The sequence below is a fragment of the Oncorhynchus mykiss genome, chromosome 23 (genome assembly GCF_013265735.2).
Source record: "Oncorhynchus mykiss isolate Arlee chromosome 23, USDA_OmykA_1.1, whole genome shotgun sequence".
NCBI classification, from domain to species: domain Eukaryota; kingdom Metazoa; phylum Chordata; class Actinopteri; order Salmoniformes; family Salmonidae; genus Oncorhynchus; species Oncorhynchus mykiss.
Window position 1 is genome coordinate 27,997,451 of NC_048587.1, and position 144,179 is coordinate 28,141,629.

General features: G+C 41.4%; 3 protein-coding genes and 1 long non-coding RNA gene across 9 annotated transcripts in view; 2 read left to right on the forward strand and 2 right to left on the reverse strand.

The window, feature by feature from the left end:
• Nucleotides 1–3,840: 3,840 nt before the first annotated feature.
• On the forward strand, nt 3,841–80,804 carry LOC110502528 (protein bicaudal C homolog 1-B). 5 transcript variants are annotated; one of them, XM_036960075.1, is made up of 22 exons: nt 3,841–3,965; nt 4,413–4,813; nt 33,864–33,910; nt 45,138–45,207; nt 56,134–56,213; nt 57,440–57,601; nt 58,651–58,704; nt 60,989–61,171; nt 62,129–62,380; nt 64,289–64,420; nt 66,726–66,909; nt 67,661–67,822; nt 68,178–68,365; nt 68,469–68,610; nt 71,221–71,392; nt 71,793–71,964; nt 72,082–72,121; nt 72,700–72,872; nt 73,140–73,302; nt 73,856–74,019; nt 75,362–75,476; nt 77,468–80,804. In XM_036960075.1, the coding sequence occupies exons 2-22, from the start codon at nt 4,621–4,623 to the stop codon at nt 77,593–77,595; spliced, it is 2,976 nt and encodes a 991-aa protein (XP_036815970.1). In that variant the 5' UTR covers nt 3,841–3,965; nt 4,413–4,620; the 3' UTR covers nt 77,596–80,804. The 5 variants fall into 5 exon arrangements, 4 of the variants coding, with proteins under 4 accessions (XP_036815970.1, XP_036815972.1, XP_036815973.1 ...); XR_002470343.2 differs by lacking the exon at nt 3,841–3,965 and having other exon boundaries at nt 3,979–4,813; nt 77,468–79,383; nt 79,444–80,804; XM_036960077.1 differs by lacking the exon at nt 3,841–3,965 and having other exon boundaries at nt 3,979–4,813; nt 72,700–72,854.
• A 20,192-nt stretch (nt 80,805–100,996) lies between these two features.
• Nucleotides 100,997–143,223, forward strand: LOC110502531 (phytanoyl-CoA hydroxylase-interacting protein-like). Of its 2 annotated transcripts, none has more exons than XM_021580608.2 (5): nt 100,997–101,268; nt 134,881–135,077; nt 136,182–136,356; nt 136,498–136,615; nt 140,306–143,223. In XM_021580608.2, the coding sequence occupies exons 1-5, from the start codon at nt 101,163–101,165 to the stop codon at nt 140,850–140,852; spliced, it is 1,143 nt and encodes a 380-aa protein (XP_021436283.1). In that variant the 5' UTR covers nt 100,997–101,162; the 3' UTR covers nt 140,853–143,223. The 2 variants fall into 2 exon arrangements, with proteins under 2 accessions (XP_021436283.1, XP_036815976.1); XM_036960081.1 differs by lacking the exon at nt 100,997–101,268 and adding an exon at nt 121,900–122,078.
• On the reverse strand, nt 118,145–118,541 carry LOC110502532. Its single transcript, XR_002470344.2, has 2 exons — nt 118,481–118,541; nt 118,145–118,404 (listed from the first exon to the last, which is right to left on the reverse strand). It is a non-coding gene; the product is annotated as an uncharacterized LOC110502532 (long non-coding RNA).
• fam13c (family with sequence similarity 13 member C) overlaps nt 141,718–144,179 on the reverse strand; it is a 9,730-nt gene continuing 7,268 nt past the window's right edge. Inside the window, exons 8-10 of the mRNA XM_021580607.2 lie at nt 143,459–143,661; nt 143,245–143,346; nt 141,718–142,654 (exon numbers count right to left, since the gene is read on the reverse strand). Of these exons, the coding sequence (XP_021436282.2) occupies nt 142,543–142,654; nt 143,245–143,346; nt 143,459–143,661 (417 nt within the window). The 3' untranslated portion in view covers nt 141,718–142,542. The remainder of the gene's footprint in view (nt 142,655–143,244; nt 143,347–143,458; nt 143,662–144,179) is intronic.

The window sequence follows — 144,179 nt, forward strand, 5'->3', positions numbered from 1 at the left end:
TTCTGCCGATCTACCTTTCTAGTGTTTAATTGCTATATTGTAATTACTTCGCCACCATGGCTTATTTATTTCCTTAACTTCCCTCATTTGCACTCACTGTATATAGACTTTTTGTTTTCTTTTGTTCTACTGTATTATTGACTGTATGTTTTGTTTATTCCATGTGTAACTCTATGTTGTTGTATGTGTCGAATTGCTACACTTTATCTTGGCCAGGTCGCAGTTGCAAATGAGAACTTGTTCTCAACTAGCCTACCTGGTTCAATAAAGGTGAAATAAAATTTAAAAAAATAAAAAGTAAGATATTTTATGAGTATGAATATTCTGTTGTGAATAAAAATACACTTGCAGATTTTGAATCTGTGCACGTTCTGAGTTCTGTGACTGTTATCACATTACCAAGAGATTTATAAGCTTGTAGAATGTTTTGTATGTTTGTAGAAAGATATTTGGAAGTGAAAATGTGATTTGCGCTCTGGGTGCAGGACCTTTTACTCCTGACAACCAGTTCCCTCTGCCAAAACTGCCTAAACATTGGCTGGATAGTTCCATCAATCAAATCTCAGGAAGTAGCTCCCCACATGAGCAAAAGAGGATGAGGGCAATTAAATGAAAACAATCTACTTGAAAGTAATAGTCTCTTTTATCTGTGTTCATCTTTTTTTTTGGTGTGTGAAAAGGCATGACAGCAGTTTGCTTATCATGTGAATATAATGGTACATTTCAGACAAACTCCAGACCAGGGGAAAACAAATATATTTTCTAGTTAGTTAACCATCTGATTGTTGAAGTAGATTATAAATGCCATTAGCTAGCTAGGTAGCTAAATTGAAACTGCTGGGGCAAATCTAGCTAGCTAGCTAACTCCCGCCATCATCACTGCAGTGTAGTTAATGTTAACTAGGTTTGTAGAGAATATATATTTGAAGCTTTATTTTAAAGACTTGTTACTGACTTTTGAACACTTGTCAAACTACTTCTTTCCACTGCTTGTTTATTGAATAATTAGTGACTAAAAAAGTTGAGAAGAAAAATGCTCCTCCGTATTTCACTTTAAATAGACTTTTAGGCTGGTTGGGTATCATTTGGCTGATGTGCATATTTACATGAGTGTTTAATTAGCCTAGTTAGGCAAGTTACTGGCTGACTAGGATTATTGTTATTTATTTGTTTTTGTTTCCATCCACAGCTTGTATGTGAGGAAAATCATACTGTATAAAAAAAATTATGACAGCTGTGATGGAAACAGGAAGTTTCAGTATAATTTTATAAATGCCGGCAGATCATTTGTTAATTTGACATGGTAGGAACTTTTTGTATCGGTAAAATTAACTATACAAGAAATGGTGGTGGAAACACTATGTGCAAATATTGATATAACAACCATCATATCAAAGTAAATTTGGAGTCATGCGATGAAATGGTGGTTTGTGGTCCCCCCCCTATGACTCGGGAAACCATACAGTTTATTAGGCTACAGATTAAATAAATGAGGATGAACTTCACAGGGTGGTGAAAGTGCACAGTGATCTTGATGCTCCTTTCAAGTAAATATCAACAGGTTTATTCTGGTGACAGGATGATCAATGCTTGACTGCTGTTTGACAAATACAAATATTCTTGCTCTTATCCATAATAATCTCATCATGTAGACTAGCCAACCCGCAAAGCCTACCCGCACTGTATCTGCAAATTGTTGGCTAGAGTGCACGTGCCAAGACCAGAGTAGGCACAGTTTGCAATTTAACACAACAGTTTTTGTGACAAATCTATTGGTATAGAGCAGACAGTCTTGCGACATGCAGGAGACCTGGTTCAAACCCAGTTAGTCACAAGAGCAAGATTAAATAGGGAGGGGAAAGGCTATCCTTAGGACGCCTATGACAGGGCTTGTCAAAAAGTATTCAACCCCTTTGTTACGACAAGCCTAAATAAGTTTGGGACTAAAAATGTGCATAACAAATCGCATAATAAGTTGCATGGACTCATTCCGTATTCAGTGATTTTTGAATGACTACCCTATCTCTGTACCCCACACATACAATTATCTGTAAGGTCCCTTAATTGAGTAGTACATTTCAAGCTTGGATTCAACCACAAAGACCAGGGAGGCTGTTCAATGGCTTGCAAAGAAGGGCACCGATAGGTAGATGTTAAAAAAATTAAAAAAGCAGACACTGAATATCCCTGAAGTTTTTAATTACACCTTGTCATTACAAAGATACAGGCGTCCTTCTAACTCAGTTGACGGAGAGGAAGGAAACTGCTCAAGGATTTTCACCATGAGGCCAGTGGTGATTTTAAAACAGTTACATGGTTTAATGGATAAGATATCAGAAAACTGAGGATGGATAAACAACTCCACAGTATTAACATGAATGACAGCAATATTAACATAAGGAGCATCAATCACTGTGCACTTTCACCACCCTGTGAAGTTCATCCTCATTTATTTAACCTGTAGCCTAATAAACTGTATGGTTTCCCGAGTCATAGGACCACAAACCACTATAGCATCGCATGAATCCAAATTTACTTTGATATGATGGTTGTTATATCAACATTTGCGCATAAAGGTGTTTCCACCACCATTTCTCGTATAGTTAATTGTACCGATACAAAAAGTTCCTACCATGTCGAATTAACAAATGATCTACCGGCATTTATAAAACTAGACTGAAACTTCCTGTTTTCATCACAGCTGTCATGATTTTTTTTATACAGTATGATTCTCCTCACATACAAGCTGTGGATGGAAACATGTTTACTGTTGAATAAAAATGAAGTAGTTTTTAAAGGTTTCCTTTACCCATTTAGGTAAATTGCTCAATAATAAATTGGCTACAGCCTGTACGCCCTTCCACCTATCTGTTTCATGTCTCAGGTTGCCTGCAAAAGCCAGCATGGATAGACATGTTTCTAGCATAAAGCATTGCGGACCAAATAAAGGGATACCTAATCAGTTGTACAACTGAATGCCTTCAACTGAAATGTGCCTTCCACATTTATCCCAACGCCTCTGAATCAGAGAAGAGCAAGGGGCTGCCTTAATTAACATCCACAGCGACTGGGGAACAGTGGGTTGTTAACTGCCTTGCTCAGGGTAGAATGACAGAGTTTTACCTAGTCAGCTCAGGGATTTAATCCAGCAACCTTTCGGTTACTGGCTCAACACTCTAACCACTAGGCTACCTGCCACCCTAAATAACTGTTATAGATCACTTTGTATATTCTGATCCGTTTTATTTTCTTCCAAATCTTAAGCTAACAAGGGATAGGCGTGTGCTTTTTGCCATTTTCTTTAATAAAAGGTAGGCCTATGACATACCCTCTCTTACCCCATCAATTTGAGTCTTGGTTTTTAACTTACAGCCCTTCACTGACACAGAGGCGGAATTGACCGACAAATCTATGGATATAGCAGCCTAATTGAATCTGTCAAACAGGCAGATTGATTGTGGCATAGCTGCTGCTGCTTCATGTTTCAGCACTAAAATGTAAGTTACTCGAATCTGGCTTATTGTGAGGTCAATAACCCTGATAAATACATAATGGGCAAGAAACCTATTGATTTTAATCAAATAAATTATAGTAGTAACAAGCTATCAATGCTGACCTTCGGTCCTCCTCATCATGTCATTTACACCATCCCAGCAGCTATAATAGAAATATAATTTTGCTCTGTGCTTTTCCCGAGCATGCATTCCGTAGCATATAGGCAATGAATCACTTGATTGAGAACACACGAAATAGCCTATAGGCGCACTTGACATTGCAGTACCAGCTGAGAATCAGAGATGAGGGGCAACATCGAGCACACATCAATTTATAGCCTAATTAGTAACTGATTCTAAAACACTGAGAATAAATTACACGACCTTCCCCTGAACTAGATTGAACAAAAATACTAAATCCTCCCCTTGATTGAAATTGAAAAAGCATGACCCGCCCCCATTTTCCACCAGGTAACCATTCTGTAAATTTCAATCAATCCCTCAACCCTTAGAATTCAATGTGGAGTGGAGCTTTACAGTTAGGGTAGGATACTTGTTGACATCATGTGACCTGCGTACCTTCAAAATTATTCGGCAATCCTAATTTATTCGAAAACACCGTTTACATCATAATTTGGCGCAATGAAAAAAATTAGACAAAAGAAGATGAACACCTCCCGAACGAATAGAAATGTTGTCGATCTATAGAACATTCCTCCTATACCTATCTTCGTTACACATTTTCAAATGTTTTTTTTTTGCGACGTTTTTGTCGGATAAACCTGGGTCAATGGAAAATAAACCTGTTGATTGGGACAAATGAGAGAAATTAATAGTACATGCCAAAGAAACTACATTTGGGAGGAGTCCCACATATTGGAGTTGTGTCTGACACCTGAAACTTTACTTGTGTTCTAGACTCAGCAAACCAAACCGCCACTCAATGGGGAAAACAGAGGGGCTCGAGGAAACGGTCGAGGAAGAAGTCAATGCGCAACAATGAGTCTGGACAAAATCTCAAAGTGATAGATAAATAAGGGAAAGTAGGTTTTACAATCCACAACGTGGTAGTTTACTTTTTTTTTTAGAAACGCAGTGGCCATTGGAAACGTTGCTGTGCAGCGCAATGGCTACCCAGTGCGACTCCCTGAGCGGATACTTGCAACAGTCGGACCAGGGCTCAAATAGCGAGCGTAGTACTGACTCCCCGGTCCCCGGGTCCGAGGATGACTTGAGCGGACCCCATGCCTTACCAGACCCGGAGTGGACGGAGGAGAGATTTCGAGTGGACCGCAAGAAACTGGAAATCATGTTATTAGGTAAAGAAAGAAATACAGATATTTTTGCCATGTTTTGCAAAAGTTTAAAACATTCCTTTGTTTTGAGAATGGGAATGATGCCAACGGTATGCTTCCAAAAACGATGTTTTACTCTTCATATGGTATTTGTAGTTTTCTCCTCCACATTCAGTTGCTTATTTTCGTGTCCAGTCATTTGTAGGCCTATGTATTACTTTGTAGCGTTAGACTGTCCAGCACATTTTTTTTGTCACCATTTGAAACATTTCTTTGTACTTTCTTTTGACCACAGAAAGCAACTAGACATTGTGGCTTCTGCTGGGATGGAATTGAGATATAATCAATGTCATATCGTATTTTTTCCCCCTAGGATGGGCATATAGTCAGATATAGAACGTTGCCTCAATCAAAACAAACTTTATAGACACGGTACAATAGTTTATGCAACACTAGTTATTTAATTTAGACTTAAGTTTAGCATTGTTACGTGTGGTCACGGTCACCTCTATAGCAGCGGGAAGTAGGGGTGCTGCAACACCCCCTGTTAAAAATGATATATATATTTATTTTTCTTCACAAAAGTAGTGCACTGGGCCTTTACTAATATTAGCAGACTGATATTAGACTCTGTAGCAGGAGCAAAAAAATAAATATTCAATAGGTGGAATTGTAAGAGTTGTTGCCCTGTCCCTTTCTCTGCGATTGTCATTCTAATGGTATTCAGACAAAATACAAATAATTCCTCAAACATTTACATCAAAAGGTGCAAAGTTATGGGAAAAGACAACATCCACATTAAATTCAAATGTTTTCTTGATCAAACAAACACTACTGCAGTATTAATTTACCATCCTTACAAACCACGTAATGCAAATGTACACTACTGTATGGTCATGTAGGTTTGTACCCTGAGACTTTCCATCACCATGAAGAATAACAATGCACAATACAATGTTTAAGGACATTGAGACATCAAGTGGTTTGTGACGATGATGTGGCTCATTTGGTAGAGCATGGCGCTTGAAATGCTATGATTGTGGGTTTGATTACCATGGGGGATCAGTACGGAAAAGTATGAAAATGTATGCACTGGATAAGAGCATCTACTAAAATGGAAAAGGAAGAGTAGACCATTTCAGTTTTCACATAGAAGTAAGTTGCATTTGCAAAGTATTTCAAGAACCTGGAAAACATCAAGTATTTGTATATTCCACAAGTACTATCAGATTAACGGTTTTGTACAGATAATTATCAGACCCAATTTACAAACGCTGGGGCCTCCCGAGTGGCGCAGTATTCTAAGGCAGTGCTAGCTGTGCCACTAGAGATTCTGGGTTCGAGTCCAGGCTCTGTCACAGCCGGCTGCGACCGGGAGACTCATTGGGCAGCGTACAATTGGCCCAGCGCCATCCGGGTTACTTGTGAGTGCATTACATTTTAGATAAATAAGCTTTTCGTGTGTATGGAACATTTCTGATAACTTTTGCTTCAGTTAATGAAACATGGGACCAACACTTTACATGGTGCATTTATATTTTTGTTCAGAATACATTTAGTTTCAATTTTTTCAAAAAAGTAGTGCACTTGGCCTTTACTAGTCCTGTATTAGCAGACCGATATAGACGTCTTCAGTAATGTTTCTACAGCTCTACCCCACCCCACCCCCTCAGCAAAACACAGCAACGCCGCACCCAAACTACTTCCCACGGCTATGGTCAGCACACATGCATCAATAATGTTTGTGCTGTGGTCAGCAGTTGAGGAGCATGCACACGACTCAACCAATGGGAGTCGCTATGAGCAAGTGTGTGTTATGGTCATGACTCAAGTTTTACCTTCCTCAATAGCTGGCAAAAACACTTCTCTCAGTAAGAACCCTTAATGAGACCAAACTATCCTACAAATATGTCCTGGTCATTGGTAGCATCACCATTGTAAAAGCCTACATTTTTTTTATGCTTATTTAACCTCATTAAAAGTGTCTATGAAGACCATTTTAGTTAATAGATCATATAGTCTATTTTCTGTACTGTACAAACCTATATCATAGATCTGGCTGAGATACAAAGCAGACCTGCATCCAATGTTATAGTTTTCCAGGTGGTGATAATTTCTTTCACTCTCCTATCTAATCATCAATCTCTGTCACTGTCATGTCAGTGAACAGTTAAATGACTGATGTCAGGTTTGTGTGTGGTCAGTCTCTAATGAGACGTCCCTAGGAGTGTGTAAAGGATGAGACCATCATCCGTTATTGCAACACACAATCTTGTAGAGGAAGATTCCAGCGTTATGTAACTGAAGAAGATTCTCTATCAATCCCACATGAAGATAGTGAGTCGCCATCGGCTGGAGAAACAGCCAAAGGAGACCATACGGGGAACATTAACAAGATATGAGATAATCATCCCAATGAAAACAACCCATGAAAGCTCAAATAATATCATACAAAACAAGGGGTTTCATATTCAGCTTGACACAAGACAACCCATGCCTTAGTCTGTCTTGACTGTTCTTTCTTATCCTGTTGGATATGAAGATGTCTAGTCAGTGGGATTCTGTTTGCTCTACTCTCCCTTGATTATTTTCTTTTTCATTACAGTACTCTTTTGATTATGATGAGTTAATATCTGTTGAATGTTTCATGCTCTAAGCCTCTCCTCAGTGTATGTGTGCCCAATATAATCCAGGTCTGTTTGGGTGGACGTTATAGTAAAAATCATTGTTTAATTGGAGCACAGTTATCAAACCTGCTCTTAAATTCTGGCGAGCCTGAGGATTTTGAGGATGCACTCTTTGTTAATTTAATTTAATGGCCTTGTTTTCTTTTTTTGGTTAAAAGAAAATATGCAGTTTGTCTTTTGTATACAGGAATTATGGCAGCTGGTTTTAAAGTAACCCCCATTTCTCTGTCTCTCTCACACACTCACACTCACTTCCAGCTCAGCTCCACCTGGTTGTGGCCCCGTTGCTGCTACGCTGCTCTGCATTCCTTAAAGCTCCATGTCATCCCTGCCTTTTCCAGGAAAACAACTTAACAAGAGGGCGTCCCTAAACCCAAGTCTGCCGGACATACTGTATGCAACGTTGTGCGTGTGTGTGCGTGCACAGAGGCAATCTCTTTAACATGTTGTTTTCTAGTGCCTTCTATGACCATGGCAGGAATTCTCCACGTTAACATTCAGCCCATGGCATGAAGTGAATATTACTCTTTGTTTCCATCTCTGGTCAGTCATTGGCCTTTTCTCAATTGGGAGAAGTCAATCCTCCTCATCCCTTCTTCTTTTCCTCCTTGACCCGAAAACCGATAAGTGGTCGCCATATGTATGAGCGTGTCAATTTGTTAATAGGTAAACAGAGGAGTTTGCTCCTCTCCTCGAGTGCCTCTGGTGGAATAATTTAGAAATCTGCCACACCCCCTTTGAAACAGCTGTTGTACTCTCAGGAGAAAAGCATGCATACATTTACATTACTACTTGTTTTATCAATAAAATGTCTAGCATAACTAGTTACATTTCTTTTTTTAACCACGTTATACATGTATTTGAGGATTTCACCTCTGTAACCATAAATGTCCCTAGTGGAAAAGGATAGTTTTAATTTTATACAAGTGTATTTGTTTCCTCCTCGATTACCTTTCACCTTTTTCAAAAAGGAGGGGAGGAAAGGATGTAAGGAATTAAGGCAATCCTATTGAGAATCTAAGTGGTTCAGGGTGAGTGGTCATACAATCTCAACCGTGAAACAGCAATAGCCTTTATCTACTACCTCTTATCTGGTGGAGTTCCAGGATGTACTCTATCCCATGGGGCTTGTAATTTTTTTTAAAGACATTCTTTCTTCAACATTAGTAAGAGTATCCTTGTGTTTTTAAAAATGTATATATGCACAATTAACCAGTGCATTAAGCAGTATTCAGACCCCGTGACTTTTTCCACGTTTTGTTATGCCTTATTCTAAAATGTATTAAATCGCCCCCCCCCCCCCCCCCCCATCAATAGACAATACCCCATAATGACAAAGCAAAAACCTTTTTTTTATCTTTATAAAAAAAACAGAAATATATTACATTTACATAAGTAATCAGACCCTTTTACTCAGTACTTTGTTGAAGCACCTTTGGCAGCGATTACAGCCTCAAATCTTCTTAGGTATGATGCTACAAGCTGTATTTGGGGAGTTTCTCCCATTCTTCTCAGAAGATTCTCTCAAGCTCTGTCAGGTTGGATGGGGAACGTTGCTGCACAGCTATTGTCAGGTCTTTCCAGAGAAGTAATATTGGGTTCAAATCCGGACTCTGGCTGGGCCACTCAAGGACATTTAGAGACTTGTCCCAAAGCCACTCCTGCGTTGTCTTGGCTGTGTGCTTAGGGTCATTGTCATGTTGGAAGTTGAACCTTCACCACGGTCTGAGGTCCTGAGCGCTCTGGAGCAGGTTTTCGTCAAGGATCTCTACGTACTTTGCTCCGTTCAGCTTTCCCTCAATCCTGACTAGTCTCCCAATCCCTGCTGCTGAAAAACATCCCCACAGCATGATGCTGTCACCCCCATGCTTCATCGTAGGGATGGTGGCAGGTTTCCTCCAGATGTGAGGCTTGGCATTCAGGCCAAAGAGTTCAATCTCAGCTTCATCAGAACAGAGAATCTGAGAGTCCTTTAGGTGCCTTTTGGCAAACTCCAAGCGGGCTGTCATGTGCCTTTTTACTGAGGAGTGGCTTCCGCTGGTCACTCTACCATAGAGGCCTGATTGATGGAGTGCTGCAGAGATGGTTGTCCTTCTGGAAGGTTCCCCCATCTCCACAGAGGAACTGGAGTTCTGTCAGAGTGACCATCGGGTTCTTGGTCACCTCCCTTTTTTAATTTGTCATTTTGCAAAGATTGTAAAAACCTGTTTTCACTTTGTTATTATGGGGTATTGTGTTTAGATTGAGGGGGGGGGGAAACAATGGAATCAATTTTAGAATAAGGCTGTAATGTAACAAAATGTGGAAAAGGGAAGGGCTCTGAATACTTTTCGAATGCACTGTATATGTACCTCCAAGCCTGTTTAGGATGCTCTGATTGGTCCTTACATGTTATCGTCAGCGTTGTAACATCTGGCTCTGTTTTCATTAGAGGAGAGGGCTTTGTTGATGTGGGACTCTGTCCTGAAGTGGACACAGCCCAGAGTTTGACCCATAATGAAATCATTGTGTGGGAACTTCCAGTATATGTTTACTCCAGGTTTTATTGTCTGTGACCGTATCTCTGGACTCCCGTTGTTTTTGAAACTTGTGTAACCTGCACTATGCAAAAGGACAAGGATCTGTATAAAGCCTTGCTAATGTTTTAAAGGTGCTTAACAACATTTCCTCCCATCTCAACCTCCAGCCTTGAGAAGTTTTGGAAGTCTTCATTTAGAGTAGTAAAAAAAAAAACTCTTAGGAATGTGTGTTTTTATTTTGTGAAGTAATAAGACATCTTATCTGAATAGCCATACATAGGTCTCTCTTGGCTTGCATTGCAGTGTGACTTCTTTCCAATCCTCCCTATAAAATCCATTAAGCCAGTATCTGTTGTTCCAGATGGTCATGAGGTGTTGAAATACATATTTTCTCCAACACGTTCACACACACGGATCTACTGTATGTCAAGACTTTTTTTTACTTTGAGAGGCATTATATCACTTCTAACTGAATTGATACGTGTATACTAAGTGGGGCTGAGGATATACACGTATTTATAGTGTCCTCTGTTTTGTCTGTTTCCCCTGCTATCTGTATCAGAGTTTTTGAGCTGAAGGGAGTGTGTAAGATTTTAAGTTGGAGGAGAGTAGGGGTTGTTGTCGGAGAGAAACAGTTATCCAGAAACATCATGATGACTACACTGTACATCACCACATTAGAAGGAAATAGGCCTAAACAGTGTTAGTGGGTATGTGGCATATTTTCCCTACCAGTTTGGATCAGATCCTTTTCCCGAAGAATTATGGGAAATAATGAGCTGAATAATAATAAAAGTCCCCTGACCATGGAGAACCTCCGTTACAGATTATTACAATTTGTTTTAGTGCCCTACTTCTAAATAAAATGACATGGTCATATTGAAATGCCTCAAATTTCCTGTCAATGCATTACCTGTTTTAAATCCATTAATGATTGTAAGGTGTCAAACTGTCTGTAGCCCTCAAGTTAGGATGACCAGACATCCTTGATTTCCGGGGTAAGTCCCCGATTTTGGTGGCCTGTCCCGAGTTCGAGCATCCCCGGAAATGTCACTGATTAGCTCTCAGAATGAAAAAAGCAACTCTGGAAGTTAAATTGAGGCTGATATTTAAATAATCAAACCCTGTGTCCAATCAAATTTGTATGTAAAACTCGTTTGTTCAGACCTTATGAGACCTTCTGAGAATGTTTGATCAGTGATGGGCTACATTTTAACCACCACATGAACAACATGCCCAGCATTGGCTACAAAACATGGGTGATTCTATAATTACTAGAAAGGATAAGATAACGAGAACTGTGGATGGGTTAGTACATATCTGTGCTATAATTAATAAAAACAAATCATTTTTTCCACTTTTTTTTTCTTGTGCATATAATTTCCAAACTCTGGTCACCTTACCTCAAGTACTTTGGTGCAGGAAGAACTTGAATGTGGTGTGGAGTTCTATAAAAATATAAAAGCTACATGTAAAGTGTTGGTCCCATGTTTCATGAGCTGAAATAAAAGATCACAGAAATGTTCCGTATGCACAAAAAGCTTCTTTCTCTCAAATGTTGTGCACAAATTTGTTTACATCCCTGTTAGTGAGCATTTTTGCCAAGATAATCCATCCACCTGACAGGTGTGGCATATCAAGAAGCTGATTAAACAGCATGGTCATTACACAGGTGCACATTGTGCTGGGGACAATAAAAGGCCACTCTAAAATGTGCAGTTTTGTTACACAACACATTGCCACAGATGTCACGAGAAAGTTTACCGGAGCTGTCGGCAGAGAATTTAATATTAATTTCTCTACCATAAGCTGTCCCTCCCAACATTGTTTTAGAGAATTTGGCAGTACTTCCAACCGGCCTCACAACCGCAGACCACATTTAAGGCATTGTGTGGGCGAACGGTTTGCTGACGTCAACCTTGTGAAAATGGTACCCCCATGCCGGTGGGGTTATGGTATGGGCAGGCATAACCTACAGACCATGAACACAACTGCATTTTATCGATGGCAATTTGAATGCACAGAGATACCGTGATGAGATCCTGAGTCCCATTGTCGTGCCATTCATCCGCCGCCATCACCTCATGTTTCAGCATGATGATGTCGCAAGGATCTGTACACAATTTCTGCAAGCTGAAAATGTCCCAGTTCTTCCATGTCCTGCAAACTCACCAGACATGTCACAGATTGAGCATGTTTGGGATGCTCTGGATCGAGTGTATGATAGCGTGTTCCATTTCCTGCCAATATCCAGCAACGTCGCACAGCCATTGAAGAGGAGTGGGACAACATTCCACAGGCCACAATCAACAGCCTGATCAACTCAATGCGAAAGGGATGTCTTGCTGCATGAGGCAAATGGTGGTCACACCAGATACTGACTGGTTTTCTGATCCACACCCCTACCTTTTTTCAAGGTATCTTTGACCAACAGATGCATATCTGTCTTCCCGGTCATGTGAAATCCCTAGATTAGGACCTAATTGACTGATTTCCTTTATATGAACTGTATCTTTTTGTTCAGTATAATAAGAGGATTTTTATTCACTCCAGTGTGGGAAAGCGTTTTCTAAAAACAAATGTGAATATGTCCATGTATGAGTAGTTTCCATAGTTACAAGCAAGGTAAACAGATGTGTATTTGGAGACCTTACATTTTATTGTTCATTTCATGCTAACCAAATGTCATTAGTGTCATGTTCCTCAGCAAGAACCAAAAATGTTGCTCAAACAGAAAGGGGAACAGAGTCACCTGACCAGAAACCAAAATGAAACAGGAGGGGTTCTGAAATACACTCTTGGGGGTGTCCACTGAGCGCCCACTAAATTTGCCCAATAAGAGGCAAACAAAAGAAAAACACTAAAGTTAAAGACAGGAAGCAAAACAAAAAAGTTGTGCAAAACGAAACCAGGGGATTTGGATAAAGGATTGTTTGTCTAGAAATCAAAATAGGGAGAGCCAAATAAAGGTGTTGACCTTCCACATCTCTCAAGACAACTGGAGCACTGGGCCAGCCACTCTTAAACAGCACCTAGGCCAGCACGGGTGAAATACCCTCCCACCAATGATGGCAACCAGCACAGGTGTAACACACACTGACCAACGAGGTGACACCAGTTGGTGCGCCCCACGGGCCAATGAGCTATACGTGCTAAAGTCCAACCACAAAACATAAATGGAAAAAACAAAGCCTGTAACAATAACTAACTGTACAGTGACACCAAGTAGTCCATGCCCTGCAACATTACCCACTCTCGCCCAATAGGAATAGAACAGAGTACGTTGATGCTGAGCTCGTATGTAAAACTGATTCTGTATGGAAAAAGGCAGACTCACAAACTGGGTCAAAATGCCAAAAAAGGGTATGTCTCCTCTCTGCTGCACATGTCCACATTCTGTCTTGAAACAGTGTGGAGTGTGCGTGTGTATACAGGCCCCCATTCTTGTCTTCCTCCTTGGTGCTGAGTAAGAGCTTTTGACAGGAAGTGAGTGTCGTGTGGGGAATGTGCTGTAGGCTCTCTCTCTACTGCAGGAGAACACAGGCCTGTTGTTTTAACCTCCAGAACCACATGCTGTCAGACATTGAAAAGGTACAAAGTCATATACTATTAAACTAATGGGCTATTTTAAGTGGTGTTTACTGTGGACGTTACTGTAATGGATCTTGAGGGAGCTCAAAGTTGTGTAAACCTAAATATACCATAGTAGAATAAAATAATTGGAGCTTTAACAGCACGCAGTGCAGTGCTTCTCAACATCGTGGGAAGCATACATTATGCCAAAACGGTATGTGATTAAAAATGATTTAATGAATTTTCTAACCATACTGTTATTTTATCTGGATCTGTGCCTTCTGTATACTGTAGTTCCCCTCTCTTCCAACCTTTTCTGGAAAAATGGTGATACAATTATGTTTAACTTTTAAGTCCTATCTCCAAAGCATAATGAAGCTTTCAAGATCCCCTAATATAATTTAGCTTGGGTCTTGTGGAAAAACCTGTTTCTTTACTCATGAAAATAAAACCTGGAATTGTATTTCAATGGTCTGATTTAACTTGAGCTCTCTGACCCATTTCTCTGCTTCTGGAACTGTAAATGAGGTGAAATGAATACCTGTTTTTTTTTTTTTTTTTTTTTTACTTCACTCAAAGCCCTTTTTCTTCTGCACCTTCAAAGTGCAGATTTACATTCTGTCTGTTTTACGGCTGCTATAAAATGCAAAACAAGAAGTTTGGGGTGAGACACACTCCTCCAGCCCCTCTGATGGAGCTAGATCTCACACTACATACCAGGTACTAGGAGAATGCTCAGGTTGTGAAATGTTTCTGGAAAGTTTGCAACAACTCACTCACAATTCACACATGGGGGTGAAATGGGAAAATACCCAGATGCCCAGGATGTGATAACGCATAATTCCTTCACCTGATTATCTTGCCTTTTACTTAGCAATTAAACCAACAGACTGACTCACTGGTTGTAGATATGTTTTATTGTTTGTCTCCTATTTTTTGTTATGGGCAATTCCATGGTAATGGATTTATGCTGAAACTCAGATTTTCGCTTTAAAATGTATACCAAACAAAAACCATTGATTTTCAAAGTTTAACAAACCATACTCCATGGACAAGGAGTACTTTCAACAATTTCCACAGAATATTTTACAAAAACACATTTACAGGAAAAACTGTGCAGATGATACAAACTTTGATAACAGAATAAAACTGAGGGAGATTTTACTGTAATTCTGTTTGAAAAATGTATCTGCAAATTTTTTCCAGTAATATTTTTTTTTACTTTGTAAATTGTTCGAAGTTGTCATTGTGCATAGAGTTTGTATATAGTTTGTTGAACTTTTTGAAATCAATGTTTTTTGTTTGTCATACCTTTTTTTTAAAGTGAAATGTCTGAGTGTCAGAGTAATTCCGTCACTGTGGAATTGCCCATTTGTCTTGTATTTATAGTTGGGAAAAGGAACAATTTCGTTAGCAGTGCGTTTTATTTTTAATTGTTTATGTCACATGTCTTAAACTGTCTAGTGTTTATGGATGTTGAGTTGTGAGTTGTGTAAGCTCTGTATCATATTTTCTCAACCTGATGACCTTGGTAACTGAGTCCAGTACTGGCACTATGTCAACTCCACTGCAACATTACACATCTGGGAGTTTGTTTATTTATGTATTTATTATTTCACAGTTGCCTGGCAACTGCACATACTTTTATTCCCTGTGAAAGGAGCCATTTGGAGATGACAGCAGTCTGCGTTCTGGACAGGAACACAATAAGGGCTTGGGTCTTCCTGGGGCATACAGTACATTCGGAAAGAATTCAGATCCCTTTACTTTTTCCAAATGTTGTTACGTTACAACCTTATTTCTAAAAATGGATTAAATAAAAAATGTTGCTCAATCTACACACAATACCCCATAATGACAAAGATAAAACAGGTTCTTAGAAATGTATGCTAATTTCTTTAAAATAAAAATCAGATACCTTATTTACATAACTATTCAGACCCTTTGATATGAGACTCAAAATTGAGCTCATCCTTGAGATGTCTCTACAACTTGATTGTAGTCCACCTGTGGTAAATTAAATTGATTTGACATGATTTAGAGAGCAAAAACCAAGCCATGAGGTCGAAGGAATTGTCCCTAGAGCTCTGAGACAGGATTGTGTCGAGGCACAGATCTGGGGAACGGTACGAAAAAAATGTCTGCAGCATCAAAGGTCCCCAAGAACACAATGGCCTCCATAATTATTAAATGGAAGGATGTCCTTGAGTGGCCCAGCCAGAGCCCGGACTTGAACCCGATGGAACATTTCTAGAAAGACCTGAAAATAGCTGTGTAGAACCTGACAGAGCTTGAGAGGATCTACAGAGAAGAATGGGAGAAACTCCCCAAATTCAGGTGTGCCCAGCTTGTAGCGTCATACCCAAGAAGACTCAAGGCTGTAATCGCTGCCAAAAGTGCTTCAACAAAGTACTGAGTAAGGGTATGAATACTTATGTACATTTGATATTTTAATTTAAAATATTTGTAATAAATTGAGAGAGAAAATCCAAAAACCTGTTTTTTCATTATGGTGTATTGTTTGTAGATTGATGAGGGGAAAAAAACTATTTAATCAATTTTAGAATAAGGCTGTAATGTAACAAAATGTGGAAAAAGTCAAGGGGTCTGAATACTTTTTTGAGTGCACTGTACATATATTTAAAGGGTTGGCTACACTTCCAGGATTACAGGAGGTTTCTCGGGCAATTCAATGTTGTAACTTGTCACTCTGATCTTAAAAGTGCATCTTTCAGCGTTGCGCCGCTGCTAAATAAATCTAGGCGAAACACTGCTACTACTTCCCTGGTTCTTCTGTGTTTACTGTCCTTACTTGTGTTCATAGTGTGGGAGTTGAGACCTACTTGGCAACTGAAGTTTAGTGAATGGATGCAAACCTGTGTGATGGTTTGTCTATGGACCACAGAAGAAGAGACTAAATAATACTCTCTGTATCTGTTTTCATTTTGATTTCCCACTCAAGTGCTGCCAGCAACCTGTCTGTTATAAGGTGATACTGTAGACTGGATGAAAATATCAGGTCTTTGATCCTGCTCATTTAGAGTAGATTTATTTGAACAGGCTTGTCAGTGACTCATCCTTCTGTTTATCGTCCTGCCTAAACATTCCAGTGGTGCTTTATTATGGGTTTACATGTAGATCCATCTTAACCCACTGTCATATCATCTCTCAGAGAGAAGGATGGGGATGGCAAGATTGAAACGGCGTAAAATTGCATGCAGCACATTAATGACTGGTGAATTATTTTTTGTCTTAAGCAATAACTAAAGTGTGTATGTGCATGTGGGGGAGTGCGCAGTTAGGCATGTATGCAGGTGTGTTTTAAAAATACTTCCCTATATGCACACTTTGTCGGGTCCATGTTGAATCAGCTGATAGGTACTGAAGTTCATATTGTTCAGCTTGAGAGCCTCTGGTTGGTGGAGAATCATGGTGAGAAAACATCCTGCTCTTTCTATATTCCACTCCATTCTATCTGTGAGTGGTAGTAGTTCGTTCAGACTTGGCCTAAGGACATACAAACCGCTCACAAGTGCACACGTGAGTTTGGACAGAAATCTGACATTTCAGAGGTTCAGAACCTAGAATTTGTTTGCTCCAGCATTTGGCAGATCCATCTCAGTCTTAATATGCTGACATTGATTTCCTTGTATCTGTGATATATTAGCTGTTGATAATTAAGCCACCATAAGTATTAATTTACCTTGTATTAATGGTCCTTCTCTTTTTAAACCGGTGATTACTGGTCATTTAGTATTTATTTTTTTACTATTTGTGTCAAAGCAAAGATAGTTTTGTGTTTCGCTTTAGTTCTAAAACATAAACACACTAAGTAGGCTACCAAAGCCTTGCTCTTCTAGTCTATACCCCAATATCATCTGTGCTTAAGTCACTCTGTTACTGCTGCCCCATCAGGATTTGTCTCACCAGGCCTAATGATTTAGAGTTTTAGCTGGTGCCTTTGGGTTTTCCTTACTTTTCATGCCCCAAAAAGCTCCAAACTTAATAATTCCACTGCTAAAGCCTTGTGAGAGTATGACACTTATTTTTCATCCCTGTCCACTTTGACATGTCAAGCCAATGCCTATTCTCACTTAGTGTTTTGTTTTATTTTCCATGTTTTTTATCCCAGAAGGTGATGCAACAATACAGCTTAACACATGCCCTCCTTGTGAACCCTCAGCAATTTTGTGCCTTTTATTTATTGATAAGATCCCAGCTCATAAACCACGTGAATGAGGAAGTTTACCGGCAGTCCCAACGGAAAATTGTGACAGGAGATAAAGATCCTGTTCTTCATTTCACCTAACGTATTGCACAAGTTGACAGCAGATATTTACTTAAAAAGTAGGTACACATATTGAAATGTACAGTTTAAGTCGGAAGTTTACATACACCTTAGCCAAATACATTTAAACTCAGTTTGTCACAATTCCTGAAATTTAATCCTAGTAAAAATTCCCTGTTTCAGGTCAGTTAGGATCACCACTTTATTTTAAGAATGTGAAATGTCAGCATAATAGTAGAGAGAATGATTTACTTCAGCTTTCATTTCTTTCATCACATTCCCAGTGGGTCAGAAGTTTACATGCTACCAAATACTAATTGAGTATATTGCCTTTAAATTGGTTAACTTGGATCAAACGTTTCGGGTAGCCTTCCACAAGCTTCCCACAATAAGTTGGATGAATTTTGACCCATTCCTCCTGACAGAGCTGGTGTAACTGAGTCAGGTTGTAGGCCTCCTTACTTGCACATGCTTTTTCAGTTCTGCACAACATTTCTCTAGGATTGAGGTGAGGGGTTTGTGATGGCCACTCCAATACCTTGACTTTGTTTTCCTTCAGCCATTTTGCTACAACTTTGGAAGTATGTTTGGGGTCATTGTCTATTTGGAAGTCCCATTTGCGACCAAGCTTTAACTTCCTGACTGATGTCTTGATGTTGCTTCAATATATCCACATAATTTTCCTCTGTCATGATGCCATCTATTTTGTGAAGTGCACCAGTCCCTCCTGCAGCAAAGCACCCCCACAACATGATGCTGCCACCTCACAACATGATGCTGCCACCTCCGTGCTTCATGGTTTGGGATGGTGTTCTTCGGCTTGCAATCCTCCCCCTTTTTCCTCCAAACATATCAATGGTCATTATGGCCAAACAGTTCACCATAGCCACTGTGCCCAAGAACACGAAGGCAACCTGCTTAAATGACTACAGACCCGTAGCACTCACGTCCGTAGCCATGAAGTGCTTTAAAAGGTTGGTAATGGCTCACATCAACACCATTATCCCAGAAACCTTAGACACACTCCAATTTGCATACCGCCCAAACAGATCCACAGATGATGCAATCTCTATTGCACTCCACACTGCCATTTCCCACCTGGATAAAATGAACAGTTATGTGAGAATGCTATTCATTGACTACAACTCAACGTTCAACACCATAGTACCCTCAAAGCTAATCACTAAGCTATGGATCCTGGGACTAAACACCTCCCTCTGCAACTGGATCCTGGACTTCCTGACGGGTCTCGCCCAGGTGGTGAGGGTAGGTAGCAACACATCTGCCGCGCTGATCCTCAACACTGGAGCTCCACAGGGGTGCGTGCTCAGTCCCCTCCTGTACTCCCTGTTCACCCATGACTGCATGGCCAGACACGACTCCAACTCCATCAAGTATGCAGACGACACAACAGTGGTAGGCCTGATCAACGACAAGACAGCCTATAGGGAGGAGGTCAGAGACTTGGCCGTGTGATGCCAGAATAACAACCTATCCCTCAACGTAACCAAGACTAAGGAGATGATTGTGGACAACAGGAAAAGGAGGACCGAGCACACCCCCATTCTCATCGACGGAGCTGTAGCTGGAGCAGGTTGAGCAGGTTGAGAGCTTCAAGTTCATTGGTGTCTACATCAACAACAAACTAGAATGGTCCAAACACACCAAGACAGTCGTGAAGAGGGCACGACAAAGCCTATTTCCCCCCCAGGAAACTAAAATGATTTGGCATGGTTTCTGAGATCCTCGAAAGGTTCTACAGTTGCAATATCGAGATCATTCTGACTGGTTGCAAGGCACTACAGAGGGTAATGCGTAAGGCCCAGTACATCACTGGGGCTAAGCTGCCTGCCATCCAGGACCTCTACACCAGGCAGTGTCAGAGGAAGGCTCTAAAAATTGTCAAAGACCCCAGCCACTGTTCTCTTTTACCGCATGGCAAGCGGTACTGGAGTGCCAAGTCTCGGACAAAAAATATTCTCAACAGTTTTTACCCCCAAGCCATAAGACTTCTGAACAGCTAATCAAATGGCTACTCTGACTATTTGCATTGTGTGCCTCCCCCCAACCCCTGTTTTTACGCTGCTGCTACTCTCTGTCTATCATATGTGCATAGTCACTTTAACTATAAATTCACGTACATACTACTTCAATTGTGCCGACCAACCAGTGCTCCCGCACATTGGCTAACCGGGCTATCTGCATTGTGTCCCGCCACCCACCACTCGCCAACCCCTCTTTTACGCTACTGCTACTCTCTGTTCATCATATATGCATAATCACTTTAACCATATCTACATTGCCTTGCGAAAGTATTCGGCCCCCTTGAACTTTGCGACCTTTTGCCACATTTCAGGCTTCAAACATAAAGATATAAAACTGTATTTTTTTGTGAAGAATCAACAACAAGTGGGACACAATCATGAAGTGGAACGACATTTATTGGATATTTCAAACTTTTTTAACAAATCAAAAACTGAAATATCGGGCGTGCAAAATTATTCAGCCCCCTTAAGTTAATACTTTGTAGCGCCACCTTTTGCTGCGATTACAGCTGTAAGTCGCTTGGGGTATGTCTCTATCAGTTTTGCACATCGAGAGACTGACATTTTTTCCCATTCCTCCTTGCAAAACAGCTCGAGCTCAGTGAGGTTGGATGGAGAGCATTTGTGAACAGCAGTTTTCAGTTCTTTCCACAGATTCTCGATTGGATTCAGGTCTGGATTTTTGAACCATTCCATTGTAGATTTTGCTTTATGTTTTGGATCATTGTCTTGTTGGAAGACATCTCCGTCTCAGGTCTTTTGCAGACTCCATCAGGTTTTCTTCCAGAATGGTCCTGTATTTGGCTCCATCCATCTTCCCATCAATTTTAACCATCTTCCCTGTCCCTGCTGAAGAAAAAAGCAGGCCCAAACCATGATGCTGCCACCACCATGTTTGACAGTGGGGATGGTGTGTTCAGGGTGATGAGCTGTGTTGCTTTTACACCAAACATAACGTTTTGCATTGTTGCCAAAAAGTTCAATTTTGGTTTCATCTGACCAGAGCACCTTCTTCCACATGTTTGGTGTGTCTCCCAGGTGGCTTGTGGCAAACTTTAAACAACACTTTTTATGGATATCTTTAAGAAATGGCTTTCTTCTTGCCACTCTTCCATAAAGGCCAGATTTGTGCAATATACGACTGATTGTTGTCCTATGGACAGAGTCTCCCACCTCAGCTGTAGATCTCTGCAGTTCATCCAGAGTGATCATGGGCCTCTTGGCTGCATCTCTGATCAGTCTTCTCCTTGTATGAGCTGAACGTTTAGAGGGACGGCCTGGTCTTGGTAGATTTGCAGTGGTCTGATACTCCTTCCATTTCAATATTATCACTTGCACAGTGCTCCTTGGGATGTTTAAAGCTTGGGAAATCTTTTTGTATCCAAATCCGGCTTTAAACTTCTTCACAACAGTATCTCGGACCTGCCTGGTGTGTTCCTTGTTCTTCATGATGCTCTCTGCGCTTTTAACGGACCTCTGAGACTATCACAGTGCAGGTGCATTTATACGGAGACTTGATTACACACAGGTGGATTGTATTTATCATCATTAGTAATTTAGGTCAACATTGGATCATTCAGAGATCCTCACTGAACTTCTGGAGAGAGTTTGCTGCACTGAAAGTAAAGGAGCTGAATAATTTTGCATGCCCGATTTTTCAGTTTTTGATTTGTTAAAAAAGTTTGAAATATCCAATAAATGTCGTTCCACTTCATGATTGTGTCCCACTTGTTGTTGATTCTTCACAAAAAAATACAGTTTTATATCTTTGTTTGAAGCCTGAAATGTGGCAAAAGGTCGCAAAGTTCAAGGGGGCCGAATACTTTCGCAAGGCACTGAACATGTACATACTACCTCAATCAGCCTGACTAACCGGTGTCTGTATGTAGCCTCGCTACTGTATATAGCCTGTCTTTTTACTGTTGTTTTATGTCTTGACTTACCTAACACCTTTTTTGCACTATTGGTTAGAGCCTGTACGTAAGCATTTCACTGTAAGGTCTACACCAGTTGTATTCGGCACATGTGACAAATAGATTTTGATTTGTTTTAATGTTTCATCAGACCAAATGACATTTCTACAAAAGGTATGATCTTTGTCCCCATGTACAGTTGCAAACCGTAGTCTGGCTTTTTTATGGTGGTTTGGAGCAGTGGCTTCTTCCTTGCTGAGCGGCCTTTCAGGTTACGTCAATATAGGACTCTGTTTTACTGTGGATATAGATCGTTTTGTACCCATTTCCTCCAGCATCTTCACAAGGTTCTTTGCTTTTGTTCTGGGATTGATTTGCACTTCTCGCACCAAAGTATGTTCATCTCTAGGAGACAGAACTCGTCTCCTTCCTGAGCTGTATCGCGGCTGCATGGTCCCATGGTGTTTATACTTGCGTACTATTGTTTGTACAGATGAATGTTGTACCTTCAGGCATTTGGAAATGGTTCCCAAGGATGAGCCAGACTTGTGGAGGTCTACAATATTTTATCTGAGGTCTTTTGCTTTTCCCATGATGTCAAGCAAAGAGGCACTAAGTTTGAAGGTAGGCCTTGAAATACATCCACAGGTACACCTCCAATTGACTCAAATGATGTCAATTAGCCTATCAGAAGCTTCTAAAGCCATGACATAATTTTCTGGAATTTTCCAAGCTGTTTTAAAGGGGCAGTCAACTTAGTGTGTGTAAACTTCTGACCCACTGGAATTGTGATACAGTGAATTATAAGTGAAATAGTCTGTCTGTAATCAATTGTTGGAAAAATTACTTGTGTCATACACACAGTAGATGTCCTAACCAACTTGCCAAAACTATAGTTTGTTAACAATACATTTGTGGAGTGTTTGAAAACGACTTAATGACTCCAATCTAAGTGTATGTAAACGTCCAACTTCAACTGTATTAAAGAAAATAGTTTCAACGGTGTTGACGGTATTGAAAAACCATCCCGTGGCTATTTCCAAATACCCCGCTATACGGTATACCACCCAAGCCTAGTTTGTATGTGGAATGATGCCATAATTCTACAGCTCAAACACTGTTACATTCCTCTTACCCCTCAACCCTACTAAACAAGGGAGAATATCACTTTCTGTACTCATAATGGATACCAGACTTAATTAATCTGCCCAGGCTCGTGGTGCATCCTCCATACTGCTCCCTGGAGCTATTTTATAGTGACAGAAATTATGCTTTGGTTTTGCTGGAATGTTTTGCTGGAATATTCACATGTTAAACTAACGGCTGTGTGGGTATGATTCATTTTGATGGTGTTTTTTTAAATGGTGACATAGGCAATTACTAATCATACATTTACTTCATATTTCACATACACCCCTGACATTACAATGTTGAATGGTGAAACCCATAGATTCCTCTAAGAAGCTGGAAGCATGAGTCCATGGCTTGTCCTCGTTTAACCTAATCTTCATTTAACCCAGTCACGCATTTTTTGTTTTTTATAGAGAAGGCACTCTGATACACATGCCTGCTTGCTGCAGTTGCACGCCATGCATCTGCTGTCAGGATGTTTTTCACTCCTCGCATAGCCTTATGTCCTGTACTACACTACTGTCTCCAGTCATACCACCAGCTCCTCTGGCTGGAAATGCTGTGTTGCGTTCCCTATAGAGTACATGTGTTATCCTTTACACTCGTGGGAATTTGCCTATACGGATAGGGCTACATTGAAATGTTTCTTACGGAAGAAATATGGAATGCATATGCATAGTAGCAAGCAAAAGGGAACAGTTTGGAGATTATGGTCAAATGATTAGACCAAAGTTGAGTACACAACAATTCACCTGACACGACTGAATCCAAACTGTTGATTTTATGTGCATTTGACATTTACTGTACTTTTCACCGCATTTGCTGATAACGAAATCAGAAGAAACTCTGGAGACATTCAGTAACATGAGAATATTCCTGAAGAATGTGGGGTAGGGGCAACATAACAACACAAAAAATGGCAAGGTGTTTGAGTGCGATGACTAACTGGTGTCTTCAAGTGGCCAAACACCCCTCCAAAGTGTGCCCGTTCCTAATTAATTTCAATGCACTTTTATGACTCGGAAGAGACTTCAACTTCAACTAGGTGCTTTTTTTTAGCTCTCCTAGCTGTGTCGTTGAGGAACTAAGCAAGCACACTTAGTTTTGTTTGGAACTCAACCCTACATCCCCGCCATCACACAATTACTGTTGTTTACGCAATCCAAAAACGAAAGCTTGTCCTATTGCCATGTCAAGCTAAGTTATAAAATATGATCTTAGAGTTTTTGGATTTCACAGGGAAATTCAGAGAGAACCAATCATAATTGCAGCAAATTTTCTTCACAATAGACAAAACAATCTCATTCTGTTCGGAACAACCCCAGGGTATGATGCCATGTCATCTTGTAATTGTAGATCAAACATAGTGATCATAAATGTTGACACTATATGACATGAGTTTTATGATAAGGACATGTGAAGCACACATTTGGACTTGTTTGGCTTGCTTGTATGACAAAGTGATATTCATTATAGTCCTCAACATCTACAGTTGAAGTCGGAAGTTTACATACACTTAGGTTTGAGTCATTAAAACTCGTTTTTCAAACACTCCTTAAATTTCTTGTTAACAGACTACAGTTTTGGCAAGTCGGTTAGGACATCTACTTTGTGCATGACAAAGGTAATTTTTCCAACAATTGTTCACTTATTATTCACTGTATCACAATTCCAGTGGGTCAGAAGTTTACATACACTAACTTGACTGCCTTTTAAACAGCTTGGGAAAATAATGGAGATTTCATGGATTTAGCAGCTTCTGATAGGCTAATTGACATCATTTGAGTCAATTGGAGGTGTACCTGTGGATGTATTTCCACACCTACCTTCAAATTCAGTGCCTCTTTGCTTGACATCATGGGAAAATCAAAAGAAATCAGCCAAGACCTCAGAAAAAAATTGTCGACCTCCACAAGTCTGGATCATCCTTTTGGAGCAATTTCCAAATGCCTGAAGGTACCATGTTCATCTGTACAAACAATCGTACGCAAGTGTAAACACCATGGGACCACACAGCCGTCATACCGCTCAGGAAGGAGACGCGTTCTGTCTCCTAGAGATTAACATACTTTGGTGCGAGAAGTGCAAATCAATCCTAGAACAACAGCAAAGGACCTTGTGAAGATTCTGGAGGAAACTGGTACAAAAGTATCTATATTCAAAACGAGTCCTATATCGACATAACCTGAAAGGCTGCTCAGCAAGGAAGAAGCCACTGCTCCATACCGCCATAAAAAAAAGCCAGACTACGGTTTGCAACTGCACATGGGGACAAAGATCGTACTTTTTGGAGAAATGTCTTCTGGTATGATGAAGAAAAAAATATATAACTGTTTTGCCATAATGACCATTGTTATCTTTGGAGGAAAAAGGTGGAAGCTTGCAAGCCGAAGAACACCATCCCAACTGCGAAGCACGGGGGGCAGCATCAAGTTGTGGGGGTGCTTTGCTGTAGGAGGGACTGGTGCACTTCACAAAATAGATGGCATCATGACGGAGGAACATTATGTGGATATATTGAAGCAACATCACAAGACATCAGTCAGGAAGGTAAAGCTTGGTCGCAAATGGGTCTTCCAAATGGACAATGACCCCACACATACTTCCAAAGTTGTGGCAAAATGGCTTAAGGAAAACAAAGTCAAGGTATTGGAGTGGCCACCACAAAGCCCTCACCTCAATCCCATAGAACATTTGTGGGCAGAATTGAAAAAGCATGTGCGAGCAAGGAGGCCTACAAACCTGACTCAGTTACACCAGCTCTGTCGGGAGGAATGGGCCAAAATTCACTTTTGCTTGTGGAAGGCTACTTGGAAAAGTTTGACCTAAGTCAAACAATTTAAAGGCAATGCTACCAAATACTTATTGAGTGCATGTAAACTTTTGTCCCACTGTGAATGTGATGAAAGAAATAAAAGCTGAAATAAATCATTCTCTGTTATTCTGACATTTCACATTCTTAAAATAAAGTGGTGATCCTAACTGACATAAGATGGAATTTCTACTAGGATTACATGTCAGGAATTGTGAAAAACTGAGTTAAAATGTATTTGGCTAAGGTGTGTGTAAACTTTCGACTTCAACTGTATTTTTTGAACATACATTGAGTCCTCTTAATTTACAGCAGTTCCTCACTCAGACAACAAAAAAATTGCAAAAGTTGCCCAATTTTGCAGGTGGGAGGTGTGCAGCTTCTTGTTGAGTGCGGTGCTCAAGTTCAGCACAGCTGTCAGTCAAGACCCATACAGCACTGTGAAATTCAGAGCCTGCACTGACATCATTTGTAGCATGTTGCAGTAGCCAGTACATTCCAAATTAGGCACTTATTAGTAGGGTTGGGCGGTATCCAGATTTTCATATTGTCATACTTGATCTCACACCGGGATTCACATTATTACCGGCTTTGTACACAAGGTGGCGCAAAACAAACCGCCCCAAAAAAATCTATTTGGGCGTCTAATGCTAATGCTAACAAAATTAGCACATGTGAAATATGCCAACCAGCAGAAATGAAAATAAACTAATTGCAAAGACAGGCAATCCAGCTCATCAAGTTATACATACAGTGTATGTAGGTAGGAGCAACCGAATGTCATTTTTGGTGAGTTTGGACATTTACAAGTGAATGTGAACAAGAAACAATATGATAGGCCTAAACGTTAGAAATATGATGACCATGCATCGTTTTTGCAAAAAACACCTTGCTTTTTCATTGTAAGCTCATATACTTGTGTATGTTGTCGTCTGATGAAAATTAAGCTATTTTCTGCCGAATGTCTTGCACTAATGTATTTTCTGTGAATGAAAACTATAGTTGCTTGTCCCTGATCACTCTATTGAAGTGTAACAATACTGACTTTCAATATAAAACGCAACCCCTGTCAATACACAGCTGGACTCACCTGCTCCCGTTGTCTCCCGTTGTGCTATTTACAAACAGATACATGACTGGCTCAACTGTTCTGGAGAACTATGTGAGCTTCATAATGTAAAGTAATGTGACAGCTGACATAAAGAACGTGATCTGCTTTATCTCCTAATGTTTTGAAAATGTTGACGGCAGGTATTTACTTTTTTTTGAAATTGCTACAAATATGAAAATCTATTGAAAAACTTCAAATGAATAGTTTAAATGATATTGATGGTATTGAAAAACCATCCTGTGGCTATTTCTAAATACCCCGGTCGGTGGTATATATTGTACACTGCCCAAGCCTACCCAAATCTGCCATTTTCAACCCGTGTACGGGTATGAGTGTAAAAGTCTACGGAATAAGGAATTTTAGAAAACACATTATTTGTATTCCTCCACTGAGGCTGAGTTGATGAAGTGCAACACATACCCACTTGTGTGATTATTAAGCCTTTTCTCTCAAATCATCATAATCTGTTTATATTTGCCTGCCAGCATCTTTAGAAAACACTGTTGTTGCACACTGTTTTACGACAGTCTTGCATCATATGCCAGATAATGAATTTTTCTTTTTCCCCCCCCACTTTTTCATAATAGAAGGATGGAGTACATTTGAATGGCCAATAACTTCAAACATGGTGACAGGCCTGTTGATCTAGAAGATTTACGGTGTAGGGGATTCAAAGGCATTTATAGTTGGACTTGGAGTATTTTCGTCTGATGGTCCTTCTTGTGTATTACGGATGTTTGTCATTAGTACTTTAATCATTCGATCTAATTCACGTTTTATTTCAGACTGTTTTTAATTGGGACCCACCGGAGGATGAACATTCTTAGATGAATGTGCTTTTGTTTAAGGGCAATTCCACGGTAACAGAATTGCGCTGAGACTCAGATTTTTCAGAAACGGAAACCATTTATTTAAAAGTTTAACATACCTAACAACTATGCACAAGGACTAACTATTTACACTGGACATTTTACAAAGATGTTTTTACTGGAAGAACTGTTCAGATGCAAAGTTTGGTAACAGAATTTTGGCAATATCTGCCTCAGTTTTTTTTTATGTGACCATGTTTTCCCAAAAAAATATCTTAAATATCTGCTTCGAGTTAACATTAAAATATATCACTGCATCGCTAGAGGCGTTTCTGAGGTCCTGGGTTCGATCCCGGGCTGTATCATAACCGGCCGTGATCGGGAGTCCCATAGGGCGGTGCACAATTGGCCCAGCGTCCTCTGTGTTCGGGGTTGGTTTGGCCAAAAAGTCGCTAGTCGCTCTAGCGACTTTTTGTGGCGGGCCGGGCGCCTGCAGGCTGACCGTGAACAGTGTTTCCTCCGACACAGGTGCTACTGGCTTCCAGGTTAAGCGGACCAGTGTTGAAGCGTGGTTTGGTGGGTCATGTTTCGACGGAATCATGACCCGACCATTGCCTCCCCAGCCCGTTGAGGAGTTGCAGCGATGAGACGATTGAAAGTGGGGAGAAAAAAAGAGCGTAAAATACAAAAGAATGGGGTGTCAGCTATGAATGAACTTTTGGTTATTGAACTACAGTAAGTGAAGTGGATTTACATCTGGTAATGGGATTTGATCATGGGTCCCTGATCTGTACTGTACAGATGCATAATTATGGATAAGAATGCCATTCTCTTCATGGTGACATATCTTAAGTAGGTACACAAAGCTAAAAGTATGCAATATCCTCGTTTGCATTTGGGGGTATTATTGTACATAATGGCTATTATGGTTGGTGTGGACCGGACAAAATCAAAAACCAGTCGTAGACTTCTATGTTTTACAAGTATGGACATCAAAGTAGGACACAGTAAGTAGAGTTCAGTACAGTAAATGTACACTACTGGTCAAAACCCTTCATTTAAAGGGGTTTTCTTTATTTTTACTATTTTTATAGAATAATAGTGAAGACATCAAAACTATGAAATAACACATATGGAATCATGTAGTAACCAAAAAAAAGTGTTAAACAAATCAAAGATTTTTGAGATTCTTCAAATAGCCACCCTTTGCCTTGATGACAGCTTTGCACACTCTTCGGTAAGAGGTTTTTCAACTGTATGGGCACATTAAGTGTTTTCTTGAGGCAAGCTAAAGTTTCGGAGCTGTAGTCTACACCCCTTCATCTGTGATTGGTCAACAGTAGGAATTCTTCAAAGTCTTTGTCATTCAAGGAGAGATTACTTGTTGTCATGCACATTTTCTCTTTGAGAAATACTGCACCAAACATCTTAGTTTGATTGTAAAATTGCGCGACTAAGGTCTCCACCGCAAAAACTCAAGAAATCTGTCTAATTTTGACATTATCTTAGATTCATTCTATTTTGAGGAATAGTATACTGGTTATGGCATCTCATAATGGACAAACAGTACTATTGCCTATTTTATTCTAGTTTTTCAACCAAATGTCTTTTGAGAGAGTTTGTGAGCACACTTGTTCGGCTAGCCGAGGTTGGTTTGTGACTACTATGAATTCCCTTTGTATCCAATTTGATTGCAGAAATTGCATTACCAATTTGTCTGAAAGTTTGTTAGCGATTTGGTAACATAATTGAGTTTTAATCACTTACTAATTCATAAACAAAATGTATCTGTAAAAAAATACTATACCTAATTGATAGGTCTACCTTGTTACTTCTGTGCACTTTCATTACTCTCCTCATGAGGTACATAGCTTTAAAATATTTTCAAATGTATGTGTGTTTTTGGTAATGGAATTTCAAGGCACAAGGCAATGTTTCTTAAACGTACAGAAAGCAGAACAAATTTCACTAAACTAAATATAAGTATATTAGATATTAGTTGGCAGGGTTCTTCAACATTATTGTTTTTCTGGTAGATGTTTTCTAAGACCCTTTTTCCATCTGTATGACAAGTAATCAAAGCCTTTGCTTATTCCACATTTTTAGGATGGAAATTGGTTGAATTGATCGAAAATAGTGCTGAGCGATTACTGCTTTTTGAGGATGTTTCGGTTCGATTATGTAAAAAAAATAATGTTTTTTTTGTTTCAATTTTTTTTTTACACATTAAATGTACTATGAGTTATGTGGGTTGAACACTGTAACACAGACTAAAACAATTATATTGTTCCTTGATGGTAGTGTCTGCCCATTACTGCTTACAGGTAACTATAATTTATTCACATTACTTAACTCTTAGAAAATATTTTAGTTGTGTACATTTGTTTTATTTTTCTGACTTTATTTAATTTCAAGTCATCTATCTATAGAGCTGCTGCCTATGCTGTCTGACAATCACTTTTGTAGTTCTTCAACGTAAATAAGGCAAACTTTTATGACTGCTGAATACCAACTATCAATCACTTAGGTCATGTATTTTCAGGTAGAGATACTTCCCGAAGCAACAGCTGCTCTCTATATCACCTAATTATTGGGTATTCTTCTGTCTTTTCTGTAGCAGGCTTAAAAGAAACACAGACCGGACAAGTAGATACGCAATGGATTATTAGTTAATTACCACGTTTTATGTGCTAAACTATGTAGAATTGGCCTGTTAGAAACTCCCTACTACATTGCACAGTTCAGGCTGGATCTGATTTATTTCTAGAGAAACTGTGCACTGTGCGCATTGAGCTCTCAGAAAAAGAAAAAAAATATATAAAAATTGTACCGACTTAGTTGTTTAAAAAACGAAACATAACAGGATTCTCAGTTAATCGCTCAGCACTACAAAAAAAAGGCTTTCATTTGACACCCAATCTGTTATGAACTTCATGTTGGTGCTCATGGGTCCTTTTATATGGAAATTACCTTAAATAATTTACAGTCACAGATTTAGTGGCTTTCCTTCCAGGTCTTGGTTTTTGACCCCTGTTTAAATTCTCATTCTACCACTTGAATAATAATGTTATGTTGTGGACATTGAGATTTGATCAACACATTTTCTGCTTGAGAGCCTTACAGAGCGGAGTTTTGTGTGGTTTATTTCTGTCTAGTTTTCTGTGTGTCTTTTAAGAACTGTTGGCTAAACCTGAAAATGCTAAGCTACAGTACACCAGCTGCTATGTCTCCACTGTCTCATAACCTACAGAACTAAGACAATGTTAGTATTTTGATGAATCAGAGTGTGTATTGTTTTTACTGAACAGTATTCCTTTCTGTTGGTGCAATTCTGTAATTTGATACTGTATGTTTCCAATAATGCCGGCCCACCCCTTACCAGAGTCTTAATCTTTCCCAAAGTCAGACATGCTAGGCCAGTATCATCCCTTCTCCTAGTGTGGCCCTAATAGGCTGTACCATCTACCTCATCCATTTGACCTCCAATTCTAATACTCCCACCTCCTCTCAACTGTGTGATTCACCACACTCCTCATCTACAATGACCAACAACTCCCACAGGGCATGCTGACCCCAACCTGCGCTTCTTTTTTCAATTCCAATTTGAGGATTTTAGCCTATTATTCAAACACAGCATACTGGCAGCGCCGACATGTCTTACAGGTAGCCAGGCTCCCTGCAGTTAGACACTTTTTTTTAAAAACACAGTATTTCCTTAAAGCCATTGAACATACCGATTTGGCATGTGTTTGTCTGTTGGACATTAGGAAAACGAGATTCCAGTCTTGGAGGTGTGTTTCTGACCGATTTCGCGTTTTTGTTTAATGATGAGACACTAGACGCGGAAGCCTGTTTCACTTCCTCAAAATCCCCAGAATGAATCTAATAGGACTCAAGAAATCTGTATTTCATTTTGACGTTTTTTGCCGAGGATGTTTCAGTTGCGCAATTTTACATCTGTGATTGGCGCAGTATTTGTCAAGTAAAAGAAAATGTGACATGTCTTGTGTAAACAAAGTTGGAGCTGCTGGGCAGGTCTGTCTCAGTGTATATACTATTGGATAGAGTGCAATCACCGCAGCTGTTCACCCATGTTAGTGGGCAAATGGACATCGTCAAATCAAAACCCAACCTTCCTTTACCCTTGAGACGCACGGATGTTTCAAACTCCGTTTTAGACGAGACTGACTTTATGACCAAAATTATCCAATTTACACTTTGTAGTCATTTTTGACACTAGAATAACTGTTTCTGACTGGAATCGATGCCACATAGGCCGTTTTGTTGCTTCTGTTATAATATCAAACTCTTATAACTATTGGTAATTTTTGAAATAATATTCCCTGTAAGAAAGGTGCCGCTTTCAGACTAATCGGGGACTGTGAATAGTATTTCATGTGAAATGTATGGGCTACATTGTTCTGAATGAAGCAGGCCCTCGTGTGAAATAGCTGCAGAGGTGTTTTTGCGGGGGAGTAAGTACAAGCATGTGTGCAATGTACTTTATGAAGTTATTACTCCATGACCAAGGGCCAGTTTGTGAGGACACAAAATAAAACACCTGTTGGGGTCATTTATCTTATTCCTACATTTTTTCTTACCGAAGAAATGTTATATTGAGAATGAACAGTGAAATATTTGTTTTCTTTCAAATGTCAAGCCACTAGTATTGCATTTCACCACTCCTTATGGATCACATGGGGACGGATAATTAAGAAGGTACCTTTTTAAATCTAATGAAACTGGACAGGTTTCAGAGTGGGGAAGCAACTTGGATAAATCTCAGGACCAGATATAATGATACTCAAGTTGTCAAACCCTCCACAACATTATTTACATGTTGATATCAAGAAAGCAAAAGTGCTGTATTTCAATAGGAAATTATGGTGACGTATGACTAGGGTTGCACAATTCTGGAAACTTTCAGAAAAATCCAGTTTTTAAAGAAATCCTGGTTGGAGTATTCTGGTTATTTTGCTTATTGTGTGAATCTTCCAACTGGGTTTTTTGTAAACCCTGTACATTTTGGGAAAGTGGATGGATTTTTTTGATATATACCTGTATATTTTTTGCAACCCTACATATGACATTGTCCTACAGTATTTTGCCAAGGTACATACTGTGTGTTTCCATGGACCAATTATAGCCAGTTAATAATTTTGAATGTTGACATTGTCGTTGTATCTGTCGAACTGCTTTGCTTTATCTTGGCCAGGTCGCAATTGTAAATGAGAACTTGTTCTCAACTTGCCTACCTGGTTAAATAAAGGTAAATAAAATAAATTTTCTGTAATTTTTCTGAAGAAAATGCATTGCTATCCAGAGGTGATACTAATCAGAACATTGGGTTAAGTTGATCATAACATTAATTATTGTCATTACATCAAGGCCATTATTTATCACTGTACACCAGTTCTGTGGTGACCCTGACCCAGTTCCGCTGAAAATGTGGTAAATCCATCAAGTGAATACAGAAACCACCTCAGATGACGGATAAATGCTCTGCAGAGAACAGCGATGTATTTTACATCAACAGAAAAGCCACAGGCCAGACAAAAGGACTTGCAGAATGATCTGTATCAGAAACAAATGATTGTATATTCACTGTGGTTGGGAGACTGTTCCTTGCCCATATTATATAGTACCAGAAGCCGAGGTCTTTAGTATATTTTCATGGCAAGTCTTTCAAATAATATTTCTTATACTCATGGATATCTTTACATAATTGTGTGCTCTGCCAGGTATCTGTCAGTCAGTTCTCTGGTAAGCTAACATTCCTCATGCCAGCCGTACGGCACCATGCTAATACAGGAGGAGACATTGTCTGTCCAAAAGTGTGAATATCCAAAAAAGATGGATCACCCATAATGGTAGTATAGCACTGAGACCTTTTATACAAAGTTCAGCAATTTGTTAAAAGGAAGCTGTATCTAATTATAAGGATTATCAAGAATGAGTTTGACGTCTATCTAAATCCCAAAATTGTATATACTGATATGCCAATACCCAAGGAATGGAGATCCACTGAAAAGTAGATTTTTTTGGGGGGGGATTTAGTCATGGTATCCTCACATTTCCAGGACATTGGATAACCGAAGCGTGATTTGGCTCTGTGAATGTTATATAGTATTGTATATTTAACAGTTAATGGTTTCATGAATTGTTTCTTTTTCCTCTCCTCTACAGCGGCCGCTGGGGGACGAGTCAATGGTGGCGAGGATTTCTTTCAGAAGGTAAATCTCTAATCTGTATTATTGGATCATGTTTGGATTGTGTTCAAGTCCAGAGAAGAGCACTTTCCTTCAGGTGATGAAAGTGTCCGGTGTTCGTTTAATAGGGTCCTGATTGTAGATACGTTAGTATAATTTTGACTTGAAACAAATGCACCTGAAACTATTGTAGGCCTTGCACAAGTCAGGCGTGTGCTTGACAGGTTGAGGCTGCACATTTGATAGGCCAATGTTGGACTACTCTCCACCCACAGAGCATGTACAGACAGAGATGGATACAACGCATTCATACACATATGCATCCGCTTTGTTGTCATATTTTGTTACCATCAAATATTTTCATTTTTTTTTTCTAAGACTCAGTTGAGTTTGTACTAGTCTGCTCTACGTTATTGCATAGGCATCCAAGTAATTACCTGAAAGAAAATGGAAAAGTGTTTGAAGACACTGCTCCTGTTTTAAAGTGCTGTTTCCTGAAGTGTTTGAACTCCCTCCATAGCATGTTAATATACTTTTTAATTAAATAAGTGATGGACATTGGTTTATTTTAGCATTCTTATTTGTTTATTTTCCATCTCTGGTTTTGAGGGAAGTTAAATTGCCTACTGCTATGTCATTTATTTTAACTGTCCCTACAGCCATTTCATGTCCAAGAAATGCAAACCGGGCGCCGTCCCATAATTTTTTTTACCATATATTCTAGACATGTGTTTTGTCTCTAAAAACAGTGCCTTCTGAAAGTGTTCAGCCCCCTTGACCTTTTCCACATTTTGTTATGTTACAGCCTTATTCTAAAATGGATTAAATAAGTACAAATCCTCAGCAATATAAACACAATAACCCATAATGACAAAGCAAAAAAAAACAGTTTTTTTAAAAATGTTAGCAAGTGTATTACAAATATTCAGACGCTTTGCTATGAAACTATAAATTGAGCTCAGGTGCATCCTGTTTCCATTGATCATCCTTGATGTTTCTACAACTTGATTGGAGTCTACCAGTGATAAATTCAATTGATTGGACATGATTTGGAAAGGCACACACCGGTCCCACAGTTGACAGTGCATGTCAGAGCAAAAACCAAGCCATGAGGTTGGAGGATTTGTGCGTAGAGCTCCGAGACTGGATTTTGTCAAGGCACAGATCTGGAGAAGGGTACCAAAACATTTCTGTAGTATTGAACGTCCCAAAGAACACAGTGGCCTCCATCATTCTTAAATGGAAGACATTTGGAACCATCAGTACTCTGCTCAGTTTGGCCAGCAATAGGAAATCAGGGGAGGAGGGCCTTGGTCAGTAAGGTGACCAAGAAGTTGGTCACTCTGACAGAGCCCCAGAGTGCCTCTGTGGAGATGGGAGAAGGACAACCATCTCTGCAGCACTCCACCAATCAGGCCTTTATGGTAGAGTGGCCAGACGGAAGCCACTCTTCAGTAAAAGGCACATGACAGCCCGCTTGGAGTTTGCCAGAAGGCACCTAAATGACTCTGACCATGAGAAACAAGATACTCTGGTCTGATGAAACCAAGATTGAACTCTTTGGCCTGAATGCCAAGCGTCACATCTGAAGGAAACATGGCACCATCCCTACGGTGATGCATGGGGTTGGCAGAATCTGGCTGTGGGATGTTTTTCAGAGCCATGGACTGGGAGACTAGTCAGGATCGAGGCAAAGATGAGCGGAGCAAAGTACAGAGGGATCCTTGATGAAAACCTGCTCCAGAGTTCTCAGGACCTCAGACTGGGGGCGAAGGTTCACCTTCCAGCAGGACAACGACCCTAAGCACACAGCCAAGACAATGCAGGAGTGGCTTCGTGACAAGTCTCTGAATGTCCTTGAGTGGCCCAGCCAGAGCCCTGACTTGAACTCTATCAAGCATCGCTGGAGAGACCTGAAAATAGCTGTGCAGCAAAGCTTCCCGTCCAAAGTGGGTCTGAATACTTATGTATATGTGATATTTAAGTTGGGGTGTTTCATTATACATTTGCAAACATTTCTACAAACCTGTTTTTCATTATGGGGTATTGTGCGTAGATTGAGGAGAGAAATTATTTAATCAATTTTAGATCAAGGCTGTAAGGTAACAAAATGTGGGAAAAGTCAAGGGGTCTGAATACTTTCCGAATGCACTGTATGTAGCTTATTCAATTAAACTTATCTGACATAATTGTAGGTGGTGCCTTTGCTTGCCAATTATGCTTTTCCAAAGCCACTGCCCTGTCTTCACATGCAATCATTACTATGCCAATGTTCCATTCCAAACTATGCTGGTCAGAAGTTTAAAAGGTCAATAATTGTACATTAACCGTAGTTATGTTTGGCGATCGGAAAAGGACAATAACAGACTGTGAAGTTTTTATTGAAGAATTTCCGTTCAAATGGGTCTGGAATTTCCCTGCGATAGCATGACCAGCACACAGACCCAATTAATGTCAGAAAAATAAACATTGTAGACATCTGGAACGGTTTATTCTAAATAAAATGTATGGGGTGTTTGGACTATGTTGAAGTCGATGAAAATGGGAAGTCTTACTTACACCATTTCCTTCCCTCAAACACACCCATGTACCACACACACGTATGCAGTCCCTCATATATCACACAAAATACACACAATGATTCCCCCTCCACACACACACACCTGCACATACAGTTTTATAGTGAGGGTTGGCGTCCCAGCAATTCCTTGGAAATAAACTGCAAGTTTTTGTGAGGTCAGTAAGAGAAAAACAAAACACTCTTGCAGGCATTTCCCTGTGGTAGATCACTCTCTTACTCATTGTCTGCTTGTCTTCCGTTCAGGCCAGCTCTCAGACCCAACCACATCCATCCCCATTTTCTCTCTCCCTCTAATGCTGGGTCCAAGCATTGTTTCCCACTCAGATCAGTGTATTAAACCATTTGTAATGTATTGTGACATGGACCTTTTGGTGTATTTGACTGTTGGACAACATACTTTGTGTAGGCTATTATGTATTGTGAAAACTACTTGACAATTTAACTCAAAGACCATGGACCATTGAACAGTTCGACAGGCTGTTGGACCATACGATGTTTGGACGGTGAATAGTTTGACTGGTAGATCGTGGATCATTAAACCTTTTGGCGTGTTGGATTGGTGGGCTATTAGACTGTGAAGAGTTGGACTGGTAGACTATGGACCACAGAGCTTTAGTGGAGGCTTCAGGCAAATTTATTTGAGTGCTGAGCCAGTCCCTCCCTCCCTCCCTCATCCCTCGGCTGTGGTTCTGTAAACAACGCCAGCTTGATATATGAGCACTGATGCACTCTGATCGGAGGCCAGAAGGATTCTACTTCATTATTTTAGAAGTACAACACCGTCCTGTAGTTTTATGCTGTCTAGTGGGTGAGAAAGGAAAGTCTTTTGATTATTTTGGTAGAGAATAGAGGGATAGCAAGGTAGAGGAAGTAAGTGAAAGGGTGAAAATGAGTCATCACATCACAATGAAGGAATTAATTGTATGATTATTTAAGTGAAGTTGCTGACTTTGCGAGGTGTCCATTACAACAAACCAATAGCCCTCTAAATTGGTTGGTTCCTCTAAGTACTTGAAAGCTTTTTATGTTTTAAAAAGTAGCAGATATTGTGCAGTTGCTCCTAATTTGGGATAATCTTTTTTGAACTATGCACATATTAGTTGAACACCTTAAGGTTAAGGTCTTCTCCCCAAACATAATGGAGCTCGTGAGAGTTAGCGCATGGATTGTTGGCACATGTTAAATTCATGCGATCAGTCTCATGGGAAGAAAACAGTGGATGGATCACTAACTAAGACTCTCAACTGAAACAAGAGAACACCCACCCCATCCCTTTAACTCCTAAACCCTCTGTCTATCTCACACAAACACACACACACACACACACACACACAGCTGAATCAACAGTGATACAGGAAGACAGTCCACTCCATCCATGTTGATTGCCACCGTGCCTCACACACACATAGAAAACTCTAAGTCTACACCCCCTTGAACCTTTTCGTTGCATTACGAAGTGGGATTGAAATAGATTTCATTGTCATTTTTTTCTCTCATTGATCTACACAAAATTCTCCATGATGTCAAAGTGAGAAGAAAATTCTACAAACTTTTTCAAATGAATAACAAATTAAATAACTAAAATATAGTCGTTTTAGGCAAGCCTAAATTAGTTCAGAAGTAACATTTTGCTTAATAAATCCCAAAGGAAGGAAGAGTAGCTGCAGTAGCTAATGGGGATCCACAATAAATACAAATAAGTTATATGGACTCACTGTGTGAAATAATAGTGTTTGACATGATTTTGAATGACTACCCCTTCCTCTGTGACCCATACAACATCTGTTAGGTCCCTCAGTCAAGTATTGAATTTCAAGCACAGATTCAACTACAAAGACCAGGGAGATTTTTAAAAGCCTCATAAAGAAGGGCAGTGATGGGTAACAATAACAAATCAGACATTTAAATATCTCTTCAAGCATGGTCAAATTAATAATTATGCTGTGGATGACGTATTAAACCACCCAGGGACATCAAAGATGCAGTTGTCCTTCTGAATTGAGTTGCAGGACAGGAACAAAACTGCTTCGGGATGTCACCCGAGGCAATTTTTTTAAACAGCTATGGCAGAGTTCAATGGCTGTGATGGGAGTAAACTGAGGATGGATCAACAACATTGTAGTGACTTTACCTTAATGACCTACATGACAGAGTGAAAAGAAGAATACAAATATTCCAAAACATGCATATGTATGCAACAAGGGCACTAAAATAAAACTACAAAAAAACACAACTTGTTGGCTTAAATGCAAAGTCTTATGTTTGAGTCAAACTCAACACATCACAGAGTAACTGCCTCCTTATTTTCAAGCATGGTGGTGGCTGCGTCATGGTATGAGTAGGGCTGTGGCAGTCATGAAATTTCATCAGTCGGTGATTGTCAAGCAAATAGCTGTCGATCTCACGGGAATTGACCGTTAATTAACATAAACACATTTAGCATCTTCTGGCTTCCACACACAGCCTACAAGCCACTGATGCAGATGTACATTTTTAAAAGTCTAATAAATCCATGTAATATACCCCACACCTTCACAATAAATCCATTATTTATTTTCGACAGGTCTAAAGAAGCATGATATGAAGAAAATGTAGTCTATTTCAGAAGAACAGAATAGCATACTCTGAATTGTCCTTACGTTTGGTCCTGATCTGGCTATGCCAAATGGCTGTGGGCTGCACTAGTTCATTTAGAGGGATGATAGAGTGCTGAGTACCGGTGAGTTATCAAGTTTGGCAGACTACTAATGACCATCAGCAGCATCACAGCTTGGAGAAGCCTAATTACCGTGACTAAACGGTCACATGGAATTTTACTGCCTTCATGACTCGTGACCGCCGGTGTGGCGGTAATACGGTCACCACAACAGCCCTAGGTATGAGTATTCTTGACATCTGCGAAGACTGGAGTTTAAGATGAAAGAAACAGGATGGTTTAGCACTGACAAAATCCTAGGGGAGAACCTGTTTCAGTCTGCTTTTCACCAGACACTGGGAGGGGAATTCACCATCAGCAGGACAATAACCTACAACACAAAGTCAAATCTATACTGGAGTTGCTTACCAAGAAGACAGTGAATGTTCCTGAGTGGCCAAGCTACAGTTTTGACTTAAATCTGCTTGAAAATCTATGGCAAGACTTGAAAATGTCTATCTAGCCATGATCCCCAATATCTTCACAGACATTTAAGATAAAAAAATAAAAAATAATGAAATAAAAAGTAAATATTGCACAATGCAGGTGTGTAAAGCTCTTGTGAGAAGAATCACAGCTGCATTTGCTGCCAACGGTGATTCTAACATGTATTGACTCAGGGGTGGTGAAGACTTACCTAATCAAAGTGTATTAGGGTTTTATTTTTCTTTAATCTTTTAAAAATGTGAGAATGTTTCTTCCACTTTGAAATTCAAGTATTTTGTGTAGATGGTTGACAAAAAATGACTAAATCAATTTGAATCCCGCTTTGTAACACAATAAAATGTGAAGAAATCCAAGGGGAGTGTAGACTTTCTATAGGCATTGTATACTCGCAGTACATAAATCTGGGCTCAATAACTAGGATTCAGCCACAATTTTTTTCTTGAGCGGTTGATCAGGGGGCCGGAACATAATTACGAATCATTTGTAGACTGCAAAAAGCCCAAACTGATATAATATTTGACAAAAACAATAATGGCACAAGTGACTGTTTTTGATGACATTCCCAAAATGACATCCTGTTCGATTTGGGTTATAGCACTACGTATGTATCTGACCTTCCTGCTAGATCCAATCAGTGTAATATGTAATGAAACTGATCACAATGCTAAATGTATGCATTACTTGAAAAGGGCACAGTAGCAGAAAGACTGAAGAGTGGAACGTTAAATGTATAGTTAACCTAATTTGTGCAAATAGCTGACCCATTTGAGAGGTATTTGCTGGGCCCTTCATAAAAATAAACGCTATCCACCCTTAAAATGGTGTGTGGTCTGTCAGAAATCACTCCCATCTGTATGGCCTTGCCAAGAACCGCAACTATGGAGAGGAAGCAAGTTCCTGAACAAGACCCTATAGAGAAGAAATGGAGGGCGGCAAAAAATGTAATTGGCTGTAAAGTTTTGACTTAGGGAATCTATATAATTGCATATATCTCTATAAACATTTGGTTGTCGGTTTCATCACAATTATTTGACATCCCTTTAATAGGGTTTTGATCTGATTTGTATTAACTGGCTTTCCAAACATGCCTGGCCTTTACTGAGGCATACATTTCCTGATTGGATGCAACAAAGGGCAGTGATCATCTCATAACTGTTGTTGCATTGCATGTTGCTATGCTACAGTATACAATCCCTGTATCCATTGTATCATGTGATATCATATCTGATCATAGTCCATTCCCTGGCCTTTCCTGGAATGTGTCTAGTTTTGGAAATGTCTATATTTTGAAAGAAATCTGCATACTGTAGTTGCTCTGGTGTACCTGAAGAATTTCAAAGCACCATAGAGAATAAAAAGGCAGTTGTGTTTCTTCACCGGGACAAAATCATTTTGTGGAATTAAGCAGAAACCCCATTATTGGCCCATGAGACTGATACAATTGGGGAGGGGAAGAGCCAAAGGGGGGAGGGGTGCAGAGCGAAATTCCTGATGGATATGGTGAACAAAATGTTCCAGAGATGTGTTTGTCATACTGTTGAGTGGGAGCACATAGTTTTGTTTATAGAGTGAAAGTTTACGGGGGTGGTTCGTATAAAATGTATGATAATATGCTCACGTGTATCATGATTGAGAGAATGTGCTAAAGACTATCTCTCTGATTCAGTGCTGGTGTGGAATGTTGGTAAAGATGGGACTTATCATATATGTTGAATTTGGAAATCCTCGGGGCTAGATTTCCCAGTGTAAAATGTTATTTACAGAGTCCTAGATTATTGGAGGTCAACTGTATACCATGTTGTCCTCATAGTTGGAAGCAAAACTGTTTCCACATTTGATTTTTTTAAGGTAAAGACAAATTCTTATTTTCAATGACAGCCTAGGAACAGTGGGTTAACTGCCTTGTTCAGGGGCAGAACAACTGATGTTTACCTTATCAGCTCTGGGATTCGATCTTGCAACCTTTCACTTACAAGTCCAATGCTCCAACCACTAGGCTACCTGCCGCCCCCCACATGAAGTCCTTGCAGTTTAGAATCCTATACATCAGTAAACTGCTCTATTCTGTTCGTTAGATAGGAAGTCCATCCAAAAATATGTTGATTTTTTTTTTTCCTTCACCCAAAAGACGACCTTCTTGGTTCTCTATTTTATTTGTATTATCTTGTGAAATGGTTAGAAATGCCACAGCCAAGGGCTTTCATGAGAACTCCAGCTTGGCAGGGCTTTTCTTGCCATTAGACAAAGATAATACCCAAGACCAGTAACATGAGCCAAGGTCTTTAGTGAGAGAATGAAAAATGCAACTCAACAAGACACATTTGTTATACTGTAGGAATGGGTTTTATATCGTGGAAGCATTTTTTAGCTGCCAATACTGTAGTGGATTTGTTTTATTGGTTTCAATGAAGAATGCAGAGACATAGCAACTGGATTAAATTTGAGACTTTTTTTATAAAAAAAATAGTAAGTCTCTTTTTTTCCAAAACCTGTGTTTGTGGATAGGCCCCACAATCAGTAATGCTACATAGCATAATTATGTTCTTGCATGGCAGTTCATCAGCCCATCTGTGGTGTGTAAACAACAGTGATGAATAATCTAGCCTAACTCTGACCAGATATTTGAGGTATGTTGTATAGGCTACATTTTCAAAGGTTCAATAAATCTTATCTTTGCAATTTGAATTGACCAGAGCAGTCAAATGTGATTATAAATAGATATAATCATTATTCATGTTTACATGGGGCCCTCTAATAACTGTATCCTGTATCCTAATCTTCATATTGTTGGCCCAAAGTAAGACTGAAGTATTCTTTTTATGCTCCACTTCACTTTCCATATTTGTGTTTTGATTATAGTATGTTTGAGAAACTCAGTGATGCTTGAAGGGCCATCCACTCAACCATCAGTGGTCTTTAAGAGTGTGTCATACTGGAGTGAAAATGCACACGTTCAACTAGCACTGCCCAACAGGTGTTTCAGACTGGCTCTGGAAAGTCTGTCAGTCAGTTTGGAGGATGCCAAGCAGGCCTATACTTCCCAAACATATGGAAGAATTTTGACATTTCCTCTATGAATAATGTACTGGATTAAGATAGAAAATCGCAGAATGAAGGCTGTGTTCTTTATTGAAAGAGTTGCTTTTCTTTTGTATTTCTCATAGAAATGCATCGCAATACATAAATCTGGGCTCATTAACTAGGATTCAGCCACAATCTTTTTCTTGAGCGGTTGATCAGGGGGCCGGAACATAATTACGAATCATTTGTAGACTGCAAAAAGCCCAAACTGATATAATATTTGACTAAAACAATCATTTCAAACCTTGCTTACATTTGTGTACGATCACATACAGTCACGTGAAAAAGCATTTGTCCCTTTTTCCCCACTTATATTTTTGATACTGAATGTTATCAGATCTTCAATTTATTTCATAAACAAAGTTATGCCACACCCAATGTCCCTGTGTGAAAAGGTAATTGTCCCCTTACACTCAATAACTGATTGTGCCACCTTCTAGCTGCAATGACTCAAACCAAATGCTTCCTGTCGTTGTTGATCAATCTCACACGTCGCTGTGGGGGATTTTTGTCCCACTCTTCCATGCAGAACTGCTGTAATTCAGCGACATTTGTGGGGTTTTAAGTATGAACTTCTCGTTTCAAGTCCTGCCACAACGTCTCAATTGGGATTATGTCTGGACTTTGACTAGGCCATTCCAGAACTTCAAATGTGTTCATTTTAGCCATTTTAATGTAGACTTGATTGTGTGTTTTGGATCATTGTCTTGCTGCGTGACCCAGCTGCGCTTCAGCTCACAGACAGATGACCTGACATTCTCCTGTAGAATTCTCTGATACGTTGGAGAATTCATGGTTCCTTCTATTAAGGCAAGTCATCCAGATTCTGAAGCAGCAAAGCATCCCCAAACCATCACACTACAACCACCATGCTTGACTGTTGGTATGAGGTTCTTACAGTGGAATGCAGTTTGGTTTTCGCGCCAGGCGTGGGACCCACGTCATCCAAAAAGTTATACTTTTGAATCATCTGTCCATAGAATATTCTTCCAAAAGTCTTGATGATCCTCCAGGTGCTTTTTGGAAATCTTTGGACGACATGGGCTCCATTATGCCAAAAACCAAACCATACTTTTACCACCATGTGAAGTTCATCGTAACTTATTTCATCTTGAGCCTAATAAACTGCATGCTTTCCTGAGTCGTAGTGAGAGGACCACACAACATGTCGTGAATCTAAGTTTCCATCAGGTCTGTCATGACATTTTTTATTCGACTTTATTCACATAACCAGGTTTCCATCCAAACTTTTTATGGACATCTGCTCTAAGCATATTGTCTCTCTCTGCGTGGGTTCCCATGTGAGGTGTGGAGGTCCTTGCACAACCACTGGAGTCCATGAAGAACATGGAGCAGCTTCATACTGTATGAGGGAACATTCATAGGGTGCTCACGTGTCCAAGCCAGTCTGAGTTCATTCCTTTTCCACCCAAAAACACGAGCCCCTGGTACGCGTTAAAACAAATAATCACGACAGGACCTTTGTGAAAACAAGGAAATTGAAGGACAAGGACAGATCTCTGTGTTTTGGAGATGGATGGTTTTCTGAGATTTTAGTTTCTAATGTAAACCACCAGTCAGCAGGTCTCCATTAGGCGATGCAGATGGTTCATGTTTCTCATGGCTGAACTGTTTGATCCCCAGTCTATGTTCAGGAAGTTATGTGACGGTGAGCGGCCTCATGAGCGTGTGGACGATGCCTGTAGTACCTCAGAATAACACACTCTTTCCTCTCGGACTTGTACTTTTGCTCTTTCTTTTTTTGTTTCACATTCATGCATATGCTCCTGGTTACGATGGGTAGCTTTGTGAAAGGGCTCTCACATAGATTGCAGCTGACACTTTTCACGTGTTCCTAAGCCAACAACACCCAGTCCACTTTCACAAAATATGGAGATGTTGGCTTTTTTTTGGTCACAGAGTACATTTGTTTCAGTAAGCTTATATCAAAAGCCATGTTTTCGCTGGATCATACCATTTCTGGTTGATTTCTCCCCAAAATTTGTAGATCGTAGACCTCTCTTCATAGGTGCTCTCCAAAGTCAGCATGGCAAGAGGTTGGAGGAGGTGTAGGGCAGTAGAGGCAATGAGGCATTGTCCAAAGTTTAGACAAGCCTCGAGCCACATTCAATCAGCCATAAACACAGCAGACGTGTGAATTTTTCTGGCTAGTGGTTACTAGAACGTGGTCCTCATTTATACTGTTTATTTGAATTGAGGCTGGATTTCTGTTATGTTTAAAATGACACGTGTTAAGATTTGTATATATCAATGTGTACCATGCAGTTATCTGTCATGTAAAATTGGACATTTAAACGGACTACAGTATAGGCAGTCTCAAAAAGAAGCATTATGGTGTTCTCCATTTTTGTTCAGTATATTGAACATAGATATGTAATGACGCTTTTTTTTTCCTTTTTATTGATTATGACCAATATCTGTTTCAGGTCATGGATGAAACCAAAACACAGATAGCGTGGCCTTCCAAATTGAAGATCGGAGCCAAGTCCAAAAAAGGTGAATGTTGTATGTTTTGATTCTACAATAACAGCTCAGTTGTGGTTATATCAAAAGTAACAGAACATCCTTCTTGTTAACTGCTCTACATTTGACTCCAATGTTGCCTTTTCAGTACCGGATGTAAGTCTTAAGTTTTGTTTTTGGAAGGTATTTGCTGATGTCTGTACATGAAGACTATATAAATCAGTGAATTTGCAATGACAACAGGTTTGTTAGTTTTAGCCCTGAATGACCACTCCTAAGTCATTTTTATAATCGAGAAGAATCAGTGTTTTTAACTGAAAGAATGTGCTTAGTGAAGTAATCAGTGGTGGAAAAAGTACTCCTTTGTCATACCTGAGTAAAGGTAAAGATGCCTTAATAGAAAATGACTCAAGTAAAAGTGAAAGTCACCCAGTAAAATACTACTTGAGTAAAAGTATTTAGTTTTAAATGTGCTTAAGTACAGTGGTAGGAAAAGTACTTAATTGTCATACTTGAGTAAAAGTTATACACCAAATGTCTTGTTTATGGACAGATGGGCACACTCCAACACTTGGACATCATTTACAAATGCAGTATTTGTGTTTAGGGAGTCTGCCAGACAGAGGAAGTAGGGATGACAAAGTTATAGGTGCATGAATTGTACCATATTGCTGCCCTGTCTCAGCATTTGAAATGTACTTTTGGGTGTCAGGCATAATGTACTGTATTTGGAGTAAAAAGTACATATTTTCTTTAGGAATGTGGTGGAGAAAAAGTTCGAAAATATCAAAAGTAAAGTACAGATAGTATTTAAGTTAAAATACTTAAGTACTTAAAGTACTACTTTTAAGTACTTTACACCACTGGAAGTAATTATAGAGGGGACATGTATATCAAGGTCGCAGCAGCATTCATTGTTTCACCACTTACTTTAAAAACACTTATGTTTAAAGATGAAACCTACTTTTCTCTCTGGTCAGAATTTGCACGAGGGATGTTGAGTTAGGAGTTATCTGCATGTAATGTCTGAAATTCCAGTGCACTGCCAATAAAATACTACTGCTATTTAAAGCTTGTTTTGGGGGGGGGGGGCGGTTTCGACATGCCCCCTTTGTTGACCCCAATGGAATGCTAGTGTGCATCTTCATGCCAGATGTGAAATCCCAAAACAACTTCCTGAACTTGACCCAGAAGTTGATGAGTTTACACAATTATTTTTTGATATATGTATGTATGTATGTATGTATGTACAGTGCCTTGCGAAAGTATTCGGCCCCCTTGAACTTTGCGACCTTTTGCCACAGTTCAGGCTTCAAACATAAAGATATAAAACTGTATTTTTTTGTGAAGAATCAACAACAAGTGGGACACAATCATGAAGTGGAACGATATTTATTGGATATTTCAAACTTTTTTAACAAATCAAAAACTGAAAAATTGGGCGTGCAAAATTATTCAGCCCCCTTAAGTTAATACTTTGTAGCGCCACCTTTTGCTGCGATTACAGCTGTAAGTCGCTTGGGGTATGTCTCTATCAGTTTTGCACATCGAGAGACTGAAATGTTTTCCCATTCCTCCTTGCAAAACAGCTCGAGCTCAGTGAGGTTGGATGGAGAGCATTTGTAAACAGCAGTTTTCAGTTCTTTCCACAGATTCTCGATTGGATTCAGGTCTGGACTTTGACTTGGCCATTCTAACACCTGGATATGTTTATTTTTGAACCATTCCATTGTAGATTTTGCTTTATGTTTTGGATCATTGTCTTGTTGGAAGACAAATCTCCGTCCCAGTCTCAGGTCTATTGCAGACTCCAACAGGTTTTCTTCCAGAATGGTCCTGTATTTGGCTCCATCCATCTTCCCATCAATTTTAACCATCTTCCCTGTCCCTGCTGAAGACAAGCAGGCCCAAACCATGATACTGCCACCACCATGTTTGACAGTGGGGATGGTGTGTTCAGCTGTGTTGCTTTTACGCCAAACATAACGTTTTGCATTGTTGCCAAAAAGTTCAATTTTGGTTTCATCTGACCAGAGCACCTTCTTCCACATGTTTGGTGTGTCTCCCAGGTGGCTTGTGGCAAACTTTAAACTACACTTTTTATGGATATCTTTAAGAAATGGCTTTCTTCTTGCCACTCTTCCATAAAGGCCAGATTTGTGCAATATACGACTGATTGTTGTCCTATGGACAGAGTCTCCCACCTCAGCTGTAGATCTCTGCAGTTCATCCAGAGTGATCATAAATGTCGTTCCACTTCATGATTGTGTCCCACTTGTTGTTGATTCTTCACAAAAAAATACAATTTTATATCTTTCTGTTTGAAGCCTGAAATGTGGCAAAAGGTCGCAAAATTCAAGGGGGCCGAATACTTTCGCAGGGCAGTGTGTGTGTGTGTGTGTGTGTGTGTGTGTGTGTGTGTGTGTGTGTGTGTGTGTGTGTTTTTAAATGATGGCACATGAGACACCTGTTTAATTCACGCCTGTCTGGGTGAACTAATCCATTGTGAAGGCCGCAGGGATGGCACACCAGTATCACCAGTAGTACATTTCTAATCTACAATGTTTGTTTGGTTAATGTCGTTTCTGTTAAAGCATTCAATTTATTATTACCGTCTTACCATTGTCATTGTACTGTAGGAGTGGACACGTTGTTTGCAGAGCACACAACCTAGGCTACAAATTTTGGTTTATTTCATTCCATTTACAAGTTGTCAATGTGTTCATTGTCTTTTTGTTTGTAGCGCTCCTGTCCATCTGGAGTAAGGACACGCACCTGATTACACATATAACTAGGCCTAGGCTACCTGGCCTGCTCACAAATGTAGGCCTATAAATGTGCCCATTTGGGGATCTGATACTATTTCTGATTGTCTTAACTCACCATCACTGTGGAGCTTTTCAAAGTATTTTTTCTTTGCCTCAAACAGCAAGTCAACAAAGTATGTTTTTATATCCATTGAGAATGACAATAGTTCCACAATGTAGCCTATTTGAAAAGTCTTCATGCTCTGATCTGGTGGAAAGATCATAAAATCGTCCTACCTGATTACTTCTTATCCCTTGCGCAAATAGCCTACAGCTGTGTCTGTCCGAGCTCACTGGCAGGGAAACTCTAAGGGCCCAGCATATTTTATACAATGTTACAAGTTTGCTAGCATGAGCTTTGGGCTGCACCAATTAATACAATAGTTGATACAATGTTTAAAGTTCCTTGCAGACAGGCCATGCTTAGCCAATGTGATTGAATGGGTATTTATTTTTATCAGGATATTTTCAACCTGCTGGCTGCAATGTTCTTATTTGTTGGCTTTATGTAGGCTATTTTTACATGTTGGCAATGGCAATAGAAGTTTATTTTAGATTTGTATCGTTTTCATTTAGATATAATTTATATTAACCACATGACATGTCATTGATTTTGAGATATGAAGACTATTAAATTAAATGTAACTGTTCCACGAAAATCATAACTGGCATGTAGAAATGGTACGATAACTTGGCACTCCAAATGGAAAAGATTGTAGAACGAGGAGGGTCGGGAACAGGTTTTTGTTCTTCTGGTTAGGCTATATTGATCTCGGCTCCCTCCCTCTTTAGTAATTTGTGTCTTCATTTTTAATCGCAGTGCTTAAAGCATTAGACAACCTCAGTAGCCTACAAGTAGTTGATTTTATTGAAACACGGGTTGTGTCTATGAAACCAGTGTGAAATGGCTAGCAAGTTAGCGGGGTGCGCACTAATAGCGTTTTCAATCGGTGAAGTCACTCGCTCTTGAGACCTTGAAGTAGTTGTTTCCCTTGCTCTGCAAGGGCCGCGGCTTTTGTGGAGCGATAGGTAACGATGCTTCGTGGGAGACAGTTGTTTGTGTGCCGAGGGTCCCTGGTTCGAGCCCAGGTAGGGGCGGAAGCAAAACTGTTACATCTATATATTGAAAAAAAATACACGTTTTTAAAATGTTGACCAATCGATTGGTCGAAAGAACAGACCACTCTCGCTCTACTAAGATTTGTTTTGAGTCGGACAGCCTTAAATCTTTTTAACAGCTCTTCTACTCCTAGTCAACCTCTTGAGCTCATTCACAAAACTAACTTACATCGGAAGAACAGTTTGTCCATTTATATTCAGCCCTATGATTTGTTGGCTATCAGCCTTTTAGTATTATATATTCCAAACGGAGCGGTATGAACAATGTCCGCTGATCTCTTCCAGTTATCTCATGGGTGCATGCACTGCATTTTTGTGCATTTGGAGGAAAAAATACATGTATTTGTGACCCTTTCTGCTTAACAGCTGGAGGGGAGAGAGTACTCTATCGTCTAGGTACTGTAATCAACCCTGACATCTACCCACAATGACTGGATGTCGTACACCTGTGAGTTTGAGCTGAGGTTAGCCATCAACACATCTACAGGAGACAAATGATGGATACCCATGCCATTTTGCTTCTCCATTATGTTTACATTTGAATCACCAGCTATCTGAAAGTCAATCATTTTTAAATTGGGAGTTGTCAAAACAAACTATTTGTACCACTTTCTGGAATCATAAATATTCTGTCAGTGATTCATAGGAGAAACAGTATCTTAGGCTAATATTACACTTTACCAGAACATTTCACCATGAGAATAAATGGTCACTGTCCTTACACATTTAGTGTGGGAAATGCTCTTACTATCCATCTTGAATTGACAGCATTGGATTGTATTTAACTCTTCTTTCCTACATTGTTTTATACTTGGTGTTACCCAAATGAACGATCTACTTCCTTCTGTAGAGAATATACGGTATAGTGCGCTTATCTGTGGTATTACAACAGTAGCCTATCAATTGGTCATTAATGACATCCAGGCATGAAAATGGAAGACTTCATTCATGGGTAGCTTTTTAAACACCTTTTTGCCCTTTATCACTACACTCCACACATGGCCACAGAGTGGTGACTTGTCATGCAGCACCTTCAGAAAGTATTCATACCCCTTGATTTATTCCACATTTTGTTGTTACAGCCTGAATTCAGTAGTGATTAAATCGTTTTTTTCTCACCCATCTACACACAATATTTGACTTGGTGGGAGATTTTTCGACGTGGCCTTGGGCAGGGTGCTTGACCCTGGTTGTTTTAATATTCAATCAACATTTTAAAAAGGTAAAGGGGGTTTGAATACTTTATGAAGGCACTGTAAACACCTGTAAAAAGTTGCAAATATAAAAAACGATAGAGCATATCCGCAGCGCCTAGGTCAGACCAAGCCTTGTGACAAGGCAAAAAAAAGTATTTGGCCTACTCATTATGAAGTTGCGCAGCGAAATGTCACGCGACATATATCAGAACAACATTTGAAATGGTTACATACAGATTAGTCAACCTCCACACACTTAGGAAGGGGGAGTGTGGGGTTTGCTCAGGCAAACTAAGTTTATTGACAAACGAATACTATCAATCTCTCTATTCGCAATGATATGACAAATTAATCGTTTCCAAGTTCGCGAAGCAGTGTTTACAATGTCTATGCACGTGTATAAGGCTTGGAGCCATTCCTCTCCTGCTGAAGTGGACTATGGCCATGCTCGCACTTAAAGTTTAGGAAAAGATATGTCCTGCCAGAGTGCTCAAAGGCAACACGTAGCCCAATCAAAGGTAAAAGTGTAAATATGGCTTTATTCTCTACTTATCAACACTACTCGAGGGAGTAGTCTAGATTCATGGCATTCGGTCAAGGTGCACGCTCTTTACACGCGGGAATCATTTTGAAAATGTTTCGCTTTTCGGGACAGCAGCACAGCGATTAAACCGGTATCAACTTCCAACGTTTTACGTTGGTTCAGCCCCCATTCTTTCCCCAATATTTCTTTGTCATTTTGCGGATGTAAAAAAAGGGTACCTTGAGCCAAATTGACTTAATTCCGAGCTTTTGAATGGTACTTTAGGCAAATGGGAGGCGAAAGAAACGCCCACCTGTTTAGGCGAGGTGCTGGCTAGCTGAGTAGAAAAGAAAAAAAGCTGCATACTCTAGCAGCTCAGATGCAATAATTGAATAACCTAATATCCAACGTTTCGACAGGCAAGCTGTCTTCTTCAGGGTATGATGACATACACTGCTGGTCACTAGTTTTATATAGTGTCAAAGGACACACACAGGTGTATGTAATCATAGCCGGGTGTGGCCTGATATCATTGGTTAATTATTAGATATAAAACTAACATACAAAAAGCGTGAATGATCGCATATGATCATCGATACAATTTGGCTACAGAGGCCTAGAGACATTTTCAATGAATAGCAGAATCACAAGAATGGTTTCAGGTCAAAGTCTATGTTGAGACCGAAGGTAGCAAGGGTTTTTAAATTAAAGATCCAGGCAGCCTCTCGTTTTAACAATAAATTGTCAAGGTCACCGCCTCTCCTAGGGAGGGTGACATGTTCAGTCCTCCCCCTACACAGAGGAGATCCTTCTGAATCACAGGCCAACTCTCAGCTAATAACTTTTGAAACTTCCTATTCTGTTTTTAAATGTGTACCAGTCAGGTTTTATTTGTTCAAAAGTTTGCTATGTGTTCTAAGAAATGTAAATTAACACATCATCTAGATCATAAAAAAATGTTGTGCTGCCTTATTTATAGACCTTTCCAAGGCTTATGACACTGTTGACCATTATGTTCTAATTCAAAGGCTGGCTCAAATAGGCCTGGATCAGGCTTCTTGCAAGTGGTTTGAGAATGATCTGTCAGATAGGACACAATGCGTGATTACTGATGGTGCCAAGTCTGGTTTCCTGTATATTGCTAAAGGTGTACTGCAGGGATTGGTATTGGGACCTGTTCGCTTTACTATTTACATAAATATTATTGGTCTATCTATTCATTCTGTATGCAGACTACACTGTTATGTATGCCATTGCCCCAACTATTGACCATGCTATGTTAGAGCTGCAATCTGACTTTGTTGTTGTTGCCTCATAGAAAGCCCTGGTTGGTTTAAAATGTGTACTTAATGCGGGCAAGACTAAATATATGTATTCTAATTCTCGCAAAAAAAAATATGCTAGTCTACATATTTATTCATTGCATTGTTCTCCCAACGATCGGATTCCCACCTATAAATATCTGGGCAGTTGGATTGAAAAATACTTTGTTTTAAAAGGCGTATGAATGAACTAGTTAAAAAGCTATGATTTTAAAGTGGGCTTATTTTTTGGAAATAGATCTAGCCTCTCCCTAAATAGCAGGAAGCAGATTGTACAGTCAACTTTCCTGCCAGGTCTTGACTATGGTGACACCATTTACCAGATTGCAGCAGCCACTACTCTTAAACCTTTGGATACTGTCTACCATAGTGCCCTTTGATTTATCACAGGTGACAGTTTTAATGATCACCACTATGTCTTGTATCAAAAGGTTGGCTGCTCCTCATTAGTCCTGTAGATCACTTAATTTTTTGTTTACAAAGCTCCACTGCACAAGCTTCCGACTTCCCTAATGTTGCTGTTAAAATATTAAAATATGAGATAACCAACCTTGTGAATGGTTTTGGTTCTCTTGAGGTTCCTTGGGTCTTCACCGAACTAGGGAAATCCACTTTTAATTTTAAAGGCGCTCATTGCAGGGAACCAACTACAAAATGCAATACAATTGGATGTTCTGGTGCCGCTCAGGCAATTGAAAATATTGATTGGGGACCTTGTTATTAAAGAATTTAGTTGTTTTTCTTGAATATTTGTCTTGTGCTGTATTGTGACACAACCCGGGATTGAATCCAGGTCTGTAGTGACACCTCAAGCACTGTGATGCAGTGCCTTAGACCACTGCACCACTCGGGAGGCCCTGGTCACTCCCTTTTTAAGGCCAGGCACCACACCCTAATCAGATCATTTTCACAGTCAACTTTTACCAGTTGAATGTAGACACAAATAAAATGTTTTTTTGATTATCTTTTTTTTCTGAAATAGTATACTAATACAGTGGCTTGCGAAAGTATTCAGCCCCCACCCCCACTTGGCATTTTTCTCATTTTGTTGCCGTACAACTTGGAATTAAAATGGATTTTGGGGGGGGTTGTGTCATTTGATTTACACAACATGCCTACCACTTTGAAGATGCAAAATATTTTTTATTGTAAAACAAACAAGACATAAAATGTATTTGCATATCATGCAAATACATTTTTCTGGACACCAGATGAATTCAGCCGAAATATTTAGCTTTTATTATGTTAAGACACTCCAGGACTGGATTTATACATAGCAGATTGTGGATGAATTATTTTTTCTTTTTTCTATCTGTAAAATAATAAAGGTACGCTTTTAAAAAGAAAATGTAATCGATAAAAGTGTTTTGACAGCATATCAACAATTCCCTTTGTTCAAGTCTGGAGAATATGTTTAAGAATAGCCACGTAGAATTTGGTGAATGCAGATGCTTCTGAGACTGAGAAATGTTTTGACGTGTGGGAAGAGTCTGACTTTTGGGAAATGGCAGTTAAAGGGGCAATCTGCAGTTGATACATCCATTTTTGGGCATATAAATGAATGATATGTACCCATTGATTCTTGAAGAATATAACTTATAAATGGCTAATGAACTTAGTTCAACTGTCGTACCCCATAACAGCCGAATGTATACGCTTGTTTTACTTCAATGTTTGTAAACAAAGTAAATGTAAACAAACACTATATAGACCTAAAACATAGTAAAAACTATAATTTTGATATTTTATATATCCAGTCCTTGTATCCATAGTGATGTCTACAGATGTAGGATCTTAATTTGAGCCAGTTTGCTACAGCAGGTAAATAATCCTGCAGTGTAAAGAAATATGGATTATTTTGTGGATTATAATTAATGGGCATTTTTTGTAGGGGTTGAGACATTTTTCGTCAGGGCAAATCAAGCAAGTCTGACATTTTTAAGTGGAAATTACAAACTGTAGAAGCCTTATTAAACCTCTAATACACTACAAGTTTGCATTACCTGCAGTGCAGGAAAATGATCAGCAACAAAAGAGAGATCAAGCTTTTTACCGAATCAAGGTGAGGGAAAATACTTTCTTGTTTCAGCTGCGGTGATTCCTGCTTTAAAGACCAAGTACAATGGATTTACACTGCCAAACGCCTATTAGACTCAATCAGTCACCGTCTCTTCAAAGTAAGTTACTAATGTATGTAGTCCAGTTTGTTACATTCTATGAAATTATGGATCCATGTCCATTTGAAAGTGGTTACAATTCCTGAAAGTTTGACGGTAGTATAAACAAATGAAAATATAAATTTATATTGAACTTTTTGACACTTATTTTTTCTTCTTGAAAATAAGAAGAATGGACCTAAATACCCCCCCCAAAAAAAATCTAAATGGATAAGTAGATGCAAAAATTATATTTTAGCCTGTGGTGCCTGGCTTTAAATAATGTAAACCCATTCTGGAAAAAGTCATTATCGTTGACGGTAAGCAGAGAGGGGTCAAATGGTTTCTTTTGTGTCAAGTGTCAACTTCCAAGACCTTTTTTCTCAGCTGTCATATTGTATGTATTTCTGAATGTTTGGTGTGCCAAATTAAGACTTAGGGTGTTCATTTTCTATTCCACAATCAATCATAAGAGTACACGCGTCACACTTAAAAAATGTGGGGGTGTTTAACATCACACATAGCAACACTAATTTAGCCCCCTAATGTAATGAGTGCCAGATGGGTAGGGGAGCGGAAGGCCAACACCCTCTGCTGGTCTCTAGTCACAGCTGTGTGTTTGGAACGTTTCCTGAAACCAAAGCTGTGAGGGTCTCTTCTAATACTGCTGTGATTTTACTTTGTTTTTCTGTCCATGACGGCACCCACTCCTATCGTGATGTAACCCATTGTGGACTTGAGAGGCTTTTGGGTTGTTTTTGTGGGGAACAAAATATCGTCTCACAGCTGTTTTTTCACCCTTCTGTGATCTCACCTCAGCGTTGAGGCCACGAGAGTCCCATGTCACACTGACGAGATCCACACAGCCTTCCACTGCTCCCACAATCCCCCCATAGGCCCGTAAAACGTAGAGCACAGAGGCTCCTAAACGCTTCCCTGCAGCAGCATTCCAGAGCCAAGCCAACCCAGATCTCTCCTCAGTGGGGATCAGGGCCAGTTCATGTGCTTTCCCCTCACTTTTTGTTTTGTGACTCTTTTTAAAAAAAAAATCCAACGCTCTAACCACTAGGCTACCTGCCGCCCCAAACTCTATGGAGAGTTTCTGTTTGGTTTGTGTAATTGGAGTTTGTTGTGGTGTTAGGTCTATACAGCGCAGTATAACACACTGTTTCTTTCAGTCATTACCTACATTTCCATGTACTATTCTGTTTAACAGTATAGGCTTTTATCTGCATTTTCCTGCTCAACAGCTCTAAAATCTCTAAACCCAACAAATGTCAATAGGTTAAAAAGTGTCTAAGTGAACTCTAAATATAAATATTTTCTTCTGTAGGAGTACAGTAAATCTGAGCTATTTGTGGTGTGTGGGGGGAGGGAGATTCCTGGAAGGAGCTTAACTGACTTCCTGCCCCTCCATACAGTCAACACAGGGGGCTCCTAGGACCTGGCTTGCCGCACGGCCAAATGGACTCTACAGTCGTGAGCATTGAGCATACGTCCAGCTGTTTTTATCGACACAAGATAGTTAAACGGAAACGCACCCTAGCAGGCAATTGTTGTCTATTTTCCATGCAAACTTTCTAAATGTTCGGGGGGGATCACACAATTGATCCAACATTTCTGTGTAACAGCCCATAATGAGAGTTGGCACATCTGAAATTAGCATTTACCTCAAGTGTTTTGTCTGATGTCATAATCATGAATGCCATCAATGCATTCACCTGGTGTACAGTCTTGGGAAAAGGTGATGATATAATCTCTTCATAACCTCTTTCTGTCTCCTTTTGTTCTCTCCGTACCTCAATCTCAACCTCTCCATCACGTCTCTCCCTTCAGATCCACACATTAAGGTTTGTGGAAAGAGAGACAATGTGAGGGAAGCCAAAGACCGAATCATGTCAGTCCTCGACACAAAGGTGCGTATGAATGATGGAAAGGTGTTTGTTTTGTTCTCATGGCAACACCAATACTGACATTGGTAATTTATCAACTAGGGGATGGTAGTCACAGATGTATCCAGTGAGTGTCTCTGGCTGTCATTTCATGCCCTAAGAAACCTTGGTTTACTTCCTAATTGGTTCTGTTTCTATTTGAGTGGCTTGGTAACACACTGAGAAATGGATTGATGGAGGCAAAGTGAGATGAATGGAGAGTAAGGGGCCCTGTGGATCTCACCGAGGTGGCATGGGTCCACCATTTTAGAAAATAACTCCCTTCCACATCTTTCCCAGTCCATTTTCCCTCTCTCTCACACCTTATTTGGCTCACTCACTCCATCTCCAACAGAGTTCAAATGACAGGCGGCTTTCTCAGACGTGTGATATGAATTGCCACCAAGATGGCCAGTACTTAATTTCCTGAGTGTGTATTGGCTCGGCATGGTGCATGTCCTGTCTCTATGGCAACAAAAATCCACATCCCAAAATGGGCACACCATAGCACCCCCTGTGGGCAGGTTTTATCCTAACACTCTAAACAAGTATTTTCTCTGCACACAGTCAACACATGATTGCCTCCATAAAGGGGATACCTGGTCAGTTGTCCAACTGAATGTATTCACATATTTCACCCCAATGAGTTCAACATGAAACAACCATGATTAGGCAGTTAACCCACTGTTCCTAGGCCGTCATTGAAAATAAGAATTGGTTCTTAACTGACTTGCCTAGTTAAATAAAGGTAAAATGAAAAATACAAATAAAAAAAGTCGCCATTTTATAGCAATGGATTTGTCGAATGAAACTTTTTTGAAATATTTAACATACTTTTAGGCTCATCTGCTTTAGCTCTCTGTGTAATTAGCCATCTGAAAGGGTTTATGTTTGATATGATTGGTTATAGTCCTCATGCCTCTCTAAGTGGAGCTTCTCATGGTGGACCCATCTGCCTGGCAGTGGTGTCGGACCAGAGCAAGGGTCTTGGTGTTAGAGATGCATCCTATTTGTCTTCGGCTTACTAGCCGAGGGTTATTCAAGCTGTGTCAATATTCACAATATTGCCATGATTTACAGTTATATGTGGTATAGAATTGAATATTTATGCATGTAAGATTTCTATCATATCATTCACTAAGTATTATTAAGTACATTGTATGGCAGGCCATGCTTAAGAAGAGTGTCTCCCCCTCCTTCCTCTCCTCCAGCAGACTAACAGGGTAACCCTTAAGATGGACGTGTCCCACACAGAGCACTCCCACGTCATCGGCAAGGGAGGCAACAACATCAAGAAGGTGATGGAGGACACGGGTTGCCACATCCACTTCCCCGACTCCAACCGCAACAATCAGGCGGAGAAGAGCAACCAGGTACGGAGAGAGACACCACTGTATATGTACAATTAGCAATGTACACAGGTTCTGATAGACTGAATACGAATGAATGTGCTGTGCCATCATTAACCACATTTGTGTGGGTCTGTCAAAGGTTCTCTGTTTGCACAGGCTTTATTCACCTGTATTTACTATTTTAACCACATATTAAACTGGTTTGTTCTCATTTGAGTATGTCCCATTTGTTAGTTGCTAGAGTGGCTTTAAATGACCATGTTGCGGAGAGCTGCTGTAATTGGCTGTTTTGATTGGCTGTGCCATAGGAAGCCAGTGTGTTTGGGCTGGATTGGATAGACAAGCAGTTGGAAGCGGCTGTAATTTCCATTTACATACACCTCTGGAGGAGGCAAGCTGGCAAACTCTTCGCATGTGTCATGCAATCACACACCAAACTTTGCAAGCTATCCCTTACCTTGAACACCTTGTACCTCAAACCCAGTGTGTGTGCATGCATTTGTGTGAGGAGGCAGTGCTGACCCAAACTAGATGGTACTGGCTGGTCTCAAATACTGAGGCTTAATTTGTTCAGAAGTGCTGATTAAAGTTGGCAGAAGTTATGGTTCTTTGGGTCAGCGCATGCCTTACTCCATTATGGTGAGTTACCGATGAAAGGCTTGAAAAGGAAGAGAGGAGGAGAGAGATTACTGCTCTGCTGGCAGGATATCTAATGAAGGCATTTATCTCCTTTTTAGATTTCTGTCGCAATTATTTTAATTGCAGGCACGCATTCAGGATGTGAAGTGTTGAAAGGCAATTTTTGAAATTACGGGTTGGGGTTTTTAAATATGGTAAAAGCCTACAAAACAATTTTTCTCTTTATGATGTTATTCTGATTGGGTTTTGATAAAAACATAACATAAGCTATGGAAATTAGAATGACTGGACCAAATGGAAATAAGAGAGAAGAGCTTTGGCTCTAAGCTTTTTCCTTTTTTTCCAGTTTTGATTCCAGTTTTAGATTCTAGTTTTGATGTAACCGTAATATCTAAACTATAACAATGACTTCTGTCGCTCCATCTGAACAGGTGTCCATTGCAGGTCAGCCAGGAGGGGTAGAGGCAGCTCGAGCCAAAATTAGGGTAAGTTGGATGTCATTTCTATGGAGGTCTATGAGGTCTGAACTCGGAACAGGCTGTTATATTGTAAGCCTGTGTCACTACAGTCATCCTTTAGTTGTCGTATAACTGCATGTGATAGCTGTGGAGCCTGTGAACTCCAAGGTAATGCTCTGGCCAAAGCCCATGTGGCACAGGGCACATAGGAAACAGTTCAAACCCAGCACACAGTGCGTCTGGCCTTGTAGAGGGTGCTCGGCTCGCCTCAGATTCAGCTCCAGCTCAGAGGGCGGTGGGCCATTCTGCTCGTGTGAGCCTCTGCCGTCCAGACCTTCCCGCCATCACAATTCTTCACACGCATGTGCTTTCTTTCCAAGTGGACCAAGACAAATAAGCTCAATGAGAAAGGAAAGAAAGAGGGAGAAGAAAGTAGAGCGCAAGAGTGCGAGCACACGTGATTGGGTTTTCACAGGCAACAGGGAGCAACCGAGTTCATGCACTTCCTTGATTAAAAAAGTTAACCAATTGAATTTAGTAATGTTTGAGCGTACCATTGTTGTAGGAAGGGGTTTAGAAAATAAGCTGTAATAGCGACATGAATCCTCTCCTCCCAAAGACAAACACTAGCAGCCATACTCCACCAGTCCACCCAATCACTCAGCACCCCTCTTTTCAAACAGCAGCCCAGCTACTGCCCACTACCCAAACCTGTACACTGTTCTTACTCATACCACTTAGTACAACTACTCACCAACCATATGACATCTGTACAGCCACCCCACATACAGTATTAACACCTGCCCAGCGACCCTCATCCCAAACGTCTAGCAACCCTCCATCCCTTCACCCAAATACAAGCCCTACTTTGCTTCGCACTGATATCTATGTTGGCTGCCATAAGAAATGAATGAAAAGGAACAAATCACTGTCAGTTGCCACTTCGATATAAACCTTTCATAGTTTGTTTGCTCCGGATCTGACTCTGTACTGTTTGGGTTAAAAGTAAATGGTCCTGGGTGGCCTCATCCCTCTCTGCATGTGACCAAAACAGTGATTAGATGGGTTTTTACCTTCGCTATAGTTTGTTTGTGCCAGGTCTTTGTTAGAGGTGTTTTGAAGGGAAGGGTAAAGTTGAGTTGTACTGCAGCCCTTGAAGACGTGATGGTGTATGATGAAAGTTTTAGTCTGTAGCTTTGTCCGTGATTTATGTAGTTGTTATACAGTCTTTATACAATATTTGCCTTTCTGCAATATTTGCCTTTCTGCCCTTGTCTGCAGAACTCACGCACACCTTCAGATTGAATAAATATGAAGCTTAAAGTTGCCAGGAAGACCTGTTTTAAAAAGCTTATGTCAGCTCTGTCTGAGCCATTCTTCATTCATAGCCTGGTTGGGGCCGTACTGTTTGTCCTCTCTGTGTTTCCCTTCTCACTGACCTAAATATCTCTGCCTTAACAGTGGAACCCCTGAAATGTGATATAAAAGTAGGCCCAGAAACATATGGGATTAATCATGGGCTCATTTCTTTGGTCAGTGTAATTCATGCTGTATGCCCTTCTCTGGCAGCCTAAGCTATGGCGCACTGCCCAAGACGGAGTGTTTGGATAAGTGTGTGCGTGCGCGTACACGAGTAGACTTAAGTGTATGTATGAACTTTACAGCAAAATCTGGCGCCTCCAGGCTGTTTGAATGACTGCTGTGATTTGAGTGATGGGGTCCACTTTTAGTCTGGTCTCTTCTCTTTGATGGCGTGACTTGATGTATGATTTAGTGACTTGACCTTAACATTTACAGTCTGAATATCAACAGACCGTCTAGGAGCAGACATGATCTGCTACTACAGCGTTGTACTGTATGTTTAATCGGCTCCTAATGGAAGTGTGCTGTAGCATGTGCCTGATGAAGGGCGTAACGCGTTAGGTCCCTACTGAGTATTGGCACAGTTCAACGCGTTGTGATAGACACCAAGGGTTTTTATTAACATTTCTATGCCGTGTTTGGCCACAACCCAGCTGAAGTGGGACATGTTATGTCTATGTAGATGTGCACATGCCTCTACCCTATGTTAAGAGATCTCTCTCAAAATGTGTTTTTACTCTTATGTCTTCACTATTCAAATGGACTCTGTTACTTACTACAGGGCATTTGTGTAAAGTTCGCAAAATAATAGTATGATGATGGTAATAGCAAGATGGCAATAACTGTATGCATCTCTCTCTCTCACTCACTCACTCACTCACTCACTCACTCACTCACTCACTCTCTCACACACACACACAATCTTTGTCTATTCGTCGATCTCTCTCAGGAGCTGCTCCCTCTAGTTTTGTCGTTTGAGTTGCCGGCCATCGTGCAGCCTGACCCAGGCTCCCCCACAGTGCAGCACATCTCCCAGACCTACAACCTCACCGTATCCTTCAAGCCCCCCACACGTCTCTACGGGACCACCGGAGTGGTCCGCGGCTCCCAGAACAACTCTAGTGCCGTCAAGGTGAGGCCTGGCCACACCCCACACATCTACCCACCAACACACCACACTACTTACAGAATAGCAGGGGTTGGGGCTTTGTGGTTAGAGAAGTGGACTGCTGTGACCAGAGGGTTGCTTGGTCAGCTCCCTAGTGGGAATTACAGTACTGTTGCTTTTAAAGCCAAGCACTGTCTAACCCATGAGCAAGTAAATCTCCCTCCTGAGTAAATGTCTAATATAAGTTGTCTGGAGCGCCCTCCTCCTCTCCCCTTCCCACACACTCCACCCTGGGCCTTAGAGCTATGGCTGGTGCCTAGAGCCTTTCAATCCAACATCCCTGGACCCCTCCACCCACCTACCGCTGACCCACCCTCACTATGGCCTTCAGTACAACCCAGCCTAGGGGGAGTTGAGTTAGTGGATGGGTAGAGGGTTCATTTTGTCTTGGGATGCTGGCCAGATCGGGGCTGGGGTTTTGGGGGAGTATGTATGCTAAGTGGTTGGAGATCTTGCTCTGTAAAAGAGGTCTGCCAAAACCACTGTGGATTGCTGTGCTGGCCTCAGTGGCTGAAGGCTGGAGTTCCATTGGAAGTCCTTCCAATTCCTCCAGTGATTGTTTGCAGAGGAGGCAGGGAATCCGACAATTCTGTCGGCTGCCTGGTGAAATGGAAAAACAGTGGTTTACTTTGGTGTAAACTATGGTTGAAATGTTGTTTCACTTGCTCTTGGGAGAAGCAAATCCTGCTCTTCTGCCACATTTGGATGTGCAAATTAATCTAATTTTAGCTGTGTTTTTCCTTGCCCCAGACTTGCCCCAGGTAACTTTAGTAGAAAGTTCTATCCACACAGTCACTCACTCAACTTTGAGCATTTGTCCACACACTAAGATATTTTTTTTTTTATCCTAGTCAAAATATTACTAGATGCTGCAGATTTACTGATTGAATTGATAGATTTGTGATTTTCTTCTCATCCCAGAGGGGCACTGCCATGCTGCTGGAGCACTTGGCGGGAAGCCTTGCCAGTGCCATCTCAGTCAGTACCCACCTGGACATCGCCCCTCAGCACCACCTCTTCATGATGGGCCGTAACGGCAGCAACATCAAACACATCACCCAGAGAACAGGAGCCCAGATCCACTTCCCCGACCCTAACAGCCCCCAGAAGAAATCTACGGTCTACATCCAGGGCACCATCGAGTCTGTCTGCCTGGCGCGCCAGTACCTCATGGTATGTGTCCATGCATGGTTTGTATAGATTAGAATAATTGCCTTGTTTATGTTGGAAAATTACCCTGCATATGGATTTTTGTTGATTTAAACCACAGTTTTATTTTGTTTTGTCTCTGACCAAGGCACTTTATCAGCTATGTGGGTTGAAAATGTGTAATATGTTGGTCATTTAATTGTCTTTTGGGTAAAAAAAACTTATTGGCATCCTGCTTAAACGTTAACCATAATATAGAGCAGCTATGCTAGCCAGTGTAGCCGTTCTTTGTCTGTGGCGTCAGTCTTAACCAAAGTAGAAAAATGTAGAAATTGTTTTGTAAACTTAACTTTTCTCTGTCGGGAAGTGGGACACACAAGAAGACGCCCCTTTGGGCATTTGACAAGGAGATGAGCCTCCCCCACAGAGAGCCATCTTTAGACCATCTCTCAGACTGTAAATTACAGCTCCGGACCCTGCCTGTCAACACCAGCTTGGCCCAAACTGATTTAATTACACACAATGGGAAGTCCTCTATCGCTCAGCTGTATATAAAGTAGGAAGGAGTTCGTGGTGGGATCATGAAAAACAGGCTGTTTTGGTCAATTGTTTTGGAATTTCCCAAGTAGGGTTGTTTTTCTACTGAGGCTTCTCTCAACCCTTTACACTTGTGACAATTGTCCTATATGGATGGATAGGGCCACATTAAAATGTTTCAAACAGAGTAAATATGAGAAGTATATGCATAACCATGGTAGCAATTGAAAGGAGAACACTGGAGGTTATGGGGAAATGATAGACCAAATGTGAGGATACAACAGTTCACCTGACACAAGACTGATTCCAAACATTACACTGGATTTTTTATTGTGCATTTTACATTTACTGTGCTTTTCTTGGGCATTTCTCGATAACAAAATCAGAAACTACTCTGGATACATTTAGTAACAAAATAAAAAATATTAGTGGAAATTATGTGGTAGGTGCAACATAAGACAAACAAATGTCAAGGGTTTGAGTGAGAGGTCTAACTGGTATCTCCAAGAGGACGCAAACCTCTCCAAAGTGTGCACAATTTGTTTGCAGCACAATTTGTTTGCAGCACAGCCCTGTATCCCCACCATCACACAATTACTGTTGTTGGTTATGCAATCCAAAAACATTCCATTATAAATCGCTGTCGGGGTCAGGTGGGCATCATTTGAAAGCTTATTCTATTGCCAACATGACGAGCTAAGTTATACAATACAATCTTAGTGTTAGGCTTTCAGAAGCACTTTAGGGAAACGGTTGGTAATTGTGATGCGCATATTATGGATTGCATTCAGGTGCAGGTTCCGCAGCTAACTTTCACAATACAACAAACATAAGCTCATTCTGTTCAGAACAACCCAGGGTATGATTCCATGTCATCCTTGCAGCTGTACATCGAACATAGCGATCACAAATGATGATACTGTAAATGACTTGAGCTTAATCATTTGGTAATATGAAGCGCTGATTTGGACTCAAGGGTGTGTGGTTTGCTTGTATAACATCAAAGCGGTATTTATTATAATCTTACATTTCTTATCTTTCAGAAAATATAGAGTCCTCCTTCTCAGACAACAAAAATGTTTTGCTATGGGGGCATCGTCTTGTTGTGCTTGGTGCTCACGCTTAGAGCGTCAGTCAGTTGAATCCCATACAGCGCTGTAAAGTGGAGACCCTGAGCTCTGACAACATATATAGCATGTTAATAACTGTACAGCCACTGCGTTCCAGTTTAGGTGCTTATCAGTGACCAAATCTGCAATTTTCAACTTTTCGGGTTGTGGGGATACTTTTAAATGTCATGTAATTTAAATGTCTGGTCAGGAGAAACTCTGCCCCATGGTGATTGTTCTTTAACAAGGGTCTGTTTCATAGGATGTGATGATGTGTGTTCCACAGGGCTGCCTGCCCCTGGTGCTGATGTTTGACATAAAAGAGGACATCGAGGTGGAGCCCCAGTGTATCACAGCTCTGATGGAGCAGCTGGATGTCTTCATCAGCATCAAGCCCAAACCAAAGCAGCCAAGCAAGGTACCACACTAAACATGAACATCAAGTTAGGGCTGACCCCAATTAGGTTTTTCTTAATTTATTTTACTATTTTCTACATTGTTGAATAATCAGAACTATGAAATAACACATATGGAATCATGTAGTAACCAAAAAGGTATTTAACAAATCTAAATATATTTGAGATTGTTCAAAGTAGCCACCCTTTGCCTTGAGGACAGCTTTGCACACTCTTGGCATTCTCTCAACCAGCTTCATGTGGTAGTCACCTGAAATGCATTTCGGCTTCTCCTGGAAGGCTTTTCCAACAGTCTTGAAGGAGTTCCCACATATGCTGAGCACTTGTTGGCTGCTTTTCCTTCACTCTCCGGTCCAACTCATCCCAAACCATCTCAATTGGGTTGAGGTTGGGTGAATGTGGAGGCCAGGTCATCTGATGCAGCACTCCATCACTCTCCTTCTTGGTCAAATAGCCCTTACACAGCTTGGAGGTGTGTTGTGTCTTTGTCATGTTGAAAAACAAATGATAGTCCCACTAAGCGCAAACAAGATGGGATGGCGTATCTGCATAATGCTGTGGTTTGATTTGATTTTGTGGTATCCGTACTGGTTAAGTGTGCCTTCAATTCTAAATAAATCACAGACAGTGTCACCAGCAAAGCACCTCCACACCATAACACGTCCTCCATGCTTCACGGTGGGAAATACACATGCAGAGTAGGTGAATGGATGATCTCAACATCTCACAAAGACATGGCGGTTAGAACCAAAAATCAAAAATTTGGACTCATAAGACCAAAGGACAGATTTCCACCAATTTCCACTGCAATTTCTAAGGCTGGTAACTCCTTTGCAGCAGAGGAACTCTGGGTCTTCCTTTCCTGTGGCAGTCAGTTTCATCATAGCGCTTGATTGTTTTTGCGACTGCACTTGAAGAATCTTTTAAAGTTCTTGACCTTTTCCAGATTGACTGACCTTCATGTCTTAAAGTAATGATGGACTGGCATTTCTCTTTGCTTCTTTGAGCTGTTCTTGCCATAAAATGGACTTGGTCTTTTACCAAATAGGGCTTCTGTATACCCCCCACCCCCCAATAGTGGAGAGGCGACTCCAGGATGCTGGCCTTCTAGGCAGAGTTGCAAAGAAAAAGCCATATCTCAGATTGGCCAATAAAAAGAAAAGATTAAGATGTGCAAAAGAACACATACATTGGACAGAGGAACTCTGTCTAGAAGGCCAGCATTCCGGATTCGCCTCTTCACTCTTGACATTGCGACTGGTGTTTTGTGGGTACTATTTAATGAAGCTGCCAGTTGATGACTAGTGAGGCATCTGTTTCTCAAACCAGACACTCTAATGTACTTGTCCCCTTGCTCAGTTGTGCACCGGGGCCTCCCACTCCTCTTTCTATTCTGGTTAGGGCCAGTTTGCTCTGTTCTGTGAAGGGAGTACTACACAGCATTGTACGAGATGGCAATAAAAGTTACTTTTTAGGTTTGTATCATTTTCATTTAGATTTAAATATAATTTTGATTAAGCACATAACAATGAATTTGAGAAATCGAAGACGTTATTATAAATTTAAATGAAACCGTTACACAAAAATGTGGATATTTCAACCATAACTGGCACGCAGATCGGTAGAAAATGTAAGATATATTGGCATATACTGAACAAAAATATAAATGCAACATGCGGCAATTTCAACGATTTTACAGGTTACAGTTCACATTTACATTTCATATAAGGAAATCAGTCAATTGAAATTAATGAATTAGGCCCTAATCTATGGATTTCACATGACTGGGCTGGGGCGCAGCCATGGGTGGGCCTGGGAGGGTGTAGGCCCACCCACTGTGGGGAGCCAGTTCCAGCCAATCAGAATTAGTTTTTCCCCACAACAGGGCTTTAAAACAGAGAAATACTCCTCAGTTTCATCGGCTGTCCTAGTGGCTGGTCCCAGGTGATCCCTCAGGTTAAGAAAGCTGTATGTGGAGGTCCTGGGCTGGCGTGGTTGCACATGGTCTGCCGTTGTGAGGCCAGTTGGACGTACTGTCAAATCGAAAATGACTTTGGAGGTGGCTTATGGTAGACAGTGGTCAAATCCAGAGCTACTTTACTAGAGTAATGGTACAGCTAGGGCCCAAGATGTTTTCTGGTCAGATCAAACGGTCAGGAAAATCTCTGTAAATAACTGTAAAGCACTGCACATCATAATCCAAATCCAAACAATATATTAGGCACATCAACCTGCCATGTTGTTGTTTTCTCTGTTCCGCTTGTCTGTCTCCCCACCCCCCACTTTCTCCCACTCTCCCTTCCTCAGTCTGTGATAGTAAAGAGTGTGGAGCGGAATGCAGTGAACATGTACGAGGCCCGGAAGTTTCTGTTGGGTCTGGAGAGCAACGGGGTGTCATCAGCCATGTCCCCCTCCACCAACGGCCCCACCCTCATCTGTCCTGTCGGCCTGGACATCTTGGCCTCTGCTGGCCTGGGGCTGAGCAGCCTGGGTAATGGAGTTCTCTTTGCATCCACCTCTTACACCATTATGAGAATGCTCAAAGGAAATCTATTGTGTCTTTATACAAATGTCATCCCTAGGCCCTTTCCCACACGTTTATAGACCAGTGATTGGAGAATGAGGCTTGTGTCATACTGTATGTAATCCAACTGTATTGTTATGGTATTATCTTGCGAAACTAAATAATAAGAAATACAATTTAAAATAACATGAGACAAACTCCTTTACAACGGAATAAATCATGAGTTATGTATCATGGAATAAACTGTTAGGAGGTTTATGTCTGGAAAGTGACCACATTGACAGTCCCTTCCTGGTGTGTACAGTATGAACCCAAAAGCCCATGGGTAAGATATGGGCCTCCACATCTCAGCCTATAGTTAATTACTACATCCCTCTCCATCAGATTACAGCTCAGCCTGCCAAGGAAATCCGAGCCTTATTTCTGGAGTTAAATTATCTGTTTGTAAAACCCACAAACCTGTTTCAGTCTTCTTTGAAACATTTAGTTGAAACATAGAGTAGCGGTTTAACATGGAGTTATTGACTGTTGAGTTATATTTGTCAAAGACCCAGTTCTCTCAAATGTCTCTCTCTTTATTTTCTGACCACTGATATGAAATGACTTGATGAGTGATGTGGTAGTGTGCAATAATATCTATCACTGGTGTGGGAAGAAAATATTTTTAGAGTGATACTGTATTGAGATACAGCCTTATCTGTGTTTTTCTCTCCTCCAGGCTTCCTAGGTGCATCAGTGCCCCATTCTCTCAGTAGCTCCCCGGCTCCAAACTCTGTTCTCAACAGTCTGAACTCTTCCATGAGCCCTATGCAGAACCCCAGCCCCAGCACCCCATCTCCCTCCTCCTCACTGTGGCCCAGCTCTCTCACCAGCACCCAAGGTGAGTACTGACGGCTAGTGCACAAACTCTCTCTGTCTCACACCTTCAGGTTTCGTACCTTGTTCACAAATAGCTATAAGGGATTGATACCCAGCCTCTGGATTTCCCTCCCGGACTACCTGAAGGCACCACAGACTCTGGCCCTAAATACCTTTGTCTTTAGGAAGGCTTTCTGTTAATAGCTGTGTCCTTTGTAGTATCAGCAGTGCTTTCTTTTTGTCTGTTGCCCTGTCTAGTTGTGTCCATTTAAAAAAAATTGTTATGCACTTTGAGATTGTTCTGTATAATGTAATAAATTATTATATGATGAAAATGTTATGATACAGGTGTAGTATTTTCTCCCTCGTGTATCCAGGCTTCTCGTCTCAGTTGATGATGCACCCTGTAGCCCAGGCCACTCTGAGCAGTATCCTGCTCTCTGGGGTCCAGGGGTACACCCAGAACACCCCCTCCCCTCCCCCCGGGCTTTCCCCAATCGACAAGCAGACCAACGGGGTCCCTGACTGCTCCAAAGGCCCCTGTACCATCAATGGACATGTCAAGGTGAATGACTTTCATAGACATATACTCACTAGCTGTTACATTGAATATATACCTTGCCTATAGTGAGTATAATATATAAAGCTACATTTGTGTTTGTATGCAGCATCCTGGCTCAGTCTATGGCAGGATGTCCAGTGTGTCACTGGCAGACACGGTTCTGAACCCCAACCAGTGTGACTCGGTCCAGGAGGCCAGCGGACACAACCCGTCAGAACCCCGCTCCAGCAAGTCCAACCAAGACCAAGGTACCACACACACACACCGCACCTACAGACAACATAGACATGTACAGTGCCTTGCGAAAGTATTCGGCCCCCTTGAACTTTGCGACCGTTTGCCACATTTCAGGCTTCAATCATAAACATATAAAACTGTATTTTTTTGTGAAGAATCAACAACAAGTGGGACACAATCATGAAGTGGAACGACATTTATTGGATATTTCAAACTTTTTTAACAAATCAAAAACTGAAAAATTGGGCGTGCAAAATTATTCAGCCCCTTTACTTTCAGTGCAGCAAACTCTCTCCAGAAGTTCAGTGAGGATATCTGAATGATCCAATGTTGACCTAAATGACTAATGATGATAAATACAATCCACCTGTGTGTAATCAAGTCTCCGTATAAATGCACCTGCACTGTGATAGTCTCAGAGGTCCGTTAAAAGCGCAGAGAGCATCATGAAGAACAAGGAACACGCCAGGCAGGTCCGAGATACTGTTGTGAAGAAGTTTAAAGCCGGATTTGGATACAAAAAGATTTCCCAAGCTTTAAACATCCCAAGGAGCACTGTGCAAGCAATAATATTGAAATGGAAGGAGTATCAGACCACTGCAAATCTACCAAGACATGCCATCCCTCTAAACTTTCAGCTCATACAAGGAGAAGACTGATCAGAGATGCAGCCAAGAGGCCCATGATCACTCTGGATGAACTGCAGAGATCTACAGCTGAGGTGGGAGACTCTGTCCATAGGACAACAATCAGTCGTATATTGCACAAATCTGGCCTTTATGGAAGAGTGGCAAGAAGAAAGCCATTTCTTAAAGATATCCATAAAAAGTGTCGTTTAAAGTTTGCCACAAGCCACCTGGGAGACACACCAAACATGTGGAAGAAGGTGCTCTGGTCAGATGAAACCAAAATGTAACTTTTTGGCAACAATGCAAAACGTTATGTTTGGAGTAAAAGCAACACAGCTGAACACACCATCCCCACTGTCAAACATGGTGTTGGCAGCATCATGGTTTGGGCCTGCTTTTCTTCAGCAGGGACAGGGAAGATGGTTAAAATTGATGGGAAGATGGATGGAGCCAAATACAGGACCATTCTGGAAGAAAACCTGATGGAGTCTGCAAAAGACCTGAGACTGGGACGGAGATTTGTCTTCCAACAAGACAATGATCCAAAACATAAAGCAAAATCTACAATGGAATGGTTCAAAAATAAACATATCCAGGTGTTAGAATGGCCAAGTCAAAGTCCAGACCTGAATCCAATCGAGAATCTGTGGAAAGAACTGAAAACTGCTGTTCACAAATGCTCTCCATCCAACCTCACTGAGCTCGAGCTGTTTTGCAAGGAGGAATGGGAAAAAATTTCAGTCTCTCGATGTGCAAAACTGATAGAGACATACCTCAAGCGACTTACAGCTGTAATCGCAGCAAAAGGTGGCGCTACAAAGTATTAACTTAAGGGGGCTGAATATTTTTGCACGCCCAATTTTTCAGTTTTTGATTTGTTAAAAAAGTTTGAAATATCCAATAAATGTCGTTCCACTTCATGATTGTGTCCCACTTGTTGTTGATTCTTCACAAAAAAATACAGTTTTATATCTTTATGTTTGAAGCCTGAAATGTGGCAAAAGGTCGTAAAGTTCAAGGGGGCCGAATACTTTCGCAAGGCACTGTATAGCTCTTGTAGATTTACTATAAAGAGGTTTATAGAACCCACAAGGAAACCTAGGTATTTGGCCTTGTAAACTGCTAAATTAATTTATACCACAATATATTTGTTTTATGCGGTCTAGTCCCCATTCTTAAACCACTTTTATTAGGTTGCAACAGGGTGACATTTAATTGCTGGTATTCCAGTGGTTGAGGTCCCGAGATTCCTGCATCTCTAACATGTGTGGTTTTAGTGTAGCCTTACTCTCACACTCCTCACGTTCCCATGTTGTTGGAGCTGGAGATCCGTGGACTCCTCAGCCTCAGCCCCAGCTTGGCTGGTGACAGTAGTAACTGTTTCCTCTCCCTGACCACCTCCTGTGTTCTCCAACCTGTCCCAACTGGCTCTGCTCCCCGTTACCATCGAGCCCAGGGTGATTCAACTAAACATAATAGCTTGGAGATGTTAATTAAGGTGACTGACATCTTATTATTTTACGCTGTCAAGGCCTAGATACATACACACACACACACACACACACAGATCATGTTATGCAGGCTGGGTTACTGCCTGGAAGAAAAAAGCTCCTTCATTATTGACCGCTTCTGTTTTTTAATAACACAGGTGCCAACTGTGAGGTTTAGCAGCTACATTTAGTCATGCTCATGCCATCATGCAGAGTGATTTACAGGTGCAAAGAATGTACTGTAATATATGCATGACAGGCAATGGAAAGCTAAGCAATAATGCACTCTAAAGAAGAGGTTGCATTGGAAGTACAAAAACTTGGTTGTCAAACACAGGGATTCTATAAGAATCTAGCAATTCTTTGTATCTTATTTGTCACATGTAAAGGATATAATAGTATATTTAGCCTACTGATCGACATTATTAAATCATGAAGGAAGAAATATAATATCCCACGTTACCTTTTCTTCACAAATGCTTTTTTACATTCTCTCCACCAGGCTCTGACACCTTTGTGGAAGTGGGCATGCCCAGAAGCCCATCTCACTCAGCAAATGGAAACGAGCTGAAACAGATGCTGGCTTCCTGTAAGACGTCAGGGAAACGGCAGGCGGTGGAGCTCCTCCAGGGGACCAAGAACTCCCATCTCCAGTATGTCTGTCCAGAGCTACAGTAAGACACTACCTACATCTCAGAGATGTCCTCACTCTTCCATTCCCATGCCTAAAGGATATGAACATAGGACTAGAACTCATTCTAGTTCCGTTGGTATGACTCCCATGCATTCATAGAATAGAAAATAATAGCACTTTGTGACAACCGCTGATGTATAAGGACTTAAGTTTTCCAGGAGGAATGTCAGTGGGGAAAAGAGCTTGAGGTGGGTGCTATTTGGAGACAAAGCAGGGGACTGCACTGTTGTACTGCATTCTGTCATGCTTTATCTTAATATACCATACCCTGTTGAGCTGTGCTGTATATCTTTTCTGTGCTATAGGCTACTCTATTGTGATGGGGTTTGTAACTTGTCCTTTTAATATAGTTGTTCCTCTCTTTTGTGCCCCTCCCACAGCTCAGACTGCTTACTGTCAGACCCAGAGTCGAGTGCTTCAGACAGCCCAGTAACAGATAAGAGGGCACCGGGCAGTGAGCGGGCAGCAGAGAGGGCAGCACAGCAGAACGAGAGGGACAGGATCCGCTTGGCTCCACATTCTTCCTTTGCCAATATGCAGGGCCAACTAGAGGTATTCCAACTCCACTTCTCTCTCTCACATACTCGCACTCACGTATCAATAAATAACTAATGGGAATTTGATAAGTATTAAAACTGACATTGACCTTCCTCTCCATTCCTATTTCAGGCGCTTGAATATGAACAGAAAAAGCTGTTAGCAACCAAGGGTAAGTGTCAATCTTTCAGGCGATTCCTGTCTAGTCTCAAGGGATTCTGTGTTCCTCCCGAGTGGCGCAGCGGTCTAAGGCACTGCATCACTAGAGGCGTCACTACAGATCCGGGTTCGATCGCAGGCTGCGCCATGACCGGGAGACCCATAAGGGAGCACACAAATGGCCCAGTGTCGTCCATGTTAGGGGAGGGTTGGGCCGGCCGGGATGTCCTTGTCCCATCGCGCTCTAGCGACTCCTGTGGCGGGCCGGGCACAGTGCATGCTGACACAGTCGCCAGGTGCACGGCGTTTCCTTCGACACATTGGTGTGGCTGGCTTCCGGGCTAAGCAAGCATTGTGTCAAGAAGCAGTGCGGCTTGGCAGGGTTGTGTTTCAGAGGACGCACATCTCTCGACCTTCGCCTCTCCCGAGTCCGTACGGGAGTTGCAGCGATGGGACAAGACTGTAACTACCAATTTGGAAATCAAGAAATTGGGGAGGAAAAGGGCTAAATAAATAAAGGGATACTGTGTCCGTTTTTCTGACCTTTCGCACTAATTGGTAACAGAGGTGTTTATCTGTGTCTGTGTCCAGCAATGTTGAAGAAGCCTGTTGTGACTGAGGTGCGGACCCCCACTAACACGTGGAGTGGCCTGGGTTTCTCCAAGTCTATGCCAGCAGAGACCATCAAGGAGCTGCGCAGGGCCAACCACGTGCCCTACAAACCCACCATGAGTACCACCTACGAGGTAAACTCCGACTATGAGGTAAACACCAATGGACCAGGTTTTTTCTGTTGGAAGAGAACGTGTTCATAGTAACATTCCTGATATGAAGCTTATGCAGAGACTGTAATATGAAGCATCATCATGGATTGCATAAAAAATGAAAGCCAACATGTAAATATGTAAAGCAAAAAGTAAATTATTGAAAACTAAACTAAATTGATACTCTGATTCACAGAACTAAACCAAATAATGAGAAGTTAAAACTACAGCCCAGTATGATCTGATGTCCGCTTTCTGTGCCCCCAGGGCTCCCCCCTGTCTCTTTCCCGCTCCGGCAGCAGAGAGGGGGTGGGCAACGGCAGTGACTCTGATAACTGGAGAGACAGGAATGGGGGTGGGAACGGTCTTCCCAGCCACGCCGAATTCCCAGTGTCTGTTTGCAGTCCTAAGAGGAAGCAGAACAAATCGGGTGAGCTACTCGGCAGATACCCATCTGAACTTTGAATGAAAGGCAAGAAGGCTAGATCATCACACTCCCATGTAATTAAAGTAAACTCTCTTAAAAGTTTTGATGATACATAATTCAAAACATCTAACCTTGAACAGCAGATGCTGTGTAAAGATTGACTCATTAATTAAAACGTTAGGGTGTGTGGGAGTAGATGTGTTCATTCCTCCAACACACCTGCACTAGAGACCAGATACTTCCGTTCATATCCGACTCCTGTTTTTGCCCTTGTCTCCAATTATTTATCAAAGTCTATCACTACCGGTAATGCTGTGGAGAAGCACATTTCATCCACAGTATGTTGGCTTACATTGCCCACATTAAAAACAATCAAAAAGCATTCTCTTGCTCTAATTGGATACAAATATTTAGTCACAATGTTTTGGCAGCGAGATATGTCAGGGTTTATTTTACGTTGCGTACATTCTTTTTTACAATGATAACTTTCTATGAAAGTCTTTAATGATGACTGTCTGACTTGTCTTGTCTTCCCGTGACACATTGTGATTGACAGCTGCAGAGCACTATCTGAGCAGCAGTAACTACATGGACTGTATCTCCTCGATCACCGGGAGCAACGGGTGCAGTCTCCAGTCCTCTCTGAAAGGGTCGGACCTCCCGGAGCTGTTCAGCAAGCTGGGCCTGGGGAAATACACAGACGTGTTCCAACAGCAGGAGGTACCGGTCTATAGCTGCCGTAGCATGGGATAGCCACATTTACGTGGGAGCAGACACCTCCATCCATCCCTGCTTGGCTGACTATATCAGAGAGGCTAGAATTTACGGATGGATAGATCAGTGCTTAGGCTAAGATTTTCACGCTGATATTAAACTTTTCCGGTAGAAATTGTCAATAAATAAATGGATTTAAACATTTTGCTGGGAGCTTTGAGTTCCATTTTAGCTGCCCATCGCTTGACCTAGACTAAGCTTTTTTTGCAACATATTTTGGAGTGGTCCTCATGGTCCAGTGACTAGACTATTTATATCCAACTACTTGTATTGAAATCAGAGCACACATATTGCAAATACTTGATAATGGATAGGCTTCAGGCCTCATTTATAACCATTGTAAATTTCATACCTACAAAAATATTGAAATATATAAACTTGGTGCACGCCATTCATATGCATGTTTCCCGTTATAAATCAGACCTGCCGTAAAACTGTGTGATTGTGAACGAGCATTAAAACTCTTCCTGGAAAATGCTCGCCATTCACCTTTTAAGGTGACAATAACCACGTTTACATCCAACCACTTCATGCAGATGAATTAACTGACGCATGAAAAACGTTGCGACCGAGCTGATGGAAACATAAAATGCTGGTATAATTTTATAAATGCCGACAGACAATTTGTTCGTTAGACATGGTGGGATTTTTTTGTATCTGTAAAATGTAATTATGCGAGAAATGGCAGAGGAAACTCCTTTATGCGCAAATATTAATAGAATAACCAATGTAAACTTGGAGTCACGTGATATGTTGTGTGGTCCTCCCACTACAACTCGGGAAAGCAGGTCGTTTATTAGGCCACCGATGAAATAAATGATGATGAACTTCACATGGTGGTGAAAGTGCAAGGTGATGAGCTTGATGCTCCTTTCCAATAAATAACGAGGGTCTTATTCTGGTGACATGATGATCGATGCTTGGCTGCTGTTTGACAAATACAAATGATATTGTTTTTATCCATAATAATCTCAAAATGTAGGTTATCAGTAATTTATGTTGTATCTGGTAAAGGACTTGGTCAGTTTCTGAAAGAAAGAGAAAGAGAAAACAATGGCAAATTGTTGTGGACCTGAATATTTGAAATCAACAATGTGTTGTTTTTTTTTACCCCTTTTTCTCCCCAATTTCATGGTATCCAATTGTTGTAGTAGCTACTATCTTGTCTCATCGCTACAACCCAGGTATTTTATGTTGCAAAGGGGGATTTTATTTTGTAATCCCAAAAATGGTATTGTGTGCAGTGACATAATAAACATATTGACTGTACACATGCACTCTTTTTCAGATCGATCTCCAGACCTTCCTCACTCTTACAGACCAGGACTTGAAAGAGCTGGGCATCACCACATTTGGAGCACGCAGGAAAATGCTGCTTGCCATCTCTGGTGTGAATGACTACGGTAATGTCCAAACATTGTGTGTTTGTGTGAACCCAGTTCCAAAGACATGTGGGAGATCAGGCTGATCCTGCTGGGCTGTATGTGCTGATAATAGCTCCTGTCAGAAGTCTGTCAGAAGTGTTGAGGGGTGTGTTGGGCGTGCCAGAACCTCTCCTGATGGAGACGGTGTGAAATGGACTTCAATGCTTTTCATTAAATCTCTCATTTCTGGCCCTGCCATATGCCTGAGTATAGCCACGTACTTCCACTGACCCATAGCTGAACATTGTAATTAATCTTCACTGCCATCCATTGGTTTCAGTAGGCCGTGGTGCAAGTCATGTCCCTCTTTTTGACTGACAGAGAGGAGCTCGGATCCTCATACGGTTGCAAGGCAATGAATGCCCGACATGTTTGTTGTTCCATGAACAAATCCTTGTTTATAAATGCATGACTACAGTAGTAATACCTTTTGTCTGCCAGGAGTGAACAGGATTCAGAAGGGTGGCATTTTGATTGAATATATACTGAGTGTACTAAACATTAGGATCACTTGCTCTTTCCATGACATACAGTGGCTTGCGAAAGTATTCACCCCCTTGAAATTTGTCCTATTTTGTTGCCTTACAACCTGGAATTAAATTAGTTTTTTTTTTTTTTTGGGGGGGGGGGGGTTGTATCATTTGATTTACACAACATTCCTACCACTTTGAAGATGCAAAATATTTTGTATTGTGAAACGAACAAGAAATAAGACAAAAAAACAAAACTTGAGCGTGCATAACTATTCACACCCCAAAGTCAGTACTTTGTAGAGCCACCTTTTGTTGCAATTACAGTATGTGTGACATTGAGGGTGAATGGGCAAAAAAAATATTTAAGTACCTTTGAACAGGGAATGGTAGTAGGAGCCAGGTGCACCGGTTTGTGTCATGAACTGCAACGCTGTATGGGTTTTTCACGCTCAACAGTTTCCTGTGTGTATCAAGAATGGTCCACCACCCAAAGGACATCCAGCCAACTTGACATAACTGTGGGAAGCATTGGAGTCAACAAGGACCCGCATCCCGGTGGAACACTTTCGACACCTTGTAGAGTCCATGCCCTGACGAATTGAGACTGTTCCGAGAGCAAAAGGGTCAGCAACTCAATATTAGGAAGTGTTCTTAATGTTTTGTACACTGTGTATATGTATTCCTTTAGTTTCTGGGATGTTACATTTATAACATGTTTTGTCCTTCATCTCATGTATTATGATTTCATGCGTTTGTAGTATTGTTAGAGTAAAGGGATTATATCTAGAAGGGATCATATCTAAGTCAGTTTGCTGTTATTGGTGCAGTAGGGGGTCACATTGAGGTTGGGAGAGGGAGGTATTCGTGTTCTGTTGTGAGGAGAAGGGCTCTAGGCGTGAGTTAGTTCCACTGATGCGCTCTGTTGCAAAGCTCAGATCAGCTCTAATCTCTGTTGAAGGACTCTAAGGGCTCCAAAACAGGAATACACTCCCTTTCCCCCTTATTTCTTTCCTAAAGGCAACCCCAACTCATTAAGGTCCACTTCCTGTATTTCTGCCAGTAAAAAGAGCAATTTTGAAGCTACCAGTCTCAATTATCATATGTCAGGTTTTTGCTGACAGAGGGTGATGATTCAGCCATAAAATTAATCATTCAAAGGATGCTGAACTGTTTTATTGACGCATTTTGAAAGAATTGTGTCCAATTAGTTTGGTGATCTGCCCGGCAAACTCATGGGCCACAAAGAGGGGTCTTGTTGATGTGAGCTTTTCTCATTTTTCATTGGCTATTTGAAGCACATTTTCCTGTCACTGTTGATTTTAACTCTTGACTGCATCGGAAGACCAATAAAATTGAATTTCCCTTCATATGGATTACAGTTTGAATTGACTTGTCGGACTTGTATTTCTTAATGGAAAAACATATAAATGTTAAATAACATACTATCTGTAAGAATTGCAATTGATATGCAATATTGTGTACTTTTGTCTTTTCCAGAACTGAACAAGAACCGAAGGAAGCTGTTTGAGGCTCCTATCAGATCCTCCTTCCTGGAAGGGGGAGCCAGCGGTCGTCTGTCTCGTCAGTTCCACGCTGACATGGCTAGTGTCAGTGGTCGGTGGTAGAGCTCCACTCCGCCAGGACTTAACACGACAGAGAACCAGCCTTCAGTGCCTCTCTTTGGGCTTCTGTAGGCCAGTCTCCAGCCTAGCTGGTTCTCAGTTGTCCACCCTCCAGCAGAACAATAACTATTCAACTCTTTTTTTTCTTTTTTCTTTTTTAAGGCCATAACAAGAAGCCATAGTTTAACCAGAAGTGCCAAAAAAAGAGAAGAGCCATCTGTGGTATAGAAAGTCCAGTGTTCACTCCACATAGTGGTTAGATGTTTCTGTGGAGTATCTATGCATGAAGGGTATTTGACTAGTTATGAAGGACAGGTACTGCCCAGTAGTTGTCCATTTTTGTTAAAGGGAACAGGCCAAATGATTAGTACAAAATAATTACATTGATACTGCATTCGTAGTATGCTGTTTTATCAATGACATGCACTTTAACAATTTTGCCTGTGAAAGCCTGATTCCTCATATTGGAATACCTATGCATTTTGTATTAACTCAAAGCACAGATGTATTTGTACCAAGCCAAATGTAAGCACTTAGTGAGATGGGGAAATGAAGTCAATAAAGTGACATCAACAACTAAACGCAGAACCTAGTGGATTGACCTTGGACCCCTCAGTGTTTTGATTGATTGACATTCCACGAAGGTCAGTGTTGTATCCACCAGCAGCTGCTGTAGTTGGGCTGCAGTCTGTATGTCATATGTATTTAGAAAAGTATTATTTTGTATTCACATTATTATTTTTTATCTTTCTGAGGTAATAATCAGTTTCATGTATTTTTTTATGTTTTCATTACTTTATACATTCACAAATGAGTTCCTGTGGTTTCTAATTAGTTCATTATTAGTCTCTTTGATAATTACCTTTACCCCATAATCTTTGGTGCCGTCAGGCTGTGTCATGAGACTGCAGCAGAGAAAGAGAGCAGTCTGTCAAAACAGCAGGCCCCTCTCTCTGATTCTGTTTGTTGGCCTCCTGTGGTTTTCTTAGTCATTGTCATTATGTCTCCTGTAGTCATGTCAATGGTCTTTGTCAGTTAGTCTTTCTGTGGTCTATATTCTGTGTTGAATCCTACTATGTGTTCCTCTATCTATTCAGGAGACATGTCATTATTCACAGACTGTGTGCTTTTATCTTTCCTTACACTTTATACGCTTTTAGAGCTGCGGACAGAGAAGCAACCTACTACAGTGTCGAATGCCTCCACACTACTACAGTGTCGAATGCCTCCACACTACTACAGTGTCGAATGCCTCCACACTACTACAGTGTCGAATGCCTCCACACTACTACAGTGTCGAATGCCTCCACACTACTACAGTGTCGAATGCCTCCACACTACTACAGTGTCGAATGCCTCCACACTACTACAGTGTCGAATGCCTCCACACTACTACAGTGTCGAATGCCTCCACACTACTACAGTGTCGAATGCCTCCTTTACTTCTCTCTCTAAGCTGCTCAGCAGGGAATTGTTTCTATTAGAATATAGCTATTTGGACTGCCACTACCTCTCACCCAGGAGGGAACTCACACCAAAGGTGTAAACTCAACTCTATTTCATATGACAGCCCCTAGCCTAGACACATTTCTACATTTACCAAGATTGTGTCCTCAACATGTGTTCTAGCTTAAATTAAGAATAGTGGAAATATACAATTTTCAGGATCAGTTGTGCAATCAGATATCTGGGATTCTTGTAAAGCTATATTTGATGAAGTAACAGGATTAGGTGTGCAGTCAGATATCTGGGATTCTTGTAAAGCTATATTTGATGAAGTAACAGGATTAGGTGTGCAGTCAGATATCTGGGATTCTTGTAAAGCTATATTTGATGAAGTAACAGGATTAGGTGTGCAGTGGTGCTGCTTATCATCAAAGGACGAAGTCACTCTGATCTCTGTATTATGTTCATGTAAAACAGTATTCTCATACCCTTTTGTTAACGCTGTCTGACTCTGGAAGGTTTTTGCTGTAACTGTTTTAGATTGAACCCCCATATTAAGCCTGGAAGTTAATAGTCTTTGTGCATTCTATCATATAAGACTGTTTGTTTAAAGTACTCTTTATTTGCAGAATGTTTGTTGGTAGATGGTACGGTATTTGACGGACAATGCAGTGAACTCTATGTAGAGCCCAAAGTGAAAAACTAAATCTTGAAGCTAAATGACAGTAGGTACAGAATGCTGAAGCAGATGTAGAGAGAACATTTCAAAGCAACTTACATGCCAAAGCTTTGTTTCCACACAACAGCAACATCACTGACAGCAGACGTCTTAGCATCAACCATTCTGTAATCACGCACAGAGAGAAGTCACTTGTTTCTCATGTTGCATGCTTTTTCTCATGAAGATCTGTTGTATCCTGTGTTTACGCCATACCACTTCTTCTAACTGATTTGTGCCCATGTCACTATCGTATCAATAAGATATCCTGACTTGGTTGTCATTTCTGACCAGTAGTGTGTCATTTTCTTTGAAATCTTGAAAAGACAGGATATTAAAAGGGATTTGTTCCACCAAAAATATGGGTTGTGTTCAACCCTTTATCATGGTACTATATTGAAGCTGTTCAGCATTGATTATTACAGTGCAGTTATGTTGAGCCATGGTAGCTACCCTGCAAACCAGACAATGTTTTTTTTATTTTGCTTCTGTAAAGTTATGCCTGCGGTCATTTGTGTGCTTGGAGGGTAATAGGGTCTGTCAAGTGAATGTTAGTGAGAATTATTGCTTTTTTATCTGGTTTAATGAGTCATTTGCAATCAAAGTTTACCACCAGCCTCCTGTCCCTACACTTATTATGTCTTAAATGTTTGTGTTTAGTTCCTGTTATTCCCAAAGGGATACATTTGAAGGGTCTACTTTATACTGAGTTGGATGAAATGGTACAACATTTATAATGAATGTAAACCACTAAGGAATTTATGTATGTTTTGCATCTCTTTTGTATCCTGTGCAGCCATGCTTGTTAGCAATTTATCTCCAGTTTTGTGTGAGAGAAAGGTACTGTTCCAAAAAAGGTTCTACAGAAGAATTTAGGAACTTTGCCTAAAGCTCTTGTTGATACGATTGTTGAGAAGGACATTGTTTTAGCTATGTTGTTATATCTGTAAATATAGTACAGATGTGTTTTGGAGGAGTTATCAAATAAGCCAAAAAGTTTGTTCAAACATTGAAGTGTTATTACAAAGGTAATAAATGTATGCAGTAAGATGTTTCCTTTAGTTTTTGTTCATAGCACATACATTTGACTATTACAGTGAGGAAGAATATTCAGTGCAAAAGTGTGAAGCATGAAATTGATAGAACACTCTGGTAAGCATAGCTGAGGTAAGCCTGTGTGTGAGACCCACACGCTCCGATAATCAGTTCTTGATGTCCGATTGGTGTCAGAGCGTTCCACTAATCCCCAGAGGCAGGATCTACTTGATCTAATCACAGAGAATTGATCCACTCCATAGAGGAACCACACTAACCCATACCATCCACTCCATAGAGGAACCACACTAACCCATACCATCCACTCCTAAGAGGAACCACACTAACCCACACCATCCACTCCATAGAGGAACCACACTAAGCCATACCATCCACTCCATAGAGGAACCACACTAAGCCATACCATCCACTCCATAGAGGAACCATACTAACCCACACCATCCACTCCATAGAGGAACCACACTAACCCATACCATGCACTCCATAGAGGAACCACACTAACCCATACCATCCACTCCATAGAGGAACCACACTAACCCATACCATCCACTCCATAGAGGAACCACACTAACCCATACCATCCACTCCATAGAGAAACCACACTAACCCATACCATCCACTCCATAGAGGAACCACACTAACCCATACCATCCACTCCATAGAGGAACCACACTAACCCATACCATGCACTCCATAGAGGAACCACACTAACCCATACCATCCACTCCATAGAGGAACCACACTAACCCATACCATCCACTCCATAGAGGAACCACACTAACCCACACCATCCACTCCATAGAGGAACCACACTAACCCATACCATGCACTCCATAGAGGAACCACACTAACCCATACCATCCACTCCATAGAGGAACCACACTAACCCATACCATCCACTCCATAGAGGAACCACACTAACCCATACCATCCACTCCATAGAGGAACCACACTAACCCATACCATCCACTCCATAGAGGAACCACACTAACCCATACCATCCACTCCATAGAGGAACCACACTAACCCATACCATCCACTCCATAGAGGAACCACACTAACCCATACCATCCACTCCTAAGAGGAACCACACTAACCCATAACATCCACTCCATAGAGGAACCACACTAACCCATACCATCCACCCCATAGAGGAACCACACTAACACTAACCCATACCAACCATCCTGCTTGCATTGACACCGTACTGAACAAGGATGCTGTACTGTTATCTTTCCACTGTATCTGCCCCTCTCTTTCATCAGATGCCCTGTAGAGAGGAGGGAGTGAGAGAGGCACCAGCTGGCAGATGGAATCCAGTCCTGTGTAATATTGACACATGGGTCAGCGGTGCACTGAGGGTAGCGACGTGTTCTGCTGAATGCATCATCCTTCCACTCAGGTCACAGCTATACCTTTCCCTTTTTCACTTTGACAATCTTTTGTATTTCTCTCTCTGGCGTAAAATGGCATCCATGGCATTACCCAGGTGGGTGCTACACATTGGTGGTGGACGTGGGGAGTTTCTGCTGCATGCGATGTAAAGCCCTATCAGCACCTGGTGGAAAAAAACACTATGTAAATCCAATCCATGACTGACTGAATGGTTGTGTTTATCTCCTCCAGGGGGTACTACAGTAACAAAAACACTCCACTTGGCCTACCAGTATATTGAGCTAAATTACAAAAAGCATTTATGTAATAAATAGCCTTAATGGTTAATATCAGAACATGCTCTTTAAATCAAAATCAAATTTATTTATATAGCCCTTCGTACATCAGCTGATATCTCAAAGTGCTGTACAGAAACCCAGCCTAAAACCCCAAACAGCAAGCAATGCAGGTGTAGAAGCACGGTGGCTAGGAAAAACTCCCTAGAAAGGCCAAAACCTAGGAAGAAACCAGGCTATGTGGGGTGGCCAGTCCTCTTCTGACTGTGCCGGATGGAGATTATAACAGAACATGGCCAAGATGTTCAAATGTTCATAAATGACCAGCATAAATGTCATTTTAATCCATAGAGACGTGAAGAAGAAGTTCGTCGGATGTTGATCTCTCCTCTTTAAATTATTTATTAGGCTTTTACAGAAATTAAGAGGAAATAATTGTTAATCCTTTTACTGGTGTTAACATTTCAAATGATTGTATGTAGGACTATGTTTCATGTATTTATGGTATGTCTTATTTACCTTACAGAATGATTTAATTATGCTCATTTTATACGAGGTTGTAAAATTTGAGGCCCATTGCCGCCCTCTTTCCCACAGCAGATTCATGGTCTCTGATGTAGAAATCTTTCATCCATTGCAAATGGATCTTCTCCTTTCACCCTAGAAACAGGTGACTTCATTTAACTGTTTTCTAAAGCATAGTGTGTAGACTATAATTCCCCTCATTATCTCACAGAGCATCGTTATCTGAATAGGAGCCATGCTGGGGAGAGAAAGCTGAATGTGTTTATGTTACACAACATAACACTGCATTTATGTGAATCTATAGTTAATGTCCAATGGACGTGGTGGGAAGAAGAAATACCTATTGGAATTGTTACTCTATTTGAAATAAGTTACTTCAATAACAACAGAGAAATATTTCATCTGTCCTGTAAACAGTGCTGCCCTTTTGACATCAACGAAGACGGTGTGATATCTAAAAATAAGAGTTAAAAATATGGCATTCAAAAATATTTTCTCCTCCCCTGCAAATGTCACTGAGGATAGTTCCAGACAGGGAAGGCTTTCCAGACAGTGTCATCACCTAACCTCTTGTCACCTTAGTAGCTTCGCTGTTTTAATGTATGACTTTTGTAGAAATACTCTGTACTTTCTATTCAACTTCTTTGACTTGCCTAGTTACCTAAAGGTTAAATAAAATAACAAATAAAAACATTTCAATGCTTTGATTGAAATTCAAATGGATTTGACTCCGACCCTGGTCTCCACAGTATATTGCTTTTGAGAGGTTTCATTTTTAGAACACTTATGCCTGTTCTTTTGGGCAGCTGCCACATGAATGAAATGTACAGTTGAAGTCGGAAGTTTACATACACCTTAGCCTAGTACATTTAAACTCAGTTTTTCACAATTCCTGACATTTAATCCTAGTAAACATTCCCTGTCTTGGGTCAGTTGGGATCGCCACTTTATTTTAAGAATGTGAAATGTAATAATAATAATAGTAGAGAGTGATTTATTTCAGCTTTTATTTCTTTCATCACATTCCCAGTGGGACAAAAGTTTACATACACTCAATTAGTATTTGGTAGCATTGCCTTTAAATTGTTTAACTTGATATGATATTTGTCCACATGTGCAGTTGCAAACAGTAGTCTGGTTTTTTTTATGGTGGTTTTAGAGCAGTGGCTTCTTCCTTGCTGAGCGACCTTTCAGGTTATGTCGATATAGGACTTGTTTTACTGTGGATATAGATACGTTTGTACCTGTTTCCTCCAGCATCTTCACATGGTCCTTTGCTGTTGTTCTGGGATTGATTTGCACTTTTCGCACCAAAGTACATTAATCTCTAGGAGACAGAACGCGTCTCCTTCCTGAGCGGTATGAGGGCTGCGTGGTCCCTAGGTGTTTATACTTGCGTACTATTGTTTGTACAGATGAACGTGGTACCTTCAGGCGTTTGGAAATTGCGCCCAAGGATGATGCAGACTTGTGCAGGTCTACAATATTTTTTCTTGGCTTGGTCTTGGCTGATTTTAAAAAATGTTCCCATGATGTCAAGCAAAGAGGCACTGAGTTTGAATGTAGGCCTTGAAATACATCCACAGGTACACCTCCAATTGACTCAAATTATGTCAATTAGCCTATCAAAAGATTTTAAAGCCATGACATCATTTTCTGGGATTTTCCAATCTGTTTAAAGGAACAGTCAACTCAGTGTATGTACACTTCTGACCCACTGGAATTGTGATTAAGTGAAATAATCTGTCTGTAATCAATTGTTGGAAAAATTACTTGTGTCATGCACAAAGTAGATGTCCTAACCGACTTGCCAAAACTATAGTTTGTTAACAAGAAATGTGTTGAGTGGTTGAAAAACGAGTTTTAATGACTCCAACCTAAGTGTATGTAAACTTCCGACTTCAACTGTATATCTAAAATTAAATCATAGAATATAATGTAATGAATGGACCAGCAGAAGTTATTTATTTGTGTGAAAATGTATACAGTGGATTTTAATGTTACATACTTTTTTTTTTTTTTTTTTTTACATAATTCCCAAAATTCTTAGAGCGGATAATCAGATTTGGCCATGATAATGTTTAGTCAGAACATTACAAACACACTTGGCTTCACAGAGGTCTGAACACTGTGAAATCACGGTATGTTACGCAACTGTGCTTTCTTTGTTTCTATCCTCATCAGCTCTGGCTCACAAAGTCAAACTGTCAGTGTCTAAGGTCACAGTTATTTAGTCTACATTTAGTTTAGTTTAATCAAGACCGTCCTTGTGATTCAGAATCATGTTTGGGCCTAAGTGAATCGGAAATACTTTCATTTCAGTTTACTCCCACATGACATCCTGCAAGTAAGTATTTCATTGCGCTGTGTACCCCATGTACAGGTAACTGCAAAAGTGTCTTAATAGGGTGTTAGGCCACCAGGAACTGCCAGAACAGATTCAAAGTGTCTGGAAGTCTATTCAAATCAAACCAAGCTTTATTTATACAGCATATTTCAGACATGCAATGTGATGTGCTTCACATGAAAAATCTAATAAATAACAAATAAAACTTGAAATATTTACTACACAACAAACGTAAAACAAAATAACAAAAACTGAACAACTAAAAAACACCCTAAGGAAAAGCAAAGCTAAAAAAAAGTGTGTTTTAAGATCTCTTTTAAATCTGTCCACAGTTTCTGGTCTTGGTCAATGGCTTTCTTGGGTAGTTCAGACAGGAGAGCATTACAGTAGTCAACCCTGCTTGTAATAAAAGCATGGATGAGTCTCTCTGTATCAGCCTGAGAGAGAAAAGTGGTAAAAAGCTATTTTGGTCACATTCCTAATGTTTGATTTGAAATTGAGTTCAGAATATAAAATAACAACCAGGTTGTTTAGATGGTGTTTTATCTTTATTGCCCGTGAATTAAAATGTGTGGCTGGATTCTCTCTCAGTGCTTTGGCTCCAATAATAAGTGCCACAGTCTTGTCTTGATTTAGCTGGAGGAAGTTGTGAGCCATCCAAGTTTTTAAATCACTAATACAGTCTAATAATTTATCTGTGGAGCTAAAATCCTCTGACACATTTGCGCTCTTATCCATAGCAATTAGGGTTAAGTTCCTTGCTTAAGAGCACATCGGCAGATTTTCACCTAGTTGGCTCTGGGATTTGAACCAGCTACCTTCTGGTATCTTTACTTTTACTCACTGTACAGTACAAAACTGATTGTCATAGCTAGCCATCATGCATGACATGCTGTAGTATGAATCTGCATTTAGCCAAAGCTAACCTACTAGCTTCAATGTTAGCTGGGTTGAGGTCTGGTGAATGAGACACACAGTGTACACACACACACACCCTTTAAACACCCTACACTCCTTTGAGACCCCTCTTTCAAAGTCACAAAGATCTCTTCTAGCCATGGTAGCAAAAATAATGGTCAACTGGGTATTTTTGTACATGACCCTAAGCATGCACTGTAAAAAAATATATATAATAATGAGTTGATTCAACTAAATTCCCAATCTGACCCTCAAACCATCACGGTCACCTAATAATCCCCAGTTTACAATTGGCTCATTCATCCCCCTCCTCTCCCCTGTAACTATTCCCCAGGTCGTTGCTGCAAATGAGAACGTGTTCTCAGTCAACTTACCTGGTAAAATAACGGATAAATAAAATTTAAAAAATAAATAAATAAAAATATAGTAACTGGATCCATAGCCTTTGTTTTACTAAACGTTTCGATCAAAGTGTTAACTGAATTTAACATTTTTAGTTGGCCCACATTTAGCAAAAACATTAGGGACACCAACACACGTTCAAAAGTGCTTTTAACAGACAATGTTTTCAACTTACATAAACTGAGCAAAGAAAGAAACGTCCCATCACTGTCAACTGCGTTTATTGTCAGCAAACTTAACATACTTTTAATACTGGTTGGTCGGCCCAATTGAGGTAGTATGTACATGAATGTATAGTTAAAGTGACTATGCATATATGATAAACAGAGAGTAGCAGCAGCGTAAAAGATGAGCAGTGAGATGATCTGTGTTGGTAAACTGTAATGGTAATTTCAAAACAACTGAGATCTCTGAAAAAAACAGGGTCAAATCATGACGTCTGTGATATTAAGGTCGGAGCTCTAGAAAGAGGCTTGAGTTCGCGGCTTGAAATCCCTAGTTGGATAACCGTTTTTTTTTTAAAATCCCAGTCGGAGCTAGTTTTTTTTCCAAAGTTCCTAGTTGTCTTGAACGCGCTGAAGTCGGGAGTCAGAGATTTCAGCGGCCCATGATGACTGTGACACCATTGCATGTCCACTGTTCACCCCAGGGGGGCAGTCATCAGTAAGATAAGTGTTAAGCCCTATAAGAGGACTGCTACTGGGTTTCTGCCAGTCTCCACAATGGCTGTGAAAAGGCTAAATTAGCTCTCTGGTCCAGATGAGACCAAGATGAGAGTTGTAAATTAGATGGCCACTAAAGGAGTCCATAGACACATACATGTTTAGATACACATTGAATACACATACGAACACTAGTCTATAAAGGTCACACTCCCCCATTAAACTACCCATGTCAGGCTGCCTAAAGCCAATACACACACATACACCCTTTAATCTGTAGCAAATGTATATTTTATTTTGACTTGTCAAGTCACTCCCTTTTCCCCCTGTGTGTTTTTCTCCTCTCTCTCCTTCAATCTGTCACATTGGTCTCACGTGGGCTCTGTGATCTAAGTGCAACAGAGTGAGCAATATGATGAAACTGCCAATACAGTATGAAGACATGACACACACACACACACACACACACAAATGGGCCACATGTGTGCATTTAGTAAGAGCCTTTGCAATGAGAAGCGAGGGGGAGTCAAGAAATGGACTGGTATGGCCACAGATCAGTGTGGAAGGCGCAGCGACATCCCCTCCCACGGCTCTGATGCTAATGCAGGGTGACTCCCCCTAGGGCTGAGTATGGGAGGGGGAGAAGGGATACAGAATCTGTCATCCTTATCTTCCTCCTCCCTAGAACCAGATAAGCACAGAGATAATGCTCAAATTGTAAGTAAGGAAAATTATAGAGATAATACTGATGTTTTACATGATATAATTTATATTCCTGTTAGTTGGCTAGTGGAGGTTATAGAGGTTATACTGGCTGTGTGACGACGGTATATGGATTACCTTTCAGGTTAATTACATTAAATTGTACTGTAAACAGACCATCCAAAACAGATGCTGTCTTAATCTGTTTTCTCTGTTAATCAAAGCACTGCAATAACACAACAGGGGGTCATTACCAAGTATGTCTCTCCAACACTGACCTGATATAACACTGTGTGCAAACATACACAGAAACGACTCATGTTGTCTACAATCCAGAGGCTATTATAGTAGGTCTACATTACGCTGTAACAGTTTCCAGACTTTATAAAGCATACTGTGTGTATTTGGTTATATTTGGTTATATTTGATTTAAAAGTTTGGTTTTCGAGTATTATTGCTCTGGCATCTTTTGTCATACAAATAGCTTTAGAGAAAGCAATAAACATGTTGACCTTCATTTCTAGTGAGATATATTTTTGGCCAGGAAATCTCATTACTGAAAGTGAGCACTGGCCTTGGTATGGCAACTGCCTTCGACCCCAAAGCGCTACAGAGGGTGGTCCGGACGGCCCAGTACATCACTGAGGCGGAGCTCCCTGCCATCCAGGACTTCTACATCAGGCGGTGTAAGAGGAGGGCCCGAAAAATTGCCAAAGACTTCAGTCATAGACTGTTCTCCCTGCTAGTGTCCGGCAAGCGTTACCGGGGCATCGGGTCTTCGGACCAACAGGCTCCAAGACAGCTTCTATCCCCAAGCCAGAAGACTGCGGAATTGGTTATCGAATGGTTACACAGACTATCTGCATTGACCCTATTTTGCACTGACCCTATGCATACTCACACGACTCTATCCACACACTCACTACACTGACACTCACACTCACACAAACCCACACAAACAAACAAACATACACTACATACTGTACGTACACACACATACACACACACTCATCATATACGTTGCTGCTATAAGACCTTAATCACTATGGCATTCCAAATGCAGCACACTGATCAGATTCTAACTCTAAATCAAATGAGATGTTATTTGTCACATGCGGCTGAATACAATGTTGTATTTGTATTTATTATGGATCCCCATTCGCTGCTGTCAAGGCAGCTACACCATTTTCAAAACATTACATTCATTACAGACACACTGAGTGTGTGCTTTCAGGCCCATACTCCACTACCACATACGGTATGTACAACACAAAATCCATGTGTATGTGTGCCTATGTTATCATGTGTGTATGCATGTGTCTGTGCCTACGTTTGTGTTGCTTCACAGTCCCCGCTGTTCCATAAGGTGTATTTTATCTGTTTTTTTTCTCAATCTGATTCTACTGCTTGCATCAGTTACCTGATGTGGAATAGAGTTCCATGTAGTCATGGCTCTATGTACTATTGTGTGCCTCCCATAGTCTGTCCTGGACTTGGGGACTATGAAGAGACCTCTTGTGGCATGGCTTGCGGGGTATGCATGGGTGTCTGAGCTGTGTACTAGTCGTTTAAACAGACAGCTCGGTGCATTCAACATGTTAATATCTCTCACAAATACAAAATAGTGATTAAGTCAATCTCTCCTCTACTTTGAGCAAGGAGAGATTAACATGTAATGTTTGCTCCCTGTGTACATTCAAGGTGTGCTGCCCTGTCCTAAGTTCCTCTTTGTGGCACCTGACCACACGACTGAACAGTCCAGGTGCGACAAAACTAGAGCCTGTAGGACCTGCCTTGTTGATAGTGCTGTTAAGATGGTAGAGCAGCACTTTATTATGGACACACTTCTCCCCATCTGAGCTACTGTTGTACCAATACATTTTTACCATGACAGTTTACAAGCCAGGGTTCTCTAAGCAGTTTAGTCACCACAACTTGCTCAATTTCCACATTATTTATCACAAGATTTAGTTGAAGTTTAGGGTTTTGCTTTTTGAAATATTTAACTTCTTCCTTGCCACCCATTCTGAAACTATCTGCAGCTCTTTGTTAAGTGTTGCAGTCATTTCAGTTGCTGTAGTAGCTGAAGTGTATAGTGGTGATTCATTGGCATACATACTGGCTTTACCCAAAGCCTGTGGCATGTCGTTAATAAAGATAGAAAAAAGTAAGACAGCTGCATTAGGGAATTCCTGATTCTACCTGGATTAAAGAACACCATATGTGTTCTGTTAGGCAGGTAACTCTTTATCCACAATATAGCAGGGGGTTTAAAGCCATAACAGATACATTTTTCCAGCAGCAGACTATTATCGATAATGTCAAAAGCTGCACTTAAGTCTATCAAAACAGCCCCCACAATCTTTTTATCATCAATTTCTCTCAGCCAATCATCAGTCATTTGTGTATGTGCTGTGCTTGTTGAATGTCCTTCCCTATAAGTGTGCTGAAAGTCTGTCATCAATTTGTTTACTGTAAGATAGCATTGTATCTGGTCAAACACAATTTTTTCAACTAAGGGTTGATAACAGGATGATTGGTCAGCTATTTTAGCCACTGAAGGGGGCTTTACTATTCTTAGGTAGCGGAATTACTTTTTCTTCCAGGCCAGAGGGCACACACTTTCTAGTAGGCTTAAATTGAAGATATGGCAAATAGGAGTGGCAATATCATCCGCTATTATCCTCAGTAATTTTCCATCCAAGTTGTCAGACCCTGGTGGCTTGTCATTGTTGATACACAACAATAATTTTTTCACCTCTTCCACACTCACTTTACGGAATTCAAAATTACAATTCTTGTCTTTCATAATTTGGTCAGATATACTTGGATGTGTAGTGTCAGCATTTGTTGCTGGCATGTCATGCCTAAGTTTGCTAATCTTGCCAATTAAAAACGTATTTAAATAGTTGGCAATATCAGTCAGTTTTGTAATGAATGAGCCATCTGATTCATTGAATGATGGAGCTGAGTTTGCCTTTTTTACCTACATTTCATTGAAGGTGCTCCAAAGCTTTATTTTATCATTCTTTATGTAAATTATCCTTGTTTCATAGTGTAGTTTCTTCTTCTTTGTATTCAGTTTATTCACATAACTTCTCAATTTGCAGTATGTTTGCCAATCGGTTGTCCAGCCAGACGTATTTGCCATTCCTTTTGCCTCATCCCTCTCAACCATACAATTTGTCAATTCCTCATCAATCCACATGGGTGCATGCTTATTAGTAACTGGGATAAGCAATTTCATAAATGTGTCAAGTACATTGTCTGTTTGCTCCTCATTACACACCACAGACCAACAAATATTATTTACTTCAACAACATAGTAATCACTACAAAACTTACTGTATGACCTCTTATAAACTATATTAGGCACAGCCTTTGGAACTTTGGTTTTCCTAGATATGGCTACTGTATTGTGATCACTACATCTGATGGGTCAGGATACTGCTTTCAAGCACATTTCTGCAGTATTAGTAAAGATGTGATCAATACATGTTGATGATTTCATTCCTGTGCTGTTTGTAACTACCCTGGTAGGTTGACAGATAACCTGAACCAGGTTGCAGGCACTGGTTACAGTGTGAAGCTTTTTCTTGGGTGGGCAGCTTGATAAAAGCCAGTCAATATTTAAATCACCCAGAAAATATACCTCTGTGTTGAATATCACATATATTATCAAGCATTTCACACATGTTATCCAGATACTGACGGGTAGCGCTTTGTGGTCTGTAGCAGCTTCCCACAAGAATGGGCGTTAGGTGGGGCAGATGAACATGTAGCCATAGTACTTCAACAGTATTTAACATGATATCCTCTCTAATCTGTACAGGAATGTGGTTCTGAATATAAACAGCACACCTCCACCACTGGCATTTCTGTATGTTCTGTAAATGTTATAACCTTGTATTGCCACCACTGTATAATCAAATGTATTGTCTAAGGGAATTTCAGAGATAGTCAGAATATGAATGTCATCTGTTACTAGCAAGTTATTCATTTCATGAACCTTGTTTCTTAAGCTACATACAGTGGGGCAAAAAAGTATTTAGTCAGCCACCAATTGTGCAAGTTCTCCCACTTAAAAAGATGAGAGAGGCCTGTAATTGTCATCATAGGTACACTTCAACTATGACAGACAAAATGAGAAAAAAAATCCAGAAAATCACATTGTAGGATTTTTTATGAATTTATTTGCAAATTATGGTGGAAAATAAGTATTTGGTCACCTACAAACAAGCAGGATTTCTGGCTCTCACAGACCGGTAACTTCTTCTTTAAGAGGCTCCTCTGTCCTCCACTCGTTACCTGTATTAATGGCACCTGTTTGAACTTGTTATCAGTATAAAAGACACCTGTCCACAACCTCAAACAGTCACACTCCAAACTCCACTATGGCCATGACCAAAGAGCTGTCAAAGGACACCAGAAACAAAATTGTAGACCTGCACCAGGCTGGGAAGACTGAATCTGCAATAGGTAAGCAGCTTGGTTTGAAGAAATCAACTGTGGGAGCAATTATTAGGAAATGGAAGACATACAAGACCACTGATAATCTCCCTCGATCTGGGGCTCCATGCAAGATCTCACCCAGTGGGGTCAAAATGATCACAAGAACGGTGAGCAAAAATCCCAGAACCACACGGGGGGACCTAGTGAATGACCTGCAGAGAGCTGGGACCAAAGTAACAAAGCCTACCATCAGCAAGGGCATTGAAGATGAAACGTGGCTGGGTCTGTCAGTATGACAATGATCCCAAACACACCGCCCGGGCAACGAAGGAGTGGCTTCGTAAGAAGCATTTCAAGGTCCTGGAGTGGCCTAGCCAGTCTCCAGATCTCAACCCCATAGAAAATCTTTGGAGGGAGTTGAAAGTCCGTGTTGCCCAGCAACAGCCCCAAAACATCACTGCTCTAGAGGAGATCTGCATGGAGGAATGGGCCAGAATACCAGCAACAGTGTGTGAAAACCTTGTGAAGACTTGCACAAAATGTTTGACCTCTGTCATTGCCAACAAAGAGTATATAATAAAGTATTGATATAAACTTTTGTTATTGACCAAATACTTATTTTCCACCATAATTTGCAAATAAATTCATTAAAAATCCTACAATGTGATTTTCTGGATTTTTTTTCTAATTTTGTCTGTCATAGTTGAAGTGTACCTCTCTCATCTTTTTAAGTGGGAGAACTTGCACAATTGGTGGCTGACTAAATACTTTTTTGCCCCACTGTATGTACACATGGGCTATTTTGAGCACGTTTCAGGGATGCTTGCTTGTTTTCATTGCTTTACTGGGAAGCTTAGCAGAAGTAGATATTCTCATGTTATTTATGTCAGGGCAGGGTGAGCTGCACACAGTGGACTTTCTACTAGGGCACACTGCCTCAGTGTTAATAGCATAAATCTGGTTCATAGATACATGATTGCTGCATACAATAGGCAGCATTGTCAGGGCAGTTAGAGGGACATACATTAGGTTACTTACATTGTGTCTAGCAATACCCCTGGTATAATGTACATTTGCTAAAGCATTATGATGACTCAGCGACACAATGTTAGGGATTAACTGAGCTGGGCTTGGGTAATTGATAACTCATCGTCTCAACGCAGCCTTATAATGCCTTGAAAGGGTCCAGGCACCCAAATGTCTTGGGTGGCTCCCATACTCCAAAAGGTATTGAAATGGTCAACTAAAGTTACACCCATTGAGCTGCAATGATCCCATTGCCAGTTGTGAAGAGAAAGAATACTGCTAAAGTGTTCAATGTCACGATTCAGAGAGGGCGCAGGGCCAGATATAAAGGGTATTTTATTAGTGTCTCGCAGAGAGTCAATCATCTTTTAAATCCAGTTTCAACTGTTCAGAGCTGCCTTTCATGATAGAATCGATGTCCATGTCCTGGTGTAGTATACATTTGGGAGCAGCTTAGTGATGTAATTTACTCAATCTCCGGGATAAGACATTGTTTTTGCACCAGGAACAGTCACATTTCTTACCATGGAGCTGCCCAAAATCACGGCTGGAGAGAAGGATGATGGAATCCGCCCACTTCCACAGGATGGTGCAGGCCTCCGATAGATGGAGAAGCCCCGCTCAATCCAGAGCAGGGACGGAAGGTTCCTTCGAAATCGTAGGGGAAGGAGTAGGAGTAGCCACAGTAACGAAGGTGCAGGAAGATCAGGATCCAGGGCAGCAAAACTATTTGTTGTTTGTATCCACTCCGGGCCTCTCGTTGGGAGTGTAGGCTGCTTTGCGGCAGGCTGCTGTCTTTAGCTTCCATGCAGGGGCAGAGCCAGAGGGGTGTTTGGGGTGGCACTGGACACCCCTGACATCTGATTTGCCACCCCAAAATGTTATTCGCTACTGGCAGTTTGATGCTGTTTGACATCTCATTTCACCTCTTGTTGAAATAATAATTTATTTTGATGTTTTCAAATCGAGGATGAGGAAGAGAGAATGTTAACGTTGGTTGCTAGATACAGAAGAAGAAGAACATACAGAAGAAGAAGAGAGTGTTTCCACAGCTCCACAAACTCTTTTCATGATCGGCGAAGCATCATATTTGAAGTACTTTTTAAGGCTTAGCATCGGGTTTAGGTTTCCTGAACAACTTTTACAACAGTAGAGTCGCTGTGTAAGTTAATGTTAGACCTTTGGCTCCATTAACAGACAGTTACTCAGATAAGAGAGATTGGTTCCCAATTTAACCTAACATTATGTTTACATATGTGCTAGTAATACACGCATATACAGTGCAGTGTCGTAAGTTACAGTATATGACTGTTTAGCTAATGTGGGGTAACTAGTAGGCTACAGCTGTCAGTGTTCAGCAAGTTAACATTCAGTAACTTGAAATCCATTAAGTAATTTAGATTTTCGTACTTGAACTCAAAACGAACCATTGTTATTATAAATCTGTTAACGTTACTCAAAAGATTACCACAATTTTTAGATAGCCTGTTTGCTATCATAAAGGTGTAAGAAATTGTAGCTAGCTAAGTTACTTACTGTCATGACTTCCGCCGAAGTTGGTCCCTCTCCTTGTTCGGGCGGTGTTCAGCAGTCGGAGTCACCAACTTTCTAGCCATCGCTGATCCTCTTTTAATTTTCCTTTGGTTTTGTCTTGTCTTGTATAACACCTGGTTCCAATACCATCAATTACATGTTGAGTATTTAACCCTCTGTTCCCACTCATGTCCTTGTCAGTGATTGTTTGTTTGTAAGCTATGTGCAAGTTATGTTCTGGTGTGCGACGGGATTTGTACCCACGTGTATTATTTTGTATATTTTGGCTTTCAGAGTTTTTAGCACTTATTAAACTGCTCCGTTTATACCAAGTTCGATCTCCTGCGCCTGACTTCCCTGCCACCAGCACGCACCCCCTTACAGAATCCCCGACCCAACTATGGAGTCAGCAGGAGCAGGTACCCCGGTTATAGGGGTGGAGGAGCGCGTCCGGGAGCACGCAGCAATGCTTCACCATCTTGGCACCGCCATGGACCGCATTGTCCGGACTATGGACCGCTGGAAGAGACAGGGAGTTCTTCCAGCGCCTCCACCAGCACAACCGGGGCCTTATCTGAGCCTCCCTTTTCCACCTGGTTCCAGTGGAAAAGGAACCAGGTGGTTCTCTCCCTGTCCCAGGAGTACGACGAAGAGGCTGCGAACTGCCAGGGGTTCCTGCTTCAACTGGAGCTATACCTGACCACCGTCCACCCGGCTCCATCGGGCAGAGAGAGGGTGTCCGCCCTCGTCTCGTGCCTCACCGGGAAAGCCCTGGAGTGGGCCAACGCTGTGTGGAGAGAGGGAGATGCGGCTTTGGACCAATTTGCGGAGTTCACCCGCCGTTTCCAGGCAGTCTTCGACCACCCGCCCATCTGAGGCAGGAGACGAGGAGCGACCAGGAGTTCACCTTGGAGTTTAGGACCCTGGCTGCCAGCGTGGGATGGAGCGACAGGTCCCTGATTGACCGCTGCAGTTTGCGCGAGGACGTCCGTCAGGAGTTGGCCTGCACAGACACCACCCTTACGTTTGACCAGCTGGTGGACTTGTCCTTCCGGCTGGACAACCTGCTGGCTACCCGCAGACGTTCTGATCGGGATCCGGTGGTCCATCCTCCCGCACCCCCTCTCCGATACCCATGGAGCTGGGAGGGGCGGTGCGCAGGGAGACCGGAGGGGGTTCCCGCTCGTGCACCATCTGTGGCCGCAGAGGTCACACTGCAGGTCGGTGTCGGGTTGGTTCCTCTGGGGATCGAGGCAGCAGTCAGGGTGCTCTGGCGTCACCCCAGGTGAGCCGGCACCATTCTCACCCAGAGCCCTCTGTTGCACAGATGTTTGTGTCTGTCACTTTCCATGAGTTTTCCCCGCATTCCCAGCATAAGGAGCTCGTCGATTCAGGCACGGCTGGGAATTTTATTGATAAAGCTTTAGCCCATAGTTTAGGGATCCCCATAGTTCCTGTGGATGTGCTTTCCCCGTTCACGCCTTAGATAGTCAACCATTAGGGTCAGTGTTGATTAGGGAGGTCACCGCTCTTTTGGGCATGGTGACACAGGGGGTCATATGGAGAGAATTAGTCTCTTCCTTATTGACTCTCCTGCGTTTCCCATGGTGCTGGGCCTACCCTGGTTAGCTTGTCATAACCCCACTGTTTCTTGGCCACAGAGGGCTCTCACAGGGTGGTCGCAAGAGTGCTCAGGTAGGTGTTTAGGGGTTTCCGTTGGTGCTACTATGGTGGAGAGTCCAGACCAGGTTTCCAAATATGTCGATTTGGCTCTCGCCTTCTCCAAAAAGAATGCGACTCAATTACCACCTCATCAACGGGGCGATTGTGCGATAGATCTCCTGGTAGACGCTGCACTTCCCAGGAGTCACGTGTATCCCCTCTCACAGGCGGAGATGGTGACTATGGAAACACATGTCTCCGAATCCCTGCGTCAGCCACAGCGATAGAGTCAATGCATGCGGGGCGCTTCTTCACCAAACTAGGTCTCAGGAGAGCTTACAACCTGGTGCGTATCCGAGAGAGAGACGAGTGGAAGACGGCTTTCAGTACCACCTCTGGGCACTATGAGAACCTCGTCATGCCATACGGGTTGATGAATGCGCCATCTGTCTTCCAAGCCTTTGTAGACAAGATTTTCAGGGACCTGCACGGGCAGGGTGTAGTGGTGTATATTGATGACATTTTGATATACTCCGCTACACGCACTGAGCATGTGTCTCTGGTGCGCAGAGTGCTTGGTCGGCTGTTGGAGCATGACCTGTACGTCAAGGCTGAGAAATGCCTGTTCTTCGAACACTGTCTTTTTCCTAGGGTATCGCATTTCCACCTCAGGGGTGGAGATGAAGAGTGACCGCATTGCAGCCGTGCGCAATTGGCCGACTCCCACCACGGTACTGTCACGACTTTCTAGCCATCGCTGATCCTCTTTTAATTTTCCTTTGGTTTTGTCTTGTCTTGTATCACACCTGGTTCCAATCCCATCAATTACATGTTGTGTATTTAACCCTCTGTTCCCCCTCATGTCCTTGTTGGTGAATAGTTGTTTGTAAGCTATGTGCAAGTTATGTTCTGGTGTGCCACGGGATTTGTATCCACATGTATTATTTTGTATATTTTGGTTTTCTGAGTTTTTAGCACTTTTTAGCACTCCGTTTATACCAAGTTCGATCTCCTGCGCCTGACTTCCCTGCCACCGGCACGCACCCCCTTACACATACTGCAGAGTAGGGCTAGCCATGATCTAACTATTAACTTAGGCTGGTTTGATTTTAAGGTACAGTTATGTTAATGGGGATTTGTAATTAAGATTGAGATTGGACTAAAATGTGGGTAATTGGATGCTTAGATGTAACCATAGACTGTCTTATTTTTTGCATAGGGTCAATTATATACAGTATGAAAAGAAATGGAAAGATATCAGACTTATATTCCAAGAAGCACTAACAGGCAGATCAGGTGCAAATAGACCCCATCCCTTGCATCGCCACCGGACCCCAGTGCATCTCCCTACCTGAGGCTAGTCAGAGTCAGGAGCATCAGCATCCGGAGTTTCAGAAGAAGGTTATTTGTTTCTAGCCATTTTGAGCCTGTAATCGAACCCACAAATACTGATGCTCTAGATACTCAACTAGTCTAAACGACAATTTTATTGCTTCTTTAATAAGACAACAGTTTTCTGCTGTGCTAACATAATTGCAAAGGGGTTTTCTAATGATCAATTAGCATTTTAAAATGATCAACTTAGATTAGCTAACACAGCTTGTCATTGGAACACGGGAATGATGGTTGCTGATAATGGGCCTCTGTACGCCTATGTAGATATTCCATAAAAAATCAGCCGTTTCCAGCTACAATAGTCATTTACAACATTAACAATCTCTACACTGTATTTCTAATCAATTCGATGATATTTTAAATGGACAAAAAATTGGCTTTTCTTTCAAAAACAAGGACATTTCTAAGTGACCCCAAACTTTTGAACGGTAGTGTATATATGAGCATAAATACGATACTGTACGTTTGTAATATTGATGGGCACCAAAAAAAAAAAAAAAATTCCCAAGTCCATTTCCGCTTGATACCTGGTATGACAAATTGCAGTTAATTTTTTTGTAAATTAAATTATTTGTAAATAAACTATGTCATTTATGTAACACACAAATGCTATCTTATCTTCTTGGTGCTTGAGCTTTATTTTCTGAAAATATGTAGGATGTTCACCCAGATTATATATTCATGAAAACAGAGTGACCTCCAGTATACCTCTAATCAGCAATCATACTATTCATTCATGCTCCTTAGATGCCAGGTTAGGGTTACACACTAATTTTCTGTCATAGTCTAAGGACCCCCTGAAGTAGCCTTGGCCACCCCATGTATAAAACTCTAGTTCCGCCACTGCTTCCACGGCTCGTGACATGCGACCATCATTGATTGCCATGCTCCTCTTGCTGTGCTCATTTGACTCTGCTACCAGATGGGGGACGAGAGGCAGGAGATGGCTCCCAGGCGAATGAACTCCGGGCAACACCGGTCAGTCGAATAACGACAAACGACAAGACAGAGATGTATTCAGCGCCATTGACAAATGCAATTTTAGAGTTAGAATCTCATTAGTGTGCTACATTTGAAATGCCAAGGTGATTAATGTTGTATGGATGTTCAATTCACCCTTTCCCAACTATGCAGGTTTTTTTTAAAGACAACAGAATAATAACACAAGAGGAATGAAAATACACAAAAATGAGGCTATATATAGAAGGAGCACCAGTACCATATCAGCGGCGTCTTCATATTTGCCCTGTATTGGACCAAAATTAAGTAGCACACTAATAAAGACACGGTAGCCTATTATGAGCAGCAACACATTCTTAGTTGACATTGAATATGCTGCAGGAATTGGCATTTGTCATGTTTTGTGTTTCCAGTGTGTGTGTGTGCGTCTGCGTGCGTGCGTGTTTACAAGCACGTGAGCGTCCTTTTGTTCGTGTCTACGTGTATCTATATAGGCGGGCTTAGGGTTTCCCTATTTCCAAGTGTATTAAATCACATATACGCAGCAGTTAGTTACTGCCTCTGCCTTCTCAGCATGATGACTCAGTAGACATTTTGGTGCAGTCGCAGACAGTGTGGGTCTGCTGAAAAGATAACACACATATTTGTCCAAATACCCTGAGACGCTCAAAACAATGGTGAAATGTAAAGTAACACCTCGTCACTCCAATGTTGCGCTAATGTCGATTGAAGCTGGTTGAATCATCGTGGTTTCGTTGAATCAATGTGGGGAAATGATTAGATATGCAAAAAGTAATCAACATAAAGGCATTTCCACTTTTATTTAATTAACTTTTAACCTAAATCCAATGACATGATGACATTTGATGATTTCAAGTTGAGTTCAAGGTTAGTTGACAACCAAATGCAAATCAAAATTAGACTATGAACTGAAGTCTGTGCCCAGTGGGAGGGCATCCCGTTTTCTATTGGAATTAAATATTATAATATTGTTACATTTTAATCGTATTGCCAATAGCATATTTAGTTTAGCTTCAGCACTGAATAAATATTTGATATAAAAGGAATGGTCATTCATTGTTTTGTCTGTGAGTTTGGTTTGACCCTCATGTTTGGACGACCCTGTCATTGTGGCGGGGTGACAGACCTGGTGTGGGGAGAGATAACTTCGACAGACAGACAGACAGACAGAGAGAGAGAGAGAGAGGGAGAGAGAGAGAGAGAGATAGAGAGAGAGAGAGAGAGAGAGAGAGCTAACTGTGAGGTCAGTATTAATCATCTCAAGGCAATTTCATGGATAAATACATTTATAGTTTGTAGTCTTTCATACATTTAGAATGAAGCCATCTGTGAAATCTCGCATGTGATTAGACGTTATGTGTCACGTTAGACTCAAGAAAAGGCCCATGGCGAAATTATTCTGGCAGAGATAGGCCACAGCTGTTTAAAATGCATTATTCTTCTTGTTATGAAAGGTGAGATGGGTCGTTCCCGCTTCATTAATGCGTGGGCCACTTGCACCTGCGCTCCTGTGGAGAGAGCGCGAGACGCGCAGAGCTCTCCAAATAAGGCTATATGCCTATGGACCATCTTGTTTGGATGACTTTAACAGAAACGAAACGCAAAACAAACCATGTGTATTTAGGTTACAATTTAGTTAAATTGGTGGGGTTGGAAGTGGTACTGTAGTTAGGCTACATAAATTGTTGCTCAATCTCCGGTATTCATGTCCCACTGTCCTGCGGCAGAATAGGGGAAACACTTGTGGCGTACATGGACAATAGCGCGCGCCTGGGACCTATTAAGTAGAAAAGTGTAATATAGACAATACATTATAAGGACTGGCATATCTTCGCAGTGTGTATGCCTCTCACGTTGCAGCGTCAAATCGGCAGTGTGCTATGCGCTCGTGACGATTTGCTGACGCGCCTTCAGCCCCACCACCCTGGAGAGAGATGCTGCGAGGGAGCGAAGGGGCTGGGAACCGGTCACTCTATCTCTCTCTTTCTTGATCGAATGTGAAGGAAGCAAGTCCTGCGGCAAAACGAGCGAAATTCCACCGATACCAGGAGAGGCATCCCGGCTCTGTTGTAGAAATGGAGATTCCAAGATTGGGACACAACTTAACCAGCCCGATGAGTCCGTGTGAGGGTATGATAAAGAACCTCAGCTTGGACGGTATACAATTATGCGAGCGAGAGGGTAAGCGCACAAAAAAACTGCATTTTGGATTGTCATGTAGCCTAGGTGTTGAAATTTCATGGATTACCCCCATCCACTCCACCAATTTCATTTTGTGTGCATTAGAATATTCCCTTCCATCAGTTAATGAAAGATTACAGCCACGCTAGTGGGCTCTACTAGCCATCTATAGTGGTGCCATAATGACTGAATAAGGGTCCAAATAGTGGCTAGGGTTTCTGTTTGTCCCTTATTTTATGATGAAAATGTAATAATACGGCAGGTTTACAGTTAATCCGATTTGGACGGTGACTGGTGCGCTGCTGCGTGCGCGGAATAGCTGAGGGCATCAGTGCATTTTCCTCACATAACCTATCTTATGTATGCATCATATGCATTTAGGGTTTTCACTATGAAACGGGCATACATTCCACATGATGGCATTTCAGGAAAATGGGGTTTCACCATTTCAGAACCATGGACGTGGACAGCAGCCGGTGGATCGCTTTTGCAAAGGTTTCAATGAATAGGGAACACTAACGTTATTCATGCCTGGTGCATCTCTGAACAAAGCTTGACATTACAAATATATAGTATATATTGAAGTAGCCTACAGTTAGAGCTGTTTTAAATCAGGAACCACATCCACAAGCCGATACAAAGATAGATTTGAACTGCATTATTTAACATGCTCTGACTAAGAAAAGCTACTATCTTTGAGGATTCAGCTGCATTTTGAAAATACAACTATTTTGGTATGCAACAGAGGAATCACTGTACAATGGTTAAAACGTTATGGTCTGATCATTAAAAGGTTTTGTTGAAGTTTACATTTCGATATCAGGCCTATTAAAACATTTGCAACATTAAGATAGTTTTGAGAAATACATGCAAATGGAGACCAGCTGTTGCTAGGCCCAGCCTAGGCTACTCTTTCGATGTATAGCCTATGTTAGCTGATCTGAATGAAAAAATAGCAAGTCATCATCACTGGGGGACTGGGCTCAAAGATGGCTGCACCCATCTGCAGACAGAAGCCCCGTTTATACCTGGTGTTAACATGTGTCCTTTGTCCTAATTGTGCCCGCATTTGTAGACAAGTATGTATGTTCAAAAGACACATTGTGATCAGATCTTCTTGCCCCCTCTGGAGGTAGTCAGGCAAACATTGTGTCTGGTTATCTCACAATTGTAGATGGCTCTGGACAGTGAAACTATTTAAATCATCATTATCCATCTTCTAAAATCATTGACAGGTGGTACCATTGACTTATGACATCAATGTGTGTCTTAAAATAAATAAATGAATATTATTTTGAAAGAATATCCATGAAATAATTTGCATACAGGGAGGGACCAGGAAATCTGGTCACATTGTGGAAACAGTCGATGGATAAGAGACACATTTTAATACAAGGTGTAGAAGCATATCTGAAAATGTGGGCATAATCAGAATGTGGACAAAATCAGGACCAAAGATGTGCCAGGTATAAACAAAGCTAAAGATGGAGCATCCACACCCTTCACTCTAATTACTCAGATAATTTTACAATAGAGTGAGAGAACATGGACAAATTAATTTGTTACATAATACGCTGGATGACACATACTCAGTGCTTTATTGCATTACAGTGCCTTTGGAAAGTTCAGACCCCTTGACTTTTTTAAACATTTTGTTGCGTTACAGCCTTATTCTAAAATTGATTAAATAAAAAATCCTCCTCAGAAATCAACACAAAATACCCGATAATGACAAAGTGAAAACAGGGTTTTAGACATTTTTGCAAATTTATAAAAAATAATAAACAGAAATACCTTATTTACACAGGTATTCAGACCCTTTGCTATTAGAGTTGAAATTGAGCTCAGGTGCATCCTGTTTCCATTGATCATCCTTGAGATGTTTCTACAACTTGATTTGAGTCCACCTGTGGTAAATTCAATTGCTTGGACATGATATGGAAAGGCACACACGTGTCTATATAAGGTCCTACAGTTGACAGTGCACGTCAGAGCAAAAACCAAGCCATGAGGTCGAAGGAATTGTCCATAGAGCTCAGAGACAGGATTGTGTGAAGGCACAGATCTGGGGAAGGGTACCAAAAATGTCTGCAGCGTTGAAGGTCCCCAAGAACACAGTGGCCTCCATCATTCCTAAATAGAAGATGTTTGGAACCACCAAAACTCTTCCTAGAGCTGGCCACCCGGCCAAACTGAGCAATCGGGGGAGAAGAGCCTTGGTCAGGGAGGTGACCAAGAACCCGATGGTCACTCTGAAGAACTCCAACAATCAGGCCTTTATTGTAGAGTGCCCAGACTGAAGCCACTCCTCAGTAAAAGGCGCATGACAGCCTGCTTGGAGTTTGTCAAAAGGCACCTAAAGACTCTCAGACAACGTGAAACAAGATTCTCTGGTCTGTTGAAAAAAAGATTGAACTCTTTGGCCTGAATGTCAAGCATCACATCTGGAGGAAACCTTGCACCATCCCTACGGTGGTGGCAGCATCATGTTGTGGGGATGTTTTTCAGTGGCAGGGACTGGGAGACTAGTCAGGATTGAGGCAAAGATGAATGGAGCAAAGTACAGGGAGATCCTTGATGGAAACCTGCTCCAGAGTGCTCAGGACCTCAGACTTGGGCGAAGGTTCCCCTTCCAACAGGACAACGACCCTAAACACACAGCCAAGACAGCACAGCAGTAGCTTCGGGGCAAGTCTCTGAATGTCCTTGAGGGGCCCAGCCAGAGCCTGGACTTGAACCTAATCAAGCATCTCTGGAGAGACCTGAAAATAGCTGTGCAGCAACGCTCCCCATCCAACAGAGCTTGAGAGGATCTGCAGAGAAGAATGGGAAAAACTCCCCAAATACAGGTGTGCCAAGCTTGTAGAGTCATACCTAGGAAGACTAGATGCTGTAATCGCTGAAATATCACATGCACATAATGACAAGAACACACAATGCTGTAATTGTCATTATGAAGCGATTACAGCATTGAGTCTTCTTGGGTATGATGCTGCAGATCCTCTCAAGCTCTGTCGGGTTGGATGGGGAGTGTCTCTGCACAGCAATTTTCAGGTCTCTCCTGAGAGTATTTAATTCCACCTGTGGTAAAGGTGCTTCATCAAATGACTGAGTAAAGGATCTGAATACTTATGTAAATGTGATATTCCAGTTTTTTATTTGTAATAAATTAGAAAACAATTCTAAAATCTGTTTTTGCTTTGTCATTATGGGGTATTGTCTGTAAATTGATGAAGAAGAAAAAATATTTAATCAATTTTAGAATAAGGCTGTAGCGTAGCAAAATGTGGAAAAAGTCAAGGGGTCTGAATACTTTCCAAAGGCACTGTGCATTTTATTGCAAGACAATAATCAACCATCTATAATCTATGGCCTAGTCACAGAAATATTACAGATGTGCATTTAGAAAGATGTTGAAAGTGACCGCTTAAACTGAGCTTGATAATGTGTCTTTTGATTTGTACATAGGGGCTGTTGTCTAGGCCCTATCTAGTCAATGGTGGTCTTCATTAGGCCACACAGCAGGGCAGTTAGACCCTGCCAACACAGTGCACCAATTGTACCTCTGGTTCTATTTCTCATTTCCTGGGGCGGCTGCCAATCCTATAATGTAGTGGGATGCTCTTTATATCCCCTTACGACTCTGGCCTGATTTTAAAACTCTAATTTTAGTAATGGTATAGGCTGAACTTTCTTATGGATGTTGCTGTTGGTGCCAGCTCTGTGCTTTGTGCTGTGGGTTTACTGGGCTTGTATTGGCCCCTTTGCAGCAAACAAGCACTCTCCAATTTGTCAGTCAATACTGGGTAAATAAGGGATAAGTGTGCTTGAGCTGCCCACTGTTTGTAGTACAACAGCACAACAATCTCTGTCATTACTTTACAGATCCTGAGGGGAAATGAAATGACAGGGTTATAAAAAGCGCCTGCATTCTTTACCAAACATTATAATTGTATGTTGAGTATGAAGCTCCTTTCCCAAGACAGGCTGATTTGTTCACTAGCTTTGATGATGCTTGATGTAGCCTATGACCATCTGTATGTGTTTTGGGGTTGAGCACTCCTATTCGCATGTAGATTACAATATATCTGATCCAATGTCATTGATGATAGGTCCAACATCATGATAATAACAATAAAACCATGCCTACTTGACAGCCCATCTAAACACGAAATCAGTTTAAACCGTGTTTTTAGAATAAATCAAGTGTAGGACAGGATCATCTCCTGAAAATGTATTCTCACTAACACCACCGACAGTTTACCTCAACTTCACATGCAGGTGTCAGAGGAAGGCCCTAAAAGTTGTCAAAGACTCCAGCCACCCTAGTCAGACCGTTCACTCTGCTATCGCATGGCAAGCGGTACCGGAGTGCCAAGTCTAGGTCCAAGAGGCTTCTAAACAAGCCATAAGACTCCTGAACAGCTAATCAAATGGCTACCCAGACTATTTGCACCCCCCCCATTTCACTGTAAGGTCTACTACACCTGTTATATTTGGCGCATACAATTTGATTTGATAGTTTATCCTGCTTTGACAGACTAAAGCTGGCAACAAGTTGTTTTGATGGGTTGGTGTCACTTTAATTAATGTTCTCTGTGTTTAACTTTTTATGCTGCTAAGCTTGTCGAAATGTAGGGACTGTGCCCTTTAACAAATTGTTTGCTGTCTAGGAATACAATACATTTAGTTCTCTTGGAAATGTATTGGATTTTCTCCAATGTATTTATACAATTGCTAATTTAATGTTAATTTCAGTGTCACAACCCTGTCTAAAAATATCTAGCAAACATCAATATTTAATCGTCAACACAAACGTGAGAATTCCCAAGCCAACCCAGACTAGAAAATGGCTTTGTCAGAGGCCCATCAATATTTTAGCATTGTGATGTGTATAAAGTGGTTTTCATCATTGAGAAGGCATATGTGGCTGAGCCTTTCCCCTCTGTCTCAAGAATAGCTCTGGGAACTGCATAGAGAAATAACAGAACGGGAACTGACATCAACATTTGAAGGACCCATTACAATTTTAGTGTTTAAGACAAGACATCCTATTTAAAAACTGTATAAGAAATTCAGCCACACTTCAAATGTGTGCCAACCAGGACCTATCAATATATATATATATATATGTATCACGTCTATGTCCAGTGGTTACCAGTTCAGTTTAGTTACCACATTGGCAAGATGGTGCAGACAGACATGACAGCTCTGCTTCTAGCTACTAAGCAACTTCATTGCAGTATTTCATTTTTTGTGTGTGTTATTTCTGCTTTACTCATCTCATATGTATATACTGTATTCTATTCTACTGTATTTTAATCAATGCCACTCTGACATTGCTCATTGCCTAATATGTATATATTCCTTTATTCCATTCTTTTACTTTTAGATTTGTGTATTGTTGTGAATTGTTAGATTCTACTGCACTGTTGGAGATAAGAACTCAAACATTGCGCTACACCCACATTAACATCTGCTAAATATGTATATGTGACCAATAACATTTGATTTGATCTGATTGAATAAAATCAAAGTTTATTGCTCGCTTACACAGTTTTGCAGATGTTATAGTGGATGCAGCAAAATGTTTATGTTACTAGCTCCTAAAAATGCAGTAAAATGTCAAACAAGTACACAAATAATCCAATAAAGCAATAATACAAGAAATCAAGAAATATCAGAACGACTCCAATTAACAACCCAAATAGCACTACAACAGTAGCTAGGTTTCTATCCAGATTGTCATGTGAATATTCTAAAATCTGCACTAAACAATATGCACATTTTACCACCAGAGATGTGTTTCCAGCAAACTAATATATTGTGGATAAAAGTCTGTGCGTGATGACATAGTACACAGAAAAAATGACTTTTGTGGTTACATTTATCTGTACCAAATGAAAAATGCTAGTTAAAATGGTTTCCATCATATTTTCAACGCTATGATGGTTTTGTCACAAACGTGCCCACTCTGGTCTTGGCACGTGCGCTCTTGCCAACAGCTCGCAGATACAGTGCGGGTATGCTACCTACATTATGAGATTATTATGGATAAGAGCGAGATAATTTATATTTTTCAAATGGCAGCCAAACATCGATCACCAGAATAAGACACTCGATATTTATTGGATCAAGCCTATGAAGTGCACGTTCACCACCCTGTGAAGTTCATGAGGACTTATTGAATCTGTTGCCTAATAAACTGCATGGTTTTCCGAGTCGAAGTGGGAGGACAAACCACACTACATGAACTCAGCAAAAAAAGAATTGTCCTCTCAATGTCAACTGCGTTTATCTTCAGCAAACTTAACATATGTAAATATTTGTATGAACATAACAATATTCAACAACTGAGACATAAACTGAACAAGTTCCACAGACATGTGACTAACAGACATTTAATAATGTGTAACGGGTGTCGTCGTCGGATGAGGAGGAATCGGAGTGGCATCTCCTCCACGTGGACTGCACCAGATTTGCCCGTTCTTGCTGTGAGATGTTACCCCACTGTTCTACCAAGGCACCTGCAAATTCCCAGACATTTCTGGGGGGAATGGCCCTAGCCCTCACCCTCCGATCCAACAGGTCCCAGACGTGCTCAATGGGATTGAGATCCGGGCTCTTCGCTGGCCATGGCAGAACACTGACATTCATATCTTGCAGGAAATCACGCACAGAATGAGCAGTATGGCTGGTGGGATTGTCATGCTGGAGGGTCATGTCAAGATGAGCCTGCAGGAAGGGTACCACATGAGGGAGGAGGATGCTGTGAGACACCGCCTCATACCATGACGGACCCTCCACCTCCAAAGCGATCCCACTCCAGAGTACAGGCCTTGGTGCACCGCTCATTCCTTCAATGATAAACGCGAATCTGACAATCACTCCTGGTGAGACAAAACCGTGACTCGTCAGTGAAGAGCACTGTTTGCCAGTCCTGTCTGGTCCAGCGAAGGTGGGTTTGTGCCCATAGGTAACGTTGTTGCCGGTGATGTAAGGCAGGTCCTCACCAGACAACAGGCCTACAAGCCCTCAGTCTAGCCTCTCTCAGCCTACACGTGGTCTGCCACTGCGAGGATGATCAGCTGTCTGTCCTGTCTCCTTGTAGCACTGTCTTAGGCGTCTCACAATACGGACATTGCAATTTATTGCCCTGGCCACATCTGCAGTCCTCATGCCTCCTTGCAGCATGCTTACGGCACGTTCACGCAGATGAGCAGGGACCCTGGGCATCTTTCATTTGGTGTTTTTCAGAGTCAGTAGAAAGGCCTATTTAGTGTCCAAAGTTTTCATAACTGTGACCTTAATTGCCTACTGTCTGTAAGCTGTTAGTGTCTTAACGACCGTTCCACAGGTGCATGTTCATTAATTGTTTACAGTTCATTGAACAAGCATGGGAAACAGTGTTTAAACCTTTTACAATGAAGATCTGTGAAGTTATTTGGATTTTCACGAATGATCTTTGAAAGACAGGGTCCTGAAGAAGGGACGTTTCTTTTTTTGCTGAGTTTATATTCAGGTGACTCCCAAGTTAACTTTGATATGATGGTAATTATATCCAAATACAGTGCCCTGCGAAAGTATTCGGCCCCCTTGAACTTTGCGACCTTTTGCCACATTTCAGGCTTCAAACATAAAGATATAAAACTGTATTTTTTTGTGAAGAATCAACAACAAGTGGGACACAATCATGAAGTGGAACGACATTTATTGGATATTTCAAACTTTTTTAACAAATCAAAAACTGAAAAATTGGGCGTGCAAAATTATTCAGCCCCCTTAAGTTAATACTTTGTAGCGCCACCTTTTGCTGCGATTACAGCTGTAAGTCGCTTGGGGTATGTCTCTATCAGTTTTGCACATCGAGAGACTGAAATTTTTTCCCATTCCTCCTTGCAAAACAGCTCGAGCTCAGTGAGGTTGGATGGAGAGCATGTGTGAACAGCAGTTTTCAGTTCTTTCCACAGATTCTTGATTAGATTCAGGTCTGGACTTTGACTTGGCCATTCTAACACCTGGATATGTTTATTTTTGAACCATTCCATTGTAGATTTTGCTTTTTTTTTTGGATCATTGTCTTGTTGGAAGACAAATCTCCGTCCCAGTCTCAGGTCTTTTGCAGACTCCATCAGGTTTTCTTCCAGAATGGTCCTGTATTTGGCTCCATCCATCTTCCCATCAATTTTAACCATCTTCCCTGTCCCTGCTGAAGAAAAGCAGGCCCAAACCATGATGCTGCCACCACCATGTTTGACAGTGGGGATGGTGTGTTCAGCTGTGTTGCTTTTACGCCAAACATAACGTTTTGCATTGTTGCCAAAAAGTTCAATTTTGGTTTCATCTGACCAGAGCACCTTCTTCCACATGTTTGGTGTGTCTCCCAGATGGCTTGTGGCAAACTTTAAACAACACTTTTTATGGATATCTTTAAGAAATGGCTTTCTTCCTGCCACTCTTCCATAATGGCCAGATTTGTGCAATATACGACTGATTGTTGTCCTATGGACAGAGTCTCCCACCTCAGCTGTAGATCTCTGCAGTTCATCCAGAGTGATCATGGGCCTCTTGGCTGCATCTCTGATCAGTCTTCTCCTTGTATGAGCTGAAAGTTTAGAGGGACGGCCAGGTCTTGGTAGATTTGCAGTGGTCTGATACTCCTTCCATTTCAATATTATCGCTTGCACAGTGCTCCTTGGGATGTTTAAAGCTTGGGAAATCTTTTTGTATCCAAATCCGGCTTTAAACTTCTTCACAACAGTATCTCGGACCTGCCTGGTGTGTTCCTTGTTCTTCATGATGCTCTCTGCGCTTTTAACGGACCTCTGAGACTATCACAGTGCAGGTGCATTTATACGGAGACTTGATTACACACAGGTGGATTGTATTTATCATCATTAGTCATTTAGGTCAACATTGGATCATTCAGAGATCCTCACTGAACTTCTGGAGAGAGTTTGCTGTACTGAAAGTAAAGGGGCTGAATAATTTTGCACGCCCAATTTTTCAGTTTTTGATTTGTTAAAAAAGTTTGAAATATCGAATAAATGTCGTTCCACTTCATGATTGTGTCCCACTTGTTGTTGATTCTTCACAAAAAAATACAGTTTTATATCTTTATGTTTGAAGCCTGAAATGTGGCAAAAGGTCGCAAAGTTCAAGGGGGCCGAATACTTTCGCAAGGTATGTGTAAAAAGGCGTTTCCACTGCCATTTCTCACATAATACACTTTACCGACACAAAAATATCCCATCATGTCGAACTAACAAATTGTTTGTCGGACCCCCCATTTTGCCCTCAGAACAGCCTCAATCCGTCAGGGCATGGACTGTACAAGGTGTCGAAAGCATTCCACATATCCTACCAACAGGACATTAAATATTGTAATATATATATTTCACTGAGTCGTGGCTGAACGATGACATTAATAACATACAGCTGATGGGTTTTTACACTATCGGCAGGATAGAACAGCTGCCTCTGGTAAGACACGGGGCGGGGGCCTATGCACATTTGTAAACAACAGCTGGTGCACAATATTTAAGGAAGTCTTGAGGTTTTGTTTGCCTGAGGTAGAATATCTCATGATAAGCTGTAGACCACACTATCTACCTAGAGAGTTTTCATCTGATGTTGGCACTAAAACCGCACTCAATGAGCTGTATTTTGCCATAAGCAAACAAGAAAACGCTCATCCAGAGGCGACACTCCTAGTGGCCGGGGACTTTAATGCAGGGAAACTTAAATCAGTTTAACCTAATTTCTATCAGCATGTTAAATGTGCAACCAGAGGGAAAAAAATATAGACCACCTTTACTCCAAACAGAGAGACACATACAAAGCTCTCCCTCGCCCTCCATTGGGCAAATCTGACCATAATTCTATTCTCCTGATTCCTGCTGACAAACAAAAATTAAAGCAGGAAGCACCAGTGACTCAGTCTATAAAAAAGTAGTCAGATGAAACTACAGGGCTGTTTTGCTAGCAGAGACTGGAATATGTTCCGGGATTCTTGCGATGGCATTGAGGAGTACACCACCATCAGTCACTGGCTTCATCAATAAGTGCATCGATGACGTTGTTCCCACAGTGACTGTATGTACATACCCCAACCAGAAGCCATGGATTACAGGTGACATTCGCACTGAGCTAAAGGGTAGAGCTGCCGCTTTCAAGGTACAGGACTCTAACCTGGAAGCTTATAAGAAATCCTGCTCTGCCCTCCGACAAACCATTAAGATCGAATCGTACTATACTAACTTCGACGCTCGTTGGATATGGCAGGGCTTGCAAACTATTATAGACTACAAAGGGAAGCACAGCCGAGAGCTACCCAGTGACACGAGCCTACCAGACGAGCTAAATAACTTCTATGCTCGTTTCGAGACAAGTAACACTGAAACATGCTTGAGAGCATCAGCTTTTCCTGACAACTGTGTGATCACGCTCTCCACAGCCGATGTGAGTAAAATCTTTAAACAGGTCAACATTCACAAGGCTGTAGGGCCAGACGAATTACCAGAACGTGTACTCCGAGCATGTGCTGACCAACTGGCAAGTGTCTTCACTGACATTTTCAACCTTTCCCTATCTGAGTCTCTAATACCAACATGTTTCAAGCAGACCAGCATAGTCCCTGTGCCCAAGAACACTAATCTCTATTTGACTCCACACTGCCCTTTCACACCTGGACAAAAAGGAACACCTATGTAAGAATGCTATTCATTGGCTACAGCTCACTGTTCAACATCATAGTCCCTTCAAAGCTCATCATGAAGCTAAGGACCCTGGGACTAAACACCTCCCTCTGCAACTGCATCCTGGACTTCCTAACGGATGGTAAGTGTAGGTAACAACACATCCGCCACGCTGATCCTCAACACGGCCTATAGGGAGGACAGAGACCTGACCGTGTGGTGCAAGGACAAAAACCTCTTCCTCAACGCGATCAAGAAAAGGAGAGGATTGTGGACTACAGGAAAATGAGGATCGTGCACATCCCCATTCTCATCAACGGGGCTGTAGTGGAGCAGGTTGAGAGCTTCAAGTTCCTTGGCGTCCACATCACCAACAAACTAGCATGGTCCAAGCACAACAAGACAGTTTTGAAGAGGGCATGACAAAACATATTCCCCCTCAGGAGACTGAAAAGATTTGGCATGGGTCCTCAGATCTTCAAAAGGTTTTACAGCTGCACCATCGAGAGCATCCTGACTGCATCATCACTGCCTGGTATGGCAACTGCTCGACCTCCAACCGCAAGGCACTGCAGAAGGTAGTGCGTACGGCCCAGTACATCACAGGGGCCAAGTTTCCCGCCATCCAGGACCTCTATACCAGGTGCTGTCATAGGAGGGCCCAAAAAATCATCAAAGACTCCAGCCACCCTTGTCATAGACTGTTCTCTCTGCTATAGCACGGAAAGTGGTACCGGAGCGCCAAGTCTAGGTCCAAGAGGCTTCTAAACAGCTTCTACTGTCACATTGGTATAAATGTACAGATGCAGGAATGCGTAATAAGGGTTTTTATTGTACCCAATTTACGGCGTGCCTTGTAAAGGCACGGGGACGAAGACCAAACAAAAACACAGGGTTGAAACCCAAACAAAAGAGCGAGGAGTACCTCGAAAAAATGACACATGCGCACAATGATTAATACATGAGACGAGACCCATAATTATCTGCACAATCCACAAGGTCACAAAAGCCCAAAACACACAGCACAGGTACTCACACGCATCATCGGACACTGTAACAACAATCGAAAGCCCAATGGAAACAAAAGGGCACACTTATACAAGTACTAATCAGTGGGAATAGGGGACAGGTGTGCGTAATGAAAGATCCGAAGGGATCCGTGACAGTACCCCCTTGATGCAATAGCAGCGCAACGACACCGGCCTCAAGGGCGATCACAGTAACACAGTGCAGGTCATCAGGACCCGATGCAGCTGCCGAAGTTGCGTAGTCGTCGAACGGGCCAGTTGCCGCTGCCAAAGTTGCGGCTGCGTCGAATGGACCAGTTGCAGTGGCGTCAGATGGACCGGTTGTGGTTGCGTCGGACAGGCCAGTTGCAGCTGCAGAAGCTGCGTCATTGGACGGACCTGTTGTAGCGACCTCTGACGGGCCATTCCCGCTGTCTCCCAAAAGGGTTGATTATTCTGTCACGTTGGTATGAAGGGGTCGGGAGACAGGCGAAGGAATGCGTAATAGGGGTTTTTATTTCCCAATTTACAGCATGCCGTGTAAAGGCACGGGGACGAAGACCAAACAAACACGAATACAAAACACAGGGGATAAACCCAAACAAAAGAGCAAGGAGCACCTCGAATAAATTCACAATTGCACAATGATTATCACACGGGTTGAGACCCGTAATCATCTGCACAATATACGTGGTACGAAAGCCAAAACAACATAGCACAGGTACTCACACGACCAACGGACATTGTAACAATAATCGACAGCCCTATGGAAACCAAAGGGCACACTTATACAAGTACTAATCAGTGCGAATAGGGGACAGGTGTGCGTAATGAAAGTTCCGGAGGGATCCGTAACATCTACCCACAAGCCATAAGACTCCTAAACATCTAATCAAATTCATATACATACAATTTGCATTGCCACCTTCCACCCCCATTCTACGTTGCTGCTACTCTCTGTTATTATCTATGCATAGTCACATTAATAGCTCTACCTCATGTACATATTAGCTAAATTCCCTCGACACAGGGTGCCCCCGCACATTGACTCTGTACCGGTACCCCCTGTATATAGCCCCTCTATTGTTATTTACGGCTGCTCTTTAATTATTTATTATTCTTATCTCTTACTTTTTATGTATTTTCTTAAAACTGCATTGCTGGTTAAGGGCTTGTAAGTAAGCGTTTCACTGTAAGGACTATATATATACCTGTTGTATTCGGCGCATGTGACAAATATCATTTGATTTCATTTGATTGGCAAACAAACACAATCCATGTCTCAATTGTCTCACGGTTTAGAAATCCTTCTTTAACCTGTCTCCTCCCCTTCATCTACACTGATTGAAGTGGATTTAACACGTGACATCAATAAGGGATCATAGCTTTTACCTGGATCCACCTGGTCAGCCTGTCATTAAATGAGCAGATGTTCTTAATGTTTTGTACACTCAGTGTATATTAGAGTGAGCTATGTCAAGAATCCAGTATATAAATAAATATGCAGTGTGTGTAAACAGTGTAACTAAAATACAATGTACAGTAATAGAAATATTAGAATGAACTTTGTTGTGAAAACAGTATTTAAATAGACAGTACAAAAGGAAAAATGTATAGAATTGCAGAAAATTAGTCCGGAATATAAATATACAGTATATTGTACATATGTGAATGGTGTGTATAGACAGAATGGGCAGTATGTGAATAGAAAAGGTCTGTACAGCAGTAGTTATATAGGATAAGCCATGTCTATAATACAGTATATGCAAATAAAGTGGGTAAAACAGTATGTAAACATTATTATAGTGGCTAGTGTTCAATGACTCTATGTACAAATGGCAGCAGTCTCTAAGGTGCAGGGTAGAGTGCCGAGTATTAGCCAGCTAGTGACAGCGCGTCTAAGGTTCAGGGAAGGTTACTGGGTGGTCCGTGATGGATGGGTGACATTCATTTAACCAAGTACTGAGAGACCTCCCAACTGCCATCCCCCCATTCCAGCTGGGACACCATCAGAGCCAGCCTCACTGTCGGATACAGGCCGAGTGTGTGAGTTGAGCCTACCATCTGTCTTGCAGTATCAACAACTAAATGAACAGTAACAGTAAAGCCCCTCCGCAAGAGCACAATTTTACCCAACTTTAGCTCAGGCCTGTTGCTATTTGTTTTTCTACAATGTACTAACAAGAGAGGCTTAGACTCAAATCCCCTAAAAGCCAGTGGAAATAATAGAGAAACCTTTTAAGCGATAACTCCAGGAACGTTATGGGGAAATGGAGAGATCACTAGAGATCAGTCATACTCTCGATACCATACCAGTGGTGTAAGCAAATCATATCAAAGATGTGATTTGATTCATTTTCCTGGCTCTCTGACAACTCAGAGACCATATTTTGTGTGGGCAGTTGACCCATGAGTGTGTCTGGCAGGAAGAGTAATCCATGTCAGTTACACTGCTGCTGTCCACCTCATCCAGACCAGACACTGCTCTTAGAGCTCTCTGTGGATTTAACCCTTTCTTGTGAACAGAATGTGTAACCTAGTTGGAGGACAAAATGATGTTGAAATCGAAATGGTTATTTAGGTAAAAGGGTATTCTTGATCAAAATGATAAATTATGTATATCAACAATGCTATGTATAAAGTTCCATAATGGATTGATTTTTAAGCCAAAGTATTCTGTTGAGGGATTTAACATAGGCCTCATTTCATTTCACTCTGGTGTCATTAACAAATTCTATGCGAATGAAAAACAGTGACTCATCTATTTTTGACAAGTTAAGAATGAACGCGCTTATCGTCCTTCCCCAAGAGGCATTTTGGATTGAATTAATTTGCTAGAACAGCTGGTTATATTTACAGCCGACTTCTTTTGTGATAGACATGGTTTTATTTAGTCCATCACTCAGAATTCTCAGACATTGTTTTTCTCCTTGTTTCTATGTTGTTTTCTTTGTTGATCAATTACCCTGTGATTGGAGTAATACGTAACACACAGTAACTGTATGGAGCCGTATGAACAGAGCTTTGTGTTTCGCTACTAGTAGGATGTTATTTCTCTGGCAACGACTTTCACTCTCAGCTTGTCAGTGTATAAGGACAAAACAGTGATTTTCAATGGCCTGCCCTGAATCCCACTTGGTGTTTGTAGTGTTGTGTTGGAGTCTTTGAGTAAGAATGGACCAAAAACAAATGGTCCTAGGCAGCACCTACGGATTTCCAATAGCATTCAGATTACCAAATGGTCCTAAGCAGCACCTATGGATTTCCAATAGCATTCAAATTACCAAATGGTCCTAGGCAGCACCTACGGATTTCCAATAGCATTCAGATTACCAAATGGTCCTAGGCAGCACCTACGGATTTCCAATAGCATTCAGATTACCAAATGGTCCTAGGCAGCACCTACGGATTTCCAATAGCATTCAGATTACCAAATGGTCCTAGGCAGCACCTACGGATTTCCAATAGCATTCAGATTACCAAATGGTCCTAGGCAGCACCTACGGATTTCCAATAGCATTCAGATTACCAAATGGTCCTAGGCAGCACCTACGGATTTCCAATAGCATTCAGATTACCAAATGGTCCTAGGCAGCACCTACGGATTTCCAATAGCATTCAGATTACCAAATGGTCCTAGGCAGCATCTACGGATTTCCAATAGCATTCAGATTACCAAATGGTCCTAGGCAGCACCTACGGATTTCCAATAGCATTCAGATTACCAAATGGTCCTAGGCAGCACCTACGGATTTCCAATAGCATTCAGATTACCAAATGGTCCTAGGCAGCACCTACGGATTTCCAATAGCATTCAGATTACCAAATGGTCCTAGGCAGCACCTACGGATTTCCAATAGCATTCAGATTACCAAATGGTCCTAGGCAGCACCTACGGATTTCCAATAGCATTCAGATTACCAAATGGTCCTAGGCAGCACCTACGGATTTCCAATAGCATTCAGATTACCAAATGGTCCTAGGCAGCACCTACGGATTTCCAATAGCATTCAGATTACCAAATGGTCCTAAGCAGCACCTACGGATTTCCAATAGCATTCAGATTACCAAATGCTTCGACTTTGTATTTATAGCCAATGGGTCATGTCGACACTCAGGAAAACTCCATCACTCAAGTCACAAGACATGAGGTTGATATTGATTTTGTTTAAATTCACCCTAGTGCTGAAATTAAATTAAACTTGATTAGTTTCATTTGACAAGGTTAAGGTAAAAGGACACAGTTGCAGCAAACTGCTATTCTTGGCCTTGCTTCCTGGCCTTCCCTGTACCTACTGTAGCTCGTAAATGAGATTGTAAGCCATGAAGTCAATCATTGAATGAAACCTGCTAAGCCAATGTTTAGGTTAAATTTTTTACAAAATATGTTATTTACAGAGCACACATTTCATTGGGAAAGCAACTGCATAAAAACAGCAATGCAGATTTAAGTCAAACCTGTATCATGCCAATGTTTCTATTTCAAAATGTGACAAAAGGATAAACACGCCACTGCACCCGTGGGATTGTGTGAATAAGCTAGTTACATAACTGTGAGCTCAGTGTCTTTACACACCAGACAGCTGGCTTAGAGCCTGCAGTATGACAAGGCTCATTTCTAATCCTCTGAAATTAAGTTGGAATATATTGCATGCCAGTTCAGAAATGCAAATAATGTATACAGTATGTATTTCCATGGGCTCCCTGTCTCCCACCCAGGCAAAATTCTGTTTTCCACTGCTTCGTTTAGGGTTTGATGAGCTATGTTGCATTGGTAAATGTATTTTTAATGACCTAATGTTTACCCTCATTATACGCACTAGGTTAGCTTACCATAAGTCTGTCAGGGCTGGACCTCACGGCTTCCATTACCTAACGAGCATATTGACAACAATGACCTCGAAGCCTATCTAATGGAACAGGCCTTGAACTTGAATTGTCTGTGACCATTGCTTGGTGCTAGTTATGTGAGCCAACACATTCTAGGCCTCAGGCAAGGATCGTAGGTTAGCTTGGGAGAAGACCTACAATACCCTGAAAAGCAGTCCTGTCTGACTCATACACATCTACAGTATCACAAGGCCTGGGCCAAACAGGCCAACAGCTCCATTAATGCAAGTCAAACTTTCTATGACTCATACAGTATAGTAAAAGGATCACAACAAAACAATGAATGTTCAATGCTCGACTATGTTTTATTAGGTGTGCCATTAAAATATTAAATTGAGAAAACTTTTCTTATTAAGTGAACACTGAACAAACAGACAATAGAAAAGTTTTTAAAAAACAATCGCAACCATAGAATGAAGGTGGAGCATCGGCGGTGAGTAGTGGTCTTCTTCCGATAGCAAAAAAAGAGAGAACAGGCAGGTGTACCCATCCCTTGGTTCTGCTTACCCCATCATGCCTTTATTACTATCCATGAAGAACACCTGAAACAAAAAGTCAGATGCTAAGCAACAGGTCAAGACAGGAAATTAACTACCCTTTTGACAGATGTGCTCTCACCATGTGATCTCTCACACTCCCTTCATGAGCCTGATGACCCACAGCAGGAGGCATCCTGCCCCTGATAAGACAGACACAGGGAAGATAGAAATTAGATGAGTGATGCCTCTTCCTTATGTATAGACTGATAGACAGAGCATGCTGCTGATCACAAACTTACACAAAACATATGTTATAGGCCCATTTTAAGTGAGAAGTAGCCATTGGTCTGAATCTTTTGGCTAAATAAATTCACATGAGCGCCGCAATGTGTACTTCACCCACGCTCTACCAAGGTTTTCCAGCTCACAGCTTTGACCGATTACAGTAGTTACAGTATTTTGGTCTATTGTAAATCAAACAATGTGTAGGCAGCTTGCTTAGGATTCAAACCTTCTCAAACAGCCTAATACTTTTAGAGGTGCTCCCACAATAATGTGATTTGTACCACATACAAGGTAATGTATTGCATTCTCCCCACGCCACACAAAGGCATTACCGAATTTTAGTCAGCAGATACCCAACATAACAGGTGGTGTGTTCGACAGCCACTCATATAGATAGGTCAATGGAGCCTGTCTGCATTCTTGATGTCTGTAACCGTTAGCTTACCTATGTAATATTGACATAAGCTCAGAAACAGTTTTTGAAAACATGGTCCTGTTTTTTATCATGTTTTATCAATGTACATTCATCAGTAAACTTTGTACATACAATTCAGGGATGGCCATTATATCTCGATGGGCTACAGGGTTATGCAGGCTCCTGTTCAAGCCCAGGTCTACCACACCTTCTACTATATAAGGTCTTGATGAACAGCTGAGGTATTGATGAATAGCTGAGCAGTAAAATCAGGTGTGGTAGCACTGGGCTTGAACAAAAGCCTGCATAACCCTTCACCTCACCAATAGCAATTTTGGTAAGGGCTGATACAAACACTGTTACAAGTGACAAAATGCTGAGAAACACCTGTAAAATACAAAGAAATTCAACAAGTACAGAACACTTTTAAGAATACATTCTTATAAATCTGACATTGGATAGGTGCTATAAATCCTTTAGGTTCCAATGTTCTTAATAAAGCTGTACATAGCTGTCCAACTCCAGAAAAAAAAAAGAAAAAAAAGCACACATTCCCAAATGTACACTGCTCAAAAAAATAAAGGGAACACTTAAACACAATGTAACTCCAAGTCAATCACACTTCTGTGAAATCAAACTGTCCACTTAGGAAGCAACACTGAATGACAATAAATTGCACATGCTGTTGTGCAAATGGAATAGACAACAGGTGGAAATTATAGGCAATTAGCAAGACACCCCCAATAAAGGAGTGGTTCTGCAGGTGGTGACCACAGACCACTTCTCAGTTCCTATGCTTCCTGGCTGATGTTTTGGTCACTTTTGAATGCTGGCGGTGCTTTCACTCTAGTGGTAGCATGAGACGGAGTCTACAACCCACACAAGTGGCTCAGGTAGTGCAGCTCATCCAGGATGGCACATCAATGCGAGCTGTGGCAAGAAGGTTTGCTGTGTCTGTCAGCGTAGTGTCCAGAGCTTGGAGGTGCTACCAGGAGACAGGCCAGTACATCAGGAGACGTGGAGGAGGCCGTAGGAGGGCAACAACCCAGCAGCAGGACCGCTACCTCCGCCTTTGTGCAAGGAGGAGCAGGAGGAGCACTGCCAGAGCCCTGCAAAATGACCTCCAGCAGGTCACAAATGTGCATGGGTCTGCTCAAACGGTCAGAAACAGACTCCATGAGGGTGGTATGAGGGCCTGACGTCCACAGGTGGGGGTTGTGCTTACAGCCCAACACCGTGCAGGACGTTTGGCATTTGCCAGAGACCACCAAGATTGGCAAATTCGCCACTGGCGCCCTGTGCTCTTCACAGATGAAAGCAGGTTCACACTGAGCACATGTGACAGACGTGAAAGAGCCTGGAGACGCCGTGGAGAACGTTCTGCTGCCTGCAACATCCTCCAGCATGACCGCTTTGGCGGTGGGTCAGTCATGGTGTGGGGTGGCATTTCTTTGGGGGGCCTCCATGTGCTCGCCAGAGGTATCCTGACTGCCATTAGGTACCGAGATGAGATCCTCAGACCCCTTGTGAGACCATATGCTGGTGCGGTTTGCCCTGGGTTCCTCCTAATGCAAGACAATGCTAGACCTCATGTGGCTGGAGTGTGTCAGCAGTTCCTGCAAGAGGAAGGCATTGATGCTATGGACTGGCCCGCCTGTTCCCCAGACCTGAAGCCAATTGAGCACATCTGGGACATCATGTCTCGCTCCATCCACCAACGCCACTGCACCACAGACTGTCCAGGAGTTGGCAGATGCTTTAGTCCAGGTCTGGGAGGAGATCCCTCAGGAGACCATCCGCCACCTCATCAGGAGCATGCCCAGGCGTGGTAGAGAGGTCATACAGGCACGGAGGCCACTCACACTACTGAGCCTCATTTTGACTTGTTTTAAGGACATTACATCAAAGTTGGATCAGCCTGTAGTGTAGTTTTCCACTTTAATTTTGAGTGTGACTCCAAATCCAGACCTCCATGGGTTGATAAATTTGATTTCCATTGATAAATGTGTGTGATTTTGTTGTCAGCACATTCAACTATGTAAAGAAAAAAGTACTTAATAAGAATATTTCATTCATTCAGTGTTATTTTAGTGTTCCCTTTATTTTTGAGCAGTGTATAAATATGAAAACAGATGGGAGTACTCACAGATTTGGAACAGAACATACATAAGTGCTACTGATAGTGTACGATGTACTGTGTGCATATGAATACTCGTAAATCATAGCTTCTCAAATGACAGAAAGTTGCGCCTGAAAAGGAGAAACGTTTACAACCTGTGCAATTTATCGCATGCATTTGTACGGTAGGGATGGCGTGCATCTGATGAATGAGGACAACGTCGTCTTAAGAGTTTGAGAGCTGGTCTCGCCACGGTTCTCTGCTCCGTAGTAGCAAGACACGCGCACAACTACTAGTACACGTCACGCTCCCTGTTCCTTGCCACTCAACGATGCCTTATGAACCCAAAGGCTATTTTACATACATCGGACACACGTGCGTGCATTCGCCGGTGTCCGGAATGGGAGCAGGTGTCAAGAACTATACACGAAAGAGAATGGTCAAAATATCTTTCAAATCCAAGTGACGCTAACCGTTATGCTACGAACCCTGTTACTTCAATTTGACACAATTTAAGTGGACAGCTTGGTGGCCTACCAAGCTGTCCATTCCAAAATATGTTTGTTCATTCACTAAGTACTGATTGAACGTTTATTTATCTTGTTTGGTTAAACATGTTTTTTTTTATGAAACAGTTTCATTTTATCACATAGGCAACCAAGTTAGCAAGCAAGCCACTTTATTTTGACTTGCGCACAGGTCGCGCAAGCAATGATCATTATGATGGCGTCGTTTTAACGTTAACTGGATGCTTCTTGGCAACCCTGCTGATTTTTACTTGTGGATGGCGACTTCAGCTTTTCGGAAAAAGATTGAAAAGTATCTTGACACTGTGTTGATCAGAGTCAGCGCAAATTTGGATTATAATGACAAGAAAATGTAATTGACAGAATGGAGTGTACTGAATTAATGCATAAGGTAAGGTCTAGAATTTTCTCTGGATCTTCTAACAGCGACACGTCTGTTCTGGTGTTTGTATGTATTATACATTAGCAGCGTGGCAGTGTCCCCAAATTTCGGTGAATCTAACGGGCCCGTAATAGCAGCCAAGGACCTTAGCTAATGTATTAGCTTGTGCTAAGATTACACGCAAGTGTACAGGTCAGCAGTTTACGCTGATGACTTCAGCCATATTGAAAACCTTCCATAGCTAAATATACCTAGCTACCTGTTATTCGGTACATCATTGGTTTTTACTAGGCAAAAATGTGCATGTGAGCGGTAAGTTGTGAATTTAATACAAACTGTTGCACCTACAAACCTATTCAGTCCAAATGGTCACCTAATGGACGCAGTAGCCTGGTTTTAATCCAATGTCTAGAATATGAGCTAGGTTTGGGCAAAACATTTAACAACCCTAATGCTAACGACCCTGCCAAAATCCGGTACAGTGGTTCTCGGTAATGAGAGGCGGGTAGTGTGTTGTGTACCTCAATTGATTTGCAAATGTTTATCAACATTGGCGTCATATTGGCTTAAACATGATAGGGAGTTTTGAATTTAAAAATGGAGCTTCAACAAATGCATACTATGCGATATAATCAAATCGTATGATTCACATGCGCCGAATACGTACAGTACATTTGTAGTTAAAAAAAAAAAAAGTTTAAACAGAGCAGCAGTAAAATAACAGCGAGGTTATATACAGTTATCAGACAAGACAGGCAGATCTATTATTTGGGGTTCTGAAGAAATCCTAGACAGTGTAGCCTATCTTGTTGCACGTATGGGTCTCCTTACCTGGGCAGGGCCACCTCACGTGGGCAGTTACCCCAGTTGGATAGACATCCCCAATGGTGGAAGACTTCACACCCCTCTGGTTTTAAATCAGATTAATGGCTCCTCTTGCCGGATGGAGGTAGACAGGCAGCCTGGTCCATCTCTCTGCAGAGCCACTCACACCCCAACTGAGATCTTAAATTTCTTGTTTATTTCTTGTTTCTTTTTTGTAGTCGAACCCACAAATCCTGACTCTCCAGATACTCAACGAGTCTAAAGAAGGACAGTTTTATTGCTTCTTTAATCAGAACAGTTTTCAGCTGTGCTAACATAATTGCAAAAGGGTTTTCTAATGATCAATTAGCCTTTTAAAATGATCCATTTGGATTAGCTAACACAACCTGCCATTGGAACAAAGGAGTGATGGTTTCTGATAATGGGCCTCTGTACGCCTATATAGATATTCCATAAAAAATCTGCCGTTTCCAGCTACAATAGTAATTTACAACATTAACAATGTGTACACTGTATTTCTGATCAATTTGATGTTATTTTAATGGACAAAAAAATAGATTTTCTTTCAAAAACAAGGACATTTCTAAGTGACCCCAAACTTTTGAATGTTAGTGTATATATAAAAAAAAAACAGATCCGATTTATATGAAGTGATCTATAACAGCGCATTGGTCCGCGGTGCTTTATGCTAGAAACAAGCTGTAAAATGCCCGGGAAAGACGAGAATATCATTGTTACGTTTCTTTGACATCGAGGCTGAGCCAAAACCTTCTATAGCCAAGGAGACAAACAATATTGACTTGCTTGGGAAGTAATCTAATACTGTCACTATTAATTGATTGAGGTATTCACTTTCTATACAATCGAAGATGTTTAAACCCAGACAGCGTTTAGGGACAGGCCATACAAATTCTGAGTTGATGCCTAAACTCATGTTCATGTTTCAGCATGATAATGCACTGCCCCATGTCTTAAAGATCTGCACACAATTCCTGGAAGCTAAAAATTCTTCCATGGCCTGCTTACTCACCAGACATGTCACCCATTGATCTTGTTTGGGATGCTCTTGATCGACGTGTGTGACAGAGTGTTCCAGTTGCCATTGAAGAAGAGTGGACACCATTCCACTTGAGTTGATCAGGCCACAATCAACAGCCTGATCAACTCTATGCGAAGGTGATGTGTCATGCTGCATGAGGCACATAGTGGTCACACCAGGTACTGACTGGGCTTCTGATCCACCTCTACTTTTTTTTAAGGTATCTGTGAACAACAGATGTGTATCTGTATTCCCGGTCATGTGAAATCCATAAATTAGGGCTTGGAAAGGTGGGCTGGCCTCTCCGTCCAGTTCTAAATTGGCTTAGGACCTATTTAACCGGTCAATCGTTTTTTTTTTGTCACACTTGGTGGATATAACTCAGAGAAAATAGATATCACATATTAGACGTTCCACAAGATTAGACTTTGAATCCGGTACTGTTCAGTTTATATATGTTACCCCTTGGGAGCGTTATCAGAAAGCACGCCATTGATTTTCACTGCAACACAGATGATACACAACTTTGCTCTTCTGTGTCATCAGAGGATTTTAGCTCCATATATAAATTATACTGTATTAGTGAGTTAAATACTTGGATGGCTCACAACTTCCTCCAGCTAAATCAAGACGAGACCGAGGTATTTATTATTGGAGCCAATGCACAGAGAACATCTGGCCGCACATTTTAATTCACGGGCAATAAAGATAAAACACCAGGTAAAAAACCTAGGTGTCATTTTAGATTCTGAACTCAATTTTGAATCACACATTAGGAATGTGAACAAAATATATTTATATCTCAGGCTGATACAGAGAGACTCATCCATGCTTTTATTACTACTATAATGCTTTCGTGTCTGGTCTACCCAAGACGGCCATTGGTCAACTGCAAAACACACAGAATGCTGCAGCACGCGTGCTGACCAAGACCAAACGGAGAGCACACATTACACCGGTTTTAAAGTCTCTGCACTAGCTGCCTGTGAGTTTTAGAATTACTTTTAAGATCCTCCTATTGGTTTTTAAATAAATCCACGAAAGTTATGTACCCAGTAGGTCCCTCAGGTCCTCTGGCACTGGCCTTTTAATTACCCCAAAGCCTAGGACCAGGAGGCACGGAGGCAGCCTTTTGTTATTATGCCCTCAGCCTCTGGAATAGCGTTAGCCTGTCAGAGAACCTGCGGGGTTAAAACACACCTCTTTAGCTTTGCTTTTCCTTAGTGATTTTTAGTCTTTCCGTTTTTATTGTTATTCTTTTTGTTTTTTATCCTCTCTTGTTTTTTGTGAAGTAAATATTTATGTATGTATTTTCGTAGTTTTTGTTTTTTCCTGTGAAGCGCATTGCATTCATGTTTGAAATGTGCTATATAAATAAAGCTGATTTGATTTGATTATAATAAACAACGTGCACTCCCTTAGCTCTCTAGATCAATGTTATTGAATGCCAAAGTTTTTTGCTCTGAAAATGATTGTGCCACAAGCTTGCTAGCTGCGGGGTAAATTATTGCACTTCTCATTAACGGCCTAGCTAATTCAAGTAGCTATGCAGATGTGTACCTGTGCAAGTGCTTCGATAGCGCATGACTAGCTAGCTAACAGGCCCGAGCTTTAAAGTTAAGATTAAAGTTTATAGTTAGTGAGACATTGCCCACTAGATAGATTCATGTAAATGCTGCTGGGAATCTTTTTTTTTGTCTTTGTTACCTGTTTCCTTATATGTCCGGACAAGCAGCAGATACTGTAGCAAGCAAAAGTCCTCGCATGTGCATGAAGAAAGATGTCAGCGACAGGCAGGGATGAGATCACAAAATGAGATTACTTTTTGCGCTAATGTTAACTGTCATAGCATGGAGGACATTTTTTTTTGTAGCAGGTTAAGAGAAGTTACCAGCAGGTTAAAATATGTAACATAGCAGGTTAGGGGACTTAGGTTAAGAAAATGTTAGGGTTTGGGCCGCCTGTAGCTAGCTCTACATTTTCATTGGTCTCACCTTGACCGGGATTAGGATCTTCTAGGCCCGGTTTGGCTGTACCCTGGTCCTCAATTGTAGTGAGAATTCTGTGTAGGCTGCCTAATCCATAGGATCAGCTGTGTTTCTAGACGCTGTTATAATGAGTGATGTTCTGGTGTACTGCACAGTGTACCGCAGGTGTTTTTTTGTGTGGAATTGTTATTGTTGGACATACGACTGTAAAAAAACACCAGGAAATCAGCTCCAAGTGATTTTAATTTAAGAAACCTGTTCCCAAGTATTCCCAGGCATAATAGAGACATGACGTGATCATATACAAATGTAAGCAAGGTTTGAAATTATTGTTTTAGTCAAACATATCTGTTTGGGCTTCTTGCGGTCAATTTCTTTTTAATTATGTTCCGGACCCCTCCGCTCAAGAAAAAATTGGCCCGTGGCTGAATATAGTTGATGATCCCTGGTGTAGTGAGTCCGGGCTGAGCAGACTGTAGCTCTACAGGAGGGGCCTTGGGGAGAAGGTAAAAGGAGCCAGTGCTGCTGCTGATTTCAAACCAATTCAAACACTGTCTGCCTGTCTGTCTGAACTCAGAACATCATCACCGGACCATCTTTCTTCCAGCTCCAATTTCTCTCTATTTCTCAAGGGAGAGAGCCAGAGAAAGTAAAGAAGCTCCACAGACTGTGAAAATCACATGAAAAGGATCATGCATTTAGGCCTATTATTTGTCAGAAGGAAATACCCTATGTAATTTCATTGTTGACTACACAGTTGGTATCCCATTTAGTCTAGCAGGTGTAAAATAATCTAATGGCTAAGCAAGCACCAATAGTATCAGCCTCTTTGGAAACAAAGATATGATATTTTAACAAGCTGTGTGTGTCACTTAGACATAGTTGACAATTTAGCACAGCTACAGTATTACGGTTCATTCTAGACCTAGGCCTAATAAATCAAATCAAATCAAATACAACAGGTGAAGACCATATAGTGAAATGCCTACTTACAAACCCTTAACCAACAAACCAGTTTTAAGAAAATACCCAACAAAAAGTAAGAGATAAGAATAACACATAATTAAAGCGCAGCAGTAAATAACAATAGCGGGGCTATATACAGGGGGTACCGGTAAAGAGTCAATGTGCGAGGGAACCGGTGTTGAGGTAATTGAGGTAATATGTACATGTAGGGAGAGTTATTAAAGTGGCTATGCATAGATAATAACAGAGTAGCAGCGGCATATGGAGGGGTGGGGGGGCAATGCAAATAGTCTGTGTAGCCATTTGATTTGCTGTTCAGGAGTCCTATGGATTTTTAGAAGCCTCTTGGACCTAGACTTGGCGCTCCGGTACTAGGGTGGCAGGAGTCTTTGACAATTTTTAGGGCCTTCCTCTGACACCGCCTGTTATAGAGGTCCTGGATGGCAGGAACTTGACCCTGGTGATGTACTTGGCTCTACGATCTACACTCTGTAGTGCCTTGCGGTCGTAGGCCGAGCAGTTGCCATACCAGGCAGTGATGCAACCCGTCAGGATGCTCTCGATGGTGCAGCTGTAAAACCTTTTGAGGATCTGAGGACCCATGCCAAATCTTTTCAGCCTCCCGAGGGGGAATAGGTTTTGTTGTGCCCTCTTCACGACTGTCTTGGTGTGCTTGGACCATGTTAGTTTGTTGGTGATGTGGACGCCAAGGAACTTGAAGCTCTCAGCTTGCTCCACTAAGTGCTCGGTCCTCCGTTTCCTGTAGTCCACAATCATCTCCTTTGTCTTGATCACTTTGAGGGAGAGGTTGTTGTTCTTGCACCACACTGTCAGGTCTCTGACCTCCGTCTATAGGGAGGTCTCATCGTTTTCAGTGATCAGGCATACCACTGTTGTGTCATCAGCAAACTTAATGATGGTGTTGGAGTCGTGCCTGGCCGAGCAGTCATGAGTGAACAAGGAGTACAGGAAGTGACTGACCCCTGAGGGGCCCCTGTGTTGTTGCCTACTCTTACCACCTGTGGGCGGCCTGTCAGGAAGTCCAGGATCCTGTTGCAGAGGGAGGTGTTTAGTCCCAGGGTCCTTAGCTTATTGATGAGCTTTGAGGGCACTATGGTGTTGAACGCTGAGCTGTAGTCAATGAATAGCATTCTCACATAGGTGTTCCTTTTGTCCAAGTGGGAAAGGGCAGCGTGGAGTGCAATACAGATTGCATCATCTGTGGACCTGTTGGTGCGATATGCAAATTGGGGTGGGTCTAGGTTTTCTGGGATAATGGTGTTGATGTGAGCCATGACCAGCCTCAAAGCATTTCATGGCTACAGACATGAGTGCTACGGGTCGGTAGTCATCTAGGCAGGTTACCTTAGTGTTCTTGGGCACAGGGACTATGGTGGTCTGCTTGAAACATGTTGGTATTACAGACTCAGACGGGAGAGGTTGAAAATGTCAGTGAAGGCACTTGCCAGTTGGTCAGCACATGCTCGCAGTACACATCCTGGTACTCCGTCTGGCCCTGCGGTCTGTTTAAAGGTCTTACTCCCATCGGCTGCAGAGAGTGTGATCACACAGTTGTCTGGAACAGCTGATCCTCTCATGCATGTTTCAGTGTTACTTGCCTCGAAGCGAGCATAGAAGTTATTTAGCTCATCTGGTAGGCTCGTGTCACTGGGCAGCTCGCAGCTGTGCTTCCCTTTGTAGTCTGTAATAGTTTGCAAGCCCTGTCACATCCGACGAGCGTCGGAGCCGGTGTAGTATGATTCGATCTTAGTCCTGTATTGACGCTTTGCCTACTTGATAGTTCGTCGGAGGGCATAGCGGAATTTCTTATAAGCTTCCGGGCTAGAGTCCCGCTCCTTGAAAATGACAGCTCTACCCTTCTGGTTGGGGTATGTACGTACGTACGTATGGTCACTGTGGGGACGACGTCCTCGATGCACTTATTGATAAGTGCATCGAGGACTTATCAATACGTTTTTCCAATGCCATCGGAAGAATCCCGGAACATATTCCAGTAGTGATGTACAGATATGACATTTTTATCCCATAGGACGGCACACAATTGGCACAGCATCGTCCGGGTTTGGCCGGGGTAGGCCAACATTGTAAATAAGAATTTGTTCTTAACTGACTTGCCTAGTTAAATAAAGGTTACACACACACACACCAAAATAAGGATTAGCAACAATAGTGGACTTTGTGGTTAGCCTTTAAAATTCTACTATTTGTATTTATTTGCATCACTGTCAATGTCATACTTTTATTTTGAACGCAAACCGCAAATTCCGCTATTGTGCCTAATCCTTATTGTGGCTAGCTTCACAACACATAACCCGGTCCGGTCGAGCCTCACTAGCCAGATGAAGCTAGCTGGCTGCTTATAATGTTAGCTTTGGGCAACAGGGTTAGGTAGCTGGCTAGCTATTTATTTTCATGAACTGAAGTTACATTTCAATAGGCTAACAACAAGTGGCTAACCTAGCTAATACTTACTCACAAGGATTCCAAAATCATTGCTAAGAATAATGAAAATGACTGCAGTTTCTACTGGTCATTGTTTTCAGGCTGGTTGTATTGGTTCCAGCTAGGTACCTAGCTAAAGCTAGCTACCCCAGAAGTTGCGGTCAAAAAAATTATGCTAATTACCAATGCAGTATTGTAAACACGTCGTTCGTGGCTGATGTTTGCTTGTTTGCAGACTTTTTTGTACAGCTTTGACAGTGCTACTGTATCTTTATTGACACGCAAAGACCCAAGCGGCATTCCGTAGTATGTATGTCGTGAAGCTAATAGCAGTGACGCTATTACTGTGTAACTCCGGTAGAGCAACATCTGAAAAATAATGCACTTGGGTGTGTTAACCTGTGCTTGACCAGTTGGCGAAAGCCAACATCTCCCACAACAGAGAACGGTTGATTGTCAAGGGCAATGAAAGCCATTATCTTGGCTTTAATCGATTTCGCCTTGGCATTGTCTCGTTGAAATTTTGTTACTCTTTCAAATGACTGCTCGACTTGTTGACTGCTCGATCCACACAGCAGACATTGTGGGCTAGTTTATGAATGCTGTGTTGCACGTATAGCGCAACATTTTACATTATACTCTGTAGGTATGCACATCAGCTTTGACATTGGTTTTGCACATTGTTATTAAACTAGGCATCGGCCGATACCGATGTTGGCATTTTTAGCTAATATCGTCCGATTCTGATATGTTCACTGATATATCATGCATCCCTATATTCCAGTCTGTGCTAGCAAAACAGTTCTGTAGTTTAACATCTGCTTCATCTGACCACTTTTTTTATAGACCGAGTCACTGGTGCCTCCTGCTTTAATTTTTGCCTGTAAGTAGGATTCAGGAGGATAGAGTTATGGTCAGATTTGCCAAATGGAGGGCGAGAGAGAGCTTTGTTCGCGTCTCTGTGTGGAGTAAAGGTGGTCTAGAATTTTTTTCCCTCTGGTTGAACAATTAACATGCCGATAGAAACTAGGTAAAACTGATTTAAGTTTCCCTGCATTAAAGTCCCCGGCCACTAGGAGCGTCGCCTCTGGATGAGTGTTTTCCTGTTTGCTTATGGCAAAATACAGCTCATTGAGTGCGGTTTTAGTGCCAGCCTCAGTATGTGGTGGTATGTAAACAGCTACGAAAAATACAGATGAAAACTCTCTAGTTAGATAGTGGGGTCTACAGGTTATCATGATATACTCTACCTCAGGTGAGCAAAACCTTGAGACTTCCTTAGATATCGTGCACCAGATATTGTTTACAAATATGCATAGGCCCCCGCCCCGTGTCTTACCAGAGGCTGCTGTTCTGTCTTACCGATAGAGTGTATAAGCATATAAGTATGTTCTTAATGTCGTCGTTCAGCCACAACTCGGTGAAACAGTTTTAACCTCTAGCGACGAGCAATCCCGTATCCGGGATCTTAAGTATAGCCTCAAGCTCATTAGCATAACGCAACGTTAACTATTCATGAAAATCGCAAATGAAATGAAATAAATATATTGGCTCTCAAGCTTAGCCTTTTGTTAACAACACTGTCATCTCAGATTTTCAAAATATGCTTTTCAACCATAGCTAAACAAGCATTTGTGTAAGAGTATTGATGGCTAGCATAGCATTAAACCTAGCATTCAGCAGGCAACATTTTCACAAAAACAAGAAAAGCATTCAAATAAAATGATTTACCTTTGAAGAACTTCAGATGTTTTCAATGAGGAGACTCTCAGTTGGATAGCAAATGTTCAGTTTTTCCAAAAAGATTATTTGTGTAGGAGAAACCGCTCCGTTTTGTTCATCACGTTTGGCTAAGAAAAAAACCAGAAAATTCAGTCATTATAACGTCAAACTTTTTTCCAAATTAACTCCATAATATCGACAGAAACATGGCAAACGTTGTTTAGAATCAATCCTCAAGGTGTTTTTCACATATCTATTCGATGATATATCATTCGTGGAAGTTTGGTTTCTCCTCTAAACCACATGGGAAAATGCATGCAGCTGGAGATTACGCAATAATTTCGTCGGGGGACACCAAGCGGACACCTGGTAAATGTAGTCTCTTATGGTCAATCTTCCAATGATATGCCTACAAATACGTCACAATGCTGCAGACACCTTGGGGAAACGACAGAAAGTGTAGGCCCATTCCTTGCGCATTCATAAGGAGACATTGGAACAAAGCGCATTCAAAATCTGGGGCATTTCCTGTTTGAAATTTCATCTTGGTTTCGCCTGTAGCATCAGTTCTGTGGCACTCACAGATAATATCTTTGCAGCTTTGGAAATGTCAGAGTGTTTTCTTTCCAAAGCTGTCAATTATATGCATAGTCAAGTATCATTTCGTGACAAAATATCTTGTTTAAAACGAGAACGTTTTTCATCCAAAAAATTTAATAGCGCCCCCTAATGCATAACTGGTTAAATGTCCTGTTGGTAGGATATACGTGCTTTCAGTTCGTCCCATTTATTTTCCAGCGATTGAACGTTAGCTAGCAGGATGGAAGGCAAGGGCAGATTAGCCACTCGTCGCCTGATCCTCACAAAGCACCCTGATCTCCTTCCGCGAAACCTCTGTTTCCTTTTCCAGCAAATCACAGGGATCTGGGCCTAGTCGGGTGTCTATAGTAGTATATCCTTCCGCCCCAAATCATTGAAGAAGAACTCTTCTTAAAAACAAACAAATTAGCATGGCAGCCCTCCCCTCCGGCTCCATTTTCACAGTATGTGTGATTAGATTATTGTAACTAAAGCAGTGTGTAAAGCTGTTATGTGGGCAAACATTGGCTGCATTAGTCAGGCATACCATGTCTGTGTCAGTGTAATGCGTCTATTTGCAGGTTAATGAGGTGGCATTAGTGTAAACAGCTGACGAGCTAAGTCTGTAATACCAACATTGTCCATTATACCAAGAACACTAAAGAAACCTGCATAAATGACTACTGACACATAGCACTCACGTCTGTAGCCATGAAATGCTTTGAAAGGCTAGTCATGGCTCACATCAACACCATTATCTCAGAAGCCCTAGACCCACCCAAATTTGCATACTGCACCAACAGCTCCACAGATGATGCAATCTCTATGGCACTCCACACTGCCCTTTCACACCTGGCCAAAAGGAACACCTATGTGAGAATGCTAGTCATTGACTACAGCTCAGCGTTCTACTTATCTATGCTTTAAGGAATGCGTTTGCATATGACCATTCATTGGGTATCCCTCAACAAGTGTAGGTGAGCAGCCTATGGATAGGCTACAGTACATTTTCTGAAAGCACTCATGATCTTAGTCAATAGATGGATCAGGCATCTGTAACACAGCTGATGAGCCAGGCCAATGCAGAGCAGTTAGTCAGGCAGGCTGCAGTGACAGAGAAGAGTGAAGAATCAGTAGCAGCAAGGCTGATGTCAGCAGCCTCTCCCAAGAGGCAATAGAAAAGATAGGTTTAGAATCCTCGGATGACACAGAAATGTAAAGTTAATCAATGCTGTGCTTTCTGATAACGCTGCCAAGGGGTAACATATATAAAACTGAACAGCACCGGGCCCAAAATCTAACCTTGTGGAACGCCACGTGATATCTATTTTCTCACCAAGGGTGACAAAACTCTTGACCGATTTTAAATAGGTCCTAAACCAATTTAGAACTGGGCTGGAGGCCAACCCACCTCTCCAGTCTGTCCAGAAGGACAGGTCAACATTCACAAGGCCGCAGGGCCAGACGGATTACCAGGACGTGTACTCCCAGCATACCCTGACCAACTGGCAGGTGTCTTCACTGACATGTTCAACCTCTCCATGTTTGAGTCTGTAAGTGCCTTGCTGAAGGACACCAACAGATTTTTCACCTTGGCTCAAGTATTCAAACCAGTGACTTCTGGCCCAACTCTCTAACCGCTAGGCTACCTGCCACCCACTTTGCTACGTCTACAACCTGTTGCTACTTTACTCTACCTAGGGGCAGGTTCATTCATTTTGTTTGGTACAACTGTACATTCTTTCATTGAGCAGCTTAGGCACAAAGGAAAGGAGACCTCTGTGAGGTAAAGATCACTGTTCCTGTTAATCAGCTAAACACTCTTTAGGACAAAAGTGGGTGGGGCCTACAGGAAAAATAGACAATTGTTTCTACAAGGGTTATTGTGAGTTACGCTCCCCTGCTTTCATTTGTCAAGGGAGTATGTTGTCCCAGTAGTGTGTCTAAGTTTTATTGTAATATGCTACTTTTCAGGAAAATATCTACTCTTCAACTGGCTTGGCAGAAGTTTGTTTAGCACAGAACAGACGACCTGGGTTGAAAGGTGACCCTTGGCAGAAACACATTTTGTCATGCCTAGTTCAATAACCTCAGTATAAATGATTCATTTGACATGATTGTAAATACTCCATATGAATGGTCAATCTAACATGGTGAAACTGTTACACGCATGGAGTGTGTGTATAGGGAGAAAAACCTGACCCAATTTGTGGAAATACTCAATTATCATCCAGCCTCAGAGCTCATGGTCAGAGATAGGAGTTCCATGGTCTGCTGCTTTTCCCATTGTTTATTGTGTCCTGTGCATTACCCCAGAATTCCACATTCTTGCATCTAGTTATTGTATTTAGAGCTTGCACAGAAAACATATTGTTGCCATGCCAAGAGTGTTTCTTTTTTGTGTGTAGTGGATTCTAAGCTCATGGCCATGTTACAAAGCTCTTATTCACTCACTTGTTTTGGTGTATAGGTCTGTGTGTGTGTGTGTGTGTGTGTGTGTGTGTGTGTGTGTGTGTGTGTGTGTGAGAGAGAGAGGGAGTGTGCACATCAAATCAAGTATTATTGGTCACATACACACAGTATTTAGCAGATGTTATTGCGGGTGTAGTGAAATTCTTGTGTTCCTTGCTCCAACAGTGCAGTAATATCTAACAATACACACTAAAGAATGGAATTAAGAAATATAGAAGTATTTGTGTTATTACATTTTCATAAACATAGCACCAAAAGGTGTCTGACAATACATTTATTAGGAAATTATGCATTTGTCCAATCCTTGCCACGTACACCTGTGCTGGACTAGAACATGGTCTGACAGACCCTAACTGAAAGGCTCATCAGAGCATCTCCTACTTACATTTTCTTTGTGACTAAATAAAAATGTCCCCCACGAAAGAAAAAAAGCAAGGCTTTATTAAGAGATCCATCTGTGTAGGGTTGAGTCACGATAATCACCAGCGTTTGAAATATTTAATACTGTATGTGCTTGTAATCTGAAGGGATTGCAGCATTGCCATGACAACAGATACACGGTGGAGCTCCCTGCTTTATGGTAAGTGCTCCACAGAGCACAGAGGCAGCTGAGTGCTGGAAGTGCACCCTATAGTGCAGGGGACTGTAGGGCCAGCCATATCTGATGTATTTGCTGTCTCAAGAAAACAAACGTCAGTAGTTAAGTAAAATGTGAAAGTATTAAAGCCTAACCACTCCTTTTGTCCCTGTGCCACAGGTAATAAATCCCAGGACAGCGGCATCGTAGAGATGGAGGAGCTTCCTGTCCCTCAGAACATCAAGATCAGCAACATCACATGTGACTCTTTCAAGATTTGCTGGGACATGGAGCCCCGTGTCAAGGAGCGCATCACTCACTACTTCATTGACCTCAATAAGAAGGAGAACAAGAACTCCAACAAGTTCAAACACAAGGTAACCTATCACACACACAACAACAACAACAACTAGGTTATTTCAAAGGAATTGCTCAGACATTTCCTAATTCTGTAATACAATCAATCAATCTAATTTATTTTATAAAGCCCTTTTCACATCAGCATTTGTCACAAAGAGCTTTAGATACCTGGCCTAAAACCCCCAAAAGTGAGCAATGGAGAGGCAGAAGCACAGTGGCTAGGGAAAAACTCCCTTGAGCGGGAAGTTGTCCATCAAATTATTTCTACATGATGAAGCAAGTCATTTAGTTAGAGCTAGAACAACAACCAGTATTTACCCACATCGTAACCTTTCTACTCCAGACAAGAAGTGTACCAGGTGTAAACTTTTACCAGTGCTCAGAACTGACACTCCCACACACTCTCTAACACCATATAACCTTGTGTACTCTACTAGCAGACTTAGCTCTGAGCACTAATGATATCACATAACACTAGCAGAGATTAATTGCACAAGATGGCTGCTGTTTCAGCCATTAATCGAATGGATCTAATGTAAAATCTTACAGACCTATTTCATCAGTCTCCCAGCTCACATTATGGGTGTAGTGACCATAAAAGCCCCCCTAAAGGAAGTGTTTTTCTTCCCATTCTCTGTGTGAATATAGACCGCATGCAGTTATTTTCATTACAGCATGCAGGGACGAGGTTGTGCATTAATGTACTGCTGTTGTCGCTACACAGGGGCTGGTGTAATACTGCAGGGTGTGCGGGCCCAATCAATGTCCTGCAGCTAATGCATAGATTTAGGAGATAGGAAGTGTAATACTAGGCTCCATAGTATACAGCGAATACGTTTTGAGGACATGGGGATAAGGGGACGCTACAGTCTAAACGTGTCATTTGAGCAGCTTAACACTGAGAAGTGTATTTATGCTGAGTTTCTGTTGTGGTGTGTATGTGGCATTAAAGTGTGTGTATATCTATCGATCTATCTATCTAGAGGCCTACTCCCATTGATACACATGATATGTTGCTTGTGTAGCTGAACAGTGAACAATGTGTTAATGCAGAGTTTGTGTGTAGAGCTGTAAGCTTTGTGTATGTTACGTGTAAGCACTCTGTCTGTGTCCCCGTCCAGGATGTCCCCACTAAGCTGGTGGCGAAGGCGGTTCCTCTGCCCATGACGGTGAGGGGTCACTGGTTCCTCAGCCCGCGTACAGAGTACACTGTGGCCGTCCAGACAGCTTCCAAACAGACCGACGGAGACTACGCTGTGTCAGAGTGGAGCGAGATCATAGAGTTCACCACCGCCGGTGAGGCGAGGGGCAGGGAAACAAAGCTTTTTGATACATACTTTTTTTATAGATCCCTAAAACCTTCTGCCTTTAATACGATGGACATGCTATATTCTCTCTTATATTTGTCTAATGGCTAATCCGAACCCCTGTTTCCAGATTATTCCACGGTGCATCTAACCCAACTGCTGGAGAAGGCTGAGGTCATCGCAGGGAGGATGCTGCGCTTCTCTGTGTTCTACAGGAACCAGAACAAAGAGTACTTTGACCAGGCCAGGTACGTATGTCTGCACAACAACCCGCAAATTTATTCTGATGATGACATTTTCAAGCGGAATCACGTAATATGGAGATAAATAGGGCTGCACATGATCTTTGCTAATACCGCCTTCCCTTTCAACTGAAATTGTCATATGCTTTCTTCAAAGCTCAAGGGAAAGGGTCCAGATGTTATGGTTTGAAGCATTTTTTATATGCTCAGATCTGCATGTGCAGGGGCCTCCCAAGTGGCACAGCGGTCTAAGCGGTCTAAGGCACTGCATCCCAGTGCTTGAGGCGTCACTGGGTTCGATCCCAGCCTGTGTCACAGCCAGCTGTGACCGGGAGACCCATGAGGCGGCGCACAATTGGCCCAGTGTCGTCCGGGATAGGGGAGGGTTTGGCCGGCCGGGATTTCTATGTCTCATCTCACTCTAGTGACTCCTTGTGGTGGGCTGAGCGCCTGCTAGCTGACCTCGGTCGCCAGCTGGCTTCCTGGTTAAGCAAGCAGTGTGTCAAGAAGCTGTGCAGCTTGGCAGGGTTATGTTTCGGAGGAACCGTGGCTTTCGACCTTCCCCTCTCCCCAGTCCATAGGGGAGTTGCAGTGATGGGACAAGACTGTAACTACCAATTGGGGTCGAAGTACAACAACAAAAAATATCTGTATGTGTAGGGATAGTTGTGTATTTGGGGAGTTAGGGATGGCAGCCCACCCTTTTGTAGGCCCGTGGATCAATACCCCTCCCCCAGAAATGGTATAATTGAAATTTGATTGTGAATCAGCAGTTTTCTTATTGTTATGTCACTGACAGTCACTCAATTAGCCCATGTCAGCAAATCCATTTTTGATTGGCAAGTTAGTTTAGCCATACTGTATATCTAAACTTGTAGTAATCATGTTCGAATTACCGACCAGGGGCCCCCATTGATTTTTTTTAGTTACTGTCACTCAGATATATTAAAAACTGCAAAATGAGTAGAACTGCATGAAATTAGTTATAAAGTTGCAAAATCTTCTCTCCTCCCCATGGAAAAATGCGTAGAATTGCTGGAAATGAACTTTTCACCTCCTCTGTTAAGAGGGGGGCCGCTAAAATGTTTTGCTTGCAAGGTCCCCAAAAGGCTCAGGCCGGCTCTGACTGCATGTGTGGGTATGGATGTGGGTATGCAAACCCGCGAGCCACTGTGGCCCCTCACGATGAGTTCTGATTTTTTGTGGCCCCCATTAAAGTTGCCCAAGCTCAACAGAAGGGTATTATTGCAAAAAAAGTGTTGACAGAAATCGTATTAGTTTTCCAAATCCATTCATAAACTCTGCTACATTATATTATACAAAAAGTAAAGTACCCGGGTTAGCAGATTATAGTTCAGTAACATAACAGTTCTGAAATCTATTTACTTGTAGTTTTTTCTGCATTCTTAACTAGAAGAGTAACATGGTCACAAAACCTCCAAATTACTATTTTACAAAACAGCAGTTTGCACAATCTTACACAAGTATAAAAGTTTTTTTTCAAGTTTTCCATTTGCGCATATGCTGGAACAAATGACCTTCCCAATGACCACATGCATTGGATTTTTCCAAATAATTTCAAACCTACCGCTGTAATTGCTGGAATAAATGAAGAAAAAGCATTGTGCTCGGAGAAGCAAAGCCTTTTAAAGTGTATTCTGAAGAAAGAGGAATCGGAGTGTGTAGCAAACACCTGGCAGACTAACATGACTGGAAAGCAAGATAGAGAGAGAGAGACACGGAGTGAACGAGACCGAGAGGAGATGAGTCTGTTGTGTTTTAAAATGTTTGCTGATGTGTCTTAAGCGATTATGTATTTTTTTGGAGGGGGGAGATAATAGATCTTTCTGTTCTCTAGTTTTATCTTCTCTTATTTTCATTTCTCTGTGGTGTAGCATGGTGAATGACTGTAAAAGTAGGCCTTTGCTATGATGACCTGGGTGGGACCTGAATAATTTGATAATTACCATGACAGAGACAATTATGGTTATCATGATAACCTTTTAAAGTGTTACCAATGTAATTACACCAATAACTGAAGCATTTGGAGCTCAGATTTACATCATAGGAGATCTGACTGCCAATTTATACGTTCCTCAGAAGCACAAGTTTCTGCTATTAATTTGTTGGCATCCAGAGATCTTTCCGAATACAATCCGTGTGTCTGTTGTTTTTTCTGAGTTCTGTCTAGTGCAACGGAAGGCGTCTGTTTACCAAGCAGAAAACTGAGGAGCAATTTGCATGAACTAGGGGCTGGATTCTATCCGTATCACGGATGTGTCGTGGAAGATCTGTGTTAAAATGTAAAGCTATTGTCAATTGAGCTGACATATGCAGTGTTTACTGTGAATGCAGTATCCGCGAACGCAGGAACAGTGCCTTTTGTTAAATGGGATTTACCTGTTAATTGAATGATTAGAATATTCCACCCTGAAACATATAATTGTATGGAATTGATTAGAATGTATAAAATCATAATCAATAAATGTGTAGTCCTAGTCAGAATTAGGGTAAAACAATATAGCTAATGTTTATGTCTTTATGGTATTTTAGACACAGACTGTCTGAGCAAAATTCGGTGCCGACCTGACTAGAGATTTGGGAGAGAACGAGGAGTATGTCTCAAGGTCAAGGTCTCCCTAATCTCTGTCGGCTGGGTAGTGAGACAGTATGTACGTAGGATACCTTCTGTTTGTGTGTATGTATGTACGTAGGATACCTTCTGTTTGTGTGTATGTATGTGCGTAGGATATCTTCTGTTTGTGTGTATGTATGTGCATAGGATACCTTCTGTTTGTGTGTATGTATGTACATAGGATACCTTCTGTTTGTGTGTATGTATGTGCATAGGATACCTTCTGTTTGTGTGCATAGGATATCTTCTGTTTGTGTGTATGTATGTGCATAGGATACCTTCTGTTTGTGTGTATGTATGTGCGTAGGATATCTTCTGTTTGTGTGTATGTATGTGCGTAGGATATCTTCTGTTTGTGTGTATGTATGTGCGTAGGATATCTTCTGTTTGTGTGTATGTATGTGCGTAGAATATCTACTGTTTGTGTGGAAGTATGTGCATAGGATATCTACTGTTTGTGTGGAAGTATGTGCGCAGCTATAAAATTGATGTCTTTGTATTCTTGACTTTAGAACGTTCTCTGAATAAACTGTACTAACCTTTTGCATAAGCTGAGTCTTTGACTAATTATTATTATACCCATGGTCTTACAAACTTCAGGGATTGGTCAGAGCTATTGATTGATTGTTATTATCATTGGGATTGGAAATTCTCGTGACACCTTTAAATCTAAATTGAGCTATAACGCAGATCTTCCGTGATACTTCTATGATAACAATTGAATTCAGCCCTAGATTACATTTATTAGGGGCTCGATTCAATCCGTTGTGCTGAAGATCTGAGCTACAGTGAGATATACATTTTAAGAAGACTGCATTCGGTAAACACAGCATATGTCAGCTTAAATCTGAAATTACCATGAAATTTCAATCTCGCTACAAACACTGAATTTTTGATGATATGGATTGAATCGAGCCCTAGATCTGTATTTTTACTCATTGTTTCCGAAATGGAGCCTTTCTGAGAACTTGTTTACTTTATCAATGCCTGGTTGTATTGATGATGCATTGTAATCTATAGTATAGTGAATACTCAGACAGTTGTCCATGTTTCCTCTCCAGGGAGGTGCATGGGAACCGCATGCTGCCAGCAGTGAAGGACAATAGTGGAAGCCACGGCTCACCTATCAGCGGAAAGCTGGAGGGCCTCTACTTCAGCTGCAACACAGAGTTCAACACAGGCAAGCCCCCCCAGGATTCCCCCTACGGCCGCACACGCTTTGAGATCCAGGCTGAGACCCTGTTCAACCCCAAGACTAACCTCTACTTCGGGGACTTCTACTGCATGTATACAGCCTACCACTACGTCATACTGGTGCTGGCCCCACAGGGCTCGCCCGGCGATGACTTCTGCAAGGCAAGGCTGCAAGCGCTCGACGTCACCAACAACCACTTCCTGACGTGCACGCTGGACGAGGAGGCGGGCGACGGGGCTCTGGTGTTCCGGCACGCCCAGGATGTGATCCTGGAGGTGATTTACACGGATCCCGTGGACCTGGCGCTGGGCACGGTGGCAGAGATCAGCGGGCACCAGCTTATGAGCCTTTCTACTGTCAACGCCAAGAAGGACCCCAGCTGCAAGACCTGCAACATCAGCGTGGGACGCTAGTGGGAGACTGGACTGGACCTGTGCTACACACACATGCAACCCCAACCTTTACACACCTCTATATCCACAAAGAACCACCCTCCCAAAAGAAGAACAGTGCAAAAGAGGGACCCAGACTGTGAAAAAAATGTAACAGGGTGCGGTGCTAGAATTCACAATCCAATTGCATACACACACAAACATACACATAAACAAAACACATCACCCATAACCCTTTACATCCTCAAAGGACCACCCTCCCAAAAGTGTGGAACTCTATTCCAGCCTCCCGCCAACCCCATCAGAAGAGAAACAATGCAAAAGAGGGAGGAGCCCCAACTGAAAGATCTACAGCTTAAGTGTGGGACCCCAACAACTTTGTCAGCATCATCCAAACCGGCTAGCCAACACTGGTCAATTAACTGACTGATCCCTTTAAATGTTCTAACCAAACATTCATTGTTGCCTGCATTTATTCACACAGCTTTTCTCATAGATTTTCCCTCCTGTTGTTTTTCAAAACATCTCCATCTCCCTTTGACCTTTTCTGTTCACTTCAGTCCAGGTAGACAGGTGGTTGTGTTCCTCTTTTTCTGTCTCTTCTGGAAGGTGTTAGTTTGGTCCAAGTTACTCCATAACTCCCTCTATTGGCAGAGACTGGTACTAATTTAGGGCTGCAGTGTCATCATCTTTATGCCAAAGGTATCCCAAATGGAAATAACATGCTGTAGAATAACAATACTAATGCAACAGCCACTAAAAAGCAAATTAACTCTGAGATCAACATGGTAATTACTACTTGGTAACCTTTAAGAGCATGATGCTGTCAACTGCAATGTTTTATTTATTCTAGTTATAAGGAAACCATAGACTGTGTTTAGCAAAGTAAGTGTGAAAATATTTATTTTTTACTGATATACATAGAAACCAGAAGTGCACAATGTCAAGAGATCTGATCATAGTAAAGAATGGCATTTTGGGATGAAAAACACATTTGACTGCAGGAGTAACTTGCCCTATGCCAACATTCACACTTTTTTTTTTCCAAGGTAATGTATAACTTGAATTGCCACAATGCATCATGTCAACTATTAACTAATACATATCATAGTACAAAGTGGGACTAAAAACTGATTGACATACACAAATATTCTACAGGATTGTCAGATTGTATATTTGGATGACATATCCTCCTTGCCAAGATTGCACTTTTCAAAGTGCCACATTTGAACATAGTACACCACCTGTTATACCGAGAATAGTTTTGCGAGAAGAAAATGCAAGTAACAATAGTGTCATAAAATAGCTTAGAAATTGACAACATGTATCTAACATCAACTGTTATATTTGTTCTCTTTGTTTCCTTAAAACTGTTACACTCGCTACATCAGTTGCATAAAATATTATAATTCCATCAGTTGCATAAAATATCATTTGTTATCATAAATAACAAAGGACTTGTTATGGGACAAAAAATTGTTGGATGTCGCCCAGCAACTCTTGTATCATCTTGCCATCACTCTTAACCAAAGTGAGAGTCAGTCAACATCAAAGTAATTTAAAGTGCATCACCATGTAACCATGGCATGAAACATGACAAGAAGTACCGGTATTTCACTTTGAAAATTGTTCAGAAACTAAAGGTCCTATAAATGAGTAAAAAAGTGTTTCAAAATAAAAGTCCCACTGTGAAGGAAGCTTAGACAGTCTTCTAAGTATCCTGTTTACTGAGCAGGGCTTCCAGTAAGTGGAGTTTTGCTTTTAGGTTCTTGTACTCGCAGTACTCCTCTGCCATGGGCCCGCGGTCCTCTTTCTGGGCATTCCTTTAAAGACGAGGAAGAGAAACATATTACTTAATATTTTAGACAAGCTGCAGCTTCCTTTACTGGTATAGTCCTTGTGTTGCCTTATTCAGATAACATTGTACAGTGAGTATTGTAATTAAAGCATTGTATTTTAGGGCTCTATTCAATCTGCGTCACGGAAATTCAGCTTTACAGCGTGATTGACATTTAAAGGCAATGTTCCCACTTAGGTGGAGAATGCATTCATGGTAAACGCTGCTTATGTCGGCTCAATCGGAAATTAACTTTACATTTCTATTGGGGAATCCGTAATGCTTCAGTGTTACAGATTGAATAGAGCCCTACTTAAAAAAAACAGCTACATGTACAAAAGATGTGTATACTGTAGTTCAGAGCAGTTGACTATTTCTCTGTCTCTCTCCTAAGTACTTCTTTGTGTCGTATTAACGTGAGTGTGCATCACGCTGTTGTATCATTCTGCTGAATTCTTTTGGTGGATGTTTTATTTTATTTTTCACAAGGCATTGTTGAACTATGGATACCAAATGTTCCAGTTTGTTAAAAGAAAATGAAAGAAAATGCAAACAGTGAAGTGTAACGAGTCTTACCTGTCGGTCTGTGTGTAGAAGTGGTCCTCAAAGTCTCGGAGTACTGAACGGAGTCTCTTCTTCTCTGCTCGTGTCACCCTCAGCTGCTCCAGTAACTCTGATCTACAGTACAGTAGGAGGGGTCACAGAGAGGAGTGAGACAAGAATACATACAGCAAGGCCTCACTCCAAAATGAATCTATGGACTAGCAAGAGAAGTTAACCAGGGGCATACCTTGATGCCTTGTGCAGTGTTGCTGTGGTGACACTGGGTGGATGTAGACTTTTGATCTCCTCCAGAGGCGACACGAGAGGTGTGTTGGCTACCTCGTTATGTGGTAGACACAGTGACTCTTCTGAAGACACACAGTGCAATGCTGTATGAGGTAGCCAGGGGCTGTCCTTCACATACTCTTCATCAGAACACTCCTCTTCCTCCTGTAGGGAATCAGCACAGAGACTGTAGAATAATAGTGAAGACATCAAAACTATGAAATAACAAATGTGGAATTATGTAGTAACCAAAAAGTTATAAATACATTCTTCAATGTAGCCACCCTTTCTCTGATGACAGCTTTGCACACTCTTGGCATTCTCTCAACCAGCTTCATGAGGTAGTCACCTGGAATCTATTTCAATTAACACGTGTGCCTTGTTAAGTTCATTTGTGGAATTTATTTTCTTCTTAATATATTTGAGCCAATCTGTTGTGTTGTGACAAGGTAGGGGGGTACACAGAAGATAGCCCTATTTGGTAAAAGACCAAGTCCATATTATGGCAAGAACCGCTCAAATAAGCAAGAAGAAATGACAGTCCATCATTACTTTAAGACATAAAGGTCAGTCAATTTCAAGAACTTTAAAGGAAAACACAGAGTTACCTCTGCTGCAGAGGATAAGTTCATTAGAGAGTTACCAGCCTCAGAAATTGCAGCCCCAAAAAATGCTTCACAGAG

Excerpts from the sequence above, each read along its gene's own strand:
- LOC110502528 (XM_036960075.1), top strand. The coding sequence starts at position 4,621 with ATGGCTACCCAGTGCGACTCCCTGAGCGGATACTTGCAACAGTCGGAC. Across the intron at positions 68,611-71,220 it reads CAAGTCCAACCAAGACCAAG|GCTCTGACACCTTTGTGGAA; the intron begins GTACCACACACA and ends TCTCTCCACCAG. Across the intron at positions 71,965-72,081 it reads ATATGCAGGGCCAACTAGAG|GCGCTTGAATATGAACAGAA; the intron begins GTATTCCAACTC and ends TTCCTATTTCAG.
- LOC110502531 (XM_021580608.2), top strand. The coding sequence starts at position 101,163 with ATGGAGATTCCAAGATTGGGACACAACTTAACCAGCCCGATGAGTCCG. Across the intron at positions 101,269-134,880 it reads ACAATTATGCGAGCGAGAGG|GTAATAAATCCCAGGACAGC; the intron begins GTAAGCGCACAA and ends CCTGTGCCACAG. Across the intron at positions 136,616-140,305 it reads GAGTACTTTGACCAGGCCAG|GGAGGTGCATGGGAACCGCA; the intron begins GTACGTATGTCT and ends TTTCCTCTCCAG.